This window comes from Bactrocera neohumeralis, chromosome 4 (genome assembly GCF_024586455.1).
Source record: "Bactrocera neohumeralis isolate Rockhampton chromosome 4, APGP_CSIRO_Bneo_wtdbg2-racon-allhic-juicebox.fasta_v2, whole genome shotgun sequence".
Taxonomy (NCBI): Eukaryota; Metazoa; Arthropoda; class Insecta; order Diptera; family Tephritidae; genus Bactrocera; species Bactrocera neohumeralis.
The window spans coordinates 51,336,574-51,480,752 of record NC_065921.1 but is presented as its reverse complement, the minus strand read 5'-3'; the positions used below and the strand labels follow the sequence as shown (position 1 = coordinate 51,480,752).

General features: G+C 35.7%; 1 protein-coding gene, 2 long non-coding RNA genes and 1 pseudogene across 11 annotated transcripts; 3 read left to right on the top strand and 1 right to left on the bottom strand.

Annotated features, from left to right (window-relative positions):
• Positions 1-38,112: 38,112 nt before the first annotated feature.
• On the bottom strand, positions 38,113-138,007 carry LOC126754493 (nephrin). Of its 7 annotated transcripts, none has more exons than XM_050466507.1 (23): positions 137,547-138,007; positions 136,358-136,708; positions 128,833-129,189; positions 118,396-118,548; positions 110,545-110,715; positions 95,357-95,510; positions 94,192-94,328; positions 89,979-90,146; positions 89,713-89,844; positions 79,535-79,671; positions 71,048-71,201; positions 70,340-70,477; positions 69,805-69,969; positions 69,449-69,745; positions 56,719-57,000; positions 56,215-56,638; positions 54,516-54,682; positions 53,990-54,178; positions 53,240-53,386; positions 50,982-51,130; positions 49,011-49,122; positions 48,725-48,912; positions 38,113-45,407 (listed from the first exon to the last, which is right to left on the bottom strand). In XM_050466507.1, exons 2-23 carry the CDS (start codon positions 136,539-136,541, stop codon positions 44,826-44,828), a joined length of 4,587 nt encoding a protein of 1,528 aa, XP_050322464.1. In that variant the 5' UTR covers positions 136,542-136,708; positions 137,547-138,007; the 3' UTR covers positions 38,113-44,825. The 7 variants fall into 7 exon arrangements, with proteins under 7 accessions (XP_050322464.1, XP_050322463.1, XP_050322465.1 ...); XM_050466506.1 differs by having other exon boundaries at positions 137,575-138,007; XM_050466508.1 differs by having other exon boundaries at positions 137,731-138,007.
• LOC126754698 (uncharacterized) lies at positions 95,442-117,862 on the top strand. 3 transcript variants are annotated; one of them, XR_007666377.1, is made up of 5 exons: positions 95,442-95,534; positions 110,547-110,615; positions 110,674-110,790; positions 116,826-116,964; positions 117,047-117,862. It is a non-coding gene; the product is annotated as an uncharacterized LOC126754698 (long non-coding RNA). The 3 variants fall into 3 exon arrangements; XR_007666376.1 differs by having other exon boundaries at positions 117,018-117,862; XR_007666375.1 differs by lacking the exons at positions 116,826-116,964; positions 117,047-117,862 and adding an exon at positions 112,456-113,496.
• Positions 119,924-122,123, top strand: LOC126754539 (uncharacterized; annotated as a pseudogene).
• Positions 138,008-140,223: 2,216 nt separating the features above from the next.
• Positions 140,224-140,969, top strand: LOC126754687 (uncharacterized). The gene is made up of 3 exons (XR_007666359.1): positions 140,224-140,452; positions 140,542-140,572; positions 140,627-140,969. It is a non-coding gene; the product is annotated as an uncharacterized LOC126754687 (long non-coding RNA).
• The last annotated feature ends 3,210 nt before the right edge of the window (positions 140,970-144,179 follow it).

The window sequence follows — 144,179 nt, the reverse complement described above, 5'->3', positions numbered from 1 at the left end:
ATGTGTGTGCGTTTGTGGGCTTTCCTCCCAGTGTGTGCGTTTGTGGCCTCTTCTCCCAGTCCTTTTGTTGAGGTGAATTTTGGTGAGATGGTGATGTGGTGTAGTTTTATTTTTGTTTTTTTACTTCGCGCCCGTTTTTTGGTGGTTATTTATGTATGTACATATATTTTTTGTTGTTTGAACCGGCTTCGCGCCCGCTATGTAATTTATTTCTTTATTTCGCGCCCCCTCTTTTCATTATATGTATGTATTAGGGTTTTTTTTTTTGGAGAGAAAATGTTTTGTCTAGGAATCGGACTTACTTATATTCTTGTATATATGTACATATGTATGTATATGAAAGTTGCCACTGCACTGCACTTTTATGCACAATGTTTCTATCGCCATAGCTAGCCACCACTTACCTCGGCACTTGTTACCTCACCGGTAAAAATAGACACAGTTTGGATTGATTAGGTTTAATTTAATGTTTCGGTTTTGGTTTGTTTAATTTAATGTTTAGTTTAATGGTTTGGTTTTGTTGGATTCACTGCCGCTTCGAAATATGTATACGGAAACTGACGCTGCGTGACACGTTCGCTCGGTGCGAGATCGTTGTAAAAAAGGGGAGGTCGTCCTCTGGAGCGGTCGCTTTTGATGGTTAGATAGTGTAGAGTTGTGGTGTGATGTCCGCATGTGTGGTATATTCGTGTGTAGTAGTGTGTGGTGTCTTCATGTGGAATGTCGGCATGTGTGGTGTCTTCATTTGTGGATCGCGTTAGTGTGGTGTGTTGTCGTGTGGTCGGGTGTATAGAGGGGAGAGCTAACTCATCTAGCCAGCGGCCAAATTCCGAACATTGTGTTTTCTGACAAAAAAAATGTCCCATTGAGCAATTCGTAAACTCTCAAAAAGCTAGGGTTTACTTGTCCGACCGTTCATACGAGAATCTAAGTCATCCGTTGGCCACCAGGAGGCAGCACCCGCCACAAATAATGGTTTGGGCCGCTGTCACCGCAGATGAGCGCTCTCCAATTGCTTTCATCGAGCCTGGCGTCAAAGTAAATGCGACATATTACCGGGAAAGTGTTCTGGAGGCTGCTTTGAAGCCGTGGACAAACAAACATTTCGGTTGCAAACCATGGACGTTTCAACATGACTCAGCACCGTCTCACAAAGCGCGAGTGAACCAAGAATGTCTGAAAAACAAGGTTCCGAACTTCATTACGACTACACAATGGCTCTCGAATTCACCAGATGCGAATCCAATGGATTATTCTCTCTGGGCCATTTTGGAGAGCAAGGTCCGAAGTAAAAAATATACCAGTTTTGAGATGCTGAAAAAAGGCATTGTCCGTGAGTGGGCCAAAATACCGGCAAGTCACATTCGGGCAGCTTGCGATTCCTTTTTGACCGTCTCAAGGCCATTAAACAGGTCGAAGAGAAGAGGTGAATGTTATAGATAAAAAGGAATTTTTAATTGTTAATGTATGTATGTATATGAATTGACCTGATTTATTAGAGCCGTAGTCATGCAGAATCTATGGCAAGTTATTTCAAAGCTGCCCTAAACTCCGTAGTTCTTCCGGAGTATAGTTCGCTTGGGGGTTTGACTAATATATGTTTACACTGTAAAAAAAGCAAAACATTTCGGAAGTGAAAAGGTACCTGTACTTTTCATTGTTTAATATTCGTAATATATGTATATACATACTTATTGTCTTAATATTTGGTTGAAATTGTTACTAGGTAAGAAATGGCTTTACGACATGTTGTCATGGCGGAAAAGTGAAACTTTAAAAATTACGTGTACCTGAGTTTTTGGAAGCTGTGTTAGAAAATGATTTGAGCTCTTGGCGGGGACACTATTTGGAGAATATTCGGCAGCTAAATAGTTCGTTTGCTTTTGAATCATTCGAAGCGAAAATTGCGGAGCCTACAGGGCGCGGACCATATTGCTTCCGAATACATGGAACAATATATCACCTACCCTAGTCCATTGCATGCAGATCATCCTTCAGAATCCTTCTACGCCCAGCTGTTTATTCTTGACACGGATCAAGCAACTGATATAAGGGCACAACATAATTCAAACTGCGATAGGTATTTGCTGAGAAAAATCCACGAAATGCTTTCAAATATTAACCCCTTGGCAAATGAGTATAAGCATATGGCGCAGGTTGAACGCGAAGAGGAACAGAGGGCCAGAGAAGAAAATCGCAATGCTCGCCGAATTAGCCAAACCACAACAGAGGATGGTGAACTACCTGGAAATCGAAATTTGCGAATATTTTCACGGAAATCTGATATGCAGAATTTATTATTTGTCTCAACGCTACATAGGTTGTGTGATCCATTAGTATATCCGCTTTTGTTTCCTTATGGCGAGTCAGCATATGATGAAACTCTTCTGCATGAACAGGGTCATAGAACGGAATGTAGATTTAAATTAACCCAACTGCAGTTTGTTGCTTACCGTATGGCGATAAGAGAATTTTTCAGCTTGCTTCATGCGTCAGGTAAACTTTGGCAACAATATTTAGTTGACCAATATGTCAGAATTGAAGGAGCACGTCTGGCATTTCTGTGAACTCATCAGAAACAGCTACGTGTTGAAACATATGTATGCTGGTTTGCATGACTACTTAATGCGTGGTGCAAATATGGAAAGTGTTCGTCCTGGTCGTATAGTTGCACTTCCTTCAAGTTTTGTTGGCTCTCTTCGAAATATGAACATGCATTACCAGGATGCTATGGCTATGGTTAGAAAATATGGAAAACCGTCGCTTTTCATAACTTTTACATGCAACCCAAAATGGCCAGAAGTCATTCAGAATATTGAGAGACACCAGGGACCGGAAATGCGTCTAGAACTGATAGCCCGGGTTTTTAAGCAGAAGCTCAATGAGCTTATGAAAGATATTTCCCAGAGGAATGTGTTTGGAAAGGTGAAATACTACCTAAATGTCATTGAGTTTAAAAAACGGGGTCTACCACATGCCCACATCTTAGTAGCACTTCGCGAAGAAGATGTTATTCGCGAGCCTTCTGAAATTGACCTGGTTGTTTGCGCCGAGATTCCTAATAAGGAGGCAGAGCCTGAGTTGTATGAAATAGTTTCAAAATGTATGATTTATGGCCCATGTGGAGTACTTAATCCATCATCTCCCTGCATGACTGATACGGGAATTTGCTCCAAAAACTATCCGAAAACTTTTCATGCTAATTCGCTTTCAAACGTTAACGGCTATCTTCAATATCGCCGCCACAATGATGGAAATAAAATAGTTGTTCGTGCCAATAAACATTTAATTGAAATAGACAACCGATGGATAGTCCCATACAACAAATAGCTGACCAAAAAATACAGTGCCCATATTAATGTCGAAATATGTTCATCGATAGAAAGCGTTAAATACCTCCACAAATATATTTACAAAGGATATGATTGCGCAACAGTTCAAATTATTAAACACCCAATTGATCACGTGGATAATCATGATGAAATATCTACATTTATAGACGCTCGATATGTTAGTGCGCCTGAAGCCTGTTGGAGGCTTTTGGAATTTTCAATGCAAGAAAAGTCCCACATGGTAAAAGCTCTAGCCGTTCACATTCCAGACTCACAAAATATTTATTTTCGTGATGATAATGCTGCGATTTCTGATACCCTTGCTCGATACCGCGATACCACTTTAACCGCATATTTTAAATTGAATGCGATAGATCCATTTGCGAATACTTTGTTGTATTATCAAATTTCTGAGTACTATACTTGGCAAGATGCGTCGCGCTCATGGCAAAGAAGAAAACGACCGAGTAATGCAATTGGTAGAATGTATACGGTCGATCCAAAAAATCGGGACGCTTTACGTTTATTACTTACTTCGTTAAAAGGACCGAGGTCGTATTCAGATATATTAACCGTGAACAGGGAACATCTCTCTTCTTATTGGGAATCAGCAGTAAAGAGAAAGTTGCTAGCGGATGACACAGAGTGGACCGCTGCACTTGAAGAAGCATCTGTCTTTAAAATGCCTGTGCAACTGAGATGTATGTTTGCAATGATTTGCATATTTGGAGAACCAACCTCACCAATAGAGCTCTGGAGAAAATTTAAATTGCATCTTTGTGAAGATTTTTTAAGAAATAATTCAGAAAACACCAGCGAGCTTTTAGCATTGAGAAATATTAGTCACATTTTCCAATCACATAACACATCTTTAAAAGACTTCGGGTTACCTGCAAATGATCTTACCACTGAAGACGCAGGAATTGAGAATTATAGTATAGATGATGAAGTATTATACACCCAAACACTAAAGGAACAGCTTAATCATGAGCAAAAGATTATATTCGACCAAATAACCCATGCAATTTTCAGTAGCAACGATGTCGTAAAGGCATTCTTTGTTGATGGTCCTGGCGGCTCTGGCAAAACTTTTTTTCATAAGAGTATTATTCACCATATTCGTAGCTTCAGACAGAAGGTGATATCCGTGGCTTGGACAGGGATTGCCTCTATTTTACTTCCGGAAGAACGGCACATAATATATTCAAATTTCCAATACCTTTGACTGAATCTTCTGTTTCTCTAATTAAGCCAGATAGCACCCTCGGAAAAGCAATCAAATGTTCTACAGCAATAATATGGGACGAAGCTAGCATGGTTCCTGGGACTGCATTACTATGCTTAGATCGATTCTTCCTGTAGTGCCCAATAGCTCACGCGCCGCTATAGTTGGTAATTGTTTGAAACGGTGTTCACTTTGGAAATTTTTTAGGTGTCTCAAACTCTCAACGAATATGCGTTCTAAAGAATCCTTATACAACAGTTTTCTTTTGCGTGTTGGAGAAGGTCGAGAGCTCTCTCCAGAGTCGAAAATCAATATACCAGAAGAGATAATTTTGCTAAATGAAAATTTAGTGGATTGGGTATTTCAGCCCCAGTCTGGTGTTATTAATTAAATTAAATTAAATAGCGAAATAGTAAATATGTTGTCCGGCGAGGAAAGGGTATATTATAGCGTGGATACTGTAGTTTCTGAAGATCCTCAAGAGCATGTCGGATTCCCTACAGAATTTCTAAACTCCCTTAATTTCAGTGGAGAAGCGCCTCATGAGTTAAGGCTTAAGGTTGGAACAGTTGTGATGTTAATCCGCAATCTTAATACATATTGGTCAATGGGACTCGCTTGATAGTAAAAGCACTACATTGTAATTGTTTGGAGGTCGAAATTTAACCGGTGAATCACAAGGGAAACAAATTTTATTGCCCCGTATAAATTTACAGCCCAGCGAATCAACACTTCCTTTTATTTTAAAGCGTCGCCAATTTCCAATAATTGTAGTATTCGCAATAACAATAAACAAATCTCAAGGGCAGACTCTAGCAAGAGTTGGTGTTTTCTTCAAGGAGGATTGTTTTACGCATGGCCAGCTGTATGTCGCATTGAGTCGAGTACGATCTTCTCAAGATATCAAAGTTAAGACTTACGACCAAAATAAAACCACTACGAATGTAGTTTTCCATGAAGTACTTGAATAAATTGAGTTTTTACAAAAAAATTTTTTTTTACTTTTTTCATTTTAAATAACGGACTCCCCCGATTATCGGGGGTTATTACTAGTCATTCTTATTGGCCCGTAAGAGTTAACTTGAGACCTAAGCGCCGTTGTATGTTACCTACTGCGCTTAGGTTTCAAGTTGCTGGTTATAGTAAAAGTTTCGTTTAGAATTCTCCGTTAATATACATACATAGGTCACAATAATTAATTTGAAGTTATAATGGTTTTTAAATAGGTGAAAAAATGGGAGCGCTAAAAAAATATTTATTCTCAAAGTGGGCGGTAGACAAAATAAGTTTGGGAACCACTGCGGTAGACTATACCCGACAAGACTACATACTTATCGAAAATGGAGATGTTATATATTTTTCCGTAGTTCCTAGGTGAAACATACATAGGACCACTAGTAATAAATAACAATTAACAATTCACAACAAATTCAGAAATGTTTAAAATAATAGCAAAATTAACTAACACAGTAAATTATATTAAAGGTGATACCACAACTAGGAAAATTAAAAGAAAACGAAATCCATATGTTATACATGAACTGCACAATTTAATAAATGCAATAACTTTTGGTAAAATTGGAATTTTAAATCCAACAATTCTACATTTTGATGAACTGAAAACATAACATATTACCAACATGGTATAATACCATAGCAGACTTAATGGACATTTCTAAATTTAAAATAGCTCAAAAAGGGGACATAATAATATTTTATATAAAATATAACTAACATGTAAGTATTATGATGTAAGGGCCAAAGCTCAATTAGATGGTAAGCTTATTAAATTTCAAAAACATATTGTAAATTAAATAAAAAACAAGGAAAATGTAAAAAATTAAAAGAAAAAACTTGCAAATTTAAGAAATTAAACCAGGAGCGATATTAGTTTCAGGAAAAAATATTGTATTGTATTTTAGAATATATCGAAACAACCAATAAACTGTTAAAATTAGATAATATAAATATTTTAGCAAAACGGAACAAGAACATCACAGTTCATTAATTTTTTTGGTACATAATTTTAATATTGGGAATACTTTTCATAACTTACATAACACTAAAATTAAAAAAATCTCGCGAAATTCCAAAACCAATTGAAAATATGCAATCTCAAGAAGTCATGTTTAATGCTCTTTTAGATCAAATATATAAATTAACTCAAAATAATAGTGAAACGGGAACGATTCATTTTTGGAAGGGGGGAGTTAATGACAACCTCCGCATAGCAACCTTACCATACTTCCTCTTCTTTATTGGCGTAGACACCGCTTACGCGATTATAGCCGAGTTAACAACAGCGCGACAGTCGTTTCTTCTTTTCGCTACCTGGCGCCAATTTGTTATTCCAAGTGAAGCAAGGTCCTTCACCACCTGGTCCTTCCATCGGAGTGGAGGTCTTCTTCTTCCTCAGCTTCCTCTGTCGGGTACTGCGTCGAATACTTTCAGAGCTGGAGTGTTTTTGTCTATTCGGACAACATGACCTAGCCAGCGTAGTCTTTGCTTTTAATTCGCTGAACTATGTTAATGTCGTCATATACAGCCGTTGACAGCTAATTAGAAACGCTCCCTTTTTTGTAGGTGGCTGATGAGTATAATGATAATTTTAATATACCGTTATATATATTCCTAAACGTCTTGCATTGTTCGTGCTACTCTATTTACTATTAAATTCACTCTGTTTTGTAGTTCTGAAGTTGAAATTATTTTATTTTTTTCCCAAATAGTAAATGCGTTACGGTATAGAAGGAGAATTAAGTGCGACCAGACCACTTGATAGAACCATATACGTGATGTTGAGGAGGCTTCTTCCACGGTAGTTGACGCAGATTGTGGGGTCTACCTTTTTGTGAACTGGGCAGAGCACACTTAAATTCCAATCGTTGGTTTCGTCCGACCATATTTTACAAAGAAGTTGATGCATGCTCCTTAACAGTTCTTCGCCGTCGTGTTTGAATAGCTCGGTCGGCAATCATCGACCCCCGCTGCTTTGTTGTTCTTTAGACGGGTAATTGCTATTCGAACTTCTTCATGGTCAGGCAATGGAACGTCGGCTCCATCGTCATCGATTGAGGAATGCGGTTTCGCCTTCTCCTGGCGTTGTAAGTTCACTGCCATTCAGCAAGCTGGAGAAGGGCTCCCTCCATAATTTAAGTATGCTCTGAACATCGGTCACTAGATCACCTCGGGGAGTTCTACAAGAGTATGCTCCGGTCTTGAAACCTTCTGTAAGCCGCCGCATTTTTTCGTAGAATTTTCGAGCATTACCCTTGTCGACTAGCTTATCAGCTCTTCATACTCACGCATTTCGGCCTCTTTCTTTTTCTGTCTGCAAATGCGTCTCTTTCCCTTTTCAACTCTCGGTATCTATCCCATCCCGCCCGTGTTGTGGTCGATCGTAACGTGGCGAGGTAGGCAGTCTGTTTTCTCTCCGCTGCGACACTGCACTCCTCGTCGTACCAGGTGTTCTTTTGCGTTTTCCGGAAACCAATTCGGTTGCAGCTGTACGTAAGGAGCTTTAAATGCCATCCCACAGTTCCCTTATATCGAGTTCTTGACGAGTGCTCTCAGAGAACAGGAGTGCAAGCCGAGTAGAAAATTGTTCTGCTGTCTGTTGTGCGAACCTTTCTTGTGTTTTTGCTGCACAGAGGCGGGTGCGTATCTTGGCTGCAACAAGGTAGTGGTCCGAGTCGATGTTAGGACCTCTGAGCGCACGAGATACCTTCTCTATCCTATTCGTACAGATGCTATGAGTACAGGACTAACTCGAATTGGCACGATCCGATTGGACACAATCGGGAACTACCGTTATGAAAGAAAAGAGAAAAGAGAATAGAGAATCGCGAAGCGGCTATTATCCGGTTTATTTTTAGTCAGTCTAGTGTGAACATTGTGATTGAACAGACGCTTGAAATAAAAAGAAGCAATTAAGTAATAAAACAACACTGTATTCTAAGTGATTTCAATAAATAAAGGGACATCTACACCAATAGTGTCATCAGCATATTGGTAACTCACGAACATCTAAAACCTTGGAGACGTGTCTTCCGTCTATCACAACATGATCGATGGTTGGTGGTTTTTCGATCCGGAGACAGCCAGGTCTTGATGAATTTCGGGCCCCGGCGAACTCTGTCAGCCTCGATCCATTTGGAGATGTTTCGACGTGGAGGCTGAATTTACCGACCCTAATGCCAAAGGTACCTTCTTTACCCACCCTGGTGTTTAAGTCATCAGGCACGATTTTGATATCGTGGCGGGGCCAGCTCTCATAGATGCGCTCCAAGCGCTCATAGAAAGCATCTTTGGTCACATCGTCCTTCTCTTCCGTCGGGGCGTGGGCGCAAATCAGCCATATGTTCAAGAACTTCGCTTTCATGCGGAATGTGGCTTGTGGTGTTCATCCGCCGGGGTGAATGACAGTACTCGGAATCCACGAATCGTACACCAAATTTGCGCTCCTCTATATGGTCACTGTCTATCGCATTTCTTGGACGGCGGTGATGTCAGCCTTCACTTTAACGAGGACACCAACTAGCTGGGCAGCGGCACCTTCCAAATTAAGGGACTGGACATTCCAGGTGCATGCTCTTAAATCGTAGTCCTTATTTCTTTTGCCATGGTCGTCATCAAAATCTCATCCGAGGCTGTTTTGTCGTTTTCATTGGTACTGTTTTTTTACTTGGCGGGTCCCAAACCAGCGCTCAACCCTGTGGAGGGGATGTTTCGCCTTCTCACTTTAGCTCGCCTCCAAACGGATGTTCTTAGGCTACCCAGAGAATACTTGGTCAAAGACCGGAAGTCGTTAGCTGCTTGAGCGATATGTCAAAGAATCGTTTCTGGCCACTCCCAAGTGAAATGCGATCAGAGAACTTTCCTCACTTGCGTGAACTTCTACATATGACTCTATCCTCCAAAATAAATTGAATATTTGCATTTTGCAATTACACAGTCTCATAAATTAAAAATCTTAATTAACGTTTTTAATTGTTGAAGAATTCGATATAATGTATAATATATATTTGTAATATATTTTCCGTTCTCAATCCAATAATTCATTCATATCAAAACAATATCGCTCGCCCTCACAAGAAGGCATAACAATACAAGGTGCATTCCAAAGTAAACAGGACTTTAAAAAACCCAGAACAAATAGTTTTTTCGGGAAAATCAATTTATTTTATTCAAAATAGTCTCCTTTTGCTTCAATACAGCTTTTTGCACGGCCCAAACCATGTCGAACGAGTGTTTTACCTCGTTGGCCGGTATGGCCGCCAGTATGCCGGTGCAAGCCTTTTGAATGGCCTCTACGTCTGCATAACACTTTCCTTTCATTAGCAAATGCATTTTTCCGAAAAGGAAGTCAGTCAATTTGAATGGCCTCAAATACGGTCTGCATAACACTTTATAATTTCTATGATGATTTCGGTTGATTTTTGATGAATTCAGGCACAGTTTCGACGGAATTTCCGGTGATCACGGATTTTGATTGGCCCACAATGTTGATCGTCATTTATTTCCTCACACCCACTTTGAAAACGTTGAAACTACTCGTGCACTCTGCTATGGAGTAGGCAATTATTGCCATAAACTTGTTTCATCAATTGAAACGTTTCGGTTTTTTTTTACCAATTTTAAAACAAAATTTAATGAAGCTCATTTTCTCATCGATAACGCAAACATACTGACACTTAAAACGCAATAACTTCACTTCCAATCCATGAAATGTCATGAAACTCACTGGACAATCGATAAAGACAACAGATTCTAACTCAGCAGTCGACATATAGATGGCGCCATCAGGGGGCGCTAGATTCAAAAAGTCCTGTTTACTTTAGAACACCCCTTGTAATAATTGTTAAGAAAACAGAACGCTTAACGTTCTGCGGAAATATGCTGAAACATCAAACATTGTAATTGAAACTTTCTATGTTCTGGATTCAATCACTAACTGATACGGACACTGCAGCTTTAGCTTTACCTTTAAGTAAATAAGAACAAAATGTATAAATACTAGTATTTTGGAAATAAAGTTTTGATTTGTCTCTGGCATTCCACTAGAACCACATGTGTTCTCATTTCATCCGCGCGTTTGCATACACACACTTTTTCATCACGAGTTAAATGGTCTACTGGGATGGAACATACAAATTTTCTTTACATAGGTAGAGGTGTTAACTCGGGTGCATAAACGTAGTTAGAGTTAAGTTGAACGTCAAGTCCGCTGCTTTTAGAAATTGGTCCAAACAGGACTCCCATGTTATTATTAATTTATTATATTTTCCCACACACTTTAATTTGTCAGCTAGTTAAAAGTCGATGTGATGAAGGTGAATCAAAGGTATATAATATAAGTATACTAGAATACTATCGTATTCAGAATACCTTTCGTTTAGAATATTTGCCGTTTGTGTTTATAGGGTTTACTCTTGTAGAATATAACCGAGTAGAAATTAATAGCGCAATTCTGTAAGCAATCTCTAGTCATTATTTGAGACATTTTGAAGTTTATTGCAGGAATCACTATTTAGAAAATATTTTCGTTTTCCAAAGTCATTGTGTTGGGAGCTTATACAGGAATTGAAACGATAACACTGGTAGACGCATAATTAGTGACATGAAAATTCCTAGGTGTTTCTAACGCAGTTTGATATCCTGAAGTCAAACCTGAAAACAGAATTTTTCTATCACCATTTTTTTATCTTTATCTTATCATTTTCTATCTGTAACCTGCGGCTTCAGATTTTGCAATACTACTGTGATAAAATTGATAGGTGAATTAATTTCAACTAATTTATACTTCGCGTGTTTTTTGAACCGGTAAATTTTTTTCTGTAAGTTAGTAGTATTGTTAGTGACATCCATGCTGAATTTCACGTCAAAATATTCATTAGTATTTGAGATATGCGTCGTTTTTTGAGGCTCTAAAAGTGAATTTTTCGATTTTTACTATGTCTGAATTTATTGAACAAAGAAGTGCGATAATGCACCATCTCATATTGCATTGGTTATTCGTGATCATTTCGCCACATTTTCAACTAATATCGCGCCGCAAACCACCGCATTAAAGTGATTTATCTTCGTGTAACTTCTGGCTATTCAGCAAATTCACATGACCACTCCGAGCAGTAGTCAGTACTTCAGACACTCACTCCGGGACAAAAAAACCTTACCAGTGAACATCTAGTTGATCCCAAAAAGGATTTACTACCACCTTTGCATATTACATTGGGTTTAATGAAGAATTTTGTTAAGGCAATGGACAGAAATGGAAGAGGGTTCCTGTATCTAAAGTGTTTTGGTGTCGTCGGCTCTCGTCTTCTACACGTACGCTACACCGACCTGTTGTCGGCTCTGTTTGATGAAAATCAAAAAATTTTGATATTTCTATTTGCCGGACGATAATTTGATCGTCTCCACTCATGTTTGACAAGCATGAGCCATTTGCAATGAAGATTTTCACAGAAAAATTAAGCGAATTGAAATTGAATTGAAACAGAAAAATGTAGTAAATTGAAATAAGTCTGAAGTTTTTAAATAAATAAAATAAAATCAAATAAATAAAGTAAAATCAAATAAATAAATAAAATAAAATATAATAAAATCAAATAAATAAAATAACAAAAACATATGCCAATAACAGATAATCATCCGACGCTGACATGATGACCGTTCGCTACAACCTCAAAACCAAAGTGATGTTTGACGTGTTAATTTGAACGTTTGCGGGCAAAACACGATTGAACATCACTAACACATGTGCACTGTTTGACGCAATTATCTGATCGTCTCCAGGGCACTTAAAACAAAAATTTTTGAAAAGTGAAAGGACAATTACAAAGATCTTGTGACTGAACTACTTACTGCCTATAAAACAATGGGTTGCAGCTTGTCCCTTAAAATTGACTTTCCCGACTCCCATCTGGATTTTTTCCGAAAATTTAGGGCCGTAAGTGACCACCATGGGGAACAGTTCCACCAAGACATTTCTGCTATGGAGAAACGGTACCAAGGCAAGTGGAGTGACAGTTTGCTTGCGGGTTACTCCTGGACATTGTTAAGGGATACTCCAAAAACAAAATATCGCCGAAAAACAATGGGAGTAACATTTTGAGGTACTCTTTAGTTAATAAAATAATATAACAATAATATATCCGTCGCTGTTTTTTTTGTTTAACAAAAATCCTCATAGCAAAAAAATTATAGGTGATAGAAGAAATCTATAGCTATTTTCAGCATTTGTGGCAATGTTTACATAATAAACACTTTGTTCTGTTCATGTCACAAAAAACAAGTGGATTTCCGAAAGTCAGCTATTCCATTTGAGATTCGCATGAGTGCTTATGCTATAAATGAAGGTTTTTGTACTAAAAATGTATGTACCATTTCTTGTTCGTTTCAATCAAAATGGGGTTACGTACATATGTATGTTTTTGGTCGACTACCATTACCGCTAGAGACATTATTCCATCAGTGTTAATCGAAATTTCCAGAACGGAAGACAGCGAACCATTGTTGTGCTAAACGAACTGATACGGCATCGTCTTCGTAAATATATAGCTTTTTTATACAAAAATGTTTAAATATAGCGAATTTCTTCATTATTTTCACTCCTTTTTGAAGAACTATAACTTTTTTTTAAACACCTTAATTATACCCTGAACAGGGTATATTAAGTTAATCACGAAGTTTGTAACACCCAGAAGGAATCGTCGGAGACCCTATAAAGTATATATATAAATGATCAGTATGTCGTGCTGAGTCGATTTAGCCATGTCCTTCTGTCTGTCCGCCTGTCCGTCTGTCTGTCTGTCTGTATATATACAAACTAGCCCCTCAGTTTTTAAGATATCGTTTTGAAATTTTGCAAACGTCATTTTCTCTTCAAGAAGCTGCTCATTTGTCGAAACGGCCGATATCGGACCATTATAACATATAGCTGCCATACAAACTGAACGTTCGGAATCAAATGCTTGTATGGAAAACTTTCACATTTGACAAGATAAATTCACGAAATTTTGTATATGTTATTTTCAAAGACAACAATGTAATCTCCGAAGAAATGGTGCAGATCAGTCGACTATAGCATATAGCTGCCATACAAACTGAACGATCGGAATCAAGTTCTTGTATGGACAACTTTCACATTTGACAAGATATATTCACGAAATTTGGCATATATTATTTTCTAAAGCAACAATGTAATCTCCGAAGAAATCGATCAGATCGGTTAACTATAGCATATAGCTGCCATACAAATTGAACGATCGGTATCAAGTTCTTGTATGGACAACTTTCACATAATATATTCACGAAATTTGGTATATATTATTTTATAAAACAACAATGTAATCTCCGAAGAAATTGATCAGATCGGTTGACTATAGCATATAGCTTCCATACAAACTGAACACATAGTTACTAACAGAAATGCACCTGTAAAGGGTATTTAGCTTCGGTGCAACCGAAGTTAACGTTTTTTCTTGTTTTTATTTATCTTGGGTTAAATGAAGCTTAAAATCTCACATTTCCAACAAATTTGAAAATCATTTAAATGGCTTTTAGGTGACTTAGGATATTCACTGGAGCCATGTCTTTTAACTCCTATACCAAACCCGTCTGTTCCAAATGAAGTTTTTTTTTAAACAAAATCCATATAAAGGCCAGGAACATAATTGAAAAACATTTGGTGTTTTAAAGTCTCGTTTCCGGTGTTTATCTTAAGAGCGGGTACTGAAGTATACACCCTCAAACGCCGCGTTCTTATATTTCCGCAATTTTCCATTCTTTCGATGATAACTCTACAGCTGAAACAAACCAATACTACACTGCAGGATGTAACTGCTTATTTAAGCATCTCACAAAATATTTCATTATTTAATTTTTTTTAAACAGCTTCGGATAGTTTCAACATTGCACTCGCCATCTTATTTAGTGAATCGGTACATTGTAGCATTGGCTTTCCATCTGTCAGTATTTTATCTACTTTCGCCTTTCTTACCCTCTATCGTATTTGGTTTTTCAAATGGTTTAAACACTGTAAAAAACAAATTTATAGTATATTACAATTGAAATATATGCATATAAGTATACAGTTAGTCACATAAGTAAGTATACACCAGCTCTGTCTTTACAAATTGTTGGAATTAACGCATTTCTCCAAAATATAATCCAAAAAAATTTTCAAGGAATGTGAGTATTGGTATGCGGTTATATAAGCACACAAATTTAACTGTTAATTTTATAACCCGTTAGGCACACATGGCTTTGTTGGTGATGAGAATGAAATTTATATCACAAAAGTTAGTATACAGAGTGGGTTGCTTGGTGAATCTATGTATCTTATTTTTCGTTTTGATTTACAAAAGTTCAAGCAATTTCAATAAACAATAGAAAGTGAGTTTAAACAATAGAAGAAATATATATTTTTAATTTATGACATAATTTTCAGCGATGGCACCGAGAGGAAAAAAGATTTCTGACGATTTGAAAACTTTGATAATAAAATATCACAAAGAAAATAAATCCTTACGTGAAATCGGTCAATTAGTAGATAAGTTTTTTACAATACAAAAGATCGTTACTAAGTATAAAACTGTGGGAAACACAGCAAATAAGTCGCGCTCCGGTCGCCCACGGGTCTTCAGTCATAGGGAAAATAGCTTAATTGTACGCAAAGTAAGAACAAATCCCAAAATTAGTGCCCCTAAATTAAAATCTGAAATGGAAAATGAGATTTGAAAACATTGTAGTATCCAAACTATTCGACGTATATTGTATAATGCTGGCTATCATGGACGTAGTATTAGGAAAAAGCCGTTCGTGAGTACCGTCAACCGACATAAACGGATCGCATTTACAAAAGATTACGAAAAGCATGACCAAACATTCTGGAACCAAGTCATATTTTCAGACGAATGCAAATTTAGTATATGTGGATCCGATGGTCGTGAAAAGGTATGGAGAAAAGTTAACGCAGAGTTAGATCCTATGAATATGACTGGCACTGTTAAGCATGATGGGGGTTCGGTCATGGTTTGGGGGTGCATGGCGTCAAAAGGGGTGGGTAATTTGGTTTTTATTGAGAACACTATGGACCGATACGGTTATTTAAACATTTTAAAAAACAATTTAAAACAAAGTGCTATTAAATTGAACATGGAGGGGTCATTCATCTTCCAGCAAGACAATGACCCCAAGCATACATCGAATATTGTGCGAGAATGGCTTTTATATAACGTGCCAAAACAATTGAAAACACCGCCACAATCACCGGATACAAACCCTATCGAGCATTTATGGGAACACTTAAAGCGTCAAGTACGTAAATATTCGATAAAAAATAAGGATCAGCTAAAAAATATCCTTGACGAGGAGTGGAATAAAATACCGCCAGCAGTAACACAAAACTTGGTGAAATCAATGTCATCACGGCTTAAAGCTATTATTAAGTCTAAAGGTTATCCAACCAAGTATTAGAATATAACTTTAATACAGCCTTTTTCTTACTTTTTCTACCACTTAATCTATCGTATACTTACTTTTGTGATATAAATTTATATCAGATTTTGTATACAATTCAAAAAAAAAATTATTTTAGTCATTCTGTAAATATTTCTGTACTGGAGATGATCCCTACGTTTCTTTCGAGTAAATAAAGCATTATTTTATTTTATTTTGTGTTATTTAACAAAACTGTTAGGTGAATAATCCCGTCATACCTAGTGTATACTTACTTATGTGACTAACTGTATATACAGTCAGCGTCATATTTCATCATACGGCGCTCTAAAATCAATTTTTCCGTTTTCAATACATTCAAATGAAAAAAAAGTTCTTCCATAAACTGATCAAAATTAAAAAAAAAAATATGGGTCTATAAAAAATTACGACAATCAGAATCTCGATCAAAACACGGACAGAAGAAATTTTAAAATAAAATACTACATTTAATAAAAAAAATGGTTATGGGTCCTAGATACCAAAGTAGACAACACCACTAACCGAATTTTAAATTTTTGAATTTGAGTACAAAATATCGGGTGTATAATGTAATGCCGACAATCCAAATCTCGAAATTTAGAATCCCGACAGTCAAATTACCGACGATTCAAAACACCGACAAATCAAAACACCAACAAATCAGAACATCGACATATCAAAATACCGACAAATCAAAACACCGACAAATCAAGAATAGGTGGCGGGATGGGGATACACTTAAAATACCGAAATTCAAAATGCCGACATATCAAAATACCGACAAAATTTAAGTATGCAGCTAAATCAAAATACCGACAAATCAAAATACCGACAAATCAGAACACCGACAAATCAAAATACCGACAAATCAAAATACCGACAAATCAAAACACCGACAAATCTAAATAACGACAAATCCTACAAACTCCATAAAAAATAAGGATTTCAACGCAAAAGAACTGAGCACGCCCTGGTGTTGGTCCGGCCGAGGGTTATTTTTTTGAAGTGCGGCTCGAAAGCCGCCAACGCAAAAAGGAGTTCAACGCAAAAGAACTGAGCACGCCCAGGTGTTGGTCTGACCAGGGTAATTTTTTTGAAGTGCGGCCGAAGGCCGCCAACGCAAAAAGGAGCACGCCCAGGTGTTGGTCCGGCCGAGGGTTATTTTTTTGAAACGCGGCCGAAAGCCGCCAACGCAAAAAGGATTTCAACGCAAAACAACTGAGCACGCCCAGGTGGTGGTCCGGACGAGGGTTATTTTTTTGAAGCGCGGCCGAAGGCCGCCAACGCAAAAAGGAGCACGCCCAGGTGTTGGTCCGGCCGAGGGTTATTTTTTTGAAGCGCGGCCGAAAGCCGCCAACGCAAAAAGGAGTTCAACGCAAAAGAACTGAGCACGCCCAGGTGTTGGTCTGACCAGGGTAATTTTTTTAATGCGCGGCCTTCGGTTGGGCCAAAGGCCGCCAACGCAAAAAGGATTTCAACGCAAAAGAACTGAGCACTCCCAGGTGTTGGTCCGGACGAGGGTTAGAAGCGCGGCCGAAGGCCGCCAACGCAAAAAGGAGTTCAACGCAAAAGAAAACGAATGTGTTATTTATTTCTTGTCATTTGGGTATTATTTGTTTTTTTTTTATTTCTTTTGGTTCTTCTGTAAAATATGTACATAATGTAACACTGATTATTAGATAGAATGCAACCTTTTTGTTATTGTGTGAATAAAAATTATGTTTGCACTATTTAATATAAAATAAATGGTTAGAAAAGAATTGGTGAATTATTAGTGGATATAAAAGTTAAAAATGTTAGTGTAAAATTAATTATAAATTATATATTATAATTATAAATGGGAGAAACACGCGTTTTAATTAGTTGAATTTTTGAACTTTAAATTCAAATATCTCGAAAACCATAAGTCAGCGGCAACGTTATATATATTTTTTTGATCTGGAAGATCTCCTCTATCCGTACATACCCATTTTAACCCCGAAATCATGGGATGCTATTCTAAAATTTACCCGTAACTATTTTCATAAAAGGTAAAAGGTACTTAACAGAAACAATAAATTTAGTGATTTAATTCATTTATTTATAAGTTATTCAGATGATATTTCCAAAAAATTATTTGTTCGATTAAAGTAAGATTCTTAGCTATATTGACTAAATATTCTTCAGGAACATAGTTTTCCCTTTCCATTAATACTGTCTTAATGCAACTCTCCCTTTTTTTCAGGTGTCGCCGTTTAGTTTGTTTTTCACCAGTGAGTATCTTTTGAGTTTTGGTTTCTACCAAAACTTGTTCTTTAATCAAATTTGATATTAGATTGAATATATTTCCATGGTATTGCCCAACTAAGCACGAAAGACGCCGATGCCATGACTCAACATTATTTTGCGTTCTCGGAAGGTTATATATCACGTTTTCAAATACTGACAAATAATTTGGAGCATATACTGGGGCTTTAAGCTTTTTATTTTTTAAGGGTTTCCCAAATATATAAGATTCTTCAATAAATTTAGCAATTTTCATAAAATCCTTATTATCACTTTTCAATGCTTCATAGTAAGATGAAGATGGTATTTCATCAGCAGGTACGAAAGCAAGAGCCTTTAGTTGCCTAATTTTAAGAGAGAACTTTTCATTTCTTCCATATTTCTTTTGAAGCCCTTCTTTTTGTATACGCCTCCAAATAATTTGGCCTAAATGGAAAAAATAGCCTTTGTATTTAACGTCTGGGAAAAAGTTTTTAAAGGATTTGACGCTGGCTTTTTCAAAATCGGTTAAAATTATTTTCGGATTTAAGGAAATGTTATTATTACATGCGAAATTCATCAATTCATACAAAAATTCGTCATAGCATTTTTCACTTTTCTTTGTCATGATGCAATAAACAAGCGGAACAATTTCACTGCATGTGTTTGTACCTATGCGACCATGAATTGTAAACACTTGCCTCATGAAGGATGGAACAACTTTGAATGTGTCGTCCATTATCCATATGCTACTTTTTGCAAGTAAGCAGACGTTCTCTACAGTTGCCAACAAAACTATACATTGATTTCCGAACTTTTTTAATGAAACTAGAAATTGTTTCCCGTCGACTTTCTGCAAATGACACGGAATTTCCAAATCTTTTACACATTTTGGTTGTTTCAACTGTAGCTTCTGTCTTGCCCTATTGATTTTTTGATTTTGGGCGAACGGTGTGGGTAAATATTTCCGAGAACTATTAGTTCGTGTAACCCATTATCTTTTAAAATTGTTGTCACCCGTCCTTTGCATAAAAATTATATTTTTTTATCGCAAATCCAATATACGCGGTTATCACGTTTTTTATCAATATTACACAGATAACCATTAAGAGAAAGTTTGGTACCACCTTTGTTTGAAATAAGAGTATCCATGAAAATTATATTGTATATGTCCGTTTATTCAATTTCAAAATGAACTGCCAATTTTCAAATATATTTTCTAAAATGACCGCTATGTTGTCATAATTACAAAAGCTTTTTTCAAAGGCATCCCGATAAAATTATTTTCAAACTCGGTAAAAAATGTAAAATTTGCACTTCAAATTGCTTTTAAATATTTAAAGTAGGCTATAGTTTTGAATTGTAAAAACTTCTGTATACATTTTATGTGCCGAACACATAGAGAGCGACATAACTGTGTTCTTAAAAACGTGTGTATTCTAATATTTGATAGAGGTCGCTTGAAGTCTGTCACTTTCTATGTGTTCAGCATATGACTCGTGAGTCTGCAGGGTTGCCTTTGTTATAATGGCCAATTTTTTTTAAATTTTAAAGTTAAAATTTTATAATTATGTTTATTTTAATGGAATCATATTAGTAAACAGCAAAAAGAAACAAGCTTCCTTTTCTTCCAAAGCACAGAGAGAGAATTCTATGGATTAAGAGTTATGATCCTGAGCGTGTTCGTGACCGAAGGCCGCAGGGCCTCGAACGTACAACAGCACCTTTCATAAAATAAAGTTCTTTTTAATTACTCAATTGTTATCCAAAATGTCTCTATCGATTAGTAATGTTTCTTCTTTGGGATCTAGGAACCATATTAACCATTTATTGTATAAAAATTTCTTCTGTCCGTATTTCGAATTGTCGGCTTTTTGATTTGTCCGTATTATGAGTTGTCGGCGTTTTGATTTGTCGGTATTTTAATTTTTTGGTGTTTTGATTTGTCGGTATTTTGACTGTCGGGATTCTAAATTTCGAGGTTTTGATTGACGGCATTACGTTATACACCCGGCACCGACAAATCAAGAAAAGGTTGCGTTGTTCGTTTAAATTTTGTGGGTATTTTGATGTGTCGATAGTTTGAACTTCGGTATTTTAAGTGTATCCCTCAAAATATATTTTATATAATATAAATGTAAAAACTTCAAAGTATACTAAATGTTAAAAGTTGCTGCGGCATAATTCATCATTCAACATTTTTCACCGTTAATTTTAGGTATTACATTGTAAAACAAAATAGCTTCAATATATACATAAATTAGTGGAATCAGTTTATCACATGCAATGAAATGTATGAGGGTATATTTCCTTTTTTTCAATTTCCTCTACTACCTCCGGCGGGTAATGAGCCGAATACTTTCAGAGCTGGAGTGTTTTCATCCATACGGACGGCATAACCTAGCCAGCGCAGCCGCGGTCTCTTAATTCGCAGAACTATTTCAATGTCGTCGTATAACTCTTATAGCTCATAGTTATATATAGCGATATATACCCCGTGAACAACGCGCAAAGAAGCATACATTTTCCGCAGAACCCTTCTCTCGAAAGCTCGTAACGTCGACTCATCAGATGTCGTCATCGTACCATATAGCAGGATGGGAATAATGAGTGATTTATATAGTTTGGTTTTTGTTCGACGAAAGAGGACTTTACTGCCCAATTGCTAACTCAGTCTGAAGGCAAGAGTTATTCTACGTTAGATTTCGAGTCTGACATTATTGTTGGTGTTAATACTGGTTCCAAGATAGACGAAATTATCTACGACTTCGAAGTTATGACTGTCAAGAGTGACGTGGGAGCCAAGTCGCGAGTGCGACAACTATTTTTTTGATGACAGATGATATCCAGTATGGAGAAGCAGAACGAACGGCACGGTTGCTGAGGCCAATGATATCAATATCATCAGCATGGCATGCACCAGCAGCTGTACACTCTTATAGAAGATTGTGCCTTCTCCATTCAGCTCTGCAGTTCGGATTACTTTCTCTAGCAGTAAATTGAAGAAGGCGCAGCATAGGGAGTCGCTTTGTCTGAAACCTCCTATATATTGTCTCAGAATGTCGTCTAATGTACGTTTGAATATGGTTGGGACGTACTTCAGTCCAAAAGGAAATTTTGTGAGCTTGTACTTTTCGTTGTTCACTGAAAAGGCTGTTTTCTCCACGTCAGATTTCTTAGGAGGAATTTGATGCAAACCGCTTTTTAAGCGATTACTGAAAATTTTCGGTTTGCTCCTAATTGTGATAATACTTCATTCTGCTTTAAGATGTCTGTCAGCAGTTGTAACTAATCTGATTTTTCGCCTGATGCATCGTCTTTTTTGGGCACAACCCGTATGGGTGAGTTGTATGCCGATCTTGACTCTCTGATAATTACCGTGTTCCAATAGTTTATTTATTTGTTTTTGTACAAATGTGTATTTTCCTACCTATTGAATTTGCGTGAATAGGGTTACTGTTTTCTTTGGGATTTGGTACTAAATTTTGTTGTATATAGTTTTTTTTTGGAACCTGTATCAAGTAGAATTTTTTAAATTTGTTCAGTCTTCGTTTTGCAGTTAAAGTAAAGTAACGAAGAGCTGTTTAATCTAAAAAATGGACATCTGTTAAGTCTAGCGATTGTTCGTGTTCGCAGTGGCGGATTTGCCCTAGGGCCCAGTAGGCCCGGGCCTAGGGTGGCCAGATATTAAGGGCGGCAAATCGTGCCAAAAAAATCACTGATAACAACAAGGTTAACAAGAAATAACTCAAATGCAAAGTATCTTAACCGTATGCTTATATAATCTTCCTAAATCACTATTTTTGCGTATCAAAGTATAAATAATTTCGTACATCGTACATATAAAGTATCTAGGAAGAATAGGTACTTAGGTACCTAACCTATTGTTATTACGCGCGTGTCAGTCAAGCTCGTGCGGTGCGTCGCGCCGCTGTGACCCCGCGCCATAAATTACTGGAAAAACATTCTAAAAAGAGTAGTTGCATGCGTAAAAGCACTTGCATCACGTGGTTTGCCTTTCAGAGGACACGACAAAAAATTTGGATCAATCCACAATGGAAATTATTTAATGTCCTTAGAGCTTATCCCCGAGTTCGATCCGTTCTTAGCTAAACACATTACACTTTATGGAAATCCAGGCTCAGGATTTACGAGTTATCTTTCTTCAACAACATGCGAAGAGTTCATTCGACTTATGGGAAACAAAGTTTTGGAAACAATTGTAATGGAAATATTAACAGTAAAATATTTTTCTCTGATCATTGACTCGACACCGGATATATCTCAGGTAGACCAGCTCACTTATGTAATCAGATATGTCCTGCCTAATGGATCACCTGTTGAACGGTTTCTCAAGTTTAATCCAAACATAGGCCACAAATCACAACAAATGACAGATGCTGTTACTTCAACTTTAATTGAATTGGGAGTTGACATTTCAAACTGCCACGGGCAATATGACAACGCAGCTAACATGTCAGGCAATTATAACGGCCTGCAAGCTAAAATAAAGGAAATTTCACCCCTTGCCGACTATGTTGCCTGTTCAGCACACTCGCTGAATTTAGTAGGTGAATGTGCAGCTGAAAGCAGCCATGAGGCTTGTTCGTTCTTTTCTATACTCCAAGAGTTATACAATTTCTTTGCAGCGACAACTCAGCATTGGGAACTCCTTCAAAACCCGTCAAAAGTCCATCAACGACTCGTTGGTCAGCTCGTGCAGACGCATGCAAAAGTTTACGCGAGTCCTGGAATGAAATCCATAAAGCGCTAGTCACCATTGAAAATGACACACAACAGAAGAGAACCGTTATATGCGAAGCAAGAGGTATTCGTTTGAAACTGGAACGTTTTGAAACGGCCTTCATGGCTGTTTTTTGGGGATGTTTACTAGATCGCATTAACGCCACAAACTGTCCTTCGTACAGGAATACGAAAAAGATTTTCGAAGCAATCGAAAACGTAAGCTGCTTCCTGGCGAGATAAATACAGGTGAAGAGATGCAACAAAAAAATGGCCGTGAAAAATTTAGAATAAATACTTTTTTAGTAGTAATTGATACATTGTCAGAAGAACTGAAAAGACGCCGGGATGCTTATAAATTACTCTACAATAAATTTTACGTTATTACCAACCTGACGAATCTAAACATCTCAGAAGTCGAAGATAAGGCCAAGGCATTGCAAATGATTTATTCTACTGACTTAGAAGACGATTTTACAGAAGAATGTCTTCATTTTCGTTTTCACTGCAGCATAAAAAATGAGGAGCGAAAGAGTGCAGTCAGTTTGTTAAAATGGTTACGAACCGAAGGTCTTCAAACCATTTACCCAAACGTGGATATTGCTCTTCGTATGTGTGTGTGTACACCTGCCAGTAACTGTACTGGAGAAAGATCGGTTTTTTGTTTGTGGAGAGTGAAAAACTATTTAGGCAAAACAATGACGGAGCAGAGGTTAAACGATCTTGCTTTGCTTAACATAGAAGCTGATTTTTTAAGCTAATTGGATTGCGAAGATTTGATTAATGGTTTTGCTGCGATTTAGTGCTGACGAGTTTTGTAACAAATTGTGGGAGTAAAACATTTATTAACATAGGACCTAAAGCGGCTGGGACTGCAAATCCGCCACTGCGCGTTCGTCTGTTTGTGTTGAATCAGAAGGGTCGTAATTGTATTCTTTGTTTTGATAGGCTTTGTTGTATTGGTAATTTTGTTCGCTGTAAGGTTCAAAGTTTTAATTTACATGGAAGTTTCTTGGAAATTTTGGTTGCAGTTCCTTTTTGTTTGAAAAATTTGATGACCGTTTGACAGTGATATTGGAATTCGGCGTATCGGCGTATTTAATAGCATTTGTTCTTAAGCTAACGTCTACGTCAATTGGTTGGGTTGAGGTGATTGTGGAGGTCTTGGAAGATTATTTGATGGTTGGTTAAATGGATTTTGATTATGATAACCATGCAGCTGATTTACTGGATATTGGAGATAGCGTTGTTGACCGTAAGGATTATAGCTTTGAGTTGGTTTTGGTATGAAAGCTAATTCGGGATGAAATTTGTTTGAGGAAAATGTTAGTTAAAAGTTAGAAGAAATTTCTGTTGTTGGTATTGCTGTATAGGATATTGATAATTAGTATGGTTATGCTGATTGTTAGCGTGTTTTGTTCTGAAGTTTTGATTTTCGAATTTCAGGCAAAGGTGAAGAGCTTCTGGTAAGCTTTATGGATTTCTGATACCGGGAAGCCTCGGAAGAACCCCAGAAAGTCCTATGACAAACGTGCAGAGGACTTTAGCGCGGTAGTTTTCAGTTAAAAGATGTACTGCTTCTTCTTTTATTTCCATACAACCAATTTTGTTAAGGATTAAATATAGGTGCGAATAAACTTTTTAGTACAACTCATTAATTATTAGTCTTTCCTGTATGAGACAGTCATTTGATACTCTAAAATACCTATGTCTCTTTTGTTAACAACGAGTTAAACAACGAGATAATTCTGTCCAATCTAAAGGCGTATTATACGACTCTAGTGCTATGTCTGCTTTCCCAATAATTTTATTTCGAATTACATTTAATATGCCAAATATCGAGGTGTGCCTTTTGAAAGTTCATGTATCCTCAGAAGCCGCTCAAAGTTTTAGTATGGATGGAAATTTAATATAACCTGCGTCCACTTTCCCAACAGTGAAAGAATTTCCCAAATCGGTTTCGGAACCTATTCAATGAAAACAAACAAACAAGTCTTTCCTCTTTATAATATTAGTATAGATTAAATTGCAACTAACTTCATTTTTATTCTTAAGCTAAAAGTAACCTTATTCTACATGTCCCTAAACTTTGTAGCTTTTGCGGCTCGTGGCTGATGTCTCTTCCTATTGTCAAATATTAGCGGCAGCTATAATTGTTAATGCTATATATTCTCTCCCGGGAATTTGATATCAGTCTGATGTCCACAGTCAATAGTCAGTATGAATAGCATTCCATCAATAAATAACTACTTAATTAAATTAAAGTTAAATAATTATATTAATTAATTAAGAGAAACTCTTAAGAGAGAATTACCGATCATTTAGTGGCATTAGTTATTGCCAATTTGGTTACAGACGTTTAATCCGCTATTAGAATATTAAAAGAAAACGATGTTTACGATATTATTGTGGTAGAAAAGAATTTTAAAAGTAAACATAATTAAACACAAACGAAACAACAATTTAACAATTACAGAAATAATAATTTAAAGAAAGAAAGCGAATTTCTCGGTCATGTTGTAATCCCGGGGGAAACAAGCCCAACCCTAATAAAATAGATTCCATACAGAAATACCCATTGCCAAAAACTGAAAAAGAGATTAAACAATTTTTGGGATTAGATGGCTTTTATTGAAATTTTATTAGGGACTTTTCTAAAATTTCTAAAAAAAGACAATAAAATTGTAATTAATGAGGAATATAAAACGCTGTAGATACACTGAAGCTTCTTATAACAACTAACTATAACGCATCAAGCGTAGATCTTGGAGCTGTTTTGAGTCAACAAGGTCATCCGGTTTGCTTTGCAAGCCGTACTCTTAATGAACATGAGTTACATTATTCCACAACGGAGAAAGATTTGCTGGCTATTGTTTGGGCAACAACATATTTTCGCTCATATTTATATGGTAGAAAATTTATCGTAAATAATGACCACAGACCTCTACAATGGGCTCCACAATTCGCTAAGCTGCAAAGGTGGAATTGGAAACTTTATGAGTTCAATTTTGATGTCAAATATATGTACTCCAGTAAATGAAAAACTGTAGCGGATGCTTTTGCACCTATTAAACTTAAAGATTGTTATTTTGGTGATACTTTATCTAATATTGCTACTAACTATTCATTCCGCAACAGAAGATTATGAATCTTATATTCCTATTTCGGAAAGAACATTGAATATATGTAAGTATTTAAACGACAACTGAGATTGACAAATAGCAATGAAAATAGTTTGCAAACTGGAAATATTTTTAGAAACAGTATTACAACAATTAAATATATCGGCTTAACTAGCGATCAAATAAAAGATATAAAAGATAAATTTTTAATTAGTAAAAAGGCCACAATATTCATACAATATTCATGCAATGAATCAGATTTTGTGAAATTTCACGATATTTGTAAAACTCTAATCAACATCTAACAACAGCATCTAAAGAGCTCGAAAATGTTAGAGATTATCTGGAATTTAAAACTAAAATTTTTGAAATTAATTTAGAATGCCCACTGATCAACAAAAAAAAATTTCTGTGTAACAAGAAAAATTTTGGATGATTTTGTTAGGAATAAGGTCAAGTAGAGTAGAATTAGTAGTCTAAAATTTTAGATACGAATAGTTGTGTTGTATTACGATTTTTATTTACTTTTATTAAATAACAAATTATTTTAACAAAAATTAAATTTTTCTATGAATGTTGTAATATTAAAATAAATACTGTATTTCGCGTCAGGAACGTCCCTCTGTAATCCCCAGCAATAATCAGCCAGCATAATTGGACTCCATTTTCCCTGGTATCGTTTTTCTATGGCGAAAATGTCTTGGTGGAATCGTTCCCCGTGTTCATCACTAACGGCACCCAAGTTTGGTGGAAAAAAGTCTAAATGTGAATGTAAAAAATGTATTTTTAAGGACATATTGCAGCCTAATGCTTTATAATTCTTTAGAAGTTCCTCAACAATAGTTTAGAAGTCATTTGATCGGTGATTTCCAAGAAAATTTTCAGTGATTTTTATAAATGATTCCCAAGCTGGTTTTTCCAGATTATTGAGCTGGTTTTTCCAGATTATTGAGCTGGTTTATAAATCTTTTATCACTTGAGATCAAGTTTTATATGGAGAGGTGGTAAACATATATCTTCAGGTTGTACTAATGGAGAATGTTTCACATTTTTTATTCCTGGAGTAAGATATCGTCTTTTGCGCCAATTTTTCTTCACGTAATGGTTCTTCCTATCCCTACTGTTCCATTCACAAAGAAAACAACAAAATTTTGTATACTCAAGTTGCAATCCTAATAAAAGCGCAACAACTTTTAAATCTCCGCAAATTTTCCATTTATGTTCGTCATACTGAATCTTTTCTAAAAGAAATTTCATTGTTTCATAGGATTCTTTCATGTTAGCACCATAACCTACCGGTACGGAGGGAAGATTATTACCATTATGTAACAAAACTGCCTTTACGCTTGTTTTTGAAGAATCAATAACGTCACTCTTCAATTTTGTGTTGTGTTCCCAAAATATTCATAACATCACAGACACTGTTACAAAATATCAAATCATTATCTTTTGAAAAAAAGCTTTTTAACTCTTCATCTCGATGCCGATAAAAAGTTATTTTTGTGTTTGGTTGCAATAAATTCCATCCTTCCCACTAAGGCGCACATTTGACAAGCATATTTTCCGTGAAACTTTCTTCTTTTTTATTTAATTTGGTTTTTATTTAAATAAAACTCATCTTTGGAGGATGGAGTCATGTGTAGAAGTTCACGCAAGTGAGGAAAGTTCTCTGATCGCCATTCACTTGGGAGTGGCCAGAAACGATTCTTTTACACATGGCTCAAGCAGCTCACTACTTCCGGTCTTTGACCAAGTATCCTCTGGGTAGCCTAAGAACATCCGTTCGAAGGCGAGCTAAAGTGAGAAGGCGAAACATTCCCTACAAGGGTTGTGCGCTGGGTTTGGGACCCGCCACGTAAAAAACACCCCCAGTGAAGAGCTACAACCAGCCTCGGATGAGAGACCCCCCCTTTTGATGACGACCATGGCAAACGAAATAAGGACTACGAATTGAGGGCATGCACCTGGAATGTCCGGTCCCTTAATTGGGAAGGTGCCGCTGCCCAGCTGGTTGATGTCCTCGTAAAGACAAAGGCTGACATCACCGCCGTCCAAGAAATGCGATGGACGGGACAAGGACAGAGACGAGTAGGTCCTTGTGACATTTACTACAGTGGCCATATAAAGGAGCGCAAGTTTGGTGTAGGATTCGTGGTGGGAGAGAGACTCCGTCGCCGAGTACTATCATTCACTGCGGTGAATGAACGTCTAGCCACAATCCGCATCAAAGCGAGGTTCTTCAACATATCGCTGATTTGCGCCCACGCCCCGACGGAAGAGAAGGACGATGTGACCAAAGATGCCTTCTATGAGCGCTTGGAGCGCGCTTATGAGAGCTGCCCCCGCCACGATGTCAAAATCGTGCTTGGCGACTTTAACGCCAGGGTGGGCAAAGAAGGTATATTTGGCACTACGGTCGGTAAATTCAGCCTCCACGACGAAACATCCCCAAATGGGTTGAGGCTGATTGACTTCGCCGGGGCCCGAAATATGGTTATCTGTAGTACTAGATTCCAGCATAAGAAGATTCATCAAGCTACCTGGCTGTCTCCGGATCGAAAAACTACCAACCAGATCGATCATGTTGTGATAGACGGAAGACACGTCTCCAGTGTTTTAGATGTGCGTGCGCTCCGAGGTCCTAACATCGACTCGGACCACTATCTTGTTGCAGCTAAGATTCGCACCCGCCTCTGTGCAGCAAAAAACGCGCGCCACCAAACACAAGGAAGGTTCGACGTCGAGAAGCTGCAATCACAACAGACAGCCGAACGATTTTCTACTCGGCTTGCACTCCTGCTCTCTGAGAGCACTCGTCAACAACTCGGTATAAGGGAACTGTGGGACGGCATTTCAAACTCCTTACGCACAGCTGCAACCGAAACCATTGGTTTTCGGAAAGTGCAAAAGAACAGCTGGTACGACGAGGAGTGCCGTGTCGCAGCGGAGAGAAAACAGGCTGCCTACCTCGCAACGTTACGATCGACCACTACACGTGCGGGATGGGATAGATACCGAGAGTTGAAGAGGGAAGCGAGACGCATTTGTAGACAGAAGAAGAAAGAGGCTGAAATGCGTGAGTACGAAGAGCTTGATAAGCTGGCCGACAGGGGTAATGCTCGAAAATTCTACGAAAAAATGCGGCGGCTTACGGAAGGTTTCAAGACCGGAGCGTATTCCTGTAGAACCCCCAAAGGTGATCTAGTCACTGATGCCCAGAGCATACTTAAATTATGGAGGGAACACTTCTCCAGCCTGCTGAATGGCAGTGAACGCACAACACCAGGAGAAGGAGAACCCGATTCCCCAATCGATGACGATGGAGCAGACGTTCCATTACCCGACCATGAAGAAGTTCGAATAGCAATTGCCCGCCTGAAGAACAACAAAGCGGCAGGGGCCGACGGATTGCCGGCCGAGCTATTCAAACACGGCGGCGAAGAACTGATAAGGTGCATGCATCAGCTTCTTTGTAAAATATGGTCGGACGAAAGCATGCCCAACGATTGGAATTTAAGTGTGCTATGCCCAATCCATAAAAAAGGAGACCCCACAATCTGCGCCAACTACCGTGGGATTAGCCTCCTCAACATCGCATATAAGGTTCTATCGAGCGTATTGTGTGAAAGATTAAAGCCCACCGTCAACAAACTGATTGGACCTTATCAGTGTGGCTTCAGACCTGGCAAATCAACAACCGACCAGATATTCACCATGCGCCAAATCTTGGAAAAGACCCGTGAAAAGAGAATCGACACACACCACCTCTTCGTCGATTTCAAAGCTGCTTTCGACAGCACGAAAAGGAGCTGCCTTTATGCCGCGATGTCTGAATTTGGTATCCCCGCAAAACTAATACGGCTGTGTAAACTGACGTTGAGTAACACCAAAAGCTCCGTCAGGATCGGGAAGGACCTCTCCGAGCCGTTCGATACCAAACGAGGTTTCAGACAAGGCGATTCCCTATCGTGCGACTTTTTCAACCTGCTTTTGGAGAAAATAGTTTGAGCCGCAGAACTAAATAGAGAAGGTACCATCTTCTATAAGAGTGTACAGCTGTTGGCGTATGCCGATGATATTGATATCATCGGCCTCAACACCCGCGCCGTTAGTTCTGCTTTCTCCAGGCTGGACAAGGAAGCACAGAAAATGGGTCTGGTAGTGAACGAGGGCAAGACGAAGTATCTCCTGTCATCAAACAAACAGTCGTCGCATTCGCGACTTGGCACTCACGTCACTGTTGACAGTCATAACTTTGAAGTCGTAGATAATTTCGTCTATCTTGGAACCAGCGTAAACACCACCAACAATGTCAGCCTAGAAATCCAACGCAGGATAACTCTTGCCAACAGGTGCTACTTCGGACTGAGTAGGCAATTGAGAAGCAAAGTCCTCTCTCGACAAACAAAAACCAAACTCTATAAGTCACTCATAATTCCCGTCCTGCTGTATGGTGCAGAGTCTTGGACGATGTCAACAACGGATGAGTCGACGTTGCGAGTTTTCGAGAGAAAAGTTCTGCGAAAGATTTATGGTCCTTTGCGCGTTAGCCACGGCGAATACCGCATTCGATGGAACGATGAGCTGTACGAGATATACGACGACATCGACATAGTTCAGCGAATTAAAAGACAGCGGCTACGCTGGCTAGGTCATGTTGTCCGGATGGACGAAAACACTCCAGCTCTGAAAATATTCGACGCAGTACCCGCCGGGGGAAGCAGAGGAAGAGGAAGACCTCCACTCCGTTGGAAGGACCAAGTGGAGAAGGACCTGGCTTCGCTTGGAATATCCAATTGGCGCCACGTAGCGAGAAGAAGAAGCGACTGGCGCGCTGTTGTTAACTCGGCTATAATCGCTTAAGCGGTTTCTACGCCAATTAAGAAGAAGAAGAAAACTCATCTTTTATAGTTTGTTTCTGAATGTTTTATTAAAATAACAGTAAATGTATTCATAAAATAATTCCACTATTTTTGGAAAAACATACATACATATCAATGACAATTATTTTGAGAAAAGAAGATAAAATTCAATATTTCAGACAATTTATTTAATGTATAAGCTTCCAAAGTTAACATCAAAGAAATATTTAGCGCGGCAGCGAGAAGTTGAAGCTGGGTTATTAGGAGTCGGAAGTTTAAACTCAATTTCGCTTCTAAGAGTTATAGATATGTCTTCCACAACTGGTTTTACAAAAACCCAGTTGTCTGGAGATAGTCTACGCAAATAATTTATGTTGAAGGTAGCATCGCAAAATACCTCTACAATTTCGCCAATGTAATAAAAAGGCTTCATACCATTTTCCCCAAAGTTTACCAAAACGTATTCTCCAACCTTTAAATTCTCATCATCCAATAACGAAAATTTTAGCAAACAATTATCTTTGTTGACACATTTCTCTGTGCTGTCTGATCTCAGACTGATAATACTTTCGTCAGATGATGTAAGGTTTTCATTTAATGAACGCTTATTTTGTTTTGATTTTTGCTTTTTTTTTGATTTTTCTTGCTTTCTGTTGAAAATTTTAGAGAACGTTTGGAAAACTGAGTGATTCTTTTAGTTTGGAAATCCAAAGCTCGATTTTTTTCCGGTGAACTAGTGAGGATTCGCGAAGGTCCACTTTTCTGTGTTATGTTTGGCGCCAAGCGCGCAATAGGCCTCAAATGTTCTGATGTTAAAGTTTGTGTTGGAGTTACTTCAGAAGCCCGTGCAAGCCTAGCCAAGCTTGTTTTTTCAGGCTTTCGTAGTGTGAGGTATGGATTTCGCTTCAAAAAGCCGTAAAGCCAACTTTCTCCAGCTGCCTTGTTAGTTTCTCAAGTAGATGGATATTGTATGTTATTAGCGGCAACAAATTCGTAAAGAAATCTTTTGAATATATCATACGACAATCCATATGCAAAAACCCACACTTCTTAGCATATTCGACTAATTGCTCCTCTTGAACTCTCGTTAGCGTTTTATGGCTTGTGTATTTAGAGTGCTAAATTAAATTTTCATCACAGCTACTCTCATTTCCAGAATCTGAATCGTTCCTCAAAGGATCTAGTTTCTTCAATCGCATGATCAAAGTTGTTCTTTTCAATCCGTACCGCTGCTGACGTAGCTGTTTCGCGTTGATGCTTTATGTCTGCAAGAGCTTTTTTCATATCATCCTCACTTATCTGACATCGGTTGGTCTTTTTCTTATAGTTGCGCACCATTGCAAAAGTAATACTTAGCATTAGAAAACTCCTTAATTGTTTTAACATTACCAAATGTTAAATGGGGTACATTTGACATTTGTCAAATGTGGCCCTTCTACACAAGTCAAAGGTGCCCCATTCCACTCACCGTCTCGTTTTTTTATATTTTGCAATGTCTATTACACTTCAGATAAACACAGTAATTATTTTCATAGCACACATAAACGGAGTAACCAATTTCGTAAGATGCTTTAAAAAATGTATTTTATTGTTTAAGAAAGACTTTACTTCCGATCTACCGAAAATTACAATTACGTTCCCGAAAATAGTAAAACACGTGTAACTCTATTACGCGTTGGAATCTAATTGTGAAATTTTTTGACGCTTCGTTTAGTTCAATAATGGTGGTGGCCACGTTTTTACATTTTCAATAAAGCCGCAGTTAACGCCACAGAGACTGAAGTCAAATGTGCCCCAGTGTCAAATGTACCCCGTCTTACCCTACTCCGTTTAGAATAGTAGAGTTAGTGAAAGCAGCAGACGATAATGAACATTTTGTAATTAAATTTAGGAATCGTAAAGGAAGAAATATTGAAACCAACTTAAACGAAGAAAAAAATTCGAAAAGCATTAAAGTACCAAAATCCAATGCGCAAAGGACCATAAATCTTCCGCAAAACCCTTCTTCCGAAAACTCGTAACGTCGACTCATCAGATGTTGTCATCGTCCATGCCTCTGCACCATATAGCAATATTAGTGAAGGTAGAGTGAGTGGAAAAATGGGTGGGGGAACCATCATTTAAAACAATGCAGGATGGGAATAATGAGCGACTTATAGAGTTTGGTTTTTGTTCGACGAAAGAGGACTTTACTTCTCAATTGCTTACTCAGTCCGAAGTAACATCTGTTGGCAATAGCTATTCTGCGTTAGATTGCGAGGCTGACAGTATTTTTGGTGGCTGACATTATTGTTGGTGTTGATATTAGTTCCAAGATAAACAAAATTATCTACGACTTCGAAGTTATGACTGTCTAAAGTGACGTCGGTGCCTAGTCGCGAGTGCGACGACTATTTGTTTGATGACAGGGGATATTTCGTCTTGCCTTCGTTCACTGCCAGACCCATTTGCTTTGCTTCCTTACCTATTCTGGAGAAAACAGAACTAACGGCGCGGTTGTTGAGGCCAATGATAGCGATGTCATCGGCGTACGCTAGCAGTTGTATACTCTTATAGAAGATAGTACCTTTCCTATTTAGTTTTGCAGCTCTAATTATTTTCTACAAGAGTAGATTAAAGAAGTCGCACAAAAGGGAGTCGCCTCATCTGAAACCTCGTTTGGTATCGAACGGCTCGGAGAGGTCCTTCCCGACCCTGACGGAGCTTTTGGTATTACTCAACGTCAGTTTACACAGCTGTATTAGTTTTGCGGGATACCAAATTCAGATATCGCGCTAATTTACTAATTTTATGTATAGTAACGCAATAAGGATATTACTGTTTCCTGTGGTGGGAGGAGTAATATATGTTCATATAATATACTACTTTGTTGTATTATTTTTCCGTTATATGTTCTCTCCCGGGAATTTAACTCATCGCCTTATGGTAAACATAAGTCAGTCTGATTTCAACAGTCGAGCTATGAATAGAATTCTATCAATAAATACCTACTTTATTTAATTAAAATTAAATAATTGTACTATAAAATGCACTTAGCTGTTCCTTCCTTATTCTAAATTAAGTTCTTCTACTAATTATTATGAGTCGTTCAATGGTGTAAAGCTCAATGCTGGAAACTGCGAATGGGCATTTTTTTGTTCTTATGTCATGTAAAAAATGGGCAATTTTTGCAAGGTTAAATGGTTTAAAATTGATCTGGAAAATTGGTTGCAAAAATAACAATATACATAGTTTCAATAAACAACACAAGCATAACAGCAACTATAATCCACTAGCCTTCCGCAAAAGGGTTGTAAATAATTACAAATTTCACTTTCCAGGCAATACAATCTCTCGCCGTAAAACTTAACAGGTCAATTGAAAAGTCCCTGACCTGACACCTAGAAAGCGCAACTAGACATAAATCCGTATGGTTTATAGTTAGTCCTATCCTTCCAAGGAACGTGTATAAATTTGACAGCTGTTGGATTCTTAGTTTGCGAGCTCAGTTTTGACCAAAAGCAACGGCGAGTTGATGCTTCGGAGCAGTGTTTGGAGATGTTCAGCGTAATAAGACTTAATTTTTTTCGATTGGTGACAACGAATGAAACATGGCTTCACCATTTCATTCCGAAGTGCATCCGAGTGTACTGCATACAATGAACCCACTCAAAAGCATAGAAAACGTTAAGTCAGCTGGCACAGTGTCTGTATTTTGGGATACGCATGAAATGGTGGTTCATTGTTCGAAAAAATCGTGAATGGAGTGCAATCAAAGGGAAAATTATACTAAATAATTCTTAATCAGTTTTATCTATTTTACCAATACCACTTAAATACTTTCATTAAGGTACCTCACATAGCATCACCAATAGGGTGTGTCATTCTGAGTCAACCTTTTTTTCCAACTGAAAAACAGGCTAAAAACTTTCGAAAATGTGAAAAAGAAAGTCACTCAAAAGATGAACTCTTAATATTAATATTAAGAGGTGCCTATTTTTCATATAAATTACATGGAAAAAAAATCATTTTTTTTGTGGTGGTTATTGTGCGGAGGATATTATGTATGTGCACGCGATGGCTGCCAGTAGGGATGGTAAACTCGATTCCGATTCTACTCGAAAATCGAGTTTTCTCGTAAAAGAATCGATTTTTCGGAATCGATCTTCAGTAGTCGAAGTCGATTAAGAATCGATTCTTGACATTCAAAAAATCGATTATTTTACAAAGCACAAATAAATCATGTTGGTGACTTTTAAAACTATCAACAACAAATTTTACTTACATTTTTGGGAAAATTATATTGTTAAAGTACACTAAAACCAAAATATAACCGCTCTCCGCCAACAAAATTTCAACTTACAAAAACGGAAATACGATCGCAATGTAGAATACATAAAATTGGAAATTTCGAAGGTTGATCGAAACTAATCGAAACGCTGAATACCAAAGTTGCCAAACTGAAAAAATTTCAATTCGAGTCGAAATGCAGAATAGGGCTGATTAAGATAACTCTCATATTGGTCGATGTACGCGGTATAAAGTCACCCGTAAGTTCGAAAATTTTTATATTAGGCTTATAGCACTAAAATAAATATTTCGGTAAACAAAAGTCACCTTTAGGTACTGGGGTGCATGTCTATAGTTTGAACAATTTCAATTCGATTTGGAAAATTGAAAATGACGACAATTCAAGATACGGACAAAAGAAATCCTAAAATTAGATACACACTTAATAAAAAAAGTTATTAATATCGTTCCTGATTCCCAAAGTAGAAAGCACCACTAACCAGTATCATAACCGTTAATCAGTATAATTCTCTTTCTGTGCTACGGCAGAAAAGGTGGCTCATCCCCTTTTGCTGTTCACATAGTAAAAATATGGACACGATAGATAACATATTTTTGACATGTTGACATTTTGGTTTGTCGGTGTTTTGATTTGTCGATATTTTGATTTAGCTGTATATTTAAATTTTGTCGGTATTTTAAAAGATCGATATTTTGAACTTCGATATTTTAAGTGTATCCCGCTTTATTTGTATACCGAATGTATAAGAATCATATGGAATTTCACTTTGTGTTACTACTATAAACCCTTCTCATACCATCTGGAGTGTAAAAATTAATGTCTCTGACGAATTTAATTGTCGATTTATCCCACTTTTAGTCGTTTTTAATAAAAACGTTAAAAGGAAAGTGGGCAGGGTTGTTAAAATTCGTTGTGCGAAATTTTAGTTTATTATTTCAATTTGCGGCTTATAAAGTTTCGTTTAACGTTTTCATCCTGATCTTTTATATGTATGTGATACAAACAACAGTTAGGTCAACAAAACTATTATATTTGGGGCACGATTCCGATTACTTTGGCGGCGGGGTAAAAAAAACGAATTTCCATATAAATGGGGTATGTGCGGATAGGGTAGCTTCTCCAGAGGAGGAATATCCGAAAATAATGTAAAAATAACTAATATTTTTTGAAATATTCACGTTTAAAAATTCAAAAATTTGCACTAAGAAAACATGTTATTTCTCAATGTTTCTCTAAATTTTTTCACATTTTTCTCTTGTTATATTTAAATATACACTTTAAAGATTGAAATAAGTTCACATTTCACTTTTATTTTGTAATATTTTACCTATATTTATTAATTTAAAAATCACTTAGAACACTCATCGTTGCAAAGGCTAGATTGTTTACAATTATGAGGAAAACGAGCGTTGCCACATCTCAAACACCAAATTTGTAGGATTCTTAACGATTTTTCTTTGTTTATATACATATGTATGTATATATACATATATACTATACATATGTATGTATATGTATAATATGCGATTTATGTTTAATAAAAATAAATAAGTAAAAATCTATAATAATATTGTAAAATTTATATCATATCGGGGTGACTGAAGTACTTTCGCGTAGTACTTTCTGCGTTGGCGGCCTTCGGCCGCGCTTTAAAAAAATAACCCTGGTGCGAATATCCGGGGTGACTTCTGCGGCCTTCGGCCGCTCTTAAAAAAAATAACCCTGGTCGAGCGAATACCCGGGGTGACTGAAGTACTTTCGCGTAATACTCCTTTCTGCGTTGGCGGCCTTCGGCCGCGCTTTAAAAAAATAACCCTGGTCGAGCGAATACCCGGGGTTACTGAAGTACTTTCGCATAGTACTCCTTTCTGCGTTAAAATAAAAAAAATATATTGAGTTTCGTTATAAAGTGGTTATATTTTTTGGTTATCTTGCACTAATATTCAAACAAATTTTGAGTTTTCATTACAAAATGGTTAAATATTATTATATAATATTATTATATAATATTATTATATAATATTAGTATATAATATTACATATTTGTTTATTAAATTAAATAAAGAACATATCCATATGAATGGATAGAGGAATTTTTGGGAAAAAAGGCATTTCAGCGAATTTCCTTATTATCACATGGCAGCGCTCCATTTCGTCGTAATTTTAGCACACACATGATGTTCACTACGAGTGTAAAATGTAATTTTTAAAATAAAGATTTCTTCGGTAAAAAAACTGTTAAAAGTGTAAAATGTGGATTTATTTAAAAGTTTATAGTTTAAATTAATTAATTTGAAGTGAAAAATGTGAGTAAAGTGTGTTTAATGCGGTAAAATAGCTTGTTGAAATGCTCGAATTTTGGGAATTTTTGAACTTTAAGGTCGAATATCTCGTAAACTAAGCGTTTGCGGTACCTATAACCCTATATATTTTTTAATCAGGAGGACTTCCTCTTTCCAACGGTACCTTCAAATCGCGGCGCCAAAGAAATCGGAATTGTGCCAAATTTGGTAGCAACATGTTGCAAAAGTATAAAAATGGAACCAAAAAGTCGGAGGGTCGCTATAATCAGCGTATCATCTAATGGTAAGCCGGGTACTTTTCAATTGACCTGTTACATTGTAAGAGTAATGGAGACCTCCATCGCTTTTGGCGAGTTTGTTAGATGATTCCTTATCCATTTATAGAAAATCGATATATTTATAGAAAAACAAATAAAACTGATAAATCTGGGGAATAATCCACTGCTGAACAAAAGTGTTTACCACTCATTGCTGAAAACCATAATCAAAATTTTTATACAGATAAATATTTTGTATTTATGTAATTTTATTTAAAAACTATAGCACATTTCCATACATATTGATAAGAATGTTTTTTCATACACGTATCATAAATGTTTGTATTTATTTATACTTACAAATGTACATATGTGTTCTTATTTATATTTGTTTAATGACTTTCGTGAAACTTAATTTCTTAGTAAAATTTTTAGTTTTATGTTTTAAATTGCGAATATACAATTACCTAAGAAACTTTTTTAAAAACTCTTTGGCAATTTTAATAATAAAAATCTTTACATATTACTTATTCTTAATTCGTTTTTTAGCTCATTGTTTTATATAATATTATTCTTGAGATTTATGTTTAACTTTATATTGTGTTTAATGCAATCTTTAATTTTTATCTAGTAGATAACAGGATCGAAAGAGATAAAAATTATTTCATTTATGTATATATGTTAATGTATTAAAAACAGAAAATTATAATATTAGTTTATTTAAGAGTATGTATGATTGAAAATCTGTGTTACTCCATTTAAAACATGTAATGGGCATTCGTACACTATTTCGTTGAACCAAGTTATGTAATACCACTACGCTATCTACTCTGTGTGAGATACACTTGTAGTGCAATATAGCTACGTTGTTTTTAAAACACCGTTGCTTATGTAATTTATTCGTAAAATAGGCAATTTGTAATTGTTAATTAAGCAATTTCAATGGGTTTCTCAGCCTTGATGACAGGTAGTATTTAGCGATGATTAATTATAGCTAGCGTAGTGGTACTCGATTCGTACCATATCTCGTTGCAAATTATGTAATCTACTTTTACACGTATGTACTATATACACATGTTCGTATGTATATATCGATATTGAAGGTAAGAACTTGCTTCAAATTTCGCCACAAACTTTCTACTCTTTGGGTTGAATAAAATTGAATACCTCCGATTACTACATTATGAGTATCAATATAAAAAACTTTTAGTTTCGCATTATATCAGTTATCGAAAGCTCAAAAAAATACATTTAGAAAAAGAAATGCATGGGTATAAGTTTTGATTTACATGTGTAAAATTGCGTTTAGCAAATATATTTCGATTTCTGCTAACAGGTTGAAGGGGGAAAAAATGGATTTTAAAATTTTTAAAAGTCCTTCTTAAAGTTTATTTGTTTGTTTAAGAAATCAGTTCTTACTAAAATAGTGTATGACCATCTCGTTGCTATATACATATATGGTATAGAGGAATAATTTAGAAATGATAGAATTTAGATTACTATGAACAAAACTTTATGACCTAGCATGAAATAATTATAACGGTTTCTTCTTCCTTTCCAAACTATTATATTGTATGTAAATATATATTTAATTTGTATATAAATATAATTTAATAAGAACATTTATTTAACAGAGGTTTAATTGAAACTTTTCACACTGACTTAATAGTTGTTACTTTCACTATTATTTTCATTATTAATATTACTATAAAATGTTTGCATGATTTCTTAATGAATGAGTTTACGTCTGCTGTTTGGTAATTTAGACGGGAAGACATAAGCAACGATTACCGATACCTTTTTCAATATTACTCTAACTTACAACTATGGCAATGTTTAAAAATACATGTGTAGGAAAAATTAAAAATTACCAAATATAAGCTGAGGGACCTTAAATCTGCTTTGTTCGATAAGAATTAATTTTTTCACGTAAGTTTAAGTCTGCATATTTAAAACAAGAGATCTACGCATTTGGGTGATACATACAAGATAGATAAATAATAATAATCTTACGCCAATTTAAAGATTTTATAAAAAATTTAATTCCTACTACATAACTACTCAATATATGAATGTACAAATATAGTTATATTTATTCCGCTGCCATCAAACTTGAGTGTGGATTGATCGATCGGTGTGTCAGACTGTTCTTTCCAAAAGGTTGTAATAAAAACTGGTCCCACATTATTTACTCCAAATTAATTTATGATACGAATTATAAATGCAGATCTTAACAAATGTAAGTATACTTAATAAATATGAATGGAAATTTTTTTAAACGGATTCTTAATATACAAATATCCTAATTATTAATTAACATGATTCGTCATCTATTTAAATTTGCAAAATTTTGTTCTATAAGTAATTCAAGTTCTTTATATTCATATTTCGGTTATACGAAAATTGTACAGAATTTTTAAATATTATATACAAAAATGTACTAATTGTTTAAATTTTAATCAACATTTTTTGTTTATTTAGTTAGTCATAATATGATTAAACTTCAGTCGGCTTTTGGCAAATTTCCGTTTTCTCCTTAAATTGCTTTACGTCTAAAGGTTTGTATGTATTATAGTCAAATATTTAACAAGTACCAAACCAATATATTATATATTACGTTAGATTATTTTTACCTTCACTTTTAATGAAAATACATTTGATGCACATTGTAAATGCGTTCTATAGTTCGACCACATAAATATTGTCATCTAAAGAGTACATGCACACTCGGGTGGGTTAAAAAAAAAACAATTTTTCGCTTGGTACTCTGAAAAATAGGTTTTTTGACAGCTCTGAAGAATCTAGCTTCTATTTACTTGATTCAATCTCGTTTCATAGATTTTATAGGAATTTAAATGCTCTACATAATCGTCTCTAACAATTTTTTTTATATATAAAAGCCTAACCGTTTAAAAGATATTAAGGGTTTAGTTTGATTATTTTAAGGAATAAATTTAATAAATCAGTGAAAAAAAAATTTTAAATTGGAAAAATATCAGTTTAGGAGAAAATTTTCTGCTCAACAAAAATGGCTTCTTATTTTTATTTCTTTTTTTATTTTTTTGTCGTTGACTTTGTACGAAGGATATCTCCTGAACGCTTAACTTATTCGAAAAATTATAAAGGCTTTTTTCAGAGAAAAAAAGAAATTTGTCTTAAAATAATCAAACTTCAACCGTTAATGTCTTTTAAACAATTAGGTTTATGAAAAATTCGTTATTAAACGAGATATGTTTTAAGCAGTTGGAAGCTGGATTTGAATTTTTCTATCAGATAATAAGAAAAATAACAGAAACTTTAAGGCGTTGGACCTTCCCGTTGCGATTAAGAGTTCATGCTTGGAGAGATTTTCGTAAGGGAGCCTAAGAACGGCTTTCCAGAGTACCAAACGGAAAAAAGTATTCGCTTTTTTGACCCACCAAATCTAATTTCATTAAGATCGGTTGAGAAGTTCGCGAGGAATCTTGTCAACCGACTTTGGAAACTCAGTTGCGAGAAAAACTATTACTCGACTCAACTTGAGAATTCAGGACAATATTTTAGAGATGTTATGGAATTAAATAAGATAACAAAAAACTATTTAAAAGCCTATAGATACAGAATTGTGTCAAATTATCTGTAGAAGAAATTATCAAAAAAATAGTGTATTATTGTCATTTTTGCATGCTTACATACACGTGCTCTCACAATTATACTAAAATTTTTACATGAGGCTACATTTTTTAAAATTGATGCAACAAAAGATCTTCACATTATACTTTAATTAACTTTTTTGAGTTTAGTATATTCTATAGTTAATGAAAATTCATTGCATAGACTTTGTAACTATATTTTTCTTTAATTTTCTTGAGAATGCCTGAAATTACCATTCACAGTGATTGCTGTTTAAAGACACTTGCAGGATACCATACTTTTAATGCGCATTACTTATTTAATGAAAGTTTTCAAGCCATCAGAAAAGTTTTTTTCAGTATTATTTGCACATACATATGCATGTTTAGAGCTTTCAGGCCCCTTGAAAGATTGAAATGTGCTTATTATGTCTACATCATCATATATTCCTAAGTACACACATTTGGGTGCACATACCTTTATGTGACTCGCAACCTCTCCATCAAATTCACGTATACATAATACAACAATTAGTTTTCTTATTTTATTCTCTGTTAGGATTACTTAGGATCTCGAAATTTAGAATTCTGACAACCGACATTTTGATTTAGCTGCATATTTAAATTTTGTCGGTATTTTGATGTGTCGGCATTTTAAACTTCGGTAGTTTAAGTGTAACCCGACACAAATTTTTCAAACTGATAATAATAAATAATAGAAAACCATTAGGCGGAGGACATTCCCGTTATAATTAAGAGCTCATACTTGGATAGCACTTCTATGTCTATCAACATTCGCTTTTTTGACCCATCCTAACATTTTGTTAAAACTCTTCCACTAAGACATACAACTCACATAAATTGACTACATTTGGAGACAAAGAGTGATGGGAATAGTTATAACAGGGTTTTGCCCTTAGACCAAGTTTTAAGCTGATTTCAATGACATCGCCAATCTACATTATGGTTAAGAAAAGGTGTCCGCCTAATGTCAATGAAATATTGAACCGAGCCCGGAATTGCATTTAATTTTGACATTAAAACAATTACGTCAACATATGCATTGGGCATGCTACGTTGATTTTTCGACGGACGGAATGTGTTAAAAATGTTTAGTAGCTTTTATGAAGAAAGAGGTACTTGATTTATATACATATGTATACGCTTCGAACTTCATCAATAGCAGTAGAAAAACTACGTACAAATTTTGAACTTATTTTCTGCATACTCAAATAGATACCAACCCTTAAAAGCACTAATTGTACAAAGTTTGATTTCAATATTTTCATTGGTGGTTGATTTATTTATTGCACAGTAAGCGAAAAAGATTAAAATTGTGTTATATAGAAAGTAGCTGTGGTTGTATTCTGATTTCTTTCATTTTTAAACTGTAACGGAATATGCAAAGGTAATGGTATTTAATTTGATTAAAATTTGGTTGAGTTGTTTCTGGGAAAAAAAGAAGGTGGTGCCACACCTACAGTCTACTTTGTATACTAATTTAGATACATCCATTTCATACAATTCGAACTGCAAAATCTTTAGCGAACTAACGTACTTTAGCGGTTTTCAAAATATGTCCCAGGTTGTTCAATCAATTTATCGTTCGATAAGAGAGGGCGTTGCTATTAGGCCACAATTTGTTGGTACACTTTTCATATGAACGTAAGTTAAGATCCATTTCAATCTGTCAATTCATTCTTAGTTTACAAGCCATTTAGTCGCACCGTGTCACCGTATTTTTTTACAATGGATAAAATTGAATATCGTGAAGTGATAAAATTCTTATTTTTGGAAGGTGTAGCACGAAAATAAATTCACGAACGAATATTAAAAGTGTATAATGATTGTTCATCTACAATTAGAACCGTAGAAAGATGGATTGCTGAATTTAAACGTGACTGTACAAGCTTTGAAGACGATTCACGTGAAGGACGTCTAAAAAGCACATCAACACCAGAAATCATAGCCAAAAACAGGATATGATTTTGGAAGATCGTCGATTGACTGAGAGAGATTGAGAGTACACATCTTATTAGGCAGTGTGAGCCATATTTTAATTGAAATTTTGGGTTTTAGAAAGCTGTGAAGAGTGGTGTGCACCTAGTTGCTCGGCTTCGAAACGAGTTCGTGTCCGGGAATCGGCCAAGACGGTTATTGCATCAGATTTTTGGGATGCGAGAGGAATTTGGTTTGCGGATTACTTGCAAACTGGTAAAACAATTAATTTTGAATATTATTACAACCTTTTGGACCAGTTGAAGAAAAAAATCGTGAAAAAAGACCCGGTTTGCAGAAGAAAAAATCCTTTTTCACCAGGACAATGCACCGTGTCACAAGAGCATTTTGACAATGGCTAAATTCCATAAATTAAAGTTCGAATTGATGGAGCATCTACCGTATTCACCAGATTTGGCCCCCAGCGACTTCCATTTGTTTCAGGAATCAAAAAATGTATACGTGGCAAGCGTTTTTCATCAAATGAAGAGGTCACAACGGCTGTTTAAGCGTATTTTGCAGACCTTCCGGATTCTCACATCAGGGATGGGATCCACAGATTGGAGGATCGTTGAAGAAAGTGTATTAATGTTCAGCGAGATTATACTGAATAGTAAAGTGTATTTTGAATAATAAAATTGTGTTTTTCTTATCAAACGACCAAATTATTTTACAACCTGATATAGATTCATTTATAACTTAGTTACAGAACTTTATATTATATTGTTTAAAGGCACTTTGTGGGCGTGACAGTGCTCCGATTTTGCTAATCTGCAATTTTTTTCATTTTCACTCAAGTTATCGCATGCACGGATACACGGACGTCCTGAATTTAAATCGACTCTCTCTCGATTAATTACAAACAACCGTTTGGTAATAAAAACTGTTACACTCGGTGTAACATGTTGTGAGAGTATAAAGAACGATAATCACTAATTCATAAGTGAGCCCCTTTAGCAAACCTTACAATTTTCTATGGTGTCTGCACGTAGTAATTGTTTATGGCTATCGGGAAAGTTCAAACAATGGTGATTATATTTGGTTGGGTACTTGTTATATACTTATAATTATTTTAATGCAACCTTTCCAGCATCAGGTCTTTTACGTTGGTAAGTACTAATTTAGGCTATTTGATTAAATGAACTTAAATCTAATCTTATTGTTAAACTCAGTATCTTTTTCTCTTGCCTAATTATTCTATTTTCTGCAATATCTTCTCACTTTGACCTGTGCAATTGTACGAGTATTTCTTTGTCAGTAACGTGTAGTGTTGGACCTGACAACAGAGGGAGCCGAAGGGTCATCAATTACGGCTAGCGTATTTTCCATCGGTAATCCCGTGCGCTCCTACAGCTATACTAAATGCCCATCGGCATCGGTGTATGCCAATGTTGTACCAGTAGCAGCATTGAAAGTACTAAGGTTTGCCGGATCATATGTCCCGCTCGCGGTCATCAAAAGATTACCACTAATACCAGCAGATGTGGGAATATTGAGAATTTGAAGACTACCTGAAGCTGTGGGTACACCCACACCAACTAGATTCGCACTTAATAGCTGTTGCTGTGGTTTAGACCTATTTGGATCCTTAAGTATACTTTGAGGCTGTTTGGAGGTGCTGCTTGGAATCGTTGACATCATACTCCCGTTACCTGTAATGCTTGTGGTTTGTGTGGAGCATGAATTATTTGAAATATTTATTGGATGCAGTTCGTGAAGCAATTGGATGTTGCTAGCACCAGTCAAACTAGTATTCGTTAGTTGAGTAACATCGGGAGGCGGCATTCCCACAACTCCACGCATAATGCCTCTACGAAGGGTACCGCTTCCACTGCCAATGATGGCATTACCACTTATTATAGATGCCTGCGTAATCGGTTGAAGATGTGCCATTGGTAATGGAGGCGATGCAAAATCTAGTTGAGGAGGATAATCCTGTTGGGCAGAAAAAGAAACATTGCATACATGAAAGTTTTAAATATCCCTTCGATTATAAATCATTGACCCTTATACTGGATGAAAAAACATAAAAAATGAGAAAAGACTATAATATTTAAAATTACAGTAATAATAATTATAAAATCTTTGCATATGACATCAGAAAAATATATTAACATTCTCATTTGAGGATATTTCCAATGGCATGGCAATATTTTCATATATTATGTATACATACTCGTACTTGTTTTGATATTGTTAGATCTGTTTTGTATTCTTAAAATAACTCTCAGATAATGAAGGACCAACTTTATGAATTTTATATGGGATATTGCTTATCAAATTTGTCCATAATGCTTCTTACTAGTCTTACTAGTATTCTCTTGCAACTCGTTGCTACAGAGTATAATGGTTTTTTTTATCACCTAACGGTTGTACGTATCACCTGAAACTAAAACATATAGATATAGGGTTATATATATATACTAGGGGATCCGGCCACGCATTGCTGTGGTATACATTTTATACTATTATTCATATAATAAACTATTCAATACAGTTAAAACTTTTTTTGCGAATAAAGGCGAAAACGATTTTGTCGGTATAAGAATCCAAGAGATTGTACTTGAGGTTTAATTTTGAATATGTTTATACAAATAAATTTCATTGGAAATTGCTTTCTCAGTGTCTGATTGCCAACGTTTCTGTCCAGTTAACAGAGTTGTCCGCTTAATAGGTTATACTTGTTAACATCAACAATGTGCATGGTTACTGGATTACTCCATTTAAGAGAGCTTTCGCTGTATTTTTTATTAATGAATTATTTTAACTATCCTATCTTCTAAGTTGGTTCGAACCGAACACAGTGTGCTAAATTTTACTAAAATCGGTTCAGTAGTTTGGGAGTCCATTGCGAACACACAACGTGACACGTACTTTTTATATATGTATGTATAAAGATAAGTGATCAGGATGAAGATAAAAGTTGAAATCCGGGTGACTGTCTGTCTATCCGTCCGTGCAAGCTGTAACCAGAGTAAAAAATACAGATATCTTGATGAAACTTGGTACGCCGGTTCCTTAGTACAGAAATAAATACAAGTTCGTAATTGGACCACCGCCACGCATACAAAGCGACATTAACCGAAAACCTATTAAATGCTTTAACTAAGCTCTAAATTATCTGTGAGCAAAAAAATTTTGAAAAAGTGGGCCTGTCCCCCAATAACTTTAATGTACATGTCTCCTCAACTACTAAAGCTACAACCATATTTGGTTAGAGAAAATGGATGAAATCTAACATTGATGAAATATAACAGTACTTTTCAAAACTACTAAAAGCGCAATAACTAAATACGTCAGAAACATTAAACTTTACCTGCGAGATAGTTTGGGCGTGACACCACCCACTTTTTAGGAAAATCCAATACTTGGAAACCCGCCTTACCGATTTCGACCAAATTTCGTACGTATTCTCACATTTCTATGTCACAGTACGAGAACTGGCGAAATCAGGACAACTTCCCATATAAATAACACAATTTTAAATTCCATTTGATTCTTTCACTTTCCAGTACACAAATCAAGAAGTAATTAGTGTATCGGGATAAAACTGCGCACAAATAATGCCCTTAGTGTATGCCATATTATGACCGAAAATTGTTCAAATCCAACCAAAAATGTTTAAACACCTACAAGGTGCGTCCCAAAGTAAACAGGACTTAAAAAAAAAACAAACAAATGTTTTTTTCGGCAAAATCAATTTATTTTATTCAAAATAGTCTTCTTCTGCTTCAATATACCTTTTTGCACGCTCCAAAAGCATGTCGAACGAGTGTTTTAGCTCGTTGGCCGGTATGGCCGCCAGTATGCTAACGCTTTCCTTTCATGGGCAAATGCATTTTTCCGAAAAGGAAGAAGTCGCACGGTGCCATAAAAGGTGAATACGGGGAGTGGTTAATGATTGAAATGTGATTTTTGGTCAAATAATCGTCCTTCGAATATTGGATTCTGAGAAATTTTTGGTCGTCATTCAATTTGTGCGAAACAAACCGTACACTCACCTTTCGTAAGCCCAAATGTTCGGTCAAAATGCGATAAATCGATGTTTTGGAGATGTTCAACTGCATTTCCATGAATTCCAATGATGATTTCGGTTGATTTTTGATGAATTCACGCACAGTTTCGATGGAATTTCCGGTGATCACGGATATTGATAGGCCCACATGTTGATCGTAATTTATGTCCTCATGACCTCTTTGAAAACGTTGAAACCGCTCGTGCACTCTGCTACGGGATAGGCAATCATCGCCATAAGCTTGTTTTATCAATTGAAACGTTTCGGTAAAAGTTTTACCAATTTTAAAACAAAATTTAATGTTGGCTCTTTGTTCGAAGCGCATTATCGCACCGATAACACAAATATACTGACACTTAAAACGCAATAACTTCACTTCGAATTAATGAAATGCCATGAAATTCTCACTGGACAATCGATGAAAATAGCAGATTCTAACGCATCAATCGACATATAGATGGCGCCACCACGGGGCGACAGACAGTCAACCGAATTTCAACTTTTCTCGTCATGCTGATCATTTAACCACTATCCAGAAAGTATTGGGATTTCTTCATTTAAATCTCCCTCTTATATGGAAAACAGACAAATTTTTTTTACTAGGTTAGCGCAACCTGTTAACAAGTATGTTTATAGCAGCTGTTTATGTCAGTGGAATTCCCGATACTTTCTTGACTGGGTGTATATATGTATAAATAACCCTATATCTATCTCGCTTAGCTTTAGGTGATACGCACAATCGTTAGGTGAACAAAACTATATAACTCTGTAGCAATTGGTTGCAAGAGTATAATAAATTAAAAGGAATGATTCTTTAGGGCTTAAATTAGCACTTTCAAACTAGACTATTCATAAGCGTTAAAGCAAGCGTATTATCCAAAAATAATATAATATAATATAGAATTTATGTGATAGCATTGCTAACTACATTGAATTCATCCAATATTCTGTATGTGTATCTAATAAATAGAATTCTATAAGTTTAGTAATTAGGTTTGTAAATATCATTGTTTTTAGCAAAAAATGGAGTTATTCTGCAAAGTGGAACTCCAGTTAAGTTTCATGGAGTTCAATTGGATTATGCCTTAGAACATAATAGTGCTCTAAGGGTGTAGGATGCAAGCAAATTATTCCGTGAATTCGAAAATATTTAAGCTATATAAGTATGTCGTTATTTATGGAGAGCGATGAATTGCTCAAAATTATTATATTGATTAATCAAACGAAAACTACTTACCATAGGCGGATATGAAAGATATCTGTCACTATTCATATTATAATATGAACCATCAGGTGGCGGCGCTGGCGAAGGGGACGGAATGTAGACGCCTTTGTTTATAAGGATTTGATCATCGTGTGCTCGGTGATCTAATATATTTGTGACATTACTGTGGTGCCGGGGATGTGGTAATGTTCGAGCATTGACTGTAAGTTGAAAAATTAAATATTAATTTTTTAAAAAGTCCTAAGTTGGAATACTAGAAGTAGTAAGTTTCAAGATCCAAATAAAATAGCGTACTTACCTATGTTACTTGGATAGACTATCGGCATAGTACCATCTTTCTGATAACGAGGAGGTGGCATATCGCTGCTTTCTACCAAATATGTCGAAGCTGCCTTTTTTCGTGCCTCATCCTTGAAGAAAATATATAGTTTTGTAGTCAAATCAATGATTTTAAAACAAAATTTTCTAAATCAGAATCAGATTTTTTTTTTGGAAGGGGGGGTGGGGGGTTTATTAACATTTACTTGAAACGTGGAGATTGTTATATTAAACTGTATCTTTATAGAGTTTAAAATCATGGTGGAAAGATTTCAAATCGACCTTCTTATATAAAATCCTACAAAACTGAAAAAACAAAAATCGTAGACGTGCGGGTTACATAAGTACTTTATTGTAACGTACAATATGTACTCAGTTCGTGTATTGAATAGAAAAATTTCACAAAACAAAACGATGTGGGCAAGTTTTGAGAATCCTTTAGAACTTCTTATACAGTGACTTCAATGTCATGATGCGTGTGCAGCAACGCCGATCAATCTATCTTGAAGTATGTTCGTCCTCAGCCACGTTTTCATGCGGCGAAGTGTCGAAAAAGAGCGTTCAGAGCTCGCATTTCGCAGGAAACCTCTGAATTATGGAGTATAGGTCTACATCGCAGTTCTTCAACGTTTTGAATGCAGTAGTCGGTAACTTGTTGACTTTTGCTTCTGCCCCCAATGACACTGCCAGTGATCAAGTTTACGTTTGAGCTTTAAACGTCGCACGACGTTGTCATTATCCAAAGGCTTTTGAATCCATATCAAGCAGTCAATAAGATTTTCCATTTGGTTTTCAAAGCACATACTTTTTCTGGAAGCAGCAAACTTAGTTGAAATCCATCCAATACTTCTCTAAAAAAGCGCGTCTTCAAATCTTCGCGGATTGTATCCAAAAGAGAAATGTACACTGAGACTGTAATATTATTGGCAAATTCTCACGCGAAAATTTTCGCGTTTTGTTTGTCGGCCGCAGGTTTTTGGTTTTTCTTCGTCAACTTTCAATTCCGCCGGAATTTCCCCCATTTCCTCCCACTGAATCCGCCACTTTATTAATATTTTGAACAATTCAAGTAGTATAGTGGTTAAATGAGCTTCTGCGCCCCCTCTAATTCTAACACAACACATCACATCTTCACACAATCCATATCATCCACACATCATACTCAACACATCTACATACACCATATTCATCATCCACACCTCACACTCAACACACCTGCATCATACACCACACACGAGGACATCGGACATAATTAACAAAAGGGACCGACGGGCGGAGACCGGCACTTTTTTGTTCTTCCACCGCGCGCATACACGCATCACGCATCACATCCACGTTCGCTATAAGTTCCCAGCAAAGGTGAGTGTCGGTAGACGTGTAAGTAGTAAGCGTAACGATCTTTTCTGGGTTTTATTTTGGAGAGTCAAAAGTTATTTTATGTAAAAAATATGTTTCGTATGAATTGAGCATTTCTTACTGTGAAATACATATTAAGGCACATATGATTTTTGTATTTTGTTTAGAAACATTAACTACAAAAAAGTCACTACTCGAAAAATGACAAATTTTCAGGGGGTCAATTTCTGTAAATAAAAATAAAATCACAAGTATTTCATTAAAAGTGGAACATTTCAAATAATACAAATTATCACTCTTTTAAAATTAGAGAGACACAACTTCGCAGAACACATCAGAAAAATTAAGATTTATTTCAGCAATAGCGACACAACTACAAATAGTACTCTTTAGTTCGTATTGCACGAGCGAGGTAAACGACGTAACAAAAGTGGAGTGAAGACAATGACATTTCTGGGGTATTACGATAAAGATACATATTTACTTTTCGAATTCACTTCAGTGACTTTTGTTAAGATTTTTTGTATCAGTCAAAGAAATAAAATGTATTACATATTTGTATGTTTTGTCAATATTTTTTATAATTTACACTTACTGTATATTCAATTTGACTGCCATCATTTGAGTATGATTCACTCTTTTCGGAAACACTTGATAATGTTTCACCGGTAACTGTATCGTTATAGGAACTTGGCGCATACATTTCGATTGTTGCTGTTTTGCCTGGTTGGTTATCATTCTCAGCTGTTTGTATAAAAATAATCACAGTTTGAATACAAAAATTAGTAAATACAGAATTGTTGAAAAAATCCCCTTATCTGAGATAGTTCACAAAATCTGGTTATGATGAGTTATATTTACATATGTATTTGTTATACAAAATGTCAACTAATTTTTTTTTATTACATAATGGGATTTTAATTCTTACATGCCTAATAATTCATTATACTCTCGCAATAGTCGTTAATGCAGTTATGTTCACCTAATACTTGTTGAGTTGAATTCCAAGTGTCTGTCGGTCGATTTGTCTATCCGCGCAAGCAATAATTTGAGTTAAAAGTGCGATGTATGGATGAATGGTCCTTGGAATCAGACCATGGTTACGCCCACATAATGCCGTTATATGAAACCATATAAACGGCTTTAACTGAGCTCCAAATAAAAATACAAAATGGTTAATTGATCTGAAATTTGTTCGTCTGTTACGTTGTAAAACATTGCGTAATTGGACCATAACCATGGCAAATTTCCATATATAAAATTTTAAATTTCATTCGAATATTCCAGTTCACATGATATATATCAAGTAACAATAAAGTGATGGGAAAAACTTTTTAAACAAATCTAGTGAGGTTGCTATATTATGGCCAAAAATTATCGGACCCTAGCTACTGAACATGTAAACTGACTTTATACAGAAATAATAGAAATATTCTGAGGCGAATTATTGACATTCAGAAAGAATATCTTTCAGACAATAGTGCGTCTTTGAGTCAAAACAGGGTAAATCAATACTTAAATTAACTTCCGGTTGACTTAATACCGATATACCAGTCAACGTCTGAGATATCTTAAGGAAATCAAAAGAGCGACTCTCACTATTAAAATTTTTCTGTTGTGCCTAAAATGAATAAAATCGGGTGAATACTACTCTAAGCCCACATACATGAACATATATGTTAATCTCATATACGAATTTCAAACTTGTATAAACTTATTCATATCCAATATACGAATTTTAAACCTCGTATTGAATTAATATCGTATACCATATTTCGGCCAAGACGTATATCTAAGATGTGCTTTAAGAAAAACAATCATCACCAAAAATTAAGTGAACGCATAATATTGAATATATGTATATGTGAAATTAGTCTACGAATAACCCCAAGCTTCATATTCTTTATATAGGTTGTCAAAAAAGTCTTGCGGTATTTTCGCTAGTTATAGCGTTGCAAACATGGAGCAAAATAAAGAGAAAATACGGCATATTTTACAGTACTACTACGATAAAGGCAAAAATGCATCTCAAGCCGCAAATAAAATTTGTGCAGTTTATGGACCGGATACAGTTTCCATTTCCACGGCACAACGATGGTTTCAACGTTTTCGTTCTGGTGTAGAGGTGGTCGAAGATGCGCCACGCTCCGGAAGGCCTGTCATCGAAAATTGCGATAAAATCGCTGAATTGGTCGAAAGAGACCGGCATAGTAGCAGCCGTAGCATCGGTCAAAAGCTGGGCATGAGTCATCAAAAATTCATTTCAATTTCAATAAAAAAAAAAATTCAATAAAAATACCGCAAGACTTTTTTGACAACCCATTATAATGATTTTCGTTATTCTAGCAGACTTTATGTTGAATATACCGGTCACCGTGTGAGTTGTCTTTATAAAATTGCTGGAAACTTGTTCTTCATTTTGACTCTTCACCTGATTTTATACCGTTTATACGTATGTTGGTATGGGGTAATGTATTTGATTTTGGGTTTCTTCGAATAATACATGTTGAATTATAACGCGACATTTTTTAAAACTAAATTTTGTAACATACTATACATGTTGCCCGCTTTTGACATTTGCAAATTGCGAGAGTATAAATTGTTCGGTTGCACCCGAACGTAGCCCTGCTTTACTTGTTTAAAACAAGTTGTGATCGATTTGCGATTAAATCAAATATATGCATTTGTCAATTTGTATTTTTATATGGTCTACAACAAACTCAAGTTTTTAGTTGTACTACATTTCTTACAGACTAATTGATCTTCGAAAGAGCGCTGGTAACTTCTCGTTTAAAAATTAATAATTAAAAATATATCAAATAAAAACACAAATAGATAAACGGATAAACGAACCTTTCTTGCGTCGATTGTGAACAAAGAACCAAGCGACTAAAGCAGCATTGACTATCAAAAATCCAAACGCTGACATTGATATTCCCAATATAACAAGACTGGGAGTACTTGAATCTTCAGTTAATTCTTCAGTTGATATTTCCAATCCTTCTTAAATCGCATAAAAATTAAAGCCGAAAACAACGACGTAAACAAATCAAGGAGTAAACGCGGTTACGAATACATAAAAAGAAAACAATTATAATAAAAAAGTATTAATGGTAGTAAAAATTAAGAAATTTGGAAATTAAATAGTTAACTACGAGCATTTCACGCTCGAATGGAAATAAATATAATAATAAATAAAAAAAATTATAAGATAAGTGTTTCTTAAACAAGTCTCTCTAAAATTGAATGTTTGGTAACTTGACTAATCACATTTACTTAATATATATACATATGTACTATATATTTAACTTCCTGAAAAATGGGGAATTTGAGAGTTTATTTATAAAATGTGGGACACTTTACAATTAAAAATTGCTCGACTTTGTGGAAAAAACTATTACTAAACATTTCACGTCCATGCAAACTGATGTACGTGTACAAGTTTTCTGGTACTGTGTAGATTTATTTACAATAAAAACGAACGTTCGACGAATCTCTACTAAAGACATTTAACTACACTTATACATAATTCACCGTTTCTTTTTGGACAACACCCCGATCGTATTCAAAATAAAAATAAATATTCCATCAGTGATAAAATACCTCGCTTAAGTCGTTTTTGGTTTCGTTTGTGCAGGCAACATCCGATAATGAAAACATTTAATAAAACTACCGTGACACCTGAAACGACGCCTACTAAAAGAAGTAAACCAGAAGTTCCTCCCAATGGTGTTGAGGTAGTCGTCGGTGGACCTCCTAACGATGAGGCTGGTTGCGAAGGTGGTGGAGCTTCTATTTGATTATTGTTCGTTTCAAGTGATCACATTTTATTAGGTATTGTTGTGATTGTAGTAAAAATCCAAAGGCAGCATTAACATTTTTAAGATGATTAATAAGGGAAATATTTTAAAAGGTCGTTTATATATTTCCTTAGCTAAATTTTTTAATACGTTAATTATACTTTAGCTTTTATCGAAAAATAAAATAACAAGTAAAGTTTGTTTAGGAACACATCTATGTAATTGACATCTACATTTATTCAATATATTGATCATAATCACATGACTTTCTTCCGCAATGTTAACATTTAACAAATCAGAATTTAAATGTTTATAGGTATGTATCTTACCTTTGGTTTGTGCACGTTGTAAATCGGGTAAATATTTACTGTTACCCAAATCATTGAATGCCATCACCGAAAATAAGTACAGTGTGTTGGTTTTTAAACCACTGATGGTCAACTTGTGGCTATTTGGTAAGCTGTCGATATATTTGTATTGTTCTCGGTTCGCCTCTCTGAATAAGGCAGAATGCAAATAAATAAGAATTATCATTACTTATCGAAGCATGTTACATTAAATAAAAAAGTAAAAGTCTTAAGAAAATAAAAATAATTGAGTATATAAGGAGTTATTCCCACATTTATTTTAAGTATATTATGAATTGCTATCGGCTACTTATCACAGACATTCTTTATTACAGTATAAATAAATGTCAGAATCAGAGATCATATCAAGACCACTTGTCTTCAGTATTTTGCGGGTATTAAAGTTTGAATATGTTCTTTAAGTACTTTCTGAATTATTCAAATAATCATAATAAAAATAAGAAGTGCAAAATTTCCCAAAATTAATCAATTTGAGAAACCGAAGCATTTAATGCACATCAATCTAATAATTGCACGACTAACGTACTAACTATTTGAAATCTATTAGGCATAACCATTTTAAATTTCGATGAAAGTCATTGTTTCCCCATAGTTTCACCAAAGGTGAGAAATGTTGTAAAAGATGTTAAAAAGTGCTTCTTAAAAATGTCAACTAATACCGACCGACACCTAATAACAATATTAGGGCTGTTGAATAGATTATCTCCCTAATCTACTGGATTTTGCAACCTTTCGCCATACAATAATGAAACTTTTTAACCACCGACGGGTTTTGAAACTAATCAACCCGAAATCTCGCCACTCTTTTTGTCAGAAGGGAATTTTATTGTTCTCTTTTAATAAATATTAAACGATGAGATGAGTCATCGAGTCACAACAGCTGTTGTATACATCTCCAATGACAATGAGGGCAGCTTAGGTAGATTAGTGAATAAATTAAATGTAATATAATCTCTTCAAAACTTTTGTCGGAACATGATGTAAAGGTTTTAATCGGCATTTTCAAGTAAAATGGCTTCAGTTAAACTCATTTTATAGTAATCAGCGCAAATAGACATAATAGTAATTCAGGAGCCTTACACAATTATATGTATGAATTATTATGGAGTACAAATCGAAGAAAAGGTCGTTAATAACAATATTAAATTCTAAAATTGCGATTATAACTTTAAATAAATTTCGCATGCTCAACAAAAGGATACGTTACAGGGGATCATGTAGTTCCCCCATTTTTAAACAAATTAGCTATGTGTGCGAAAAAAATATTAAAACACACAGCCATGTATGTATGCATACTAGACTGGACATTTACGCGAATAAAACTAATATGGTATAAACTTACTTAATTTAGTTGTAACACTAAAAGCAGGTATTTAAATATGTATGCATACTAGACTGGACATTTACGCGAATAAAACTAATATGGTATAAACTTACTTAATTTAGTTGTAACACTAAAAGCAGGTATTTAAATATGTAATACCGAATTATTGGAAGCAAAATATATATGATTTAGAATGAATATAATCTTCTTAGTGTCTCTGGTATTTCCTGAATACTATCATTTATACTATTGAATTAACTTGCGGTTACTTGGTTATTTACTGATTGCTTTATTTACAGCTTCGCTTGAAAAGGGTTTTGTATTGTAGTTCTGTACCTGTATCGAACTCTGTAGGAAGCTTTTAATCCTCCGTCAAATCCCGGTGTCCATGCTAAAGAAACACTATCATGTGTGATATTCAATATGTTCAAACTAAGTGGCGTATCTGGCTGGGAGGTGATATCCAATCGAATTAATTCCGTAGTTTGGCCTAGTTCATTCGTTGCGACACATTCATAAGCTCCATAATCAGCTGGAGCGACTTTTTCAATTATCAACGTAGATTCATAGGTTAGTGAATCGATTTTCTTTTCATCAACTTCATACTTATATGTACGATTCATTTGCAAATCCTTTCCTTCCTGACGCCAGGTGAATTTTGGTTGTGGAGAAGCTTGGGCTCGACAAGGCAAACGTCCACGTTCTCCAGTTCCACTTGCTGCACGTAATAATGTTGGCGATTTATCGATTTCGGGTGGAACTGCAATCACATCATTGGGCACAATAATAGAATGAGAGTATGTTTAGAATTTACAATGGATACTACTATAGTACACTTACATTTGACAATTAGAAGAACATCACGATTTGTGGGATTAGCAACACGATTGTCTGCAATACAGCGAAAGTTACCAACATCCTCCCGGCGTGCGTCTTTTATGTGAAGATATGAAGTATTATTCACAAACGAAGTCGTAGTTTTCACTGTCATATCATAAGCAACTCTCTCCCATTTAATGTGCTCCTCGGTTAATGGTTTCCCTTCTACTGTACATGATAGCATCGCATCTTCGCCAGGATTTACTACAATGTTTTCTGATATAGCTTTAATGGTAGTACCATCTGAAATCAAAATCAAAAGTTATAGTTCTTTACAATTTTGTTTTTTACAAAATTAAAAGATAAACATTCAGTTTTTCACTACCAGGTTTTGTATACATATGTATATAAATAATGTAATTTAATAAAAAATATTTATATATATATACATATATAGTACTAGCTGACCCCGCAGCCGTTGTCCTGCGTGAAATTATGTGTTTTGAAATGAAAAGAAAGTTAAATTTATCATTTAATTTTTGTTTTTTTTTTCAATGTAACGCAGCTTGATAAACAACATTTTTTGGTTTCTGTTCCAGTGTACAGAAAAGATGGATTTCCAACTCGTGAGCACGCCACGGCCGTGTGAAAACATAACATTTCCAAATTTATGCCTCACACTATGCTACTATCTTTAGGTGATTGTCATCTCACATGCAATTTTCACTGGAAACGAAATACGTTTGAACTGAAATGGGAAATCGTTAGAACTCAAAGGAATTCGCAGACTCAAGCATTCTGCCCCTTGTATTCGATAGGTGCGTCACCATCAGTCGGGTTCCATTACACAGTTTCGTGGCATGATGATTGTGAAACATAATAACGACCGATCCTACTTTGACACGCAAATGATGCGGTGGCATACCAAGCCTGTCCAAAGAATTTAGAAATACCACTGGATAATTCACGGCGCCGTCTTCATTGTCAAGACGATCGATCGATTTGTATGATCGCAAGTCTCCCGGAATTTGACTTTGAATTTTCCAGTTTAAGTCAACAACATCGGTATTTTTGGCAGCTAACATTGCCCGTGCACTTAAGGGATCGTAGTTACGATAATTTGGCCAATGTCCGAACATTTGTGATGAGTTCATCTTTCGTGAATTGACAAAGGGAAGATGGAATTGATATCGAACCACCGGAAGTATCAACCGAAATTCTACCATTTGCAATTTTTAGCGAAAGCCATGTAAAATGTCTTCGGCAAAGTCTTTTTTGTTCGTATCCCATAATTGACGCGGATTTGAAGGCTGATATGTCGAAATGATTATCGCGAAAAGTGTGCGAACTTCATTTTCATTCCAGTGATTAACGTGTTCCAGCAATTGTAATTGCTGGCTTACTTCTCCAAACCTTGCACACACCGTACCATTCACAGTAAGCAATGACTCAAATAAAGTTGAACCACGTACATTAATCAATAGCAACCGAAGGTAGAAGCAGTCGTCGTTTTTCGGATGGATTGTGTAAATTCGTCCTAATGCATTAGTTGAGAACACATCTGGATTTCAATCTACTGGTTGGCCTTGCTTCCAATGTATAATATCAGGGTATTTCCGAAGAGAGCAACGTTCTCGTAAACGGATCACTGACGAAAGTTGAGAAAAAACTCGTCAATGTTAATTTTGTTGCTGGCGGTGTTTCCACTGGCTGTACTGTATTCTTTGCGTTGAAATACACATTAATATAAACACATAAATAGCATGGTTTGAATTTGGTTATCATTTTCATTAATGTTTAAAATGAAAAAAGTTGCTGTAGTGACATAACTACAATAGTTGGACATATGCTACCGCGGAGTTTTTTGTAGACATTATGATGTTCTTCAATATTGTTGTACATTATTTTGTTCTATCGCTAATAGTTTCGGCAACGCATTCGACGAAAAACATTTTAAGACTCATTTTTCTACACCTTCGGTTACATTGTTAAAATTTTACCAAGGATCCCTAATTTTTTTCAAAATGAAATGTAGCCTATGTCAAATTGGAAGAATGTAGCATTCTATTGGTGAAAGAATTTTTTAAATCGGCCCAGTACTTTTTGAGCCTATTAATTACAAACATACACGCGTACAAAAATAGGTACAAATCTGTCCTCTTAATAATATTAGTGTAGATATACTAGGGCGCTTCATTTTTTTTTGTTCAATTTTATTTCAGCTATGCAATAAAGTTAATGTAACATTAGATTTACAATTACAGATTTTAAAACTTTCTTTCAGGTATTAAAAAACTCTATATTAAACAAATAAAGGAATAAGGAAGAGCTGAGTTCGATGGTAACCGGACATTTTATCCTTTTGCAATTTGCACGGATTAAAGACGGGAGTTCTCAAAACTTCATATTAAAAATATTGCGATAGAATTCGAAATTCATTATTTGATGTAGTCGTGAATGAATTACAATCAAATTTCGCATTTTATTAAGTTATGTTATAGGATGTTATTAAATCATCTTTAAATGAAATATACTTGTATGTGATATAAACTCAATCCAGCAAAACGTCAACCAGAAGATAGGAATTGATGATATTAGGGGTATGAGACTAAGACCACTCTAGATCAACTCCATTCACGCTCATATATTTTATTAGGCGTGTTTCACTTGAGCACTATAAACTAATAGCTAAATCCATGAAAAATAAAACACACTAGATTATTTCATATTTTCGTGAACTGTGTTGGCAATGCGGACAAGGACAGTCAGCTGACATTGTATTTATTTAAAAATGTCTGACTTGGAGAAAATGTTAATTTGAATTTTTAAATTTGATATATATATTTTTTTTTTTCATTTAAGGTCTAGAATATAATGTACCTAACACAACTATTCATAATTGTCTTAATTTTAACTCACTACCCATTCGCGAAAATGTGCAATTTTAATGTGTTTACATTTTCATTCGTCAATTCAAATTAAACTTTTGTGAATGAAAAAAAAAACCGAGGAGCTGCCAATGTCTCTAGTTCAATATCGAAGCTAAGATGGGTTATAATAAGCCAATATAAGGGCCGTTCTCACAATGTCTGGTTAAGCGCTCAAACAGAACTTTATCGGAAACATGCTAAAAAGTAGTTTTCTCAATACCCTGCAAGGCGGAAGTAATAGATGGCACAATTCCATTGAAACACCTTCAGCTGTTCAAAGACAGTACTACATTTTCTGAAATTTTAAATTTAATGGGAGAAAGCATAAGTAAGAGAGAGAAAATCTATCGAGATTCAAGCTTATCGAAGTGTTAATATGCTACAGAGAAAAGGTGATACATAATTTTTCAAAAAAAAGAATTAAAACAGAAGCTTGGAAAACGCAAATTTTTGGTTTATTTTGGCGTTTCAACAATTAAGCTTTTATTTCATAAAGATTTCAAATACGAATAATTCTTTTGAATATTCCTATAGAAAGATCAAGGCGAAATTTTTTTTACTAAAACTTTCCTACTTGCAGATTAACAAGCCGAAAAATACTCTTAATTGTGTACATTGATAATTTCTTTGTAGATTGCACCGTTGCCTGCGAATATAGTCCATCTTAAATTTTATGAAGATATCTTGTAAGATAAACAAGTTTTTTATACAAGAAATTGATTTTGATCAGCCATTGAACAGTGGTCGATTCCTTAGGCCAAAAATAAAAAAATAGAAGTTTGAAATTTGCCACTATACATGCAATACAAATGTCTCAAAGCTATTTCTTAAAATACCAAGAAAACTAACGGTAAATACATTTTTGCTCTATCCCATTCACACGCGCTACGAATAGCGAGGAAAGTGAAACAATAGAAACACGCGGACTGTACAGTTAAATTTAACTCATATAATAAATTAAATTGCAATATAAAATCGTGTTTAATCAACATAAATCGAAATGAATATTCATTTCACGCGCTAACACGTGTTTGATTGATTGTCGTTTCTTTTAAGTCGTTCGTGAGTTATAGCGTCGCAAACATGGAGCAAAATAAAGAGAAAATACGGCATATTTTACAGTACTACTACGATAAATGCAAAAATGCATCTCAAGCCGCAAATAAAATTTGTGCAGTTTATGGACCCGATACAGTTTCCATTTCCACCGCACAACGATGGTTTCAACGTTTTCGTTCTGGTGTAGAGGTGGTCGAAGATGCGCCACGCTCCGGAAGGCCTGTCATCGAAAATTGCGATAAAATCGCTGAATTGGTCGAAAGAGACCGGCATAGTAGCAGCCGTAGCATCGGTCAAGATCTGGGCATGAATCATCAAAAATTCATTTCAATTTCAATAAAAATAAAAAAAAATTCAATAAAAATACCGCAAGACTTTTTTGACAATCCATTATCTTTATCTATATACATAAATAAAAATGAATCGCCAAAATGTATGTACGCTCATAACTCAATAACTCCTGGACCAATTTGGCCAATTCTTTTTCTTAAATGTTCGTTGAAGTTCAAAGATGGTTTTTACGGCGAAATTTGAATAACTTCCGGAAAACCCCGAAAACAGCCTTTTTCTTTTCCCCATACAAACGTTACATACATACATACATACATATGTATATTTGTATGTATGTATATAAAAATGAATGTTTGTTAGTAACACTAAGAGAACGGTTGATGAAATTTTTAAAGGTTGTTTGTTGTGGATCGGGAAAGGTTTATAAACAAATACCATATACTTTTCATGAGGAGAAGTCGGAAAATTGGACAATTCCAAAAAGTAACATTTTTCATACACATTTTTTTCAATTTTTGTTTGTTTTGTTTTTCAATATTTTGATTTGTAAATTATTTGAATTGTTCAATTGCGGTCGCTTGCTTTTTTATTCCGGCTATCCAAAGGAAAAATTATTGAAAATTGTTCAGTGAAAACTTTATGTGTGTTTCAGACGAAGTGATCAATTACTGATTGAAATTTGTTACGAAGCCACGAAGAGGTCGCGCGTTCTTTTTGCCATCAACGTATGGCAGCCCAAAGAAAGGCAAGAAGTAATTCCAAAATGCGATGACATAGTACGTGCGGAATTATGGATTGCGGTCAATCAGCTAGCGATCGTAACGATATCACAGCACGACTTTTTAAACAATAGCTGCGATGTTTGACGGTCTATATCTTGAAGCAACCTATTATGGTATATATGGTGCTGTTAGATGCTGAATGTATTCTGTTGCGTGTTGCCGCACGCACACATTCTTCTTTGGATGCGGATGGTGATTACACCTGATCAAATTGATGAAATCATTTCAGCGGAAATTCCTGATTCAGAGATAGATCCAGAATTATACGAAGTGGTGAAAACCAATATGGTTCATGGGACCTTGCGAACCTTACAATCCCACTTTGGTTTGTATGTCTGACAATAAATGCACGAAACACTACTCATGTGCTTTTCTTTCGGAAACGGAAATGGGAAATGATGGATATTCACTGTATCGGCGTCGCTCACCAGACGACAATGGCAGAACATTTAGCATTTAGAGGCGTGAATATCGACGTTAACAACAGATCGAAGTTGACAACACATGGATCGTACCATATTCGCCACTTTTGTCTAATTCACATTCAAAACTCATGTCAATGTTGCATATTGCAGATTGGTGAAATCGATCAAGTTATTGGCCTTGAACGATATGAGATCAGCAGTATCAAATGGGTCGATATGTGAACAATAAAGCGCTTTGTAGGATATTTACTTTTGCAATTCATGAAAGTTTTCCGACTGTTGTGCGTCTCGCGGTTCAACTTCATTTAAGTCATTGCGTATTGTGAATGGTACGGTGTGTGCAACTTTTTGAGAAGCATGCCAGCAGTTGCATTTGCTGGAACATGATAATCACTGGAAACAGACGAAGGACATTGCAATAGTTACTTCGCATGCCACTGAAGTTCGCATAGTTTTCGCGAAGATCATTTCGACATATCAGCCTTCAAATTCGCGTTAATTATGGGATACGAAAAAATGGCATTGCCGACGACATTTTACATTGTACGGATATTCGCTTAGAAATGGAAATGGGCAAATTTCGGTTGATACTTCCAGTGGTTTGATATCAATTTCACCTCCCTTTTGTCAATTCACTTCAACGGAAGATGAATTCATCAAGAATGTTTATCCGAACATTGGTCAAAGGATCGTAACTGCAATTGCTTGAGTGCACGCGCAATTTTAGCTGCCAAAAATACCGATGTTAATGACTTAAACTGGAAGATTCAAAGTCAAATTCCGGGAGGTTTGCGCTCATACAAATCGATCGATCGCCTTGACAAGGAAGACGAAAACGTAAATTATCCAGTGGAATTTCCAAATTCTTTGGAGAGGCTTGGTATGCCCCAGCATCTTTTGCGTCTCAAAGTTGGATCTGTCATTATTATGTTTCACAATCTTCATGCGCTGAAACTGTGTAATGGAACCCGACTGATTATGACGCAGTTATCGAATACAAGCGACAGCCATTTCAGTTCAAACGTATTCAATTACCAGGGAAAATTGCCTTTGCGTTGACAATCAACAGGACACAAGGAAATCGGGAAATGCTATGTTTTTCACACGGCCAGATATATGTGGCGTGTTGACGAGTTGGAAACCCATCTTCTCTGTATATTTATGCACCAGAACAGAAATCAAAAAATTATGTTTATTAAGTTGCGCTACATTAAAAAAATGTAGAAACAATACAATTTCAACTTTTTTTCATTTCAAAACACATAATTTCACGCAGGACAACGGCTGCGGGGTCAGCTAGTCTTATATATAAAAATGAATCGCAAAATGTGTTGGTAAGCGCATAACTCAAAAACGAATGGACCAATTTTTCCAATTCTTTTTTTAAAATGTTCGTTGAGGCTCAAGGATGGTTTTTATGGCGAAAAAAAATCGAATAATTGCCGGAAAACCCCTAAAATGAGCCCTTTTCTTTTTCCCACACAAACGAATGAATGCTGTTAGTAACGCGAACGCTCGAGAACGGCTGAACTAATCTTGATGAAATTTTCAGAGGTTGTTCGCTGTGGATCGAGGAAAGATGAAAATTAAAAAAACCGTATGCTTTTCGTCAGGAAAAGTCGGAAAGTTGGACAATTCCAAAAAAATAACTTTTTTTCATAGAAAATTTTTTTTTCAACTTTTCTTTTGTTTTTCAATTGTCAAATTTGTCGTTTGCTTTCTTTATCCGGCTATTCAAAAAAAAATTATTGAAATTTATTCAGTGAAAACGGATGGGGGATGGTGGTTACACCAAATCAAATTGATGAAATCATTTCTGCGGAAATTTCTGATCCAGAGATAGAAGTAGAGTTATACGAAACCAATATGGTTCATGTACTTTGCGGACATCACAATACCACTTCGGTTTGTATGTCTGACAATAAATGCACGAAACACTATCCACGTGCTTTTCTTTCGGAAACACAAACTAGAAATAATGGATATCCACTTTATCGGCATCGCTCACCAGATAACAATGGCAGAACATTCAGCATTCAAATTAGAAGAGTGAATATCGGAGTTGACAACACATCTACAGTACTATATTCACCACTATTGTCTAATTCACATTCAAAACTCATATCAATGTTAAGTATTGCAGTTTGGTGAAATCGATCAAATGCGTTTGCAAATTCGTCCCCGAAAGAAGCAACTTGGCGGTTATTGACCTTGAACGAAATGAGATCAGCAAAATCAAATGGGTCGATACGTATACTGCAATGAAGCGTTATGTAAGATATTTACTTTTGCAATTCATGACCGTTTTCCGACTGTTGTGCGTCTCGCAGTTAATTTGAAGAATGGCTAAAGAGTGTATTTCAACCCAGAGTATAATATAGTGGAAAACCACCAGCAACAAAATTAACTTTGACGAGTTTTTTCTCAACTTGCGTCTGTGATCCGTTTGCGAGAACATTGCTATATTCGAAAATGCCTTGATATTATACATACGTGGAATGCATCCTCGAAGTAATAGTTATGTAGAAAGCAAGGCAAACCAGTAGATGGACATCCAGGTGTGTTCTCAACTAATGCATTAGGACGAATTTACACCATCCACCCGAAAAACCCACGATTGCTTCTAACTTCGGTTGCTATTGATTAAAGAACGCGGTTCAACTTCAACTTAATTTGAGCCATTGCGTAGTGTGAATGGTATGGTGTGTGCAACTTTCTGAAAAGCATGCCAGCAATTACAATTGCTAGAACATGATAATGACTTGAATCAAACGATGAACGATGCGATAGCTACTTCGAATGCAATTGAAGTTCGCACAATTTTCGCGATAATCATTTCAACATATCAGTCTTCAAATCCGCGTCAATTATGGGATACGAACAAAAATGACATTGCCGAAGACATTTTACATCGTATTCGCTAAGAATTGGAAATGGGTAAATTCCGGTTGATACTTCCGGTGGTTTGATATCAATTCCATCTTCCCTTTACCAATTCACCAAAGATGAACTCATCACGAATATTCGGACATTGGACAAATTATCGTAACTACAATTCCACGCGCAATGTTAGCTGTCAAAAATAACGATGTTGTTGACTTAAACTGGAAGATTCAAAGTCAAATTCCGGGAGACTTACGCTCATACAAATTGATTGATCGTGGAATTTCTAAATTCTTTGAATATGCTTGGTATGCCACCGCATCATTTGCGTCTCAAAGTTGTATCTGTCGATATTATGTTCCGCAATCTTCATGCGCCGAAACTATGTAATGAAACCTGACTGATTGTGACGCAGCTATCGAATACAAAGGGGCAAAATGCTTAATTCTACGAATTCCTCCGAGTTCTAACGATTTGCCATTTCAGTTCAAACATATTCAGTTTCCAGTGAAAATTGCATTTGAGACACAAGGATAGTCGCATAGTGTATGGCATACATTTGGAAATGCTATGTTTTTCACTCGGCCAGATATACGTGGCCTGCTCACGAGTTGGAAAACCTTCTTTTCTATACACCGGAAGAGAAACCAAAAAATTTTGTTTATCAAGCTGCGTTACATTAAAAAAAAGTGAAATGATAAATTCAACTTTTTCATTTCAAAACACATAATTTCACGCAGGACAACGGCTGCGGGGTCAGCTAGTATGTATGTATATATTTTATTATTTTTTATTTTTTATGTTTTCTTTTTTCACTTTCTCACTGTCTCAAATGTTTGTTTTATACGTGCTTTTATTCGGGTACATCAGATCTATGTAAACTTTCACGCCAATATATATTTTTGAATTGTGGTGTTTAGTGAAGTAATATCACTTATCACCGAAGCCAATTTAATAAAGCATCAGTATCTACCTAAGTATTAGAAGCTTCGCAAGCAAAAAACTTGATATTAACTTTTTACCCTGCTATGATAACATTTTAAAGAAAAAAAGTTATCCTGAACTGAAAGTTGAGCTAAGAAAATTATTGGACCACACTGCGTCACGAATTTTAGCAAAGCGATCTAATTATTGAACGCAATGAGTCCTCCAATAACCTATGTAGTATTAACCCTACGTTGCATAGCATTGTGTATACATATGCAATGTTAGTTTTTAAGATATCGTTTTGAAACTTTGTAAACGTCATTTTCTCTTCAAGAAGCTGCTCATTTGTCGGAACTGTCGATATCGGACCACTATAACATATAGCTGCTATACAAACTGAACGATCGGTATCAAGTTCTTGTATGGAAAACTTTCACATTTGACAATGTATCTTCACAAAAGTTGGCACAGGTTATTTTCTAAGATAGTAATGTAATATACGAATTTGTTTAGATCAGCTTACTATAGCATATAGCTGTCATACAAACTGAACGATCGGAATCAAGTTCTTGTATGGATAACCTTTTGCATTTGACAAGATATATTCACGAAATTTGGTATAGATTATTTTCGAAGGCAACAATGTAATCTCCGAAGAAATTGTTCAGATCGGTTAGCTATAGCATATAGCTGCCATACAAACTGGACACATATGTAGTTACTGAATGAAATGCACCTGTGAAGGGTGCAACCGAGGTTAACGTTTTTTCTTGTTTAATTTACAATTATTTTAATGATTCAAAACGAACTATTGTTTCATATATGTATGTATATACATATATGGATTATACACCATATATTATTTAAAAAACAAATATTATTATATGTACAATACTTAGTAAATACTGGTTGTATATTACCAATGGAAACTCCAATATTTTTAGCTTTTTTACTATTTGGCAATTCCCAAAGTCTGAATATGAAATACATATTCCCAGAAAATTTTCCGTTACATTTTTCTACTCCGTTGGAATTTCTTAACGGTAATTCTTTTATGGTGAAGTGGAGCGAAGTGAGTAAGTTGTGATTTCTTAAAATTTTTTCGTTAATGTTAAAATGCCTCATCCGGATTCAAATTCAAAGTTAGCGAAGTTTTCATTTTTTCATCTTTTGGAAGTCTTGTTGAAAGCAAAGAGCAATCGTTGTAGTTTTTTGAGGAAGTGGGATTAATTCCAACAAGAAATTCCACTCCTCTTTTCTGCGACAAATGCGGACAAAAGATGCGACCAGAGGAAAATAAAAGATCAGAATTAGGATTGATTTGGAGGTGTAATTCAAGGCCAACGAAAAAAAGAACCAAAGCATTGTAGGCAGAGCAAAGCATTGTAGGCAAAGCATAAGTCCAGCTCGAGGTACATTTTTCGATGGATGTCAGTGTCATTTGGCTCCGAAGGAAATTATAGCAATAATTTGCTATTTGGTAATCAAAATGAACGTGACGACTGTGCATGCCCAACTAACCAACTGGCGTAAGCAAAAAGAAGAGCCGGTTTTGAGTTGCAACACTGTTGTTGAATACAACAGCTACCTCAGGGAAATTACTGTGTTAATATATTCCAACGCAGAGTTCTGTCTCGGTGGAGAGGGCAAAACAGTCCAAATTGATAAAAATTTTCTAACGAAACGTAAATATAATAGAGGACGCGTTACTGAACAAATGACAACGACGGTATTTGGAATTTTGTACAAGGAAGATAAAATCTGTTGCTTTTTCCGCGTAAACGGCCTTTTATTTAAAAGTTTGTACATCCCGGTACATCCCGAATTTGTACTGATGGTGGAAAACAATACAATGGCTTAAGTCAACTTTTCGGTGACGGTACTATATATTTAACCAACAATCATAGCATTGGTGAGTATGTGGAGAAAGTGAATGCAGACAATATTATCAATGACGAATGTCAGAATCGTTGGTTCAAGAGTGCAATTAAGAGTCGCCGAAGTCCAAAATGATTACATCAATACATGGCCCTATACGACTATCGTCAAATTTTTTTAGAAAAGAAATCCAACCATGGCCTCGGCTCGCAGATAATGCAACTTCTATTGGATATAAAACAAGTTTATCCTATGCTATGTAGAAGGAAATCTTCAGGAAGGAATGTAATTAAAATTGTGCAGAAAGTAGTTCAACACAAAACAACTATGAACACCCCGGTGTTGGACCGACCAGGGTTATTTTTTTTTAACCGCTGCCGAAAGCCGCCAGTGCAAAAAGTAGTTTGAAACAAAAAACTATGAACACCCCAGTGTTGGACCGACCAGGGTTATTTTTTTTTATCTTTATTTATCAAATAACATAAGATACAAAACCATTTGTGCCATTGTCTCTATATATGTTAAGCAGAAAATTTTTTCAAAACACAATATGTGACAAACCTGGTATTTGTCATGTCATGTAAATAAACATACTATGAGAGTGAATTGCATATAAAACTGTGGAACTTTAAATACTAATATCTCGAAAACTTTAAGTCTGAGGAGGGTATATATAGTATATAAATTTTTTTATCCTGAAGACTTCCTCTTTCCGTTTATACCCTCAAATCGCGGCGCCAAAAGAATCGTAATCGTGTCCAATATTCAAACTCGATATATCAATATAAAATGGTTTTCAGTATTCACAGTATGAAATATAAATTATATACCAATATCAATTACTTTTTAACTAGATAATTGTCACTATATACATATATCCTAAAATGTATATTTTATATAATATATTATATTATGTATATTTTAATACACATTTAAATATGTACAAATATACTAAATGACAAAATTCAATATGCCTTAGCTAGTTTGAATTTAAAGTAACTGTAAATCAAATAGTCACCGACATTTTGGCGACATTGTACAATGTTACTTATCGTAGAATATCCCTGGTCTGCATGTTCACATAATTTTGATTGCAACTGTATGTAATATTGTCAAGGGCTGTCCCCTACTCTGTGAAATGCTCGTTGGTTTAAATCAGAAAATGATTTGCTAGGTCTTTCATGCACGTTTTTTCTAGAGTGACATAAACGACCCTCAAGTCGAATTAAAGTTATTAATAAGGAAAAAGATATTTAAAGAAGATATTTATTTTGACTTTGATAAGTCACGTTGAATGGCAGCTTTTTAGTGTTCCGATTATTATTTATATAATTTATCGGATTCCCGGCTTTCTTTGAAGTATTAAAAATATCGTGGCAAACTTAATATGCCATGTATTACAACTTAAGTTCTCTAGATTCGTACAAATTTGAATACTATTACCTGGGCCGAAAAGCCTTGAACGTAATTTTGATTTCAATCTTCAATTAATAGAATAACTTATACTAGTTTGTTTGCAAATCATTTGCCTTCAAATAACTATTTTTATATTTAAAGTTTTCAGTTGTGTACTCACATTCTACTACAATAGTAATATTGAGCTTTGCAGAGCCTTCTGAATTACTGGCTTCACATACATAAATTCCAGCGTCATTTCGATTCAGTTTTGTGAAGTTAAGATTAGCTCCGTCTGCGTATATACGATGCTCTGCACGACCATTGCTAATGGAAGTTGAAGGTACTGGTAATCCATCCTTTGTCCAACTATATAAAACTGTCGCTGGATTAGCTGTAGCGCTTAGGGAGACTTGTAAAGATTCTCCTTCAACTCCTACAGCAGTTGATGATGGTGGTGGTAGAAACACTGGTGGATCTATGATGACGAAGTAAATTTAAACAACCAATACCACATCCTAATTGGTTAGAACTTACATAATATGTTTAAGTTAACTGCTTCATGTACACTGCGTTGTAGTGCTTCGTTGGCACTCTGACATGTATAAACCACACCATTCATTTCCTGAGAAACGTTCACTTTGAATGCCAGGGTCGAGACCGTGCCTCCCCATAATCCTGGTTTGGACGAATTATTTATGCCTTAAATAATAAATAAATTAATAAATTTATTTTTACTAGAAGGAAACATTTCAATATATATACATTAGATGTATTAAGATTTTATTACAAATGTCGTATTGTCGAAAGCCGAAGAAGTAATATAAATTGTTCAGACATACCAACGAATAAAATAAAAGTGAAAAATTACACAAAATCATCAAAAAGTAAACAAGAAATTCATAAGGAAAACAGAAGCAACACAATTTCATCATTTCTACGAATAATTTATACGAATAATTAAAAACACAGAAAACTTATCCAACAATTTTTAATAAAAAACGAAAAATAGATAAAATTTTGTGTAGTTTTCAAAGAATGCATTATAAATTTTTATACGCCTTAAACTTACCATCGATTGGAATACCATCCTTCCACCAAGTGAGTTTTGCTGGCGGATTGCTTGAACTCGAATCACAAATTATAGCAACTTCCATACCAGGTTTTAGAACTTCAGGTTCAACGCGAATTTTAACAATTTCTGGCGCAACTGTAAATTATATTAATTAAACATTATGATAATTTTCGTAACATTTCTTAATATACCATATGTATTATATTTATCTTTTCTTTATTTGTTGACATTCGATATTAAAAATTATAATTAATATTAATACTGATTATTATTTTACTCATCATTTGTCATTGTAATACTTTTATCACAACCTATGATCTATAGTAATGAAATAATTATCATAACTCACAGCAAAAAACCTTAACACATAAAATGAAATGTTAGGTTTGACATTATGTAGAATAACAAAAATTATTGGGTTAAAAAGCCATAAAATAACATATAGCTTACCGTAGGGCAATACTTTTTGTCTTGACTTTTGCACATTCCAAGTTATTACCAATTGATTAAACTATGTACATACATATGTATATAAAACCAATAAATTTCATATACATATGTACATATATAAACTAATACTTAGCAATATTCTCTCTTAGATGAAGTTGGCTCAATATTTTATAAATATACCATATACTATATTATTATGCTCTCCAAAACGAAGCGATCAAATTTTTTAGTACACTTTTAATCGGATATACTTACAATGAACGCTTAAAATAGTGCTTTCGAAAAGGGGAATCTCAGTAGCACTATTGGATGCCTCGCAGCGATATTGCGCTTGGTTATCTGTTACATTCGCTAAAATCGTTATTTCAGCAGAGACAGACTTATCAGCTGTTCGTATCACGGAGTTAACCTATAAGTATAATAATATCACCAATATTTGTTTTTAGTATACTCATTTGAAATATATCTTGTAACAGTAAAATTATACACATAAACATAAGGTATCAAATTGTAAAAATAAAGAATATCTACTAAACCTCTAATAGGTAAAAATAATAAGTATTACTAATTCAATGCCCATTATTTATTAGTTTTTCCCGAAAAAAATAAACATTTATTTGTAACATGAAGATTATTTTTTGAAATATATGTATCTTTATACAGTTTAATACCATGGTGGAATATTTTGAAACCGACCTTCTAATATAAAATAATACTTAATAGAAAGAACACATTATAAATCGTAAACGTGAGGGTGACATACTTTATTATTGCTGTAGTGAGTAGTGTGCGGCAAAGTGTCGCGTTCAGAGCTCGCATTCGTCACAGAAAATAAGCAGAATATGCCAAGAAAACTATGAATTTTGCTTCTCCTACCAATGGTACTGGCAGTAGCAAGACAATCGTCGCATGGCGTTGTCATTATCCAAAAGGCCTTTGAATCAATAATATTTTCCATTTCTTTGCTTTTCAAAGTACATAATTTTTCTAGAAGCAGCAAATTCAGTTGAAATCCGTCCAACAAAGGAATGTACACTGAGACCCTGTATTCGACGCTAATTCTCACGCAAAAATTCGAGTGGTTTGTTTATCGCCCGCAGATCCTTGGTTTTTCTTCGTTATTTTCAGAACTAAATCCATTTTTTTAATTTTCAGTAATGTATTTATAATATTATATTGTAACTTTTACTATCCAAACAGCTTTCCGACTTAAGTAGTTCTTATAATTATCATTTTAATCTTGCAACCAGTTGCTACAAAGTATAATATAGTTTTGTTCACCTAACGGTTGTACGTATCACCTAACAATCATTCGAACTAGTTTAGAAATGCGCCCTCATTCGAACCAGTTAAATCCCAAAATTTTAATCAATTTCAAGGATATAATAGCACAAATTTTAGAAAATATGTAGTTGAGACGATGGATACAGATTATGAACAAGTCCATGAACTCAAAGGAACACTTCCAATAGTTGAATTAAATATAAAATATGATAAAATTTTATGTTTTAAAGATACTGGATCATCTACTTCACTTTTTAACGAAAACATTACCTTCTTATAAGAGAATTCCAATAAAAACTCCCTTGAAATTTAAATCTCTTGATAGCGAAACAAAAATAAATTTAGAAATAATTACTGAACTACCAAAAGAAATTCATAAAAATGCAACAATGTCGTGGAAATTGACTAATTTTGAAGAAAAAATTTTAATGCAATTATTCTTCAAAATATATTACAACCGCTAAAGCTATTATAATATCCCTATAAAGTAGATGAGATTCACCAATTATATAGTATCAATTTGGATGAAACATTTACAAAGCATTTATATGAAAACTTAAATTGTGAGGAAAGAAATCAGTTAAAATCAAAGTTACATGAATACCAAGATTTATTTTATACTGAGGCTCAACACCTAAGAAATACAAACATAATGCAGCATAAAATAAAAACAGTTACTGATACACCCATTTATTTAAAAATATATAAGTATTCACAAATACATGAACAAGAAGTAAATAAACAAATAAAAGATGTGCAGGGACAATTATTTAATTATTCCGTCACGGAGAAAGAGCTCTTTGTCATCGTTTGGGCTGTTGGCTATTTTCGGTCATATTTGTACTGAGTTAAGTTTACCATTTCTTCTGATCATCAGCCACTCAAGAGGTTGTACACAAAAACGGGGGGAAAATACGCAATTCCAAGACTTTACCGGTGGTTGATTAAGTTAAGCGACTATAGCGTAGCAGACTTCTTAAGTAGAATAAGTTCTGATACCCACGAAATAAATTTAGGCAGTTTCGGTAGCACAAATTCTCTGTATTATAAAATAAATGGTCATGCAATGACAATTCATTCCCATAAGAAGACTTAAATTGCCATATTGGCATTTTAGATACAATGGTTAATAAATTTCCAATACAAATTACATTAATAAATACGAAAATAAAGGATTTTGAATTAAATAACGATAAGAAAAAGAATATATATGTATAAATTTAGAAGATCTTAATGGTGATTTAGAAGGAAAATTGCGACAACATATAGCGAATGGGAAAAGGGAATCTACACAAATATAAAATTTGCAAAAAAAGATAATAAAGTTATAAGAATATGAACCAAATGTGAAGTTTTTTAAGTTTTCTTACATGGCAAAAGATATGAATTCGGAAGAGCAAAAATTTAAGAAAAGTTACTTGTACCACAGAAATGAGACAGGACATGCTGGTATAATGAAAATTATCAAGGACCGAAAAAATATATATAATACACATATTTTAAAACTTTAATTCAAATATATGTATTTCAACAATTGCTACGTTCGTAATAGAGCAAAATACGATCGTAATCCAATAAAGTCTAAATTTATTATAAGTGAAACACTGAAAGATATTAACCAGGTTATACATATAGTCGTATATACTAACACAAAGAATAAATTTTTTAATTTTTATAGATCGATTTTCTAAATTTGCTACTGCTTACTACTAATTGAAAAATTAAGACAATATAAATCACAAAAAAGATATTTTAAAGAACTGATAACAGATAATGAGTTCAGAAGCGTAAATATTAAAGATTACCTAAGGAATGAAAATATAACTTTACATTTAACGAAGCCTAACAAATCATACTGGAAATTCTGACAAAAAACTTTAAGTGAAAACATTAGAATCTTAAATTTTGAAAGTAACTCACTAACCATTAAAGATAAATTAAGTAAATCTATAGAATATTATAATAACTCATATTATTAGGAGGACGGAGTCATGTGTAGAAGTTCACGCAAGTGAGGAAAGTTCTCTGGTCGCCATTCACTTGGGAGGGGCCAGAAACGATTATTTTACATATGGCTCAAGCAGCTCACGACTTCCGCTTTTAAACCAAGTATCCTCTGGGTAGCCTAAGAACATCCATTCGGAGGCGAGCTAAAGTGAGAAGGCGAAATATGCCCTACACAGGGGTGGGCTGGGTTTAGGACCCGCCCCAAATGAAAAGATCTAACATCGACTAGGACCACTATCTTGTGTCAGCGAAGATTCGCACCTGCCTCTGTGCAGCAAAAAACGCGCGTCAACAAACACAAGGATGGTTCGACGTCGAGAAGCTGCAATCACAACAGACAGCCGAACGATTTTCTACTCGGCTTGCACTCCTGCTCTCTGAGAGCACTCATCAACAACTCGGTATAAGGGAACTGTGGGTCGGCACTCTACTCTTGTAGAACCCTAGAAGGTGACCTAGTAACCGACGCTCAGAGCATATTAAAGTTATGGAGGGAACACTTCTCCAGCCTGCTGAATGGCAATAAATGCATAAAACCAGGAGAAGGCGAACTCGATTCCCCAATCGATAACGATAGAGCAGACGTTCCATTGCCCGACCATGAAGAAGTTCGAATAGCAATTACCCGTCTAAAGAACAACAAAGCAGCGGGTACCGATGGATTATCGGCCGAGCTATTCAAAAACGGCGGCGAAGAGCTGATAAGGAGCATGCATCAGCTTTTTTGTAAAATATGGTCGGATGAAAGCATGCCCAACGATTGGAATTTAAGTGTGCTTTCCCCAATCCACAAAAGTTAGACCCCACAATCTGCGCCAACTACCGTGTGATAAGCCTTAACATCGCGTATGAGGTTCTATCGAGCATATTGTGTGAAAGATTAAAGCCCACCGTCGACAAACTCATTGGGCCTTATCAGTGTGGCTTTACTCCTGGAAAATTAAGAACTGAGCAGATATTCACCATGCGCCAAACCTTGGAAAAAAAACCGCGAAAAGAGGATCGACACAAACCACCTCTTAGTCGACAGCATGATGTCGGCCTTTATGCCGCGATGTCTGAATTTGGTATCCCCGCAAAGCTATGTAAACTGACGTTGAGCAAAACTAAAAGCTTCGTCAGGATCGGGAAGGATATCTCCGAGCCGTTCGATACCAAACGAGAGGTTTCAGACAAGGCGACTCTCCTTCATGTGTCTTCTTCAACCTTCTTCTGGAGAAAATAATTCGAGCTGCAGAACTAAATAGAGAAGGTACAATCTTCTATAAGAGTGTACAGCTGCTGGCGTATGCCGATGATATTGATATCATTGGTTCTGCTTTCTCCAGGCTGGACAAGGAAGCACAGAAAATGGGTCTGGCAGTGAACGAGGGCAAGATAAAATATCTCCTGTCATCAAACAAACAGTCGTCGTACTCGGGACTAGGCACCCACGTCACTGTTGACAACGTCCGGTGTGTTTAACGTAGGTACCTGCTGACGACAACCTTACTCCACGGCGCTCAAAAGCACAGCGGACCAAAATAATGCGTTGATCAGCGCCCTGAGAATGCTAAGCATTTTCAGTACCAATTGGCAGTGTGGCATGGACACACTAACCACCTTGGTAGGGTTCGAGGCCCATCTAAAACCTCTGCCGTGCTTTGGGTCCGGCACCCGGTTGCAATGCAACTCCACATTCAACTGACAAGGTCAGTTCTTTCCGCATTTGGGTTTTAACCACAACCACCACGAATCTCCACAAAGGGCCAAACCCAATGAGCAGATTGGAGTTACCTACAAGGGCAACTGCTCCCCGTGGTACCAGAATTAAGTCTCCGGTCAGACCTCGTAGCCAAAGCTACTACCAGTTGAGCTTCCATACAGCTCTGGACCGGTAGCCAGGATATTAGTCGCCTCTTACGACAGGCATGCCTTAGCACGGGTATATTCGCTTTCCCCCCCCGAATTCAAGGGGGTCCCCCCTACCCGCAGGGGGAGTCACTGTTGACAGTCATAACTTCGAAGTTGTAGATAATTTCGTCTATTTAGGAACCAACATCAACACCAACAACAACTTCAGCCTCGAAATCCAACGCAGGATATCTCTTGCCAACAAGTGCTACTTCGGACTAAGAAGGCAATTGAGAAGTAAAGTCCTCTCTCTACGAACAAAAACAAACTCTATAAGTCCCTCATTATTCCAGTCCTAGTGGACGATGACAACAACTGATGAGTCGACGTTGCAAGTTCTCGAGAGAAAAGTTCTGCGAAAGATTTATGGTCCTTTGCGGGTTGGCTACGGCGAATATCGCATTCGATAGAACGATGAGCTGTATGAGATATACGATGACATTGACATAGTTTAGCGAATTAGCGGCTACGCTGGCTAGGTCATGTCGTCCGAATGGACGAAAACACTCCAGCTCTGAAAGTATTCGACGCAATAACCGCCGGGGGAAGCAAGGGAAGACCTCCACTCCGTTGGAAAGACCAGGTGGAGAAGGACCTGGCTTCGCTTGGAATCTCCAATCGTCGCCACCTTGCAAAAAGAAGAAACGACTGGCGCGCTGTTGTTAACTCGGATATAACCGCCAGTAAAGAAGAAGAAGATATCATTCTATTACAAAAAAAAACTAATTAACATAGAATCAGAAAATTGTAATAAGTTAAATATACATATACGTATAATAAATGAATGAATGAGGTAAATTGGATAATGTACATGTTACAAATATTAAAAGGTAAAATAAATATGCAGACAAATTTAATATTCAAGAGATTATTATTATTATATTTTAAGCTTTCAGGCTAATATATAAATACGTTATTGAATATTTGCATACATTTTAAGATTTCTTACAGTTAAGTAAATTTTGTATTATTTAGTCTTAAGATCACCTTGAAAATAAAGGAGCTAAAGCTACTTAAAACGTATATTTAATTGCATATCTCGCGCGCGGGAGTCGAGTATCGAACGTTCACAGCGGCTTACAAAATTTGAGAACCTCACAAGCACGTGCGCGAGAATCGATTATTGAGGGATCGTAGCGGCTTGCTGAACAAAATTTCAGAACTTCCCAAGGCCAAATTTCGAATTAGTAGAGGTTGACCTACGGGAAAATACTTTACTTATGGCCAACTGTATGTTAGTTTATCGCGGTATATTGTCGGAGGTCCTGAAAATCAAAATAAATTTATATTGCTGCCACAAAATAAATTAACATCAAATATCGTTTACACGGAAGCGCTGACTCAATAAATTATTTTTCAGAAGCAGAGAAATTAAAATACGGTAGAATCGCGCAAAGGGTAACTCGGGAGCAAGTTAAACCTTCGGCTAAGTTGCCGGTTTTGAGCGTCCACGTACAGCTCTAAAAAGTTACCTTTTGGTTAACTTTTTTGAGCTTAACTTTTTGTTCAAACCCAACCGTTTGGTTACCAAGAAAAACAATTGCTATGTATTCCCCGAATTCCTATGTAAAAAATTATTGTCGGTGTCCCGAAGTACATACATATGTACGATTGGCGTTGGATTTCCAAGTATCTAAGGCAACCATCTAAAAAATAAAGAAAGAATATCTTGAAATTTTGAAGGCAATGGCGTGGAGTTGCAACCAAGAAAACTTTACAAAATCGGAATATCTCGTTCTTCAGGCAAGGTTTTATAAATGGACGCTTAAGCGAAAGACAGCGTAATTGTGCAATGAGTGGTCGAGTTTGCCAAATTGCACTCTGCAAAACATTTTCATACAACTGATGAATGGCTAGCAAATATTCTAGAAAAAATACGGTATTCCCACTTAAATAACACCGTTCATTCATAATTTGCGGGTAAAAATTAATGAAACGGAAATTTCGGACATGCAGCTGTATAACGCAGGTGAATCTGGTTTATTTTATCGTTTTCTGCCATATAAAACATACTGTCATTCCGCAAACGAAAAGACGGAACCATTTATGTTGTGTGCGAACGCAGATGGTTCGCATAAGTAAACTATTCATAATTTGTAAATCCGCAAACCCCCGTTGCTTCAAGGGGTGGGTTCAACATTGAAATATGCTAACTCGCAAAAGTCTTGGACGACTTCAGAGCTATTCTACCGCTGGTTCCATCATTTGTTTATTAAGCAGGTAAATTTATTTTTTCTTTCATTATAAATTTTTAAGTTTGCCGAAATATTTTTCAGGTTCGCAATTTATTTGCTGAAAATAATTTACCAGCAAGGGCATTATTGCTGATTGATAACTGTACTGCACAAGTTACAGTCAGATGATGAAAACATTACGGCAATGCTTTTACCACCTAACGTGACAGCTGTTTTGCCGCTAGTATCCAAATCCCATATGATTGCTGAAATTAGGATACCGGGCTAAACTGTTATGGAACATTGTAACACAAGGCTGCTTAAATCATCATGGGTTGAATTGCCAAGAGCTGTGCTTGGAAAAGTATAAAAGAGTGGCTATACGACAGTGAAGAAAAAATTCTACTGCTTCCATTGAATAAATCAAATAGTTCTCACGATGATACACTTCGAGAGATACAATCGTTATTGGCCAAGGTGGGTGGTGTTGACGTCAGCAGTGAAGACATCGAAAATCAGAACACAATCGAAGATGATGAAGGTTTCGAAGTGTCTGACAATGAAGTTGAGGAATCAGTTATCGAGGAAGATATGCAGTAATAAAAAGTGAGTTTTTCGGAAACACTTGAATGCATCAATACCTTAGTAAAGTGGTATGAAAACAATAACGAAACAAATCAGATATCACATCTGTTAATATGCGGACGAAAATTATCAGGAGCTATTACAAAGAAGAAAAGAAACAAACAAGTACGACCGCTTCTTTAAATCAGCTCTTACAAATTAATATATACATACATACATATGTATGTATAGTGTGAAAAAGTACAAGCTTAATCTAAGTTTCTGTTTTGTTACGAGTGGAAGTGAGTCATGCAAATAAATTAAACGTATTATATCACCGAAATTATGTTTATTTCCGGTATTTTTTTTCAAATTCGGAAACACTTTTTTATTTCGGAAAAGTAAAACACCCTTGGGACATTTTGATTAACTTTTTCGCTATTCTACTGTATGTATGTAGTAAAGGCCTTTTTACAAAAATTTAAAAAAAATAAACGGAACCGGAACTTCAATCCACTAAGGTTTGTCATCTTTGCAGCATTCCACCAAATTACCTCAGAGATTTTTTCTGCTGCTGCAAAAACAACAACAACATCTTGTAAGATATTCGGTGCGTCATTGAAGTACGGCCCTAATTGCTGTCTAGGAGGTATTGCCTCTCTTTATTTATTATTAAGATAAATTGTTGCACCTAACATTAAATTTTATCTTCATATCTAAAAAAACACCCTGTATTAGAAAAAAATCTCTATATTATATAGCAGTAGTGAAATACAGATCGATATATCATATGTATACGTATAAGTTAATTTTTACTTACTCTCTTATCGTTCTTGTACCAAGTGAGGGTAGCTAAGGGGTTTCCACCTGAAGAGACACAAAGTAGTTTTTGCACAGAACCGGCCGGTATAATTTGTCCTTCCATATAGCCAGAAATTATGGGGGAAGAAGGGGGATCTGTAAAAAGGCAAAAACGGTAGAAAAATCGCACCAAACCAGAAAATCAAAAATCAATATGTTAAGGGCATTAGATCAAAGTAAAGACCAATTTCCCTTATAAACGGTTAAAAGTTAGTTGATTGTATTAACTTTTGAATGAACCTATCTCACATACTGACTGACAAATTCGATATGTAAAATATGGGAGCAGGAGTAATGGGGGCAAGGTTAAATTTCACACATTAGACTTTATTAAATACAATTTTATAAGTTCGCTAAATTAAACTAAAATGTTTTGCATATTTACAGACATATGCGGCATTAAGTTAACTTTTATATTAGCTACATGAGTATAGTACATTATTACCAGAAAAAAATTGTTTGTGAGTTTCATTGTACATCACTGATTGACCGATATAATGTTATAATTATTTTTTTAGATCCAACATCAAGGTTTAAACAATCCAGGAGCTGAAATATGCGCACATCAACTCCATGTTACCTACCGGTCACCTTTTCGAAAATGATTATTGATTAAGCCTAATAGCAATTCATTTGGAAGATGGTTAGCAATAACAATTATAACATTTTGTAAACTAATCATACCCCCACATACAATTTAACTCTTAGCAGATATGTATGGTATGTTCAAATGAACTGAACAAAAGCAGCTATCTCAAAGAAAAACGCTGAAAATTTCAATTTGCTTTTGTAATTGTACTGAATGTATGTATGAATCAAAAGATCGACGCATTCAATTAATTAAGGAGGTCAAAAATATTGACATTAGCAGTAACACAAATTTGGAACAAAAATATGTTTCATGAGCTGTAATTAATTAACAGTTTTTTAGATTGTTTGTCATAAGCCAATTGAAAATAACAACAGTCTTCTTGAAGAGTTCAAATGTTAAAGTTCATTTTAAAGCTTTTAATTTTTGCTTACTATGCACTGTACAAATATATGTATGTACATACATACATACATGTGTACAAATGTAAGAACCTTAATAGAAATTCTCCAAAACTAGCCAAAATTTTCTAGAGTGTTGTCCTACCCGAACATAATTAAATTCTCAGAACAATGGTTTTTGTGGGAGAGAAAAAACATTGTATAACTATTGAGCACTTAATTTTCTATTATTAATTGGGCCCATACACGACACACATGTGCGTTCGATCTGTGTGAATTCGTTTCGCCCATACACGACACACAAATCCATTTTGCGATCGTTCTTCACACAGTGAACATGTGCGACAGGCAAGCGGAACATTTTTTCGAATTTATTTCTAATGTAGCACTTTTATCGATTTCTTTCTATTTCGTTAAAAAGTTATTCCAACTTTTATTTTTCTCAATTTTATTTTTATTTTTATTTATTTATTTTATTATTTGTAAAATAATAATACAATTATTATTATACATTAAACATAAGGAGCACTAGCTACAGAGGCTTTCAGCTCACGGCTTAATTATAAAAGACTTAAGTAACAGAGATGGAACCTTCCATGTAGGATATATTTGCTTGTAAATATGTTTTTATAGACTAAAAATTATATGTTATAAATAAATTTAAAAAGGAAGGATAACTTAAATATATTTTTTTAACTTTGTATGAGATAGGAATTCAGATATTTTAGTGATGTTTACAATAGATGTTATTTTTAATAGATCAAGAGCTTTATTATTCTGAAATATACTGGTCCTTGCTGAGTTGAAGAAGGGGCCTTCATCCAGTAGTTGTGTTATGGTTAAGGACGACGAGTTACAGTTTAGGCAGGATGAAATACGGTTTCCATTTAATAAATGGGAATGCGTTAATGACGTATGACCAAGACGAAGGCGAACGAAGGCTTTTATATCTTGGCAATGGCCTGTTGGCGGATAAGCAGGTTTTTTCCCTTCTTGGTTGCAGGGGGCGTAGTGGTGTTGCACATTCTTCCAGGCATTAACTTTTATGGCTTTTTGTTTTGAAACGATTAAATGGATTATGTCGTTTTTTTCGATGTAGTCAAAAACAATCAATGGCTGTTTTGCCGCCAATTTGGCGTTTGCATCGGCCCATTCATTTCCGGTAATACCGGCATGTCCAGGGATTCACATAATTTTTATTTTTGTGTTCCCAATTAGTATGTTTCTAATTTGCGCAATGAGGTAGAATTTGTTGGATGCATTTAGGAGAGCTGAGATAGTAGACTTGCTATCAGTACATATTAATGTTTTTAAGTTAGAGTTTTGTACTAAGGATAGCGCATTATAGATGGCTGCTGCTTCTGCGGTGTACACTGAGCTGTAATTGGGCAGGTGTCCAGCTTTTAATGTCTTTCCAACGTTATCAACAATAGCAAAAAAACGTGTAGAAGTCGGCCTTCGAAGCGTCAGTAAAAATGAGTTTCCAATCTACGTAGTGTTGTACAATGCGCTCTTTGAACAAACTTTGATAAACCCTGGAATTGGTGTTCTTTTTATGATGTTTTTGAAGATGTAGATCGAACGAAGATTCTTTGAGTAGCCACGATGGGGCAAAAGAAATAGACTTTTCCTCCGGTATAGTTGTAATACCTAAATCCTTAGCTAATTTAATGCATTTAGAAATAGTGGAAGAAGTAGTGGAGTTAGTATCGTCGGTCCATTTGGCTTTTACTATACCATATAAAAGCTTATCATTACATAATAGTAGTTTTGGAATAAGCTTTTGCGAAGTATATATAACTCTTTCCTCGATGGATGGGAGTCCGGCTTCCGTTAATGTGAACTTTATTGGTGATGTTGGGAATGCCCGAATACTTCTTCTAACACCTGCATGATATGGTGCAAAGATTTTCTTTATGTTGCTTTTGGCACAATTGCCGTAGATAGGGAGACCATAATCAATCTTAGATAAAATTAAAGATCTTGTAATATTGATGAGAGAAGAAATGTGAATTAAACAGTGTTTTGATGATAGATACTTAATTATATTAAGCCTAGAAATTAGTTGCTTACGTAGATTTGTACAGTGATCCTTAAAAGAAACTCTCTTATCGAATATTATACCTAGGAATTTAAGACTAGTAGTATTTACAATATTTACATTATTATAGCTTAGATTGAAGTTATTAAATTTGTGTTTTCTACAGATATGGAATAATTTGCATTTGTTTATAGAAATATTCGCACCTGAACAATTGGACCAATTTGAAATTTCAGTAAGGATTTTTAAGAAGGTATTTTTTACAGTATTTAGATTATTTTGTTTGGAGAAGATCAGCACATCATCAGCATAAATAATATGCGAAATGAGTTTATATTTAGAGATTATCGTACTGATTTCGTTAAATGCGATTATAAATAGTATGACAGACATTGGTGATCCTTGTGGTATTCCGTTGTACATATTGTACGTGTTCGAAAAAGTGTTATTGATTTTAGTCATGAATTTCCGATTGATTAGGAAAGATTTAATAAAGTTAAATATTTTTTCGCCAATTTGCCACTTCTCAAGCTGTCGCAGAATAACATGAGAACCAACTCTGTCGAAAGCTTTTTCGAAATCCAAACTGAGAGTAGATATGTGGTTTCTCTTCGATAAGGAAGTTTAGGCGAAATCATCAAAAAAGAGTAAAGCATCCGTAGTGCCTTGCCCTGCCTTAAATGCCACTTGGTTTTGACTGAGAAGGTTTTTATTTAGTGCGAACCACGAGATACGTTTTGATATTATTTTTTCTAATAGTTTGGCCATGCAACAGAGGAGTGATATTGGTCTGTAACCTAGAACATCTGTAGACACTACATTGAATTTCGGAATGGCTACTATCACCGCGTTTTTCCAGCTTTGAGGGTAGACACCTTGTGATAAAATATTGTTGTACAATTTAATAATTCTGTTTTTGAGACTTAAAGGACAGTTTTTTAGCATGGGATATGAAATTCTGTCTGCACCGGGCGTCTTGCCTGACATTGAAGATAAGGTAAAATCGAATTCGGCGATGGTTATGTCAGATTCGGTAATGTAAGGGGGTGATTGTACTTTGCTGTACCTTCTACTAAGGAGTTTATTTTTATTTGATACAAATGAGGCGTGGAAATTAGAGTCGCTTAAATAATCGGACCATGCAGAGGCGAAATGATTAGCTATGTCTTTTGAGTCGAAAATTGGGCCATTTGGAGTGTTTATACATTTAATATTAACTTGGGTATAGGAGCCTGAGAGCATTTTTATGTCCGCCAATAATTTCTTGGGATTTGTTAACGGAGTGATAGCTTCGGTGAGTTTTTGTAAGCAAGCCCTCTTAGCTTCTTTAATATTTTTCCGAAACACTGCATTGGCTTTTTTGTATTTTATTAGATTATCAATAGAGCGAGTTCTTTTGTAAATTAACCATAGTGATTGTTTTTCTTCTCTAAGTTTAGATAACTCCGTAGACCAGTAAGGCACATGATTTTTGAAGATTTTTTTTACCCGTTTGGGGGATAGAGAGGTGAGCAGAAGTTCTGATTATTTTGGTAATCGTAGCTGTTTCTTTATTTATATTATCGTCAATGGGACTTGCAGCAGACAAATTTTCGCAGAGTTGTTGAAATTTGGACCAATTTGCCTTGTCCAACAGAAATTTTGGCTTCGCCGACCCTTTTCTGGATAAAGGGGTTGATAAGTGGGTTATGATGGGGAAGTGATCGCTGTTATAAAGATCAGTTAGTGTTTGGCTGTTAAGTTTGGGGGCGATAGCAGAAGAACAAATGACCAAGTCAACATTCGTGAACGAATTATGAGTAGAAAAATGCGTAGGAGAACCGTCGTTTAAAACTGTTAAGTTTTCCGCTAATAGAAGGTCTTCTATGACTTTACCTCTTTGGTTAGTACATGTGGAACCCCAAAGAGGGCTCCAGGCATTGAAATCACCAAGTATAAGTACGGGTGTTTGGATAGGTCCGATTATATCGCGTAGTTCTTTGATATTAAAGTTTTGGTGTGGAGGAATGTAAATAGTTAGGATGGTTAATTTAAATCCAATAAATATTTCTACTGCTATTGTGGCAATGTTGAAACATGTAGGGAGAAGTTTGTGTGGGAAATCTTTTTTTATTAAGGTAGCAACACCTTGCTTGTTAGTATGATTTTGTGTTAAGTTGGAGAAATAGGCAGCGTATTGTTTAGGTACAGTAGCTGCGGAATTAAAAGAAAGGTGTGTTTCTTGTAGTGATATAACACTTGGTGATTGTTCTTTTATGTGTAATTCTAGGTCAGTGTAATTGTTGTAGAATCCGTTCATATTCCATTGGAGAAATTTGAACATTTCTTAGAAATGAGAGAATTGAGAAATAAGTGGGGAATAATAATGAGAGTTATTGTTTTTCATCGCCAGAAGTGATAATTTTATGATGTGCGATATGGTCTGTATAACTATGTAGAGAGAGATCGATGTTGTCTGTAGGGAGAGAGAGAGTTTGAATGTTTAGAGATTCTGTTGTGGATATTTTAGGAATGACTGGTATGCTTATTTTGGTTGGGTTTGTTTTTGTTTGGAGAAACGTTAGGTTAGGAAGGTTTTTTGTAGTTTCTTTTGATGATGAGTTTGGATGGTTAACAATTACGAAATTGTTTTTGTTTTCTTTAATAGTTTGCTTTTGTTGTGGAAGAGGGTAAGCTGTTGGGAGGGTGGTAGGGGAGGAGATGATGGGCGGTGGAAAATCACGTTAGTTTTTTGCTTGTTTGTATTTTCTTTTGTAACAGAAGCGAAGGAAGTGTTTGCGGGGGTCGGGGGTAATTGTTGTTTGTATAGCCGCATTGCTTCTCGCATTGAACATTTGTTTTCTGTTTTTATTTTTAGGATATTTTTGGATTGTAGGTACTTAGGGCAAGAGCGTGAAGAGGAAAGGTGATCGCCTGAGCAATTTGCACAAAAGGTGCGGTTGCATGGCGAGGGGAGATGAGGAGGGAAATTACACATATCGCAGGCAGGATTGTTGTTGCAACGTTTCGTTGTGTGGCCTAGAAGCTGGCAATTTTTACACCTCATGGGGTTAGGGAAATATGCTCTAATCCGCATTGTGCGCCATGAGACTTCGATTTTTTCTGGAAGTTTGTAGAGGTCAAATGAAAGAAGTATCACACCACTAGGTCTTTGTTTGCCTTCTATGTTTTTAGTGAATTTATAGACAGAAGTAACTCCCTGATCTTTTAAATTTTCAACAATTTCTTCTTCTGCAATGTCATTTAGAAATGGAGCGTAAATTGTACCTTCAGAGCAATTCAAATTGTCGTGTAACTTAACTTTAATATCGCAAATACCATTTAATTTCTTTGTTATAAGGAATTTTTCAGCAATCTTCCGATTTTTAACAAGTAGGAGTAGATCACCATCACGTAATTCGGTGATAGATAAAATTTCCTTACTAATTGATTCTAAGCTTTTATGCACAGCGAAACAAGAGTATTTGGAAAGTGTTTTGTTCGAATCTGATGCAGATATTAGAACTTCTTTTTAAACTGAGGCAGTTCTGGAAAATTTTCAAGTGGTTTGTATGTAAGTTTTTTCCTTTTGGGGTTGGGGCTAGAGGCAAGCAAAGCAAACCTATTTTCCCCGAGGTTAGGCGGCCCTGGGGCCATAATAAATCAAATATTCACTATGAGAGAGATAGTCGAAGACTGCTACTTTTATATTTATCATTTTTCGTTTGCCAAATCGCCAATTAATTTTTTATAAGATCAATAAATTCTGATACGAAATCTACATGCGAGATGCATCGGGCAATTGCTTCCCAAAGGCAGAATATCAAAGATTTCGTAAAAATTTGTGAAAGGTGTTCAAATATATACAGTGAATCAAAAAAGCTTTGGCACACTTTGATTTTCTAAAGAAAGATAATTAAAAAGCAACAAAAAACAAGAAAAAACGTTAACTTCGGTTGCACCGAAGCTAAATACTCTTCACAGGTGCATTTCTGTTAGTAACTATGATCTGAACATTTTCTTCGGAGATTACATTGTTGCTTTACAAAATATTATATACCAAATTTCGTGAATATATCTTGTCAAATGTGAAAGTTGTCCATACAAGAACTTGATACCCTTCGTTCAGTTTGTATGGCAGCTATATGTTATAGTGGTCCGATATCGGCCGTTCCGACAAATGAGCAGCTTCTTGAAGAGAAAATGACGTTTGCAAAATTTCAAACGATATCTTAAAAACTGAGGGACTAGTTCGTATATATACAGACAGACAGACGGACGGACAGACAGACGGACAAGGCTAAATCGACTCAGCTCGACATACTAATCATTTATATATATACTTTATAGGGTCTCCGAGGATTCCTTCTGGGTGTTACAAACTTCGTGACAAGCTTAACATACCCTGTTCAGGGTATAATAATATCATTAAATTATTTTTGTACATAGTGTAAATGGTAGAAACAAAACAAAATGCAAGCGAAAACATACCGTTACATTCACCCCCAAAATCTATAAAAGAAGTCAGAAACAGCGAAAAACACATCAAAAAAGTATTGGCACACATCATATTTTTTGCATATTCCTCTTTAAGTTGAATTCCTTTGATCCCGCTTTTGTTGACTTCTGTTAAATATTGCATATTCATGAATAATTAGAGCAATTGACTTTTAGTAATGTGTTTAGCCTTGACATAGATTGAGCAAAATGGGTCGCGGATAAGATATAACCGTTGAAGTGCGTGTCTGTACCTGGAAAAAAAATCATTGCGCGATATAGGACAAATATGTACGACAGTGTATGGAATGTAATAAACCATTACATAAACAGCGGAAAAATAGAAAGCAATTACAGATCTGGAGGCCAAAAACTTTTTCTGATCGGGAGGAATGGTCCATTATTGGCGCAGTGGCAAAAGACCCAAAAATTTCGGCTGTAAAATTGAGTGAAAAAATACAGGAACAACTGGGGAAAACATTTAGCTCAGAGACAGTTCGAAATACCCCGCATAAGACCGGTTATCACGGTCGTGTACCTCGACGAAAGCTTAACATTTCAAAAGCTAACAAAAAAAGAGGTTGGATTTCGCTAAAGCTCACCTACACCAACCTGAAACTTTTTGGAAAAACGTGGTTTTTAGCGATGAATCCAAATTCAATTTATTTGGATCGGATAGGTCTCAAAAAATATGGCGAAAGCCCAACATGGAGCTCCAAGAAAATAACATCTTAAAAACAATCAAGCATGGTGGCGGAAACGTAATGGTGTGGGGGTGTATAACGGCAAGTGGAGTTGGGAATCTTATTTATTTAAGCCTTTTGAAGAACAATTTGCTTCCGAGCTAGGGATGGAAAGATTGTTTACAGAATCGATTCTCGATTCCGATTATTTTTTTATATTTTTCGATTCTAAGAATCGATTAATCGACCGCAAGAATCGATTTTTTTCGATTTTAATCAATTTTAAATTAAAAGGACAAAAAATTATTTATTAAATCACAAGGCATAAATTGAATGAATAATTCAAATCGATTAAATAAAACACTATAATAGTTAAAAAGAATTATATTTTTTGTCTATAAATAATGTACCAAGAACATTACATTTCATATAAATTTTTTTTAGATAATTCAAGTTGTTTAAACAAGTTTAATAAAATAATTAAGCTAGACGTACTATTATTATATTTTAATTGCTTTCCACATTATTGACACTGGACATTCGACCCGTTGTTTATTTTTTAAGGTAAATTCATACAGCGCTAGGCGCCATTTTAATAAATGTATCGTCAAGAATTAAGAATCACGAGTTTTCTTGTGCTCGTATGTAGTATGTATAACTTGAAACTATGTAGTCACTTAATTAATAGTAAAGTCGAATATCAAGAATCGATTCTTAATCGACTTCGACTACTGAAGATCGATTCCGAAAAATCGATTATTTTACGAGAAAACTCGATTCTCGAGTAGAATCGGAATCGAGTTTACCATCCCTATTCCGAGCGTAACTAAATTGGGCTTAAATGGAGAAATGGCAGTTCTAGCAAGACAATGATCCCAAACACACTTCGCGTTTGGTTCAAGAGTGGTTAATTTATAACTGCAAGCACCTGAAAACACCTCCAAAATCCTCTGACCTCAATCCTATTGAACATATTTGGCATTTGCTTGAAAAAAAATTCTTAAAGCCAAGGGAGGTGCAACAAAATATTAAATATTTTCAATTTCTTTTTCTTCATCTTTTGTATTACCATTTTTATATTTTGTGCCTTTTTGTACTTCTTTGTATGAATTTTTTATTTTTAATTTTTGTATATATGTATGTATAAAAAAAACATTATTTAAACAAATATGTTTGTTTTTTGTTTGTATGTTCAGTTAATTAAAAGTTATATTGAAGCAAAGTGAAACAACTGAGGTGTGCCAAAACTTTTTTGATTCACTGTAACTATAAAGCCTAGAAATTTCGCTTGAATCAATTATTTCTTTCCCTCCCAAAAAAATCCTTAAAAAAATCGATTTTTTGAAGCCTCGAAAGCAGGCTCTCCCCTTAACACTTGCCATTGTCCGCGATTTTCACTATTTGGCGACACGAGAGAAATGAGATTTTGTGCGCACACAACGCCATACACGACACACATGTGCGCGCACCGATCGTAAAAAATCAAACATTTTCGCGAAAATGGATCGGTACGCGCACAAGCCCATACACGAGTAAACCGCATGCGCACACATACCGACCGAACGCACTTGTGTGTCGTGTGTGGGCACTTTAAGACACATAGTGTGCTCATAAACGTATATTTATGCATATATACTCATTTATAAATATGTATGTATGTATGTACATACTTATATTCAGCATAATGCAAGGGCACTCACTCTAGTTTGAAAAGTAAACATACATATGTATATCGAACTTGCTTCTTGTTTCAACGGATGCAGTTGAGTTATTTATAAATATAAAATATCGAACTTGGCTAACCCCCACCGTCATTTTTGCCTGCCGTTAAAAAATAATTAACACGACTATTTCGAGTTACTGTTAGAAACTACAAAAAAGTCAATCATCAACAATATTAATAACACAATATATGTATGTATATATATGTATGTATATAATACTCACACAAAATATTTACTGTATGTGTTGAGACAACGTTCTCTGTTAACTGCATGTTGAGTCCATGACAAATTACTACAAGAGATCTTTTATTGGGTTCAACAGTTGTAGTTATGTTGGAAACAGTAACCCATCCACCTGAAAATGTAGTACAGAAATCAATGCAAATGAGCACATATGTATGTACATACATAAGTATGTACTATACTGGTAAATTATATCATATAATTTTTAAAACAATAACATTAATGACAATTTTGACTTTCATATACCTTCAGAGCTGACATTTGTCTTTGAAGTGGCATTTCGAATTTGACGCCCGCCGACCATCCATTTTATTTCCGCTGGTGGATTGGACGGTGCAGTTGTACATGTTAGTGATACCACGTCTCCCACACGTGCTTCAGTAGGTCCCGCAATAGATACATGTGTCGGAGCAACTTGGGATGAAATGTAATGTGAGATGTGAATTATTTAATGAAAATAATTAGGAATTGCATATGTATGTATATACAAGTATGTATGTACATACATATGTACATATGTATATGGTTTATAAATATATTTCTGACCAATATTAATCGGAGTCATTTATTATTATATACATACATAAGTACATACATACGCGTTTGTCCGAACTACTTCACTTACTTATTAAATAACTAAATAACCTAAAAATATAACAATTTGAATATTCAAGTTACATACATATATGGTATGGTTGAGTATTCATATTAATTTCGACATTAGAGTGTGATCCAGCGCGTTGCTAGTATGATGGAACGCTACATACTAAATTTTTTCACCAAATGGCTTTGCTTATTAAAAAAATAACTTATAACACGTACATACCAAAGAACCGAGAACATGGAGTTTTATACATACATACATCGGAAGGCTTTAGCCTGATTTAGCAATTTGTGTAAAATTTTATTTTACACAAAAGTCGGTTGGATGGTGCTATAAGAATACAGTATGAATGATAGTCTATGGGCAAATTGGAAAACCCGATCCGCTCCGACTAAATAGAATAGACGTTAGGAGGAAAAGGGGTGACCAATGTGGTTGATGCGATTGAAATTAATACCATATCATATCTAGTAAGTAAGTGCTAGGTTCGGGTGCAACCGAACATTTTATACTCTTCCAACTTCCAAAGATTGCAGCCAAGGAAGTACTTTCAGGTTCATAAGGCCTGTTATTTTTCACCCGATTTTATTCATTCTAAGACACCGTTATAAGAAAAACACACACTCTCTATTTTATTAAGATAACTCACATATTGGCCCATATGTGCGGTACAAAGTTCGAAAATCTTTATATTAGCTATGTATATGGGGTTTAAGGGAAGAATTGACCTGATTGGTTAAAGGGAAGAATTGACCTGAACTATGATTTTGAGTCCATATGTTCAGTACCTAGTACTTTGACAGTTTTAGCTGGATTTGGACAATTTTTGGTCATAAGGTGGTATACTGTAAAATCATTATTCGTGCAAAGTTTTACCCCGTTATATTATTTGCTTCTTGAATTGTACACTGGGAAGGAAAGAATCAGATGGAATTTAAAATTGTCTTATATGGGGACGTCTGCTCCCAATTTCTATGTATGTATTAACTTTGTTTACGAAAATTCAGAGAAGTAACTAGTGCACTAGATGATCTTAAGTCTTTCCATAGGCCCAAAAAATAAACACATGCTTCCCACATGGAAACATATCCAAATATGTGCAAACATATGAGCAATTGTTAATTTGTCCTCTTGGTGTTTGAATGTAATAACTTATCTACTGTTTTGTATACAAGCCGAACAAATTAAATAACAAAACATACGTATACATTTATGTAAATTTATATACTCATTGTATTTACTAGTCCAAATTCACAAACATTTGTACGTACTTATATTTGTATATACATATGTATGTAGATGAACACTGCTACGAATATGAAGAATGAGTGCGCTTGACAACACTTGGCATATTAAACAGAAACAACGCCTTGGGAAAACAACAGCTGCCACAGCCTCATCAACTGTTGAGTCTCAGCTCCCCCGCCAAGTACTGGATGCATAGTCATACTCTTAGGGGTGCGTGGTCGTGATGAAAGCGCAATACTTAAAACTTGGATTTTATGCGCTCAATATAGGATTGTGTGAACCAGAGAGAAATGCGATTAACGTCTAGATATGCAACTGTATGCATGTTGAAAAAAAGAGGTAAAATGTGTACATCGGGTAGTTTGAAATGCTTTAAGGAGACGCATTTTGTTTGTGTGCACACATACTTATATGTAAGTATGTACATATGTATTTATGTTTATGTTTTCGTACATACTATGTACATATGTAGATATTTCTACATACATATGTACATAGGTATGCCGGTGTACACCCTGCAGAGAAGCAACAAATTCGTCAGGAAATGAAATGAACTGTGAGAAAAAAATTTACTGAAAAACAATCGACTTTTACAAATTGTGTAGCATTTTTCTAATGAGTTAGTTTATTAGATCTGTGATTTTCTTCTATAATCCAGCACGAATTTGTTCCCTTTTTTAAATGGTATAAACGATAAGTTTTCTAAACAAAATCTGTCAATTAACCAGTTATGTAAAAAAAAAATCTGTTATAAGTGTAAGTATAAGAAAAAGACAGTGGTAGGGTAGGCAACAACACACATGTGTACATATGTACATATGTATATAAGTACATACATACGTATGTAAGTGAACATTTACTACATCCATATAGTATATGTACACATGTAAATAAGTACATATGACTCTTTGTTGATGTTGATTAAAATTATAAAACAACCAAAGACTACTAAATGATGTTAGGGGCTGGTAGAAAATTCTGATAAGAAAATAATCCCCTTCTTACCAAAATTTGCTACATATGTATGTATGTATGTATGTACGGAGCATACTTTACAACAATGTAAAAAACACATAACAAGCTAAAATATTACTATCCACTGCTTAATTCCTTTTAACTCAGGTGTAAGATGTCTCATGACTTCTCCAGTTGTTGTAATTACTCTTGTTTTTTCAATACCGTAATCAATATCGCATATAAAGAGCATTCTTCCTCAAACAAAAAAAGTACCTCCTACATACTATGTACATATGTACATATGTATGTATACCATAAACGTTCAATATTGTCCAAGTTAATATCTTCAGCATAAACATTAGAAACCAATTTTAACGTATCAGGAAGGTAAGGTACACATAAAGGCAGAGTACTTGGCCGTTCCGGTTACGTGAACTAAGTAGATTGTTGTGGGAACGGTAAGAAACTCGCCACACCTGTTTACCATATTGAACTAGTAACTAACAAAGTCAGCCTATAGGTTATGAATATTCCTACATTCATACATACATATGTGCACAAATATAATAGCACAAGGGCCGTTTTCTCAACAGGTTAAAAATGGTTTTCTCAATATCTGGTTAGCAAACATCAGCACTTAAGTTCTGGTAAAGTTTACTGAAAGAAGAAGTATTGCTTAGTTTCTAAGAAGAACATGAAATGAAAGCTGTCAGCTGTAAAATGTATAAGAAAAATTAACTGCAAAAACGTCGTTCGGAAGGTTACTATTTTGTCGCTCATTATCATTAAATATTATGCATATTTGCAATCATATATGAACATACATACATATGTATGTATGGATATTACATTCAAAAAACAGGTTATTACATTTAATATCCGAATATAAAGTAAATATTAAATGAAAATTCAAAATGAAAAGAAATGGCGAATTGCGTAGGAGCTCCCTGTTGCAGAAAAAACACAAAGCGAACCACCTGAGTTTGATTTCGTCTTTCCTTGTCGTTGCCTCGCCTACGAAAACCGGTTTGGGTTTATGCAAATACATGGCTCATGATGTTTACACAGTTTTGCGTATTCACAATGCAATTATTGTGAACGGCTTTCCTCACGCATTCACTATAATCAAGCTATTTGTAGGTAAGCTAACTAATTTGGTGAAAACGGTTCTGTTAATTTAAGTAATAATCCAGTTCAACTACCAGCATTTAAGGAAAATATTAACCGGTTACTGAGAAAACGGTCTTAAATTGAACGAAAGAATTTTGATAATCGGAACAGTTAGTATGAAGAGAAAACCAATAACGTTTTGATTATTTCTTCAATTGCTGTTATCTAATTGAAACGCCCATAATTATACCATATAATATTTGTAAAACTACAGCTTAATTATCATGATTGCTGCATTTATACAGATATTTAAAAAAAAAACACTATAAAAAGGGATAGCAGCAGAGTTGCTAAAAATACATTAAAAAATAATTGAAGTAATATTTGAATAAATAAATTAATTTGCAATCCCAAATTAGAGACTTAAAGAAATTAATTTCTTATGCGGATTAAATATAAATTTTTGAATTACACATAAATTTACTTAAGTCTATATTATCTAGACATATATATGAACGTAATTATAATACGTTTACTTACAAAGTACAGTTATGTCTATTTCTGCTTTCAAAGGATTCTGTGACATTACGTTACTAGCTTCGCAACGAAAACGTGCATTATTATCGCTCGCTTCTGCTGTAAAGGTGTAGATATTTTCAGACAATCGTCCGGCAGTCCTTTAAAAATATAATATACATAGTTTCAATTAATTAATTTTTATACTCTAGCAATATGTTGTACACAGTATGATAGTTATTATAATTTGTATACCCTAGCATAATCTGGATGATAAAGTTAATTGGTTTCTAGATATCCATTTCATATCTCGGCAAACATTTACAAGAAAATTTGGAAAATAATATTTTTTTGACATCCTTATGTTAGAGTCTACATATGTATATACTTATATGTATTTCCCAATTAAATGAGACACTTTCACCTTACAACAGATAAATGTATCTCTAATTAAGATATCGAAATAGAGCAGCGTATATCGAAACACAATATGACTAAACGACTCTAAGCCTCCACCAAGTGCTGCATAAAGTCACCTTATCAACAAAAGACTCTACATGGTATAACACTGGCACAGTCTAATACAATACACCACACAATACAAAACCACACCACATTTGTTTTTACCCAACTAACAAAAAGGCAATAAAGACATAACCTATTCGTTATCCTTCATTCTTTCAGACATTTCCGTATTTCGCTCGTCGGCGCCTCATTTTTATTAAAAGGAACGTTATTCACGTTATAATACTAAATTATTTCATGATAGTCATTTTTATCTAACCTATCATATTAATCGCCAGTGTGAGTGCCACGGTAAAACTCAAATTTAAGTGGTGCCCAATAAAACGGGTATACAATTGTTCAAAATAGAACTACAAGTAGTGCCTTTACATTCTAGCATCACAGCACGAAACGCTAAAACAACACTACTCAATAAATCTGAAGGAAAAAGTTGGAACTGTTGTGCTAAGAATCTGTGGGGTATTTGACGTGTGCTGATTATGAATTTGAGTTAAACAATTTTCCATCAAATAATTACACACAACTGCAGTTTAGCATCAAATATGAACGACAAATGAAAACAGCTAATGTGTACAACTGTTAATGGCCGTTAAACTTCGTTCGCGGATATAAATATGTTATTCATTTGACTAATACAAGAAACTCTGTTGCTCATTTTACTCACCTGTAAGCCATTCGGATTTGAGAACCATTCTTATACCAAATTAATTGCGCTGGTGGATTTCCACCTCTACTCCGACACACCAATTCTACTGTTTGACCCCTTCGCAGAATCTCGCCTTGAGTATAACCCTCGATATATGGAGGGCCTGGTGGATCTAAAATATAAGCAATAACAAAGGGTACATATTATTAGTATGGTCGTTTACCAAACATTTTTATACTCTCGCAACAAAGTTGCTAAGGAGAGTATTATAGTTTTGTTCACATAACGGTTGTTTGTAAGTCCTAAAACTAAAAGAGTCAGATATAGGGTTATATATACCAAAGTGATCAGGGTGACGAGTAGAGTTGAAATCTGGATGTCTGTCTGTCCGTCCGTCCGTCCGTCCGTCCGTCCGTGCAAGCTGTAACTTGAGTAAAAATTGAGATATCATGATGAAACTTGGTACACGCATTTCTTGGCTCCATAAGAAGGTTAAGTTCGAAGATGGGCAAAATCGGCCCACTGCCACGCCCACAAAATGGCGAAAACTGAAAACTTATAAAGTGTCATAACTAAGCCATAAATAAAGATATTAAAGTGAAATTTGGCACAAGGGATCGCATTAGGGAGGGGCATATTTGGACGTAATTTTTTTGGAAAAGTGGGCGTGGCCCCGCCCCCTACTAAGTTTTGTGCACATATCTCGGAAACTTCTATAGCTATGTCAACCAAACTCTATAGAGTCGTTTCCGTAAGGCATTTCCATATACAGTTCAAAAATGGAAGAAATCGGATAATAACCACGCCCACCTCCCATACAAAAGTTATGTTGAAAATCACTAAAAGTGCGTTAACCGACTAACAAAAAACGTCAGAAACACTAGATTTTACGGAAGAAATGGCAGAAGGAAGCTGCACCCAGGCTTTTTTTAAAAATTGAAAACGGGGGTGGCGTCGCCCACTTATGGACCAAAAACCATATCTCAGTACGAAATATGGGTGAAATCGTTTCACAATCATGCCTTCTTCCAATATAACGATATTTTGAATTCCATCTGATGCCTTCTCTGTATAATATATACATTAGGAACCAATGATGATAGCGGAATAAAACTTACACAAATACGGTAATTGAAAAATATGTAAATGACGGATAATGAAATCTCGATTATCACTTTATTATGCGAGAGTATAAAATGTTCGGTGACACCCGAACTTAGCCCTTCCTTACTTGTTAGTGTATACTTTGAAAAAGGTATGGTATAATGTTTTAAGATGTAATATGTACATATGTATGTATAAACATATATTTTTACAACTCCCGGTATTATGATAGATCACTAACGCATTGATTAACATATTCGGCATAAAGCTCAATATTAACCGAATTTCTATTTTAGACCCTAAAGATAGGTCCAATATCAACAGTTTTTAGATAAGGAATACTTGAAAATTTTAGTCTGAAAACCTAATTGTTTTGGTTGTTTTATATAATGAAAAGTGAAGAAAAAACAGATGGAAGAGATGATAGTATTCCGATTTGTTTATTTTCATCGTTAATGTTATAGAAAGTGTACGGTTATGCCCATCAGCGTGGGCAAAAAACAAGGGTAAATTTTAGAATAGCATCCCCCGATTTCAGGCTTAACCCCGAAATGGGTATGTATGGATAGAGGAGGTCCTCCAGATTAAGAAAATATATATATTTAGTTGCCGCTGATTTATGGTTTTTGGGATATTTGCATTTAAAGTTCAAAAATTCAACTATTTAAAATGCGTGTTGCTCCCATTTATAATGAGTTTTATAGTTATATTTTTGGAACGAAGTTCCTTACGGCAGGCTTGGAGAAGATAGGGATTTTACTGCGGGACCTAACTGAAAAAAAATGTGATACTAAAACCATAAGAAAAAACCCGTAAGAAAAAGACTGTAAGATCGCTAGGCATGAAAATCTGTAACATTATTGTGTAAGCAAATTAGTTTTGGGTGAAAATTGTGCTTGCACTAAGTACGTTTATGGGGAGTTGAATTGTTGCATATGTTTTGGCGCAGGTTGGTTAATGGTTTGAGTTTTTTTGTTATAATGCTCAAAATGTAGTATTTAAGTTTTATTTTAGCGAAAAATTATTGGCAGTTCCTTACGGCAGGCTTGGAGAAGATAGGGATTTTGCTGCGGGACCTAACTGAAAAAAGTGAAAGTAAAACCGTAAGAAAAAACCCATAAGAAAAAACCCGTAAGAAATAACCCGCAAGAAATAACCCGTAAGAAAAAGACTGTAAGATCGCTAGTTATAGCCTACATTTAGGTTTTGCAAAATAATTAGGCATGAAAATCTGTAACATTATTGTGTATGCAAATTAGTTTTGGGTGAGAATTGTGCTTGCACCATTTGCAATTATTTCTATTTTCCTATGTAATTTTATGGTGTCAAACAAAAATAAAGAGACATATTTTTTGTTATTTTAGTTTTTTAGTTATAATTTGAATTATTTTTTTTATTTTACGTAATTCATTATTTCTTAAAATACTAAATTTTCTTAATACTTATCTGTACTTAAATAAAAACTAATCAGCGAAATTTGAGAGAAAAATCAAGACAACATACATACATTAAATTAAGCACAATTTTTTTTTGCAAATTGTATCGATTCTACATTATCCTACCTGGTGTCTCACGACACCACATTTCTTTTTAACTTTTATATCTACTAACACTTCACTAATTCGTTTCTAACCATTAATTTTATATTAAATAGTGCAAAAATAACTTTTATTCAACATTTAACTTTTGTTCATTTATTTTTGTTCATACAATAACAAAAGGGTTGAAATCTACCTAATAATTAGTGTTACCTTACGTTCATATTTTGCAGAAGGACCAAAAGAAATAAAGAAAACAAATAATACCACAATGACAGGAAATATATAACACATTAGTTTTCCGCATAGAATTCCTTTCTGCATTGGCGGCCTCCGGCCGCGCTTCAAAAAAATAACCCTCGGTCGGACCAACACCTGGGCGTGCTCAGTTCTTTTGCGTTGAACTCCTTTTTGCCCGATCCAACACCGGGATTTATCAAGATAATGAGAATTCTGAAAGATTTTACATTACTCATCACACGACAATGAATTTAGTTATGACGTCATAATCTTTATTTTTTTTATTTTTATTCCATTACAAAATATGGTAACACTAATTTTTTCTTGTCTACAACCATATTCTTATTTTATGAATAAATTGATTTTAACTAAAGTTTGATATGGAATTAAAGTTATTTTTGCACTATTTAATAAAAAATAAATTATTAGAAACGGATTAGAGAAGTGTTAGTGGATATAAAAGTATAAAATATAAGTGTAAAATGCATTATAAATCGGAGAAACACGCGTTTTAAATAGTTTATTTTTTTAACTTTAAATGCAAATATCTCAAAAACCCATATAAGTCAGCGGCAACTATATGTATATATATTCTTGATCTGGAGGACCTCCTCTATCCGTACATACCCATTTTAACCCCGATCGGGGGATGCTATTCTAAATCGCAGCCAAAAACAAAATTGTGTTCCTTAGATATAGAGAAAATATCTTTTGAAATGAACAATTCTGGTAAAGTTTAAGCTCTTAATATTAAATTAACAGGTGGCTCACTGTGATTTTTGATTTCCCATGTAAATAGCAGGAATATTGTATTTTTGTTAGTGTGATGTTTAATACAATGCAACCGATATAAGCTTGATCCCGAATAAATTTTGAGCGAGTTGACTAAAAAAAATCATTTTTTGTAGATCGTTCTATAACTGTAAGAAATTACTAGACCAATTTCAATCCAATTTGGTACTTGACATTATTCCATTATCAATACATATGTAAGATGTGTTAGGAAAATTCAGTTAACGTATAATATTGAATATACTACTACTTCATTTCGAAAATGTGTGAAATTTCCGACTATTATGTATAACACAGCAAAAAATAATAATTTTTTTTGTTCGACTATTATGTATAACACAGCAAAAAATAATAATTTTTTTTGTTCGATAGATATATAAATTTAGATGTTTTCAAGTGTTCCCATTACGAATTTATTCATTTAAGTATTTAATGTGCTATTCTGATTATGATTATTGCATATCTTATATTTTGACTAATTCGCGGCTCTGTTAGTACCAAATAATATTTATTTTTTCCATCATTATTAGCCCTTTCAGCCCCACAGGCAAAGTTTAAAAGTCAAATACACAAAAACTTCTTTAAAATAGACATCTTATTAATCAACTTGATGATCATGATCATCATCTTATTGATCATCAAGTTGATCAATAAGATGTTATTTTAAAAAAGTTTTTGTGTATTTGACTTTTTAACCGATGTCAAACATATATAGAAGTTGCTTATAAGCAACTTTGGGGCTGAAAGGGTTAGAGTTCTGTGATACTAAAAATGTTCTGTTTTATTTAATGAAAGTCTCCATTTGGATTTCAAACATTGTGAGATATAATGATGTTGCCAAATTGCCAGACTCGGTTTATTATATCAAGGGAAGTGAATGTTAGAGTGAAAATCTGCCCCAAAATTGTTTTCTTAAAATTATCCCTGTAATATTATTTTAATTACAGTTATAGAAAATACCCGATGTCATCACATACGGCAACTAATGTAGATACAGATTTTATCTCGATTATGACTATACCGGAAATTGAAGCTTGGAACAATTTGATGATAATAGTCAAAAATTTCCTAAGTAACTAAATACCAAGGAGGATGGAGTCATGTGTAGAAGTTCACGCAAGTGAGGAAAGTTCTCTGATCGCCATTCACTTGGGAGTGGCCAGAAACGATTCTTTTACACATGGCTCAAGCAGCTCACTACTTCCGGTCCTTGACCAAGTATCCTCTGGGTAGCCTAAGAACATCCGTTCGAAGGCGAGCTAATGTGAGAAGGCAAAACATCCCCTACATAGGGTTGTGCGCTGGGTTTGGGACTCGCCACGTAAAAACCAGTACCAATGAAAAAGAAAAAACAGTCTCGGATGAGAGACCCCCCTTTTGATGACGATCATGGCAAACGAAATAAGGACTACGATTTGAGGGCATGCACCAATGTCCGGACCCTTAATTGGGAAGGTGCCGCTGCCCAGCTGGTGGATGTCCTCGCAAAAATAAAGGCTGACATCACCGCCGTCCAAGAAATGCGATGGACGGGACAGGGACAGATACGAGTAGGTCCTTGTGACATTTACTACAGTGGCCATATAAAGGAGCGCAAGTTTGGTGTTGGATTCGTGGTGGGAGAGAGACTCCGTCGCCGAGTACTATCATTCACGGCGGTGAATGAACGTCTAGCCACAATCCGCATCAAAGCGAGGTTCTTCAACATATCGCTGATTTGCGCCCACGCCCCGACGGAAGAGAAAGACGATGTGACCAAAGATGTCTTTTATGAGTGCTTGGAGCGCACTTATGAGAGCTGCCCCCGCCACGATGTCAAAATCGTGCTTGGCGACTTTAACGCCAGGGTGGGTAAAGAAGGTATCTTTGATACTACGGTCGGTACATTCAGCCTCCACGACGAAACATCCCCAAATGGGTTAAAGCTGATCGACTTCGCCGGGGCCCGAAATATGGTTATCTGTAGTACTAGATTCCAGCATAAAAAGATTCATCAAGCTACATGGCTGTCTCCGGATCGAAAAACTGCCAACCAGATCGATCATGTTGTGATAGACGGAAGACACGTCTCCAGTGTTTTCGATGTGCGTGCGCTCCGAAGTCCTAACATCGACTCGGACCACTATCTTGTTGCAGCCAAGATTCGCACCCGCCTCTGTGCAGCAAAAAACGCACGTCAACAAACACAAGGAAGGTTCGACGTCGAGAAGCTGCAATCACTACAGACAGCCGAACGATTTTCTACTCGGCTTGCACTCCTGCTCTCTGTGAGCACTCGTCAACAACTCGGTATAAGGGAACTGTGGGACGGCATTTCAAGCTCCTTACGTACAGCTGCAACCGAAACCATTAGTTTTCGGAAAATGCAAAAAAATAGCTGGTACGACGAGGAGTGCCGTGTCGCAGCGGAGAGAAAACAGGCTGCCTACCTCGCAACGTTACGATCGACCACTAAAGGTGCGGGATGGGATAGATACCGAGAGTTGAAGAGGGAAGCGAGACGCATTTGTAGACAGAAGAAGAAAGAGGCCGAAATGCGTGAGTACGAAGAGCTAGATAATCTGGCCGACAGGGGTAATGCTCGAAAATTCTACGAAAAAATGCGGCGGCTTACAGAAGGTTTCAAGACCGGAGCATACTCTTGTAGAACCCCCAAAGGTGATCTAATAACCGATGCCCAGAGCATACTTAAATTATGGAGGGAACACTTCTCCAGCCTGCTGAATGGCAGTGAACGCACAACGCCAGGAGAAGGCGAACCCGATTCCCCAATCGATGACGATGGAGCAGACGTTCCATTGCCCGACCATGAAGAAGATCGAATAGCAATTACCCGCCTGAAGAACAACAAAGTGGCGGGGGCCGATGGATTACCGGCCGAGCTATTCAAACACGGCGGCGAAGAACTGATAAGGAGCATGCATCAGCTTCTTTGTAAAATATGGTCGGACGAAAGTATGCCCAACGATTGGAATTTAAGTGTGCTATGCCCAATCCAAAAAAAGGAGACCCCACAATCTGCGCCAACTACCGTGGGATTAGCCTCCTCAACATCGCATATAAGGTTCTATCGAGCGTATTGTGTGAAAGATTAAAGCCCACCGTCAACAAACTCATTGGGCCTTATCAGTTTGGAAATAGAAAATCAACAACTGAGCAGATATTCACCATGCGCCAAATCTTGGAAAAAACCCGTGAAAAGAGGATCGACACAAACCACTTCTTCGTCGACAGCATGATGTCGGCCTTTATGCCGCGATGTCTGAATTTGGTATCCCCGCAAAACTTATACGGCTATGTAAACTGAGGTTGAGCAACACTAAAAGTTTGGTCAGGATCGGGAAGGACATCTCCGAGCCGTTCGATACCAAACGAGAGGTTTCAGACAAGGCGACTCTCCTTCATGTGTCTTCTTCAACCTTCTTCTGGAGAAAATAGTTCGAGCTGCAGAACTAAACCGAGAAGGTACAATCTTCTATAAGAGTGTACAGCTGCTGGCGTATGCCGATGATATTGATATCATCGGCCTCAACACCCGCGCCGTTAGTTCTGCTTTCTCCAGGCTGGACAAGGAAGCACAGAAAATGGGTCTGGCAGTGAACGAGGGCAAGATGAAATATCTCCTGTCATCAAACAAACAGTCGTCGTACTCGGGACTAGGCACCCACGTCACTGTTGACAACATGCGGTGTGTTTAACGTGGGTACCTGCTGACGACAACCTTACTCCACGGCGCTCAAAAGCACAGCGGACCAAAATAATGTGTTGATCAGCGCCCTGAGAATGCTAAGCATTTTCAGTACCAATTGGCAGTGTGGCATGGACACACTAACCACCTTGGTAGGGTTCGAGGCCCATCTAAAACCTCTGCCGTGCTTTGGGTCCGGCACCCGGTTGCAATGCAACTCCACATTCAACTGACAAGGTCAGTTCTTCCCGCATTTGGGTTTTAACCACAACCACCACGAATCTCCACAAAGGTGGAAACACGCGTTTTAAATAGTTTATTTTTTTAACTTTAAATGCAAATATCTCAAAAACCCATATAAGTCAGCGGCAACTATATGTATATATATTCTTGATCTGGAGGACCTCCTCTATCCGTACATACCCATTTTAACCCCGATCGGGGGATGCTATTCTAAATCGCAGCCAAAAACAAAATTGTGTTCCTTAGATATAGAGAAAATATCTTTTGAAATGAACAATTCTGGTAAAGTTTAAGCTCTTAATATTAAATTAACAGGTGGCTCACTGTGATTTTTGATTTCCCATGTAAATAGCAGGAATATTGTATTTTTGTTAGTGTGATGTTTAATACAATGCAACCGATATAAGCTTGATCCCGAATAAATTTTGAGCGAGTTGACTAAAAAAAATCATTTTTTGTAGATCGTTCTATAACTGTAAGAAATTACTAGACCAATTTCAATCCAATTTGGTACTTGACATTATTCCATTATCAATACATATGTAAGATGTGTTAGGAAAATTCAGTTAACGTATAATATTGAATATACTACTACTTCATTTCGAAAATGTGTGAAATTTCCGACTATTATGTATAACACAGCAAAAAATAATAATTTTTTTTGTTCGACTATTATGTATAACACAGCAAAAAATAATAATTTTTTTTGTTCGATAGATATATAAATTTAGATGTTTTCAAGTGTTCCCATTACGAATTTATTCATTTAAGTATTTAATGTGCTATTCTGATTATGATTATTGCATATCTTATATTTTGACTAATTCGCGGCTCTGTTAGTACCAAATAATATTTATTTTTTCCATCATTATTAGCCCTTTCAGCCCCACAGGCAAAGTTTAAAAAGTCAAATACACAAAAACTTCTTTAAAATAGACATCTTATTAATCAACTTGATGATCATGATCATCATCTTATTGATCATCAAGTTGATCAATAAGATGTTATTTTAAAAAGTTTTTGTGTATTTGACTTTTTAACCGATGTCAAACATATATAGAAGTTGCTTATAAGCAACTTTGGGGCTGAAAGGGTTAGAGTTCTGTGATACTAAAAATGTTCTGTTTTATTTAATGAAAGTCTCCATTTGGATTTCAAACATTGTGAGATATAATGATGTTGCCAAATTGCCAGACTCGGTTTATTATATCAAGGGAAGTGAATGTTAGAGTGAAAATCTGCCCCAAAATTGTTTTCTTAAAATTATCCCTGTAATATTATTTTAATTACAGTTATAGAAAATACCCGATGTCATCACATACGGCAACTAATGTAGATACAGATTTTATCTCGATTATGACTATACCGGAAATTGAAGCTTGGAACAATTTGATGATAATAGTCAAAAATTTCCTAAGTAACTAAATACCAAGGAGGATGGAGTCATGTGTAGAAGTTCACGCATGTGAGGAAAGTTCTCTGATCGCCATTCACTTGGGAGTGGCCAGAAACGATTCTTTTACACATGGCTCAAGCAGCTCACTACTTCCGGTCCTTGACCAAGTATCCTCTGGGTAGCCTAAGAACATCCGTTCGAAGGCGAGCTAATGTGAGAAGGCAAAACATCCCCTACATAGGGTTGTGCGCTGGGTTTGGGACTCGCCACGTAAAAACCAGTACCAATGAAAAAGAAAAAACAGTCTCGGATGAGAGACCCCCCTTTTGATGACGATCATGGCAAACGAAATAAGGACTACGATTTGAGGGCATGCACCTGGAATGTCCGGACCCTTAATTGGGAAGGTGCCGCTGCCCAGCTGGTGGATGTCCTCGCAAAAATAAAGGCTGACATCACCGCCGTCCAAGAAATGCGATGGACGGGACAGGGACAGATACGAGTAGGTCCTTGTGACATTTACTACAGTGGCCATATAAAGGAGCGCAAGTTTGGTGTTGGATTCGTGGTGGGAGAGAGACTCCGTCGCCGAGTACTATCATTCACGGCGGTGAATGAACGTCTAGCCACAATCCGCATCAAAGCGAGGTTCTTCAACATATCGCTGATTTGCGCCCACGCCCCGACGGAAGAGAAAGACGATGTGACCAAAGATGTCTTTTATGAGTGCTTGGAGCGCACTTATGAGAGCTGCCCCCGCCACGATGTCAAAATCGTGCTTGGCGACTTTAACGCCAGGGTGGGTAAAGAAGGTATCTTTGATACTACGGTCGGTACATTCAGCCTCCACGACGAAACATCCCCAAATGGGTTAAAGCTGATCGACTTCGCCGGGGCCCGAAATATGGTTATCTGTAGTACTAGATTCCAGCATAAAAAGATTCATCAAGCTACATGGCTGTCTCCGGATCGAAAAACTGCCAACCAGATCGATCATGTTGTGATAGACGGAAGACACGTCTCCAGTGTTTTCGATGTGCGTGCGCTCCGAAGTCCTAACATCGACTCGGACCACTATCTTGTTGCAGCCAAGATTCGCACCCGCCTCTGTGCAGCAAAAAACGCACGTCAACAAACACAAGGAAGGTTCGACGTCGAGAAGCTGCAATCACTACAGACAGCCGAACGATTTTCTACTCGGCTTGCACTCCTGCTCTCTGTGAGCACTCGTCAACAACTCGGTATAAGGGAACTGTGGGACGGCATTTCAAGCTCCTTACGTACAGCTGCAACCGAAACCATTAGTTTTCGGAAAATGCAAAAAAATAGCTGGTACGACGAGGAGTGCCGTGTCGCAGCGGAGAGAAAACAGGCTGCCTACCTCGCAACGTTACGATCGACCACTAAAGGTGCGGGATGGGATAGATACCGAGAGTTGAAGAGGGAAGCGAGACGCATTTGTAGACAGAAGAAGAAAGAGGCCGAAATGCGTGAGTACGAAGAGCTAGATAATCTGGCCGACAGGGGTAATGCTCGAAAATTCTACGAAAAAATCCGGCGGCTTACAGAAGGTTTCAAGACCGGAGCATACTCTTGTAGAACCCCCAAAGGTGATCTAATAACCGATGCCCAGAGCATACTTAAATTATGGAGGGAACACTTCTCCAGCCTGCTGAATGGCAGTGAACGCACAACGCCAGGAGAAGGCGAACCCGATTCCCCAATCGATGACGATGGAGCAGACGTTCCATTGCCCGACCATGAAGAAGATCGAATAGCAATTACCCGCCTGAAGAACAACAAAGTGGCGGGGGCCGATGGATTACCGGCCGAGCTATTCAAACACGGCGGCGAAGAACTGATAAGGAGCATGCATCAGCTTCTTTGTAAAATATGGTCGGACGAAAGTATGCCCAACGATTGGAATTTAAGTGTGCTATGCCCAATCCATAAAAAGGAGACCCCACAATCTGCGCCAACTACCGTGGGATTAGCCTCCTCAACATCGCATATAAGGTTCTATCGAGCGTATTGTGTGAAAGATTAAAGCCCACCGTCAACAAACTCATTGGGCCTTATCAGTGTGGCTTTACTCCTAGAAAATTAACAACTGAGCAGATATTCACCATGCGCCAAATCTTGGAAAAAACCCGTGAAAAGAGGATCGACACAAACCACTTCTTCGTCGACAGCATGATGTCGGCCTTTATGCCGCGATGTCTGAATTTGGTATCCCCGCAAAACTTATACGGCTATGTAAACTGACGTTGAGCAACACTAAAAGTTTGGTCAGGATCGGGAAGGACATCTCCGAGCCGTTCGATACCAAACGAGAGGTTTCAGACAAGGCGACTCTCCTTCATGTGTCTTCTTCAACCTTCTTCTGGAGAAAATAGTTCGAGCTGCAGAACTAAACCGAGAAGGTACAATCTTCTATAAGAGTGTACAGCTGCTGGCGTATGCCGATGATATTGATATCATCGGCCTCAACACCCGCGCCGTTAGTTCTGCTTTCTCCAGGCTGGACAAGGAAGCACAGAAAATGGGTCTGGCAGTGAACGAGGGCAAGATGAAATATCTCCTGTCATCAAACAAACAGTCGTCGTACTCGGGACTAGGCACCCACGTCACTGTTGACAACATGCGGTGTGTTTAACGTGGGTACCTGCTGACGACAACCTTACTCCACGGCGCTCAAAAGCACAGCGGACCAAAATAATGTGTTGATCAGCGCCCTGAGAATGCTAAGCATTTTCAGTACCAATTGGCAGTGTGGCATGGACACACTAACCACCTTGGTAGGGTTCGAGGCCCATCTAAAACCTCTGCCGTGCTTTGGGTCCGGCACCCGGTTGCAATGCAACTCCACATTCAACTGACAAGGTCAGTTCTTCCCGCATTTGGGTTTTAACCACAACCACCACGAATCTCCACAAAGGGCCAAACCCAATGAGCAGATTGGAGTTACCTACAAGGGCAACTGCTCCCCGTGGTACCAGAATTAAGTCTCCGGTCAGACCTCGTAGCCAAAGCTACTACCAGTTGAGCTTCCATACAGCTCTGGACCGGTAGCCAGGATATTAGTCGCCTCTTACGACAGGCATGCCTTAGCACGGGTATATTCGGTTTCCGACCCAAAAAAAAGGTTCTGCGAAAGATTTATGGTCCTTTGCGCATTGGCCACGACGAATATCGCATTCGATGGAACGGTGAGCTGCACGAGATATACGACGACATTGACATAGTTCAGCGAATTAAAAGACAGCGGCTACGCTGGCTAGGTCATGTTGTCCGGATGGATGAAAACATTCCAGCTCTGAAAGTATTCGACGCAATACCCGCCGGGGGAAGCAGAGGAAGAGGAGGACCTTCACTCCGTTGGAAGGCCCAAGTGGAGAAGGACCTGGCTTCGCTTGGAATATCCAATTGGCGCCACGTAGCGAAAAGAAGAAGAAGAACTAAATACCAAATTATTAAAAAATTTTTCAAAATATGTCGATACAATTTTCAGCCACTAGGAGTATACAAAAGTATTTTTTCGGATAATTTAGGAAATTTGTGTGAGTCAAAAGGAGAAGAAATAAATTTAATATCATAATGCAGAAAAATATCGGTATGTCTAGCGATAGCTGTCCTGAAGCTCCAAAAATTTTTGAAAATTTGACAATTTTTTTTAAATAAATAAAAAAAATAAAAAAAAAATCGGCCCACTCCGGGATTAGCAGGGATAGTTGTCAAATTAATTGTAGTTTTTTTTAGGAAAAAACAAAAAAAAAAAATGGCGAACTTTCAAAAAATGGCGAACTTCCAAAAAATGACGATTTTACTTAAAAAAACAGCTTATTTTATATAATTGATCGTGTTAAATTTTTTTCGTGTATTTTCCCGAAAAGTTAATTCAAAAACAAAAATTTAAAAAAAGGTCCCCAAAAGTCAATTTCTACAAAAGTTATGGCTATTTGAAAATAAAAAGGGCTTTTTTTGAAAAATTCATAACTTTTTTTGAAATTGGACAAAAAATTTTGAAAAAAATCTCAAAAATGTTTTTCAAAGGGTAGAAAAAGATGGATTCAGCAAAATCTAAAGGGGTCGGGTTCAAAAGTGGTCGATTTGGTATGGAATACCCCACAAGTAATATTACTATTGTGAGCAACGATTGGTTCAGAACGAGATAGCAATCAAACTTTGTTTTAATTGACGATCAGGTGAACATGCATACATACAATTGAAGCTTATTTACCAGCGTGGTTAGTGGTATCATCGTCTATTGAACGTAATTGCTTTTCTGACACCTGTCAATTTCCTTCGCGGAAACATGCAACTCCGGATTTATCTTAATAGACCCATACGTTCTAGATTTATTTGTAACATCGCAATCGCCGATGCCGATTAACCAGTACAATTTTTATGAAAAATATTAAATTTTCGGGCGTATACCTCAGAGTTACCCCAAAAAATTAAAATAATATACAATACATAGGCATGCAAATATGTACATAGATTAGTAATATTGAATAGATTTAATCACATAATGGTTGATTTTTATTTCGCAACAACATTCATCGAAAGAGTTTAATTTATTCGACATGAAAATGTCGAAAGCAAAAAAAATGGGGGCGGTTTTGACGATGGCGGCTTTATCTCAACTTGTTTGTGCGTATTAGGAATAATATGTATGTAAGTATATATTGTTTTACCGAATACTCGTGTAAATGAAGTTGATATAAAATATAGCTGAAATAATGCTGATTGTATCACATATAACCTGCTAATACTTCATTATACTTAAAAGGAAACAATCATATATGTATATAAATAATAAAAAAAATTAAAAATTTTATATTATATACAAGTAATATATGTATAACAAATTATAGCACTCTTTTAGCCATTCATCCGTATGCATACATGTGTAGATGTGTGGTAGTAATATATGTACATACATAAGTATATATCGAAATACGCTTTACATTATATAGCATATAATATACAATAATTGAATTTAAAGCTGATCAACATATTATAATTGGTCAATATTTTTGCAATCCATATTAACTAACTAATTTTTAACTTGAGAGATAGAAATGGAGGACTAAGAACCTTGAGATGTTATAATGAAGAAGGCATTGGGTATACTCATGGCACATGCAAAAAACAATATTAACAAATAAGGAGGGCTAATTTGGGGTTATCGAACATTTCAAACCCTTGCAACTTGCCAGAATCAAGCCGGGAAAATACCTTCAGGTGTTCGAAATAATTCAACATTCGTTGTTCGACGAAATCGTAAATGATTGTGAATCATCATCTAATGAACAGAAGATCGGAATTCATTATATTAGGAATATGAAGATTGGACCAACGTCACTTACCGACATCCTTGGTATATGATTTGTTAGAATAATTTCAGCATTAAGCTATTTTACTCATCTCTCAATTTTAGTAAGCCGGAAGTTCGAAAATCTTTCCATTAGGGCTAAGGATCTGATTGATCTGATTCAAACCATTTTTGTCATACAGACATACTTTATCAAGAAAGGATTTTCTTCGAATAATAGATATAGATTTAACTATATTAAGAACTGGGGTCCACATATTCGGTATATGAGGGTTGAACAGTTTTAGTACGATTTGAACAATTATTGGTCATAAGGTGGCACATCTCATAGACACTATTCGTGCAAAGTTTTATCCGGATACATTGATTGGTTCTTGACTTGTATACCGAAAAGTTAAAGAATCACCTTGAATTTAAATTTTAATGTAGGGATATCAAGATAATATTACCTACCGAATTTGGTTGAAATTGGCTATTGTAGCTTAATTTTTTCAAAATTTTTTGCCCGCAGGTGCTACTATAATTGTCTGTGCCAATTTACACTTTAATATCATAATTTTGTGCTTAGATATGGCACTTTATACGTGTTTGATTAATGGCATTTTGTGGAGGTGGCAGTGGTCCGATTACGCCCATCTACTAATTTTAACTCAATTTATCGCTTGTACGGGCTTTTCTCGCCGTCTTGATCATTTATATATATATATATATTTAGGCCGTTAGGTTGCGAGAGCATGAAACCATTTCTTATGAATGACCAATTCAAGTACTATAATTATATTTATACATAAGGGTTTACAGAAACGTTAATAGGCTAAAATAAAATTGGAAATAATTTTTTTTCATTTCAAACTACTATTTACTTACAGAGAACGGAAAGCTGAACGGTCGACCGCAACGGCATATCTGGAGGCAACGCCTTATGCTTCGCTTGACAGGTATATTCCATAAAATCATCATCGGCACTTGGTTTTATATTTAATGTCGATTTTGTAGTGTAGCGTTTTGAGGAAGTCTCTTCAATTTTATCAACGCGACCTAAAAATATGGAATGGAACAGATCTTAGAAATCTTTCACTAATCAGCGCTGTCACGCAATCCAACGCAACAAAGGTAAGAATACAAATGTAAATGTAATGCATGTAAATTCGAAACTTTTGTTACCAGACTTAAGGGGGGAGCCCGGTTTAGAAGCTTCAAAAATTGATTTTTTTTTTGCTTAAGTCTATTTAAAAAATTATCTAAGAATATGAAATAAAAATAGTGGCCGAGCGTCTATCAGGTATATGAGCGCGATTTCTCGATTTTTCTTAATTGGCGGGCAGGATAGAAAAAATTAAAAGTCGTATGGAATTGGGGCAAAGTTTATTATCTTTGGCATTAAATTATCTTCTATTTTAACTAAAAAAAAAGAAAAGTCAAGTTTGAACATATTTTTAAACTTGTAGAACTTTACACTATTTTTGGAATTTTCTTAGTTTAACTAGAAGATAAGTTATGAACAAATATGAAACTCTTTGAATTTTTTGTTTCAGATAGAGATTGAGATGCATCGGGCAATTGCTTCTCAAAGGCAAAATATAAAAGATTTTCTATAAAAAAAATTTACGAATGATGTTTAAATATATAACTATAAACACTAGAAATTTCGCTTATAAATTATGTATTTCTTTCCCTCTCCAAAAAATCTTCGAAAAAATCGATAATTCTGAATTTTGACTTTTCAAAATATACAGGGTAGAAAAAAAATTTAAATTTTGATAAATAACACTGAAATCGACTATATTCAAATTGAATTTACGAACAAAATATAGATCCGCTAACTGCCACTCTACGAATTTCGAACTTACGTTCGGAATTGTTCAATTTGTACGATAGCTTTCCCGAAAAAATAGTATACGATGGATTGCGTGATACATAGAGCTGAATATAATATGATTTTTAAAGAATAAAAGTATTCAAATGAGTATTCAAAGTACAATTTCACTTTTCTATAATTGTCTTTCGACATTTAAGAAAATTAGGTATTTTTATTAAAATATTAATTACAACATTCTAAGATAGTATTATAAAATGTGTTAAAATACCTGCAAGTTCGGGGTATACGTGTTCAAAACTGGGTTAAGGGCTAAGTTCATGTTCTAAACACCTCATATTTTATATGACACAGAAGTTTATTCTAGACACTAAAATTTTGAAGTGATTCATATTATACACAAGGTGCGTTCCAAAGCAAACAGGACTTAAAAAAACAGATAAAAGGGCTTTTTCGGCAAAATTAATTTATTTTATTCAAAATAGTTGCCTTCTGCTTCAATACAGCTTTTTGCACGGTCCAAAAGCATGTCGAACGAGTATTTTAGCTCGTTGACCGGTATTGCCGCCATTATGCCGGTGCAAGCCATTTGAATGGCCTCTACGCCTGCATAACGCTTTCCTGTCATGGGCAAATGCATTTTTCCGAAAAGGAAGAAATCCAACAGTGCCATATCAGGTGAGTACGGGGAGTGGTTAATGGTTAAAATGTGATTTTTGGTCAAATAATCGGTGACATGATGTCTTTCGAATGTTGGATTCTGAGCACCTTTGGAACACACCTTGTAAATACCTTAACTTAATTTAAACATTACACCATGCCGTTAATTTTTTCATATAATAAGCTACAAGTGATATACATATCTAAATAACATTTCATAGTTTAAACAATTTGAAAACCTTTATAATCTTGAAAAAACCCAAAGATGTACATTTAGATAATTGTAAAACTTTATATTAAAGATCAAAGCCGGGCAAATACCTTCAGCGGTTGGCAAAACTTTATTCTGAAAACAAGTAAGGAAGTGCTAAGTTCGTGTGCAACTGAATATTCTACACTCTTGCAACTCGCCAGAATCAAAGCCAGGGAAATATCTCAAAGCGCTAAATGTCAACCAGATAATCGGAGTCCAAGCAATTATAAGTATATAGCTGTGATCAAGTTGAAAGGTGAATTTTGTCCATTTCATCTCCTTCAAAGTAATCTCCTACCGCTGCAATACACTTATGCCAACAAATTTTCCAGTCATCTTAGCACCTGGAAAAATCCTCTGTCGTGATGGCCATCAGAGCCTTCTTCGATTCAGCTTTTATATCCTCAATTGAGCCAAAGCGGCGTCCTCGGAGTGGTCATGTGAATTTGCTGAATGGCCAGAAGTTATACGAAGCTAAATCAGGCGAATGCGTTGGTTGTGGCACGGTATTAGTTTAAAATGTGGCGAAATGATCACGAATAATCAATGCAGTATTATGCATGATCGCACTTCTTTGTTCAATAAATTCAGACATAGTAAAAATCGAAGAATTCACTTTTAGAGCCTCACAAAACGACGCGTATAACAAATACTAATGAATATTCTGACGTGAAATTTATCATAGATGTCACTAACAGTACTACTAAATTACAGAAAAAAAATGTACTCATTCGAAAAACACGCGAAGTATAAATGAAAAATTCACCTTTCAATTTGATCATATACATATGTAAGTATGTATATATAACTTATTCACTGATCGACATGTTAGGCATAAGGTTTGTCAGAAAAGGAAAATCATTATTTGTAGAATATAGGAGTTGGAGGAATTATTGACCCGATTTTAACAAGTCATACACTAATAAAATATTTCCCGAGTTTCTTTAAGGTCATCACCAATCATATGGAGTAAAGTCAGCCGGATTTCCAAAAATTATATTATTAGTTACATGGGATATATGTAGGTCAAGTTTGAGCACAATTTTATCCGTTTTATATAGATTTATTTAAATATACTGTTGTAAGTAAACATGCTATCTCATTTTTATTGAGGTTACTCACATGTTGGTTACTATATTAGATATAAAGTCATCCGGAATTTCGAAAATATTTGTATTAGGTACATATATAGGGGCTTAGATAATTTTGGTCCGTTGTGGATTGGAAAATTTTTAGTTATAACGTGGCAGATGTCAGAGACACTAATCGCGTAAAGTTTTATCCTGATATGTACATATATTTTTGGTGTTAATTGTGTTATATGGGAAGTAATAGCATTCCGCTCATTTTCACACTGGAACATAAAAATATCGAGATAATGTTATACTATATACTAAATTTGGTCCAAATTTTCACCAAAATGTGTGGGCTGTGCCACGCCCATCCTGCGTTTTTTACCCCGGCTCCTATAAAGTTTTCCTGTATCGTCCCAAGTGTAAAATTTAATGTCTCTAACGTATTAATTTATTGTTTTATGACACAAGTTTTTAACAAAACCGTTATTTGTTATAGTTTTATATCTTAATTAAGCGCTTAGTTATGGCATTTTATAGATTTTCGTTTATCGTCATTTTTATACTCTCGCAACAATGTTGCTAAGGAGATTATTATAGTTTTGTTGTTGTTATTAATGTTGTTTGTAAGTCCTAAAACTAAAAGAGTCAGATATAGGGTTATATATACCAAAATGATCAGGGTGACGAGTAGAGCGAAATCCGGATGTCTGTCTGTCCGTCCGTCCGTCCGTGCAAGCTGTAACTTGAGTAAAAATTGAGATATCATGATGAAACTTGTTACACGTATTTCTTGGCTCCATAAGAAGGTTAAGTTCGAAGATGGGCAAAATCGGCCCACTGCCACGCCCACAAAATGGCGGAAACCGAAAACCTATAAAGTGTCATAACTAAGCCACAAATAAAGATATTAAAGTGAAATTTGGCACAAAGGATCGCATTAGGGAGGGGCATATTCGGACGTAATTTTTTTGGAAAAGTGGGCATGGCCCCGTCCCCTACTAAGTTTTTTGTACATATCTCGGAAACTACTATAGCTCTCTCAACCAAACTCTACAGAGTCGTTTTCTTCAGGCATTTCCATATACAGTTCAAAAATGGAAGAAATCGGATAATAACCACGCCCACCTCCCATACAAAGGTTATGTTGAAAATCACTAAAAGTGTGTTAACCGACTAACAATAAACGTCAGAAACACTAAATTTTACGGAAGAAATTGCAGAAGGAAGCTGCACCCAGGTTTTTTTAAATTGAAAATGGGCGTGGCCTCGCCCACTTATGGACCAAAAACCATATCTCAGGAACTACTAGGCCGATTTCAATGAAATTCGGTATATAATATTTTCTTAACACCCTGATGACATGTACGAAATATGGGTGAAATCGGTTCACAACCACGCCTTTTTCCGATATAACGCTATTTTGAATTCCATCTGATGCCTTCTCTGTATAATATATACATTAGGAACCAATGATGATAGCGGAATAAAACTTTACAAAAATACGGTATTTGAAAAATATGTACATAAATGACGTATAATGCAATCTCGATTATCACTTTATCATGCGAGAGTATAAAATGTTCGGTGACACCCGAACTTAGCCCTTCCTTACTTGTTTGGGGTTGGCAATGGTCCAATTACGCCCATCTACAAGATCGTCCTCACTAGAGAAATACGATTTTTTTTAAGTTATCGCTTGCATAGACGGACATACAGACAGTCACTTGGATTTCAACTCGTCTCCTGATTATTTATATATACATATTTAACCCTATATTTATATATTATTTTTAGGTGATACATACAACCATTAGGTGAACAAAAATATTATACTCTGTAGCAACATGTTGCAAGATTATAAAAACGAAAATCATTAGTTACATGCATTAGTGCAATTCGTAGACTCGTAGTACTTGTATATCCAATATTATACGTTCAGTTTAATTTGCTAAGATATTTTAAATATTGACTCATAAGTACATTATTAAGATATCCGGAAGTTTGAAAACTTTATATTAGGTATATGAAATATAGGAGTAGTATTGAAATGATTTTATCTATTTTTGGCAGTACTACAAATTATTAACGGAAAAAGATGCTATCTGAATACACACAATTAGGGTACATCAATACCATCAACAATACATAAGGAGTAAAGTCAACCAGATGTTTGAAAATCTTAAAATAAGTTATATGGTAATGCTAAGTTTTCCTCCAATTTTATTCATTTTATGCAAAAAGATACACAGTTCTTAGAAAACCACACTCACTTAATTTTATTAAGCTAATCCACATACTGGCTGGACGATTAATGCGGAATAAAGTCAGTTCGAAAATATTTCTGTTAAATATATGGGTAGGGTTACCATATTACCTGATTTGTCAGGGAATTCCCTGAATTTGACCTTTGGCACTGATTCCCTGATTTCCGTAAAAAATGCACTGATTCCCTGGTTTTTTTCGGTATAAAATTCCTGTGCGAGTTGAACTCGGTTGAGTTTTGGAACGCAACCATGAATGATATGATTCATGCAAATGCTTCCTACGCGTGGCGCGCAAATTCAAAATGCCCAAGTAGACTAAAACACTGTGGTGCTCATAACCAGGAACCAGGGAATCATTGCATTTTTCACGGAAATCAGGGAATCAGTGCCGAAGGTCAAATTCAGGGAATTCCCTGACAAATCTGGTAATATGGTAACCCTACCCATATATTTAATACATACATGTATACCGTCGCATGGAAATGACCGAGAAATATGAATTTTTTGAGCAATCTGTTAATGACCAGCTGTGTCAATACTTCAAAGCTAATAAGAACGCTAATTCCTTTTCCGAAATCTTGATAATAGTTCAGTATTTGTTGTCTATCCCTGGTCACAAAGCAAATTGCAAGCGTATTTTTTCCTTAATCAGTACACAGTGGAGTAACGAGCTTAACCGCCTCTCAGTTGAGACCGTTAAGAATATTGTACTTGTTCAATATAACTTCAAATAAATGAATTGTAAGAATTTTCACATATGCAACGGGACTGACTTTGACTAAAACCGATTTTCAACATACAAACATATTATTATCAAAAAAGGATTCTCTGCGATTTTCAATTAAATATCTCACACATTCGGTATAGAGTCCGCCTCAGCTGATTTCTCAATTTTCGGACATTAAAGACATTATTTGTGCAGTAATGTGGGCGGTACCACGTCCATCTACCAATTTTGACAACGGGTCCCATAAAGCTCTCTTTTACCATCCTGGATGTAAAATTAAATGTTTCTGCCGCATTTAGTTATGTATTTATCTTTATATCGATCCCACCAATTTTCACATTATTCTAAACAGTGTCGAAAAGATGTGTTTGGAGGTTTCGCTTGAATGGATTATATTGGGTAGTCGAAAAAGTCTTTTGTCAATAGATGTCGTTCCAGTCGTATATCTCCAGTGCTTCCAATCACGTGTCATACCATATAGTGTTGAAAAGGTGAGATTTTAAGCTTCAATTAACTAAAAAAAATTAAATTCGGGAATTTACAGCTGGTCAAAAATTAATAAAAATAATGAAGAAATTCTCTATATTTCGATGAAATTTGTGAAGTTTACGGAGACGATGATGTATCAGTTCGTGTAGCACAACAGTGGTTCGTTCGCTTCCGTTCTGGAAATTTCAAGGTGAACGATGCACCTCACTATGGTCGACATATCCTTGAAAAAGTCGATGAAATTATGGAAAAGATTGACCAGAACATAAGCAGTCATGACATCGATAAGGAACTTAACACTCATCATCAAACGGTTTTAAACCATTTAAAAACAGCTGGCTACAAAGAGGAGCTCGATGTTTGGGTACCACATGAATTTTCATTGAAAAATTTAATGGACCGATCTGCGATTCTTGCTGAAACGAAATGTAATCGAACCATTTCTGAAGCGAATGGTAACAGGAAACGAAAATGGATCAAATACGACAATAATGTGCGGAAACGATCATGGTCCAAGCGTGGTGAAGACAACGAAGCCAAGATTGACGCCTCAAAAGGTTATGCTGAGTGTTTGGTGAGATTGAAAAGGAATCATCCACTATAAGCTGCTCCAGCCTGGTCGAACGATTGATTCTACGTTTTATTGTCAGCAAGTTAAGAAATTGAAGCAAGCAATCGAAAAAATCCGACCAGAGCTGATCAACAGAAAGACATCGCTAAACCACACACATCTTTGATTACTCGGCAAAAACTGGAAAAGCTTGGGTGGGAAGTTTTGATGCATCCACCATATAGCCCTGACCTTGCACCATCGGACTAGCGGGAAAATGGCAAAAAGTGGTCGATCAAAATGTAATATATTTGGTTCATTATAAAAATAAAAATAAAATTCAAGCTTGATTAGAAATACGATTACTCAATATATTAAAGCTATAATTATTGGTACGTACTCTTTTTAAATGTTTTCAAAGGTACTTTATATTTTATCAATCAATGGCATTTAGGCAATGTACCCATTCCGCTCATCTGCGATACCAACCATCATTGAGTGCCAAGAAAAAAGTGTAGTGAAGTTTTATTAAAATATCTTAATTTTTACTCAATTTTTCACTTGCTTGGATGGGCGCAAAACCAATCAAAGCAATTTTTTTCCAAAGATTTAGATTTATATTTAATATCAAAATTCGAAGTCCAATATTTCGATTTTGTAGGATTTTTTTTAAGACAAAATCCCCCAAAAAATTAAGCTGGTTCAATACCCAGCCGAGTATTGTACATGGTTATTATGTAAGTATATAGCCCTTCCTTAACGCCAATAAATAAGCCTTGGTTTTTATTGGAGGAATTGTACAAAAAGTTACATCGGTTTATTTCGAAGGCATGTCAATATATATTCATATCATACAGAAATAACTTTAGTATTTATTAATTACCTTCTTTATATTCCACGTTCCCACGAAACCAGATGATTTGTGCGGCTGGCTTTGCATTTCCAACAACACAGTTCAATGATAAATCTTGATTTTCCCTTACCTCTACTTTCGAATTCTGAGTATAGCCTTGTATTTCAATATAGCCAGGTGGTGCTGAATAAAGAACACATCCAAATATTAGAATAATAGTTAAAAACAATAATGTAAGTATAAAAAGATAGTATTTTAAAATTTGAAATGATTTTTGATTTACATATTTGATCGTAAAGGAGGAGATCGACATCTTTTTTTAATCTAAATCTCTTACCGCAGTTTCGATAGAGTTTAGTTTTTTGAAACACACATCGTTAAACAATCACCGAATCAATTCAGTGATGAAGTTATTTATATTTGAGCACTTTAAAGCACAAGTGGTATAACTCCATTTTTTTATACTCTCGCAACAATGTTGCTAAGGAGAGTATTATAGTTTTGTTCACATAACGGTTGTTTGTAAGTCCTAAAACTAAAAGAGTCAGATATAGGGTTATATATACCAAAGTGATCAGGGTGACGAGTAGAGTCGAAATCCGGATGTCTGTCTGTCCGTCCGTCCGTCTGTCCGTCCGTCTGTCCGTCCGTCCGTCCGTGCAAGCTGTAACTTGAGTAAAAATTGAGATATCATGATGAAACTTGGTACACGTATTCCTTGGCTCCATAAGAAGGCTAAGTTCGAAGATGGGCAAAATCGGCCACTGCCACGCCCACAAAATGGCGGAAACCGAAAACCTATAAAGTGTCATAACTAAGCCATAAATAAAGATATTAAAGTGAAATTTGGCACAAAGGATCGCATTAGGGAGGGGCATATTTGGACGTAATTTTTTTTGGAAAAGTGGGCGTGGCCCCGCCCCCTACTAAGTTTTTTGTACGTATCTCGGAAACTACTATAGCTATGTCAACCAAACTCTACAGAGTCGTTTTCTTCAGGCATTTCCATATACAGTTCAAAAATGGAAGAAATCGGATAATAACCACGCCCACCTCCCATACAAAGGTTATGTTGAAAATCACTAAAAGTGCGTTAACGGACTAACAAAAAACGTCAGAAACACTAAATTTTACGGAAGAAATTGCAGAAAGAAGCTTCACCCAGGCTTTTTTTAAAAATTGAAAATGGGCGTGGCCTCGCCCACTTATGGACCAAAAACCATATGTCAGGAACTACTAGACCGATTTCAATGAAATTCGGTATATAATATTTTCTTAACACCCTGATGACATGTACGAAATATGGGTGAAATCGGTTCACAACCACGCCTTCTTCCGATATAACGCTATTTTGAATTCCATCTGATGCCTTCTCTGTATAATACATATGTACATTAGGAACCAATGATGATAGCGGAATAAAACTTTACAAAAATACGGTATTTGAAAAATATGTAAATGACGTATAATGAAATCTCGTTTATCACTTTATCATGCGAGAGTATAAAATGTTCGGTGACACCCGAACTTAGCCCTTCCTTACTTGTTTTTTTTTTTTTGAGTTAGCTATGGTACTGTATTGAGGAAAATGTGTTCTATTTAATGCAATAACGTGGTAGCTTCTAGTTCCCATAGCAACCTCATAAAAAGCAGAAATTACTAGTGCAGTGAATGCTGCCGCCTATCGTTGACAGCACAAGTGGTATAATTGACAAATCCATCATTCGTGCAGTGAATTTCATGGGAGAAAGACTTATTCTCAGTGTTTTTTTGTAATAATTTCTTTAGATGGACTCAGGTGAAGGTAACAGTAGTGAAATTAAGTGTTAAGCTGAAAAATGGCAAAATTTCTTCATTCGTTTGTTGTTGTTGTAAAACCCAATTTGGTGCTTAATCGAAAATGCTAATTCATGTCGTAATGTTTATACTTTCTCAAATAATTGAACGTAAGCTTTGGTTTCAGCCGTTGATGATCCCGGTTCCATAGAGGACAATGAAGCAGCTGCTGATGTGGAAGGGAGACTCAGTACTCATGAAAGTGGTGAAGCAGAGGAAAATGCAGAAGGAAGGCCAAAGAGAGCCCGGAAAAGGCAGAGAAAGGAATGGAAGCGAGAAGAAAGAAAAAAGAAAGCGAAATTCGGGAGACTCTTACGTCACTAGAAAGGGAAAGCCAATTCCAGAGAAGCAATTTAGCAATCTCGATTGCAAATGCACCAAAAAGTGTTTTAACAAAATAACAGAAGAAGAACGAAAAAAAATATTCGAAGCATTTTGGAAAATAGGGACATTCTCTGCCCAAAATGCATTCATTTTTGGTCTTTTGAAACCAATATTACCGGTACGTCGTCGGCCAACCACCGCTGAGAAGAATCGAACAAGTTCAAACAGGTTTGCAAGAGGTACTTCTTAGAAACATTGAAAATCTCAAATGGAAGAATGACGCGAGCTTTGGAGAAGGTCAAAATGGGCTATCCTCCAGGGGACGATAAACGGGGTAAGAAGGTGCCTGGTAACAAAACCTCCGATGAACAAATGGCACAAGTAAGAGCCCATATTTCAGCTTTTCCTTCATACGAATCTCACTACACAAGAAAACACAACCCAAATAGGAAATATTTAGCCGAGAACTTAAATATACGACTTATGTACAATCTGTACAAGGAGCACGTTGAAAGCCAAGGGCTTCAGCCTGTTAGGGAGCATATATATCGAAGAACTTTTAATATCGAGTTCAATCTGCTATATCACGCCCCACATAAAGACACTTGCGTCAAGTGTGATATTTTTTCTAATAAAGTAAAATACTCAACAGATGAAGAAGAAAAGAGAAAGCTCAAGCAGGACCATGAACTTCATTTACGGAAGGCAGAACAAGCTCGCGATTCCATGAAGGCGGATGCTGAAAAAAGTGCTAACAATGACAGCTACTATGCATTCTCTTTTGATTTGGAGAAGTCCCTGCCTTTCCCGGAATTGGTGTGTCAACAGGCCTACTACACACGTAATATGTACGTATACCATTTAGGTTGCCATAAACTTTCAACGAAAATGGGGCTCATGTATTGTTGGGACGAAGTAAATGGTTCTAAAGGTTCACAAGAAATTTCATCGTGTTTAATTAAACACATAAAATTTAGAGCGACAGCAGCCAAACATGTGGTTATGTGTAGTGACACATGCACAGGTCAAAACCGTAACTGGAAAATCGCTATGACGTTGATGAAATATGTCCAAAGTCCAGACAATAATGTAGAAATGATGGACCAAAAGTTCATGCAAAGTGGACATTCATTCCTCCCCAATGACTGTGACTTTGCATCTATTGAAAATTTTGGTAAGTCGCAACAAATATTTACACCTGACGACTGGTATAGAACTATTGCGTTGTCAAGGAAAAAGAATGCCTTTCATGTGACAGTTATGACGATCGATAATTTTTTGTCAGTCGAAAACATCCTAAAAAAAATCACCAAAAGAAAAAAGACTGTGAAGGCCAACCTGTATCGTGGCTGAAAATGCAATGGATACGCTACACAAAAAGTGAGCCTATTAAAATCCTTTTTAAGGAAACTCTATCTGAAGATATGCCGTTTTCAACATTGGATTTCGAGCCAGCAGGAAAAAAAGGACGACCGGTTAATGTTTGCATCATTGATCAGGGTAAGCTGTACACAAGAGCTCGGCCTATTTCAAAAGAAAAAAGGAAAGATATGATGGACTTGCTGCCATACATCCCTCCAGTACACCACAATTATTTCGAGGGGCTTGTTACTAGTGAGACTGCTGAAGATGTTGGCCCACTTCAGGAAGAATCTCAAGAAAGTGACGATGAATAAAAAAAATATTTTTTCACTTATTATACTGTCAATAATGAAATAAATTTAAGTTTTATTGATAATACATGAAAAATTAGATGAGAAAACGAAACAGATTTCAAACTATTTATAAGTTAAATGAAATCTTAAAACCATTTACAGCACAAATGGTATAATCAATTTTCGGTACTCGATAAATCAAGAGTTAATGGACAAAAAGTTTCAAAGACATCAATTTAAGTTAAATAAGACCTTTTTCTGAAGTTTTATTGAAAAAAGTAGTCCAAAAGTTCAATATTATTTTTATATACAACTTTTAGCAAACCCTTTAATATCTCGACAGAAGAAAAAGTGGAGTTATACCACTTGTGCTTTAGGGGGCTCATTTGGTGAACAGATTTTATTAGCTGTAAAATGTAGCATTCTGCAAATACAACATTTTGAGCCCCATTTAACATTAACACTTAGCATAATATGTGGAATCCAAGACAGAATTGCTTAGCTGTCAGAATTGCAAACCAATTCTGTTTTTAATTGGTGTCACGGAATCTGTTTGGATTTTCGTCTTTTCGAACATACACAATATTCGAAACAGCTGTTTACTAATGTGACAAAACTTGAATACATTTGGAAGCAATCCTATTAAGGTTCTTAATTAGTTCCGATTTAAAGACAGATTTTAAGAGATAACATTTATCGAATGAATAAAGACGCATTTGGGTGTTAAATTACGTTTATTACGTTTATTACGTTTGGTAACTCTTCTTTAAGCGGGGGAGCCTGCTTTAGAAGCTTCAAAAAATCGATTTTGTTTTTTGCTTAAATCTCTTTAAAAATTATCTAAGAATATGTCCCCAAAGTTATAGATGGAAATTGTGACCGAGCGTCTAGCAGATATACTCGTATGAACGCATGGGCAAAAAGCGAAAACTTTGACGCGCGATTTCTCGGTTTTTCATTTTTATGATTTTTCTTAATTGGCGGGCAGGATAGAAAAAACTAAACGTCGTATGGAATTGGGGAAAGTTTATTATCTTTGGCATTAAACATTTAAGCAAAAAAAAAACCAAGAAAAGTTAAGTTTGAACATATGTTTAAACAAGATAAAGTAAAATTTTTTTTTAATTAAAAAAAATTTTATTATTTCACGCTTTTTTTTGAAATTTTCTTAGTTCAACTAGAACATAAGTTATAAACAAATATGAATCTCTTTGAATTTTTGTTTTCCGATAGAAATTGCGACCTGCATACTGCACACCGTCCGAAAAATGTACATGCGAAATGCATCAGGCAATTGCTTCCCAAAGGCATAATATTCAAGGTTTCGTATCCAAAAAATTTTCGGATGATGTTTAAATATATAACTATAAACCCTAGAAATTTCGCTTTAATCAATTATTTCTTTCCCTCCCAAAGAAAAAATCTAAAAGAAATCGATTTTTTAAAGCCTATAAGTCAAGCTCCCCCCTTAAATAGTCGCATTGTTTTTCCAAAACTCAATAATTAAGACATTACGTGTTTTATTTTTATATTTTCTCCTAAGAAATAAATATAAATTAATTCATAACAATAAAATAACTTTATTTCTTAATTTACATTTCAAATCTGTCAGCGACTATCTTCTTGCTTTGTTTCTGATAGCCAACAAAATTGGTTTCCGTGACACCCAAAACCGATACATATTCTGTTTCGAACATCAAACCAATAATATCTGAATTCATGACACCAACTACTTTTTCTTATCGGTTTCAATTCTGATTCCGACAACTATCAGAATCCACAACACCTCTGATTGTTGTCTAGTCGTTTTGATACTGTTGCACTGTGTTGCCATAGAGTATAATAGTTTTGTTCAACTAAAACTAAGCGAGCTAAATATAAGGTAAATATATAAATGATCAGGATAACGATAAAAGTTAAAATCCGGGTGACTGTCTGTCTGTCCGTCCGTGCAAACTGTAACTTGAGTAAAAATTGAAATATCTTGATAAAATTTGATATGAGGGTACTTTGGTGCAAAACAAATGCGAGCTCGTAGATGGGCATAACCGTAAGTAAGCCGTAAATTAAGATATAAAACTCTAATTTGGTACAGGGCGTAACGGTAGCAAGATCCACTTGTGGTCGAAAAATTTTGAAAAATGGACGTGATCCCGCCATCTAATATGTTTAATCTACATATCTCCTAAACCACTAAAGCTGCAACAACCAAATTTACACAGCTCAAATGCTATAAGAACTTCTACCGGCAGTGTGAAAATGAATGGAGTCGGAAAATAACCCCGTTCACTCCCCATACTACTAAAAGCGATTCGAGTCAATACTCTCTGAGCCTGTATATACCTAATATAAAATTGATGCGAGATATATCAGCCAATATTTGAGTTATCTCAATGAAAATTACAGAACAAGTTTTACTCATAACAGTATATATTTGTGCCTAATAGATAGAATTTAACGCAAACTTGACCTACCCCCCATATAACTAATATCAGGATTTTCGAACAACTGGCTGGGTTTACTCTGTGTGATTGGTGATCGTATGCGAGGGACCTTATGAAATAGAAGGAACAGTTTTTTAGTATGTGGCATGATAATAGTTAATAGATAAAATCAGGACGATACTATTCCGAATTCCCAAATTCCATGTACTGGAAAGTAATAGGTCGATTTAAAAAAATTTATTGAACCAATCGTTACAATTCTTAAAAATTTTTCAAAATAGGTTCCTTCTGCGTCAAAGCAGCGCTGCCAGTGGAAGGAAGGAGTCACGGAATGCATTATCCGGAATAGCCGAGAGCCGAGGTGAATACTGCTTGGATCCCCTCTGTCGTCTCAAAATGCTTGCCTTTCATTGACTTTTTCAGGGATCATACCCAAAGATCCATGACTCGTCACCCGTAATTAAGTTATTTAAAAATTGGGGGTCACTTGTCATGTTCAAATTTTCTTGGCACGCTTCCACTCGCCTTAATTTTTGTGATCATCTTCGCGCACATCTTTCTCATGTTCAAGTCCTCGGTCACAATGTCATGAACACAGATATTTTTAACATCTGGGCAATTAAACGAATACTTAGTCGACGGTCTGAGTTCAAAATTTTACGAGTCACATTGTCGGTGTTTGTCGAAGTCGCAGGTCTCCCAGCACGGTCTTCATCACCGACCTCTTCCCGGCCCTCCAAAAAGGCCTAGTGCCACTGAAACACACCATTTCTTGCTAAAGCAACATCTGGGTAAGCCTGCTTGATTATATCAAACGTCTCTGAGGCATATTTACCGAGTTTCACACATCGCGTAACTCTGCTCTAACAAACGCTGTATTTTCGGCTTGCACCACTCACAGAAACACGTCGTGTGTAAATGTTTGTCCTGACTCTCCAGGTGCTCGGAGACAAGCCGCTTGTTCGTTAGCTAGGAACGCGCTCTACCGAATCCAGTCAGTGCGCGCAAGTTATGTTCCGTACCTAAATATAAATATTGTAAACACACTATAATAATAAACATACTTTAATCCCACATTCCAAAACTTCCCACATTCCTATATACATGTTTCTTTATTCACATATCCTAAAATTTCCATATCCACAGTTCTTTTCCCAGGCACTCACTTCCCGACTAACTTGTATATATAATCCCCATAAAAGCATCGGTTCTTTATTTTTTTGGTTACCGACTTACTATGTTTCTTTCATTCATATTCAGTCTTAAGATTGCATCAGAATAAAAATTATAACGAGGAGAATTTGATCTATTTGGTTTTATTTAATACTCTGTAGAATCAACCTAAGTTCAAAAATATTAGTCGCACGCTCCGAAGTACAGTCGCGGCGGAAGAAAATCAGTCCTATTACTTTCCCGACTAACCTTGTATATATACATATATATAAAATCGCTTGGATCCTCTGGTTGATGTTTTAGACGTTTTTTTTAAAAAAAGTATTTCACCCGATACATATATATAAAATCGCTTGGATCCTCTGGTTGATGTTTTAGACCTTAAAGTATTTCCCTGACTTTGATTCTTGCCAGAGGCAAGAGTATGAAATGTTCGGTTGCAGCCGAACTTAGCTCTTCCTTACTTGTTATTCTTAATTTTACATTTTATTCTGTTGAGATATATTGTAGGTCATAACAAGTTTTAGTAAAATTGAGAAATCTCGATGGAATGGGTTACGCGTGACCATCCGAAGATATTAATATTGCAGGCAAAATAGGATAATCGTCTGAATCGTCATCAATTAAAAATAATGTCAAAAGTATACTTTCTGTAGTTCAGACCCTTCAAAAAATACCACGGCACGCCGATCTAATAAGTTCTTAGCAAACAAAAGATATACGAATATATCAAGATAGCCTCCTTTTAGCTCAATACACTTGACCCGGTGCTCCAACGCGGTGCAATTGTGGACAAACACTTTTTTCTTCGCCAAATACACACGTTTTTTTGAGAATCGTTCAAATCATTGAGGTTCAAGCCCTGTAACGCAATTCATGCTTTGTGAAACCCAGAAATCAGTGGCTGTCACCTTTCCGGCTGAATGAACACTATTCGTCTTTTTTAGAGCAGGGTCGTTGGGTGAAGTCTACTATTTTTTGATATCTTATATGCGGAAAAACCATGTTTCGTCGACGGTCACAAAATGGCATCCTGCTGTGTAGTGACTGTGGTCGGGACACCTCAACAACCGACGTGCGGTAAAACTCGTTGAACCAATTTTTGACAGATCGAAAGAAAAAACTTATCGTAAAATATCTTTGATACAGCGCGATTACTGACCCAAAAGCATCGATGGCTCATTCTTCATCTTCTGCCTGCACGCCTGCTTACACACCCGCCCAAAACAACAAGCTACTAGTTGGGTTTATTCTAATTACCTTTCTACATACAAAGAGATCATTATATAAAATATTTCAAAGTATTGAATGAATATGTTTTAAAAATGATGTTTTACTAACAAAATCGTTTTTGAACCAACACTTTGAAAATAAGAAAGCTGTGCTATTTTGGATACAAACACTTCTTTCGTAAGAGGAAGCACACTTCGTATCGACACGATCTTCTATAAATGAATCATCTATTTTTAAAATATTGATATATGTACTTATATGTATGTAGTGTAGTGGTACAATTGTGACTATTTGGATATCCTAAGAAAAAAAAAAATATGAAAAGAGTTAAACGAATTTTCCTTTGGGAAACAATTATGAATATACTTAACGACCAACGACTTTTCTATGAATTATTGCCACATCAAAAAAGATATGGTATTAAAAATTAAAAATGCAATAATTACTTATTAATTATATTATGTATTCCAATTACATTGTATAGTCAAACATTATTAGCACAGCCTCTGATCTTTAATTCTTTATTATTGTTTGTTGAGATTTTTTAATAATCTTTAGGGTTTAAGAAACAAAAACTAGGCTAAAAATAATCATAAACCAAAAATTAAACAAGTAAGGAAGGGCTAAGTTCGGGTGTCAGCGAACATTTTATACTCTCGCATGATAAAGTGATAATCGAGATTTCATTATACATCATTTACATATTTTTCAAATACCGTATTTTTGTAAAGTTTTATTCCGCTATCATCATTGGTTCCTAATGTATATACTCGTATTATACAGAAAAGGCATCAGATGGAATTCAAAATAGCGTTATATTGGAAGAAGGCGTGGTTGTGAACCGATTTCATCCATATTTCGTACATGTCATCAGGGTGTTAAGAAAATATTATATACCGAATTTCATTGAAATCGGTAGAGTAGTTCCTGAGATATGGTTTTTGGTCCATAAGTGGGCGAGGCCACACCCATTTTCAATTTTTAAAAAAAGCCTGAGTGCAGCTTCCTTCTGCCATTTCTTCCGTAAAATTTAGTGTTTCTGACGTTTTTGTTAGTCGGTTAACGCACTTTTAGTGATTTTCAACATAACCTTTGTATGGGAGGTGGGCGTGGTTATTATCCGATTTTTGAACTATATATGGAAATGCCTGAAGAAAACGACTCTATAGAGTTTGGTTGACATAGCTATAGTAGTTTCCGAGATATGTACAAAAAACTTAGTAGGGGGCGGGGCCATGCCCACTTTTCCAAAAAAATTGCGTCCAAATATGCCCCTCCCTAATGCGATCTTTTGTGCCAAATTTCACTTTAATATCTTTATTTATGGCTTAGTTATGACACTTTATAGGTTTTCGGTTTCCACCATTTTGTGGGCGTGGCAGTGGGCCGATTTTGCCCATCTTCGAACTTAACCTTCTTATGGAGCCAAGGAATACGTGTACCAAGTTTCATCATGATATCTCAATTTTTACTCAAGTTACAGCTTGCACGGACGGACGGACAGACAGACATCCGGATTTCGACTCTACTCGTCACCCTGATCACTTTGGTATATATAACCCTATATCTGACTCTTTTAGTTTGAGGACTTACAATCAACCGTTATGTGAACAAAACTATAATACTCTCCTTAGCAACATGGTTGCGAGAGTATAAAAATTTTCTAAACATAAAATGGAAAATTGAGAAGGTTGGGATTAATTAATGACTTTATAGTCACGGTTTTTATGCATTTCTTATGAATTTATAAAATAAAAAGTAGTCAATCCACATAAGTAAAAAGCTTTTAGTATTTTACTTACCTATGACTGTTAACTTTGCATTTGCTCGTATGGCTGAGTGAAGACGTGCTGGGCCCACTTGGCACTGATACTCCGCATCGTCAGTAATAGACGCATTCGATATTCGTAGATTATATACACCTTGATTTCGATCACCCAAAACCGAATAACGTGGAAACCCAGGAATAACAGCTGAGAACCCTAGTGCAAACCCGTCTTTTGTCCATTGCACAGCGCCTGCTTTATTGGACACTTCGCAGCGCATCATAGCTTCCGCTCCTTCTAATACTTGTAAATCGTATGGAGTTACTCTGAACTTCTGTTGCTGAGCCAGTATTGGTGGGGGTAACACCATAAACAGCAGGATGAACAAATATACTAAAATAAATGAATAAGTTAACATGAATTCATTGTATAATAAACGTAAGACTGAATGTCTATAATGATTTGTTTTCCTATTAAATTGTTTAAATGCACGTTTTTCCCGATCTACCATCAACGAAAGGATTTAAGATTAAATACCTGTTTTTTATATAATAAAAATCAAAAACTTCCCCTTTACATTTTTTATTGAAAACTTTTTTTTTATCAACTTGATCTTATTTGGGCAATCAAAATAGTTCGTCTTTTTTCTATATAAAAAATCAGTGGTTGGAATCTAGACAACAATTATGCTTAATTCTATAAGTGTATTTAATATTAAGATAAGATATTGATTAAAATGTTTAGATTTTCCGCTTTTTAATATAATATTTAACGGCGCACCTTAATGCTAATTTATAGGAAAGTTCACAAATCGTACTGAAAACTAGCGCTTTTACCTACAATAAGTACAATTACATTTTTTTTTACGAAAATTCACCCAACCGTAAAAGAAATACACTATAAAACGATTTTGAAAGCATGGACAAGCCAAAAATAAAAAAAAAGCATTTAAACAATAGTGGGAATTCTGTTGAAGATGGGAATATGCAATAACTGAAATAACATTGTGTGAGAATGAAAGCTCACAACCATACAACTAGAACCACTCTTAAACTAAGATGTCTTAACTCAAATGTACATACATACATATACAAGTATGTATGCTTATACAAGGTGTGTTCCAAAGTAAACAGGACTTTTTGAATCTAGCGCCTCCTGGTGGAGCCATCTATATGTCTCGAAACTGTGCGTGAATTCATCAAAAATCAGCCGAAATCATCATTGAAATTCATGGAAATGAAATTGAACATCTCCAAAACATCGATTTATCGCATTTTGACCGAACATTTGGGCTTACGAAAGATGTGTGCACGGTTTGTTCAGCACAAATTGACTGATGACCAAAAATTGCTCAGAATCCAACATTCGAAGGACATCAAGTGACCGATTATTTGACCAAAAATCACATTTTAACCATTAACCACTCCCCGTATTCACCTGATATGGAACTGTGCAACTTCTTCCTTTTTGGAAAAATGCATTTGCCCATGAAAGGAATGCGTCATACAGACGTAGAGGCCATTCAAATGGCTTCCACCGGCATAATGGCGGCAATACCGTGCAAAAAGCTGTATTGAAGCAGAAGGAGACTATTTTGAATAAAATAAATTGATTTTGCCGAAAAACCATTTGTTCTGTTTTTTTAAAGTCCTGTTTACTTTGGAAAGCACCTTGTATGTAAATGTATATCTCCTTAGCACTTATACAAAACAGTATAAACACTTAATATTTGTATGCACATACACTATTTTCTGTTTACCTTAGAATACTATACATGATAAAATACTAAAACAATATTGACAATGGGTTAAATAACTTACATGAAGTGTTACATATGTACATATATACATATGTATGCATACAACCTTTGGTTAAACTCAAGATCATTATTAAACAAGCTACCGATTAAAGCGATCTCCAACATTTCAATACCATACTTGCATAACGAAAGAGGCTTAAAATTCAGTTTTTTCAGTGCTTCTACTGATATGAGACATGGCAAACTTTCATCCAAACTCATTTGTTTGGTAATTTTAAACTTAACTACCTCTTTTGGACATTCACTGCGTTCATGATTTTAAGGGCTCATAAACATGTGCGGTATTTATAAAACTATTTTAGTTCTCATCTTCAAGATCTCATTTTTTTCGAAGAACGGGAGGATGGTATAATAATACCATTGAGAGGATTATGTATCGAAATCATTTATCGTAACAACTAAAAACAGGAAATATAAGGCATTTTGCAGAAGTTTTCATATTTGTTGGGTGTATATTGTTCTTTAAAAGTCAATTTGCAATTTTCAAACTGTAATACATGTGGTCTTACAACATTGATTCGATCAATTTTATTAAAAAATATGTCTTTTATGAAATGTTATGAGTTTCATAAATCTCTTATTACCAAATCTTACATTTTAAAATATATGTATACATTTTTATAATGTAAATTAGTATTAAAGGACTATATATTTTAAACTTTAAGCTGAATTTAATAAGTGTAATAACATCCCAATTCAATTATCGTGACCGCATAAGGGACGTTGTGATCGACTGATTGTCAGCAGATTAAACAACAATCGAATCAATATAGTAGGCACAACAAGTCATACTCGTATTTACATTCACGTTTGGTATGCACACATTGACTAAAATAGTACAATTTCACGTGAAAGTGTAACATATAATTACACAGAAACTGTTATACAATAAAATTTACAATAATAAAAATTAACTTTCTTATTCTGTTAACTAATAACATTGAATTGATATATAATTATTTGTTCCCATTATTACAAAAAACAAGAAAAAACGTTAACTTCGACTGCACCGAAGCTAATATACCCTTCAAAGCTGCATTTCTTTTAGTAACTATGTGTCCCGTTTGTATGGAAGCTATATGCTATAGAAATCCGACCTGAACACTTTTTTGGGAGATTATATTACTACCTTAAGCAGTAATCCACGTCAAATTTCGTGAAGATACCACGTCAAATGCCAAAGTTTTCCATACAAGCCCTCGATTCCAATCGTTCAGTTTGTATGGCAACTATATGCTATAGTGAGTCGATCTGAACAATTTCTTTCGATATTACATTATTTCTATGAACAATAACTCGTACCAAAGTTTCCCATGCAAGCATTCGATTCCGATCATTCAGTTTGTATGGCAGCTATATGCTATAGTAAGCCGATCTGAAAAATTTCTTCGGAGATAACATTGTTACCCTAGAATATAACCTGTGCCAACTTTTGTGACGATACATTGTCAAATGTGAAAGTTTTCCATACAAGAATTTGATTCCGATCGTTCAGTTTGTATGGCAGCTATTTGTTATCCATTATTTGTGGTCCAATATCGGCAGTTCCGACAAATGAGCATATCTTAAAAACTGAACTGAACTAGTTCGTATATATACAGACAGACAGACAGACAGACGGACGGACAGGCAGACATACGGACATGGCTAAATCGGCTCATTTTTATATGTATATACTTTATAGGGTCTCCGACGCTTTTTTCTGGGTGTTACAAAATTCGTGACAAACTTAATATACCGTGTTTTTATACCACCTTGTGATGCATAAGAATAAAAGAAAACAAGTACGGAAGCGCTAAGTTCGGGTGCAACCGATTTTTTTATATTCTATTTTCAAAAACCAAAGCCAGGGAAATACCATATGCTGCTCAACGTCAACCAGAGAATGAGTAAAACACACTCTTATTTTCTTTGATATCGGGTGATTTTTAAGAGCTTGATAACTTTTTTAAAAAAAAAACGCATAATATTTGCAAAATCTCATCGGTTCTTTATTTGAAACGTTAGATTGGTTCATGACATTTACTTTTTGAAGATAATTTCATTTAAATGTTGACTCATGTGGTTTCAACAAGATGGCGCTACATGCCACACAGCTCGCGATTCTATGGCCATTTTGAGGGAAAACTTCGGAGAACAATTCATCTCAAGAAATGGAGTAAACAAGATCATGCGATTTAACGCCTTTAGACTATTTTTATGGGGCTACGTCAAGTCTAAAGTCTACAGATATAAGCCACCAACTAATCCAGCTTTGGAAGACAACATTTCCGAAAAATCTATTGGCCGAAATTCGAAAAAGTCTCGAATGAAATTTAAATGAAATTATATATATTTCTCACACATAAAAAATCACCCGATATAACTCACATGTTCGCCGATATATGTGGCAAAAGTCACCCGGAAGTTAAAAAATCTTTGTATTAGGTCTCTGAAATTCAATTATATATATATCTCACACATTTACAGATATTTGCGGTAAAAAGTCAAGTATAGGTACTGGGGTCCAAATATTCGGTACCTAAAGGCTTAGACAGTTTTTATTGGATTTGAGTCATTTCTAGCCCTAAAGTGGTATACTCAAAAGACGTTATTAGTGCAAAGTTGTATCGCGTTATATTGATTGCTTCTTGATTTACACCCTGCAAAGTGAAAGAATCAAATGGAATTTAAAACTGTGTTATAAGGGAAATCGGCGTGGTTGTAGTCTTCACCTAAAAGTGAGCGGTGTCATGCCCATCGTCCAATTTTGATGCCTGCTCCTACAAAACCTTTTTATACCATCTCGGGTGTCAAATTTTATATCTCTGTCGTATTTCGTTATTGATTTACCGCACTTTTAATAGTTTTTAACAGTGCCGTTATATATGGAGTGGAAGGGATGAACAAAACTATTATACTTTTTTGCAACATGTTGCAAGAGAATTTGGTATAAATTGCAAAATAGTTATCTTAACATTAGCCACAAATTGAGTTAAGCCCTTATAGAACTCACTTCTAACAAGGCAGGTAATAACAACAAGTCATATAATACCATATACATAACTATTTTCTTTCAACTATTACATTATTAACGTACATTTCCTACAAACTCAGTGAAATATGGAGGGGTAAAAAAACATCATTAATACGAAATCAGAAAACCTAAATTTTCTGACTTGGATCGGAACGAATATTCTAAGTTCCAATTCCAAAAACGATATCATTCGGTTTTATTTACCAGGAGGTATAAAATCCCAGAGGTGCCTCCTTCCTAATTCGGAGACTCACGTCTTCCATGAAAGCAAGTTTTCATGGAGGCCAAATATTGAGGAGAGAGTAAGGAAGACTTCGGTTGCCTTATATTGCTGTAGAGCAGCTTTAGAGAAAAGGTAGAGTTTCAGTGAACGTTTTCTCGGATGGATCTTAGCTAGGAGAAAAGGTTTGAGGGAGAGTTTTCTGTATGGAACTTTCGTCAATTCTAGCTTTAATGCACACACACCAGAACAGTAATACTAGCGCTGAGCTCGCCAGCTGTGCACTCAAAGCTATTCAAGGAGCGTCTGTTTTCAATAAAAGAGCTACTCAATCATCAGACTCGTTTGGGTGCCTGGTCGACGACCCGCCTACGAAACAGCGAAATCGTTTTACCTAGAGTAGAACGCAGGGAATCTTTTGAGCTACTTGCCCTTAGATTGGCCATTGTCCAATAGCCATTCATGCGATAAGGCTAAAAAACTTGACGGACGGGAGTTGTTAAAGTTGAATGGGGTAGGGTGAAGTGGAAACATCAAATCATTTTCTCCAGCGTTGTTCAGCTTTTGTAAGACTGAGATTGAAACGTCTCAGCAGTCTTACCTTCGGCGAACCAGGAAACGTAGCAGAAACTGACATTAGCCGTCTCAACAAATTTGTGATATATTCAATGCATTTTGTTGATTTTAAAGGGTCTTCTGATATGTTATATAACCTAAAACTCCTATTTAGGTAACACAACAGACCGGCGATCGAAGCTGTCCAAATGAGTTCCAAGTGGGTCGACCTTGTAACCTAACCTAACTTAAACCAGTTGTGAAGAGACTTAGAAAATATAATAAACAATTTAAGTTTTGAAGAAAAATATTCATGAAATTTTAATTTGACGAGATTAAAAAAATTGTGCATGGATTACTGCCTAATGGAACCCTCAGAGTGGACACTTAAAGCCGAGCATTTTCTCATTTACGCTCGGTTCGACCTTGAGCGTCCAATCTGCGGGCACCCTAAATTGTTCAGATCGGATCACCATAAAATATATCTGTCATACAAACTGAAAGATTGGAATCAAGTGTTTGTATAGAAAAATGTTTCATTTCATGTTTTTTTTTTTGTTTTTCCGCTATGTTGTATGTATGTATGTATGTAAACAATCTAACCTTTTCAACGATGAGTGTGCTAAGTAATTTTTAAATTAATAAATTTAGGTAAAATATAGCAAAATAAAAGTGAAATGTGAACTTATTTCAATGTTTAGAGTGTATATTTAAATATACAGAGTGAAAAACGTGAAAAAAATTTAGTGAAACATAGAGAAATACCTTGTGTTATTAGTGCAAATTTTTATTAGTTATTTTTATATTATTTTTGGATATTTCTTCTCTGGAGAAGCTCCCCAATCCGCACATACCCCATTTATACGGAAATTCGGTTCTTTTACCCCTCCGCCAAAGTAATCGGAATCGTGCCACTATGTTTGCTTCTCTACTGTGGAAAGGACCAATAGCTAAATTTTGAATTCAGTCAATTTCTAACAAATGTTAAAGTAAATATATGCAACTACATATGACTTGCTACCCTTTAACCACTCGTTAATCCAAACATGTTAGGATTATTCACTTTCTTTCGAGCTCCCATTATAATAAATAAACAAACTAAATTTTAATGTACGTGCATATGTATATCATGTACATATAGACATATTTATTAGGTGCACATGGATGAACATACATAGATATTGTTTAAACTCAATATACATACATACATACCTAGAACGAAGTTAGAAGTCGTTAAAACCTAGTATGAATGAACGACAACAGCAAAAAATCACTTGATCAGTTCTTTTTTATTGAGTTCAACAAATTAATATAGATACATATGTACATATGCACATGTATTACTCTACTATGTACATAATTATTAGTATGTGGGCTTAAGTCATTACTATGATCATAGACTCGAAATGTTTGCGTCTTATGCTAGCGTGGTAAAGATGCCTCCAATCGGGTCCTAAACCAGTTTTGTGCTACTACGTTCGACGGTAACACGAATTATTGATGTGTATACTTGCACATAGTTAGGCAGATACAAATTACGATACTCAGAGGTGTATACATACATGACCGTATTTATGTAGATGATTATATATACATATATTTGTGTATATCTAGTGTCAGCTGCTCTACGTTGGATAACAAATAACAAGAACCTGGCACGCCATTTTTGTCAAAGCACAGGTGCATCAGAAAAATTACTTCAGCGGTTACATGTCCATACAAACATATGAATATGAGGATGAAGTTTTGCACATTAGTATGTACATAATTATGTATATATGTACATATGTTAATAGAGTTTTTACGAATAAATTATGAATACATATATACATATACATATGTATATATGCATGTACATATATATGTACGCCATTGCTGAACCGGGATTGCAAAATGAATGAAGCATTTTCATACGCCGTCGCTAATACAAAATACATGAGAAGGAACTCACCATTGGGCATAATACGGCGATTCGTAAGGCGAGAAGTTCGCAAACTTTGCCAGCTAAGCGCAGTGTATAGATGAAATGGACACCAAAGTCGCCATTTGCTGCTGGCGTCTTTTATATTTCCTCTTGTGAATGAATTTTCAGTCTTGCTATCTTCCCGTTTTTCCGGTAGTAGTTGTGGTAACATTTTGAATTTATAGTTGAGTTTATTATGATTACATTATTTGCATAGGGCTTTCATATTAATCGTTTTATATACAAACTTTCATGTATGGACTTTTTAAATTAATTTTAATTTATAATGTTCACATTAATTTCCATTATAATTTTTGATTACAATCCCGTATTTTGGCACTATATATGTAGATTAATATAAGTACATGCTTATGTACATGTAAATACATATATAATATCACTTTTTTAATCTTTAGTATTTATTATTATATATGCTTCTTCACTTTATGCAAATTTATCGTTTCTACTTATGTATGTACGTTATTCAACTACATAATGTATGTATGTATATTAAACATTATTATTTTCACGAACCTTATTTTTCGCATATGCATTCACAAACGGATATGCATTAGTATATTTATGTGATTTTTGAGATCTTCGAATTGATTTGGGAAACGGATTCGTGTCATTTTTCTTTTTAGAAAATAAAATGTTTTCTTCGAAAACAAATTTGTATACACATATCCATACATACATACATAGATACATACATATGCTATAATATGTATCTACATACATATGTATATCTGTACATTTACTTGCAAGTGCTTAACTCTTAGTTAAAGATACAAATTTAGATAATCTTGAATTAATTGACATTTGTTTATTTTGCAGTCGAAACAGAGTTACACAAATTTCATAAAGCCACTTATTTTACACATGCGCTATAATGCATACATAGCTATGTATAGACGCAAACTCTAGAATTATTGCTCCATAGGATATTTAAACACATTGTAATTTTTGCCGATACACAAGATTTTGATTGCATACATATGTATGTACATATATGTATTTGTATTCCTGTTTATCCAATCTTGGAAATAAGTACATACAACGGAGAACATACTTGATTTCCAATTGCAACTAGTGTCTTTGCAAAATTACTAACTTATTAGTGTCTCCACTTTAACTCTTTAGAGATTTAAAATAATTGTAGCCCATTGAATCATACATAATCATCATTGGTACAAATATTTTACAGATATAACAGCTACTGTTGTCCAAATGCTGAGATGGCGAGCAAGGCAATTAAAATGCCCACACACATCCGTTTTATCCAAAAGAGAAGCATATGTACATATGTAACTACATATATGTAATATGCACACACATAAGTGTTTTCTTAGTTTATTTACACAGGCCGTGCACAAGAAGAAATTCACAACGTCGATTCCGAATAAGGGCTAAAAATGTACTAACCACACATTTTTCATAATACGGGTACAACCATGGTATTTTCTGCATGGTGGAAAACAATCCATGAATAGAGAAATTCGGTATACACTACTGCAGCCAACGCATTTCATCTCGGCTCACAAGAGTTTGTGCACATGCCTATACAACATACTTTAATGCACGCACGTATTGTAAAACAAGTGTGTTTGTTGTATTTTCACAATGAAGAGAAAATGAAGCTCTTATATTTTTTAAGAGAGGATGAGACTTCGTGATATGTGTTGGATACTCGAAAACAATACACTTACGTTAACGTGTTAGCTGATTATGTTATTACGTACGTGGAATGAACGTAAACCTTTTCAACGAGACCCTTTCATTGCCATACAAAATAAAAATAAAGGTGAAAACATAATTTCTGGCATAAGGTTCCAAGAGATTGTACTTCAGGTTTAATTATAAAAATGATTCATACAAATACTATTTGTCAATTGAAAAAATAATGAATTATTTTTTTTTTCTGTAAATATTGCGAACATTCTTATGTTTAGAAGTACATTTTTTATTTATGAATTGTTTTAGTTTTAATATATTTGAGATATAAACTATTCCACCTTTTAGGTTGAACCAAACTGGTGACGTAATTTTTATATGTATATACATAGATATATGTGACCTGGGGTTCTTAAAACCATTCGAACAATCTGAAAGCCAATTATTACCAACCGATTAATACTATTCGAATATACTACTGTGGGCAATAATGCCTTAGTTATCCGTTAAGTTATTTTTGTTCTAGCCTCGGCAAAAAAGTAACCATTTCTCCTCTTTCATTAAACATCGGTGTGATTAGCTTACTCGCTCTCCCTCATTGATTTTGCGCATCCGTTTCGTTAGCCATCTTTTGCTGAAAATAGTTTGTTTCGCTATTGTTATGGTCACCCATGTGTTACAGAAAACTGGTCTATAGGTAATTTGTTTGGTTATTCATTGGTCACAGAAAACTGGTGCAATCGTCATCGCGACACTTGCTATGGGTCATTTGTTTCGTTATTCATAGGTTATAACATTATTAACCTTATCTATCTATCTATCTAACCTATCGTATCAATAATTTTCCTTTAAATAAAACAATTAAAATTTTTATTTTACATTTTTACATTTGCATATAAGTACATACATATGTACATTACAAACTGAATTTTCCTTGCAATCATTTTTACAAATTTTAAGTAGTTGTTATAGATTAACTTTTAAATATTAACATTTATATATAAATCACAAACTAAATTTTCTTTTTTACAATCAATTGTTTGGCAACATTTATGTATGGTGTTTACTATATTAACATTATTTTCTTGGTAAAGTGGGTATGGTATATGGTTTATATATAATTTATATTGTTATACTTTGTATAATTTACAATACTAAATCAATTTACTAATTCTTAATATTCACACAATTTTTGCGTTTGTAAGCTAATTTAACAATAATTTTTTTAATTAATTTAGAACTATTAGTACTGAGCAATTCAAATAAATCATAGAAATTCGCCTTTGGCTGATTGGTTAAGTTTCACCTATAAGTTTTGCGTTTATAATTGCCGTAATGGATCCATCACCAGTCACAAACACGCAAAACTGAGTTATTTCTATTGCGTTCAAACAGCATATAAATGTTTTGATATAGCTGCCTGAGTGACTCCCAAAGATTCTATGAGGATTTCTAATATTTGTAGCAACCTTTATCGAGTAAGGTGGCCAGGACGTTCTTAGTCTATTTAGGCAAAATCACCACTTTTAAATCGTGCACGCCACTTTTAGTCCGTAATACCATGTTCAGACCGAAAATTATAGGGATTAGATTACTAGCGGGATTCTGTAACCAGTCTCTAGTCTCTATTTGAGACATTTTGAGGCAAAGTCTCAATTTGAGACTAGTTACTATTCCCTAAACAGTCTCTAGCGTTAGTCTCAAAATATTGAGACCTGGTAGTTAGCATGTCACAAAACTAAAAAGAACTCTTGTCTGCCATTTTGAATATACTGAATAGAGATCATCATAGATATTAATCGATTGTCGTTTCTTTATATTTTGTAAGCAACTCAAACACGAAAAGGTTAAAAATAAATAAATTTTACATAAATTTCGTAAATATTATGAAACAAAGTCAACATATATTTTTATTTTCATTGATAATTATGTTTTTTGACTATGTTATAGAAAATTTAATATTTGTTATCGACATATTTATTTTCATTCAAGTGTAAAAACATCTCTGAATAATGAAATGTAATAGATTTTGTGACTGTCACTTACAGAATAGCAATATCATCTCAAGTCTCACAAATTGCCTCTAACTTAAAATCTCAAATTTAGAGACTTGAGACTGTCTCAAGTTACAGAATCGCACGGTACATTTAAGCATTTCATAACCCAATAGCCCTGCAAGACGGAGGTAACAGATTGCACAAACACATTGAAACATTTTCAGCTGTTCACTAACACTGTTACATTTTCTGGAATTTTCAATTGAATGGGAGAATACGTAAGTAAGATAGAGAAAAACTATCGACATTCTAAACATATTGTAATATTAACTTGCTAGAATAGGAGAGACGAATGCCCAATTTTTCAAGAAGAAGAAAACGAAAAGCGCAGTTTATTTTGGATTTTAAAGAGGTAAGTTCGTTACTTGATAATTTGATACTTTATAATTAATTTATATTATTTATATATACATATGTATATTATTAATTTCTTTTGTATAGAGAAACTAAAAGGCTTAACTAGGAGAAAAAGGTAAGCATTGTGAATTGAATGTTGTGTGTATAATTAAAAATTTTAATATTACAGAAAACATTTGGAGGATTCAAGTATATTGGGTACAACAAACAAATAAGAGAGTAAGTTTTAAATTAGTAAAGCTAAATAGCGCATATTTATTTCAAATAGTTGCTATAGATTATGCATTTTTGTGAAATATGTAATTTGTACTTTATATCTACATATATATGTATGTATATACATACATACATGTGTAAATGTAAAAAATTTAAAATCTAAATTGAAACGAGTTGTGCGGTTACAATTATAATTGTGCCGACTTTAGAATACCGTCCCACGATTTCGGGAATAAAATGGGTATTGTCGGATTGAGGAGGTTTTTCAGAATTAGTGAAGTGCTAGTGAACATAAAAAGCGAAATATATGTAAGTGTAAAATTAATTAATGGAGGATGGAGTCATGTGTAGAAGTTCACGCAAGTGAGGAAAGTTCTCTGATCGCCATTCACTTGGGAGTGGCCAGAAACGATTCTTTTACACATGGCTCAAGCAGCTCACAACTTCCGGTCTTTGACCAAGTATCCTCTGGGTAGCCTAAGAACATCCGTTCGAAGGCGAGCTAATGTGAGAAGGCGAAACATCCCTGCTTAGGGTTGTGCGCTGGGTTTGGGACCCGCCACGTAAAAAACACCCCCAATGAAAAGAAAGCGACAGCCTCGGAAGAGAAACCCCCCTTTTGATGACGACCATGGCAAACGAAATAAGGACTACGAGATAAGGGCATGCACCTGGAATGTCCGGACCCTTAATTGGGAAGGTGCCGCTGCCCAGCTGGTTGATGTCCTCGCGAAAATAAAGGCTGACATCACCGCCGTCCAAGAAATGCGATGGACGGGACAAGGACAGAGAAGAGTAGGTCCTTGTGACATTTACTACAGTGGCCATATAAAGGAGCGCAAGTTTGGTGTTGGATTCGTGGTGGGAGAGAGACTCCGTCGCCGAGTACTATCATTCACTCCGGTAAATGAACGTCTAGCCACAATCCGCATCAAAGCGAGTTCCTTCAACATATCGCTGATTTGCGCCCACGCCCCGACGGAAGAGAAGGACGATGTGACCAAAGATGCCTTCTATGAGCGCTTGGAGCGCGCTTATGAGAGCTGCCCCCGCCACGATGTCAAAATCGTGCTTGGCGACTTTAACGCCAGGGTGGGCAAAGAAGGTATATTTGGCACTACGGTCGGTAAATTCAGCCTCCACGACGAAACATCCCCAAATGGGTTGAGGCTGATCGACTTCGCCGGGGCCCGAAATATGGTTATCTGTTGTACTAGATTCCAGCACAAGAAGATACATCAAGCTACCTGGCAGTCTCCGGATCGAAAAGCCACCAACCAGATCGATCATGTTGTGATAGACGGAAGACACGTCTCCAGTGTTCTAGACGTGCGTACGCTCCGAGGTCCTAACATCGACTCGGATCACTATCTTGTTGCAGCCAAGATACGCACCCGCCTCTGTGCAGCAAAAAACGCACGTCAACAAACACAAGGAAGGTTCGACGTCGAGAAGCTGCAATCACAACAGACAGCCGAACGATTTTCTACTCGGCTTGCACTCCTGCTCTCTGAGAGCACTCGTCAACAACTCGGTATAAGGGAACTGTGGGACGGCATTTCAAATTCCTTACGTACAGCTGCAACCGAAACCATTGGTTTTCGGAAAGTGCAAAAGAACAGCTGGTACGACGAGGAGTGCCGTGTCGCAGCGGAGAGAAAACAGGCTGCCTACCTCGCAACGTTACGATCGACCACTACACGTGCGGGATGGGATAGATACCGAGAGTTGAAGAGGGAAGCGAGACGCATTTGCAGACAGAAGAAGAAAGAGGCCGAAATGCGTGAGTACGAAGAGCTTGATAAGCTGGCCGACAGGGGTAATGCTCGAAAATTCTACGAAAAAATGCGGCGGCTTACAGAAGGTTTCAAGACCGGAGCATACTCTTGTAGAACCCCCAAAGGTGATCTAGTCACTGATGCCCAGAGCATACTTAAATTATGGAGGGAACACTTCTCCAGCCTGCTGAATGGCAGTGAACGCACAACACCAGGAGAAGAAGAACCCGATTCCCCAATCGATGACGATGGAGCAGACGTTCCATTACCCGACCATGAAGAAGTTCGAATAGCAATTGCCCGCCTCAAAAACAACAAAGCGGCAGGGGCCGACGGACTACCGGCCGAGCTATTCAAACACGGCGGCGAAGAACTAATAGGGTGCATGCATCAGCTTCTTTGTAAAATATGGTCGGACGAAAGCATGCCCAACGATTGGAATTTAAGTGTGCTATGCCCAATCCATAAAAAGGAGACCCCACAATCTGCGCCAACTACCGTGGGATTAGCCTCCTGAACATCGCATATAAGGTTCTATCGAGCGTATTGTGTGAAAGATTAAAGCCCACCGTCAACAAACTGATTGGACCTTATCAATGTGTCTTTAGACCTGGAAAATCAACAACCGACCAGATATTCACCATGCGCCAAATTTTGGAAAAGGCCTGTGAAAGAAGAATCGACACACACCACCTCTTGGCCGATTTCAAAGCTGCTTTCGACAGCACGAAAAGGTGCTGCCCTTATGCCGCGATTTCTGAATTTGGTATCCCCGCAAAACTAATACGGCTGTGTAAACTGACGTTGATCAACACCAAAAGCTCCGTCAGGATCGGGAAGGGCCTCTTCGAGCCGTTCGATACCAAATGAGGTTTCAGACAAGGCGACTCCCTGTCGTGCGACTTCTTCAACCTGCTACTTCAGAAAATAATTCGAGCTGCAGAACTTAATTGAACAGGTACAATCTTTTATAAGAGTGTACAGTTGCTGGCGTATGCCGATGATATTGATATCATCGGCCTCAACACCCGCGCCGTTAGTTCTGCTTTCTCCAGGCTGGACAAGGAAGCACAGAAAATGGGTCTGGCAGTGAACGAGGGCAAGATGAAATATCTCCTGTCATCAAACAAACAGTCGTCGTACTCGGGACTAGGCACCCACGTCACTGTTGACAACATGCGGTGTGTTTAACGTGGGTACCTGCTGACGACAACCTTACTCCACGGCGCTCAAAAGCACAGCGGACCAAAATAATGCGTTGATCAGCGCCCTGAGAATGCTAAGCATTTTCAGTACCAATTGGCAGTGTGGCATGGACACACTAACCACCTTGGTAGGGTTCGAGGCCCATCTAAAACCTCTGCCGTGCTTTGGGTCCGGCACCCGGTTGCAATGCAACTCCACATTCAACTGACAAGGTCAGTTCTTCCCGCATTTGGGTTTTAACCACAACCACCACGAATCTCCACAAAGGGCCAAACCCAATGAGCAGATTGGAGTTACCTACAAGGGCAACTGCTCCCCGTGGTACCAGAATTAAGTCTCCGGTCAGACCTCGTAGCCAAAGCTACTACCAGTTGAGCTTCCATACAGCTCTGGACCGGTAGCCAGGATATTAGTCGCCTCTTACGACAGGCATGCCTTAGCACGGGTATATTCGGTTTCCGACCCAAAAAAAAGGTTCTGCGAAAGATTTATGGTCCTTTGATTAAAAACGGCAGTTTTTGC

Coding starts and splice junctions, on each gene's coding strand:
- LOC126754493 (XM_050466507.1), bottom strand. CDS start 136,541: ATGTTACCACAACTACTACCGGAAAAACGGGAAGATAGCAAGACTGAA. Junction 129,190..136,357: donor TCGCCGTATTATGCCCAATG/GTGAGTTCCTTC, acceptor CATTTATTTTAG/TATATTTGTTCATCCTGCTG. Junction 49,123..50,981: donor GCAGTCAAATTGAATATACA/GTAAGTGTAAAT, acceptor ATTTTCTTCAAG/GATGAGGCACGAAAAAAGGC.